The sequence below is a fragment of the Gymnoscopelus braueri genome (genome assembly GCF_963280865.1).
Source record: "Gymnoscopelus braueri genome assembly, chromosome: 12".
NCBI lineage: Eukaryota > Metazoa > Chordata > Actinopteri > Myctophiformes > Myctophidae > Gymnoscopelus > Gymnoscopelus braueri.
Window position 1 is genome coordinate 30,830,925 of NC_137614.1, and position 130,541 is coordinate 30,961,465.

A 130,541-nucleotide genomic window follows, 5' to 3' on the forward strand; every position below is an offset into this window, starting at 1 on the left:
TAGATGCACTGCGGCGCGACAGCTTAGCTAACAAATAGGAACGAGGGGTAAGCACGCACATCCTAAAACAATTAATCGGGTGCTGGACAACAATACGCACATCAGGAAAAGAGGGGAAGTCCGCACACCGTTTGAGCTCCCAGTGGAATAGTTTTAGTTTATTTGTTAGGCAACGTTTCAACCGTAACCAGCAGACTTGATGAAGACCGGTTACGGTCGAAACAAATAAACTAAAACTCTTCCACTGGGAGCTCAAACGGTGTGTGGACTTCCCCTCTTTTCCAGCTTAGCTAACAACACTGTAGAGCTCAAGACCCTGATGTTAGGAGAGTGTGGAGGGCAGCGATTCAGGAGTCCCGAGTTGGTGTTGGCTAGACTCACAGACCCATTTTTATGGGCCATGAGTCATTGGTCAGGAGTATCCCCTTTTCATTTTTCTATATTATTATTTCAAAAGATTGAAGAAAAAAAAAGAAAAGAAGAAAAAATACCTGTCCATACCACACAGTGATGCCCCCTTTCACTAAGCTCTAGGTGGTAGCAAAATAAAATGATTCAAGATTGTGTGCATACTCCAGGTCAGGTCCTCAGTTATGTGCACACCAAGGTACTTGAATCTGCTCATTCTCTGCACCGGTGCCCCATCGATCGAGAGTGGTGCATGAGACCTCTGCCTTTTCTTGCAGAAGTCCACGATCATTTCCTTCAGGGAGAGGCAGTTTTCCTGGCACCACTGCGACAGATTTTCCACCTCCTCCAGGTAGGCCCTCTCTTCGTTGTTTTATATTAGGCCCACTACCACTGTGTCATCATCAAACTAAACAATGCTGTTGGAGCTGTTTTGGGCCACACAGTCGTGATGTGTAGAGAGAGTACAGCAGCGGACTCAGTACACATCCCTGTGGAGCTCCTGTGCTGAGGGTGAGGGAGTATGAGGTGTGACTGCCCACCCTGACTACCTGTGGTCTGGCAGGTAGGAAATCCAGGACCCAGGCACTCATAGCCGGATTCAGACCCAGGTCGTTTCATTTGCTGACCAGCCTAATAAATAGAATAGAATTGAATATTTTATTGGCAACCGTTAAAAGTACACAGTATCACCATTAAAAGCACCAAAATGGATAAAATCACAAAAAAGCTGAAGCTTATTTTCATTGTGGTCCATTTTAAAACATCAAACACCCAACAAACTGTACAAACAAATAGTGTGAAAACACAATAAATACTAATTTAAAGGTCATGTCAGTATCAAGTCTATATCTTGTAAGTATCATGGTCAGTATCATGTCAGTATCATGGTCAGTATCATGTCAGTATCATGGTCAGTATCATGTCAGTATCATGGTCAGTATCATGACAGTATCATGGTCAGTATCATGGTCAGTATCATGTCAGTATCATGGTCAGTATCATGTCAGTATCATGTCAGTATCATGTCAGTATCATGTCAGTATCATGGTTAGTATCATGGTCAGAATCATGTCAGTATCATGGTCAGTATCATGTCAGTATCATCATGGTTAGTATCATGGTCAGAATCATGTCAGTATCATGGTCAGTATCATGTCAGTATCATCATGGTTAGTATCATGGTCAGAATCATGTCAGTATTATGTCAGTATCATGTCAGTATTATGTCAGTATCATGGTCAGTGTAATGGTCAGTATCAGTATCATGTCATTATCATGGTCAGTATCTGTCAGTATTTTCACTATTTTTGCCAAAAGTGCCCTTTTAGAAATTTCAGCTCCTGCCCCTCTAACATTCTCTGCATGTCCCTGCCTTTGATTAGAGACCCAAGGTGGAGATGATGGCATTGAAGGCTGAGTTGTACTCGATGAATAACACCCTTTTTTGTCAAGGTGTGCAGTACCAGGGAGCGTTAACAACAATTTGGTACCACACACCCATAAATCAAACATGGGCAAATTCTCCTTCTACAGCACTGCCACCCAGGATTGGAATAGTCTAACTCCATCCCTCAAAAAATGCAGTTCGCTCATTTAAAAGAGCCTTAAAAAAACACCTTTCAGGAGGCCAAAGGAGGAGGTAGTACCATTTTCCCGTTAGACAGCAGACCCTCCCCCCCCCCCCTGTTCTTGTACATATTTTTTTCCCCCCTCTTTTTTATTTTTTTGTTGTACATAGTGTTATTTTTTTTTGCTGTTTATTTTGTAATGATATTTGAACTGTGGTGCCACTATATATGCCTATGAATTGAATACCAAGGCCCTCATTGGAAACAAGTCCGCAAGGACTTTTATGAACGGACCTGTTAGACAAAGTATTTTAAATGTAACTGTGCTGTTTTACATTTTTTGCCTAATAAAATATTCAATCAATCAATCAATCAATCAAAAAACCAGGGAGACAGCATCATCCGTGGATCTGTTTGAGTGGCAGGCGAACTGCAGAGGGTACAGTGTGCTGCGGATGGAGGGGCACATGGTAGTCTTTTACTTGTCTATCAAAGCACTTCATGACTACTGAGGTCAGAGCTACCAGGCAGCAGTCGTTCAGGCCAGCAGGGGAAGCATTCTTGGGTACGGGAACAACACAATGTTCCATGCTGTCCCCTCTTGAAGCAGGAGGGGACTGCATGGACTGAGCAAGTGAGAGGTTGAATATAGTTGTGAATACAGGCACCAGGAGGTCAACACAGGTCTTGATGACCCGGCCTGAGATCTGTCCGTACCTGCTGCTTTCCTAATGTTTACCCCTTTCAGCACCCTCCGCATGTCCTCCTGGGATCAGCATCCCAGGGGACAGGGGTGCAACTCTCTCCTGTATCTGTGTGTGCCCGTGCTTCACTAAAGAGCTTTTTGCCCTCTACACACACACACATACATACGTATACAGAAGATATCTCATCATGTTATTTTTCACATGTTCAAAATTTGTCACAGTTGTAACTGAGCCTAAATCCTTACCAGAACATTATCTTGCTTTCTGTAGATCGATTTTTCATGTTTTCATGCATTGAGTTTCGTGACTGCATTGCTGTGGTTGTGCCAATTCTTATATACTTTCTGTGTGCTTGTGTGTGAGTGAGTGTATATGCACACAGCATAGATGTAAAAGTATTGATACAGTAGGTCATAAGTTCCCTATACAGTACATAGCCCTGTATTTTCTGGTGGGACCCGATGACATGGATACCAGTAGCCAATGCATCTTCATATGGAACAAACACATCACGTCCCCAAGGCCCCTATGGATTGATGACTAACTATTCCGTGTTTGACACAAGGAAGGAGCCAATAATGTCATGTAGCCTTGGTTTGACACGGAAGCACTGCGTTGCTATAGAAATATCATTTCAAACATATTTCTGCCAGTAAGAGGTCAGGACACGAAAAGTTACATTTTCCATTTGTACACTCTCAGAAATAAATGAACTGATATTTTACTGTGTTCAGTACAGTACAGTCTGCTGTGAGCTGCAAGGCTATTATTTTATTTTAATGCAAACACAACACATCAGATTCTATGTGATCAAACATGCTGTTAAATAAAAAATAAAATAAAAATGTCTTATATGAAAATGTGTGTGTTCAGCTCATTAAACCAGAAGCTGGTTTCCAGATCTTTAAGAATTATGACAAAATGACAAAACCTAGCTCATCTTGCAGCCTTGATTCAGATGAATGCAGTTGGGGGGGGTGTTGCATTTTGTCAGCATGTATTTCACAAGACAGGGTCTAGTAACGGCATAGCTTCCATGTGAAGATATAAATGTTATTTGTTGTTTATATCTTGGATTATGTTAAAAGCACAGCCATTGCATTATGTAGCCTATCATTAAAAGATTTCGCTGCTCAGCCTCAATGTATTACTTTTATTACTGGAAGAACTGGGGTATTTTTGGGGATAGAAGAGAGGTAGGGGAGACCAAAAACACACAAAAAAGAAGAAAAAGTAAAAATTCATGGTGTAGTCCCTTTAATGCAAACACAACACAACAGATTCGATTTGATCAAATATGCTGTTAAATAAAAAATAAAATAAAAATGTCTTATATGAGAATGTGTGTGTTCAGCTCATTAAACCAGAAGCTGGTTTCCAGATCTTTAAGAATTATGACAAAATGACAAAACCTAGCTCATCATGCGGCCTTGATTCAGATGAATGCAGTTGGGGGGGTGTTGCATTTTGTCAGCATATATTTCCCATGACAGGGTCTAATAACGGCATAGCTTCCATGTGAAGATATAAATGTTATTTGTTGTTTATATCTTGGATTATGTTAAAAGCACAGCCATTGCATTATGTAGCCTATCATTAAAAGATTTCGCTGCTCAGCCTCAATGTATTACTTTTATTACTGGAAGACAGTCATTTGCATGACTCGGTTGAACCCCACTATACATTGAAGAAGCATTCAAAGATTTACCTATTCAATGTATCAGGCTAATGTAAATAACACAATCATATCACACAACCCTCTGTTTAGTGAGTGAAGCTCTGTTTTTACTTTCAAAGAACCACTGAAGGTCCATATCAGACGATTTATTTTGTGCTACACTGAGCCTTACAAATACTTTTTAATTAATTAATTAATTAATTAATGTATTTATTCTTTTATTTATTGTTATATGGTAGATTTGTCGTGTATGATATGATGGAAAAGTATGAGCTGAATAAATGCACTTTCTCCTATTGGTTATGGTAGAATCTAAATAATTATGGTGGTAGACTGCCCTCTGGTGGCATTTAACCACCACCATCTTGGAGGAAATTTGGGGCACAGTAAACAGTTAAAGCCTGTTTGCCAAGAGAGTAGAGATCACCCAGTGGATTGTTGATGAGTTGCAACCTCCCTGGGTTGAATTATGGTTGATTTGCATCCTCAGTGGATCCATTTGTACACTCTCAGAGTTAGGCGACAAACGAATAAATGAACACTGATGATTTCACTGTGTAGTTTATTACAAAGTGAAATGAATGTAAAATAAAGTGAAATATAGCTCTTTTGCTTTTGATCATGTATTATGGTTCTCAAGAATGTTAGTTCACCTATTCACCTGTAGTCAGACAGTAAGACATAGAGCTGGAAAGAGAGATGACTTGAATGAAAATCAGTCTGGATGTTCTAGGAATCTAGGCAAAAGCTGAACATGACTTTCAGATTCAGATTACAATACCTATTTCACACACTGCAAAACCCTGAGTGGGTTTGTTAAGGCACATACAGTATGATGACCTATCGTAAACACTAGAATGTCACTTTAATGAGGGCATTCAATTGACAATATTTTGATTTGGGAAGAGGTTTATAGCTTATATGTGTACATGGCTTTATGGACATTATTTATAGAGCGAAGATGAAGACGCAGAAATGAAAAGCTTATTTTTTTATAGGCATGTGTAAATTTACCAGAGCTCTGTTTCCTTGTCTAATCCTGTGTGTATTGTCTTTGCTCTCTAGTGCAAATGAAAAAACATGGTTTAGGATTGCCTGGAGAAACCATGAGCCTGTTTGATTTAGTATCTGGCCAATCACTGCAAAGCTCAAACACCTCCTGCTGCAAGATGCTGCTGTCTTCACTTTCACTTGGGCCCTGGGATTGCAGGAGCTAAATCTCGCATTTGTAACTTAAGACTTGGTTGGATGTAGAATGTTTTTGCTGGTATTGGAAGTAACTTGGTGCATGCAATTGATGTAAAATGTATTTTAGACATATCCATATCCATTTTGTGTGCAGTCTCTGGCCCATAAATGTAAAATAAAGCAAATGACCTCATTGAACTGATGGAGAGCCGTGGGACACCTTCTCTGAGTGGCAGCTTATGTGTCATCACTTTCATTCGCTCAGTCTCAGTGACTCATGTTATACTGTAATTTCAATGTGGACAGCAATATTGGGAAGCAGTCTTGCCTTACCTCATGGGATGTCATGATTTCAAGCCTTGATTCAGTTTAACTGCACCATATGCACTAGGCAGGCCTAGTTTCTTTGACACGCTCATATCCTGAAGTGCTGTGTTTTTACTGTAATACACAGAGGAGCCTTCAGCCTTGAAGAAATCAATGCAGCCAAATCACAAACTGTGGGACGTAGCATGATGGCTCATATGCTTCAACTATTTGTTTGTGTCTTTTTAAAATGGCATTTTTAAAATACAGAGTGGCCTGTATTAGCTATGTCTATTAACTTTCAAACTGGCGTCCCTATATTGGGCATGTCATTATAGGGAATATAGGCAACCATTTTTTTAAATCTCAAAAACAGAACACGTTGTGAACTTGTAAATCAGCTTCTACAGAAGCAGGATATTTTGACATGTTTGTGGCAAAGGGTGATCGATGTTCAACCTGTGTAAATCCCACATTTGTAACTTTGTGACAATCATAATCAAGTACGATGCCCTGTGTGTCCTTCAAAATACATTGGATTTCTTTAGTACGGCCACCAAGGAACTTTGAAACACAAGTCTTTGATACTAATGAGTTCCTCTGCCCTTTGGCAATTAAGATATGCAAATGTGATGGATATGCAGTGTCTGAAACTCCTAATGTGGATTTCCATCCTCGTTGCCAGCAGGGGTCACATAACCTTAAAAGCCACTCTATAAACATGAAAGAGACTACCAATCATGAGTATTGACCCAGACAAAGGAATGCTGATTGATAGCATGAAAGACTTGAGGGATGGGAGTTAGTTAGAGGCCTCTACCACAACTTGTGTGATTCAATGTACTTATGCTTCGGAGAAAGCTTCAAAGCCATCAACTTAGTCTCTCTCAAATTCTCTGATTCACTTTGTTTCGTATTCAAGAAGCGGCCAACAGACTATATTCATGTGTACCCCCCCCCCCCATGCATTAGATTAGATCATCAGCTGTGTTGACATAGATGTGTTTTCATCATGTGTTTGAAGGGAAGTCACTCTTTGAATATCATATCGATTCTTCAAATTGTCTCTCAAGATGCTTTATATCCATTCTTCCTGTAGACATTTTCATTATGCATAGCACAGTGCAAATGTCACTGAAGACTTGGATTTGCATCTCTCAGATCGGATTAAAGGGTGCATTTTCCATGCAAACTCTGTCAAGAGAGTTATGTTTGCAATTATTGGAAATCACAGCCGTGCATGATTTACTAACTCATCATTTGCATATTGTTTACTTGCTTCTGTATGTGACCTAAACCTGAACCTGGCGATGACCCCTCTGGCCTCAATATTAGGTGAACTTTGACCCTCATATAGCACTGTTCTATCCAGGTAATTCAGTGACCTCTAGCTAATAAAGCATAAAGGCTTTAGCATATAAATCAGAGGGTGGAAAATTATGCCCTCTTAATCAATAGCATATGGAAGGAAAAGAACAAGCTAATTAAATTGAGCCATGGAAAATCTAACTTGCCTGGCTCAATTCTCTCTTCATATAAAAACAGGGACAAGAGACCACACATTTATTAGTATGTTAGAAAGCAGAATTTAATCAGAAAAGTCGGACATAGTGGAAAATACAGCTTCAAGCTTTGGCACCGTTGTTCATTTCAAACCCTCTTCAATCAATAAACACATTTCAGTAATCACAGTCCAAAGGCAATTTACTCTACCAAATTAAAGACAACATTGTTTGCCATTGTGGAGCATTAATCCCAGTCCAAAACTCTTCACAGGGCTGTAGCTGTATTCATAAATGCAAGTTAATTTGAGTGAAATTGTTCCTTTCAGATAAAAGTGTAATTGTTTATGTTGTTCAATAATCATTTTTCTAATGTAACCCACACCCACTCAAAAAGTGAGAGAAATTGTACTGCATATTGTATAGCAGAAGCTCACAACGCATCACACTGCCACACATTGTGAGCTCGTAGATCGGCGTATAACCTCTGGAGATGCAGATGTTGATGTAGAACTGCTAACAGAATTGACAGCTGTTTGTTCAGCAACAGAAATCAGCATGAATGATGTATATTATGTCAGTCAGTGAGCAGGGACAGGTTTCTATGGTCATCCAGTCGACTGGAAAAGGGATGTAGATAGAAAGCAGTGACAGCTATGATGATTGTAAATCATCTGGACCCTCAGGCACCCACCCACAAGCTGCAGTCTGGCTGTGTGTGTGCGTGTGTGTGCGTGTGTGCGTGTGTGTGTGTGTGTGTGTGTGTGTGTGTGTGTGTGTGTGTGTGTGTGTGTGTGTGTGTGTGTGTGTGTGTGTGTGTGTGTGTGTGTGTGTGTGTGTGTGTGTGTGTGTGCGTGCGTGCGTGCGTGGGTGGAATATGTGTGTGGCCTTATATTTTTCTGTATACAGTTCAAGATCCCTTCTCTCTCTATCAATCACTTCGCTGTTTTGTCGTTGTGATATGAGCAATGTGATATATCATATATATTAAAGGTGGTATGTGATATTTTTTGTTAAGATAAGTGTTACATAGCTCTATATACTGATATAAATTCTGAAGTAAATATTGCTATACAGTGTTTGTTCAGTAGCCTAACAGGACTATAGTCTCCCTGTCTCTCCAGCTTTTTAGAAAACAGAAAATACATTTTCAGGTGAGGATACCAATTTTTACTTCACAGGATAAAGGATAACCAAGTGAAATTGGAAGTGATGACACAAAGAAATGAGCAGATATCATTGGAACTGGAACATTATAAAATTGAAACTGAAAAATGGGTAGGTACTTTGGCCACTGTGACCCACCTGAAAATGGATTTTCTGTTTATTAAAGAGATGTAGAGACAGGGAGACCCCTGTTACTGAACAAACACTCTATACTATAGCAATGATTACTATCAGAATATAGTGCTTTAACCTTTTAACAAAACACTTTTTGTTTTAACCACAAAATATCCCTTACCTACCTTTAATGGCTTTCTGTAATATTAATGAAATGCCAAGTGGCTATTGTAAATTATGCTGGCCTTACTATTCACTTGTAGAGAGAAGCTATAGCACTCAACCAGGCTGTGAGCACATGAAGCCAAAACATATAAAAGCTTATAGGACACTGAAGGCAGCTCATATAGCTATAAGCAATTTTATTTATTTAAAGGGGTATTTCACTTTAAAACACCTCTTGGGTCATTTTGTGTGTACCCCAGACAATGTTTAAGTTGCTTGATTCAATATATATTTGATATTAATTTGATCAGACACGCCCCCTCCCTTCTATATGAGAAAATGCACCCTTAAATCCTATTGTTGTTATTGTCATTGTTAGCTTTTTTTTATTACCTATATACAATAAAATCCTTTGAAAATAGCAGATCTACAAGCTCACAATGCTTCGCATGGTGACACATTGTGAGCTTGTAGATCTGCTATTTTCAAATGGCTGAAATGTATATAGGTAATTAAAAAAAATCGACAAACTAGTAAGAGTTTTCAAATACTTGTAGTGAAGTAAAAGTACAATATTTGCCTCTGCTCTGAGATGTAATGGAGTAGAAATAAAAATACTGAAAACTGGAATTACTCCAGTAAAGTAAAAGTACCTCAAAAATACTTAAATACAGTACTTGATTAAATGTACTGAATTACTTTACACACCACTGGTAATTCCCACATGACATGAACGCATCACGAGCCTCTGCCCCTGTGTTGTTATGGATTCGTTGATCACGTGACGCGTCTCGTTGTTTTGCGCATCCCTGCGCTGTGAGAGGAAGAGGAGGAAGGAGGAGGCTTGTTATTCTCTCCTACCGTACAAAATAATGGCCACGCCGGACAACTTATCTGGTGAAACTGGGGATCCGATGGACCCCCAGTTCGAACGGGATGTGATGGCACCGTCACACGTGGACATGGACACCGCGATCGTGCTGCTGGGAGCCGGGGTGACAGCGATCACCCACCCGCTCCTCTATGTTAAACTGTTAATCCAGGTAGAAATCAGATCAGTGGTTTTCAACCCTTTTCATATCAAGGTCCATTATTTATTCGGGATTTGTGCCACGGACCACCATTTGATGAGATTTAAACCTCTCAGACCCAAAACTTCGAATATTTTGTTGATTTGGTCCACAATTCCATGCTGCATTGATGTTGGTACCATAGGAGAGATAACAGGCAAACGTTGATCAAAATAACAATTATTTAATGAAGTAATGCAGATGTTTAACAATAACGTAACTCTTGAGAGAGTAAAATGAAACCAAATGTGGTTTAATGTTACACTCTCAAGAGTTAAAGATCTATAAGGGTCCATTTGGTTACCACCAACCTCCATCATTTAGCTGGGGACCACCTTGAACCCCCTCGAGGACCACTGGTGGTCCCCGGACCACTGAGGTAGATGATGAGACAGAACAGAACCGTTATGTTGATATGATGAACACCCTGACCATTGCTTTGGTGGGCACGATCCTACAGTAGTCTGTCTTCAATGTAAGGTTAGCTATGTGGCTATTTATCCACACACACACACACACACACACACACACACACACACACACACACACACACACACACACACACACACACACACACACACACACACACACACACACACACACACACACACACAGAGGATGGAACAACGTTTCTGGAGATGATGAATTGGTTAATAGACAAAAGTATTAGCAACTTTGCATTCTGATTATTATAGCTATAAATGTACCTGGGTTGCGCCACGCTAGACTTTATTCTTGTATTTATGTATTTATTCTGCTGTACATTTACCTGATACCATTTTTTTGTTTTTTATTTTCTTTTATTAATACAAATTCCTTAACTGACCAGCTATCCAGTGACCACTAAAGTCTATCTTTTCTATCTATTTTTATCTATTTTATAACAATCTTTCATGTATATACTCAGATTTTTATACCTTGTTAATTTGCTCTGTATTACAACATACCAATTAGGCTACTTACATTATTGGACTATCATGACATTTTATTCTGATTTAAAGAAACAAGAATTGTTCCTTATTGCTATAACAGCTCCCATTAGACAAGCTGTACATTCTGTATATGCAGCCAAACCAAGACCCCTGCAGCAAGCAGCTGGCATTCATTCATTCATTCATTCATTCATTCATTCATTCATTCATTCATATCGTATGTGCTTTTGATTCCAGGTCGGCCACGAGCCTCTTCCTCCAACTGTGGGTGCCACCATGTTTGGCAGGAAAGTCCTGTACCTTCCTGGATTTTTCGCTTATGGTGAGTCGAGTCGGATCTGTTAATGTCATTTTAGATGTTAGCTATAACCATTATTTTTATTCTTTGGCTATTCAAAAATAGCAGATCTATAAGCTCATAGCTGATATTTTAGAAAAATCATGAAAATGTGTTCAAATCTTTGAATATATATTAACTAAAAAAGCTTCTGGGGGGGGTCCCTGGAACAACATATTTTTGAGATGGGGGTCTGTGGCCAAATACATATCATTTTGGGGGTCCTTGACATGAAAAATAGCAGATCTACAAGCTCATAGTGTTGCACTTGGTGCCCCGCTATGAGCTTGTATATCTGCTATTTTTGAATAGCCGAAGAAATAAAAAAATGACACAGATGCGTTCCCGATTTGAATGGGTTAAGGGGAGATGACAGAAGGTGACTTGATTGTGTGTTCTCACTCAGCACAGTATATTGTGAGAGTGGATGGAAAGAGAGGACTCTTTCGTGGCCTCTCCCCACGGATCCTTTCCAGTGCCATCTCCACCATTGTCAGAAGCAAAGTTAAAAAGGTAAACAATGTTTGACTAAGATTATATCATTTTTATAGTCTCTCCAGTAATTGCATGGTAGTAGTTGCATGGTGCAAATGATGGATTTTCATTATTTCTTTCTTTTTCTTTTTCTTTTCCAAAAAAATTAAATAAAAGTCATTGTATTTGCCCATTATATTTTGTAAAACATTGTGCTAGAAATGTCAACAATAGGCCAGATTGTTGACCTTAAAACATTTTATTTCTGTAATAGTCCTAGAAAAGATTATGGAGCTCTATTTATAACAAAGGTAGACAAAAGTCAGTGTCATGATTCGGTTCAGCACTGATTAGCACAGTATTACATTGCTCATATCTATTCATTGCCTGTTAGTTGCTAAATAGATTTTTAGATTTTACTGTTTACTTTCACAGCATTTCCTGATCTGGCTCAGAGTTGTATCCCGTCCTGATGACGGTCAGACTGTAGCCATCCAATAATCTGATCCACGTTTTTGAGAGGAGTAGATAAACAGGCATTTTCCATGGTGGGTTTTACTGCAGTGGAGTTGATGGTAGTTGGCCGTCAAGGAAAACCTCAACCAGGCCTATCATAATTATTGCACAATTGACTAATCACAATTATTTGAAATAATCGCAATTATTTTTGCATGATCGTCATAATCGTTTCCATGTTGAAACATTAAAAAAAGATTGCGGAAATAGCAGATCTACAAAGTCACAACATGTCGTGATGAAAAAAATATTATTATTGTTCTTTATTTATATTTTCCAATGCCAAAAACCCAATTAAATCGTTAATTACAACTATTTGTATAACAATGATCATCAAGTTATATTTCATGATCATGACCCTAACCATCAACACATAAAACATGTGTATTTAACTGTGTGGGACCTTTTAAATGTAACTGAAAATTGTGTATGTTTTATCTGCAGGCCATGCCAGTGCAGGTGGAACAAGTGTCCAACAGAGATGACTTAAAGACGTCACTCAAGAAAGTGGTCAAAGAGGTGAGATGTCATCATTTCTCCACTACATCTTCTGAAGCACTCTCCGGCCTTTAATGCGTCTAATTTGAATAGTAAAAAGCTTGCTAATATCTATCATTATATAATTCTGTCATGCTTCTTTCTACACGTGCCCTCCGATTTTGAAAGAATTACAAATCTTAAAGTGTGTCAGAAATCCCAGACATTTTGTTGCATATTATGCTTTTGTTATTTCCACGTTTCCCTTTGTGTCTCATCAGACCTCACATGAGATGGTGATCCAGTGCCTGTCCAGAATAGCCACTCATCCATGTCATGGTACTGTATGTACTCAAGCTGTCTTATGTTTCCTTTTCTTTGAGCTAATCTCCAGCTTTTTTTTTTTTCTGGCTCCATTGACCAGAAATCTAACAGCTATACTGTAGGTAAAAGGTTACGTTACAAATGACATACAATAGACTAAATACATTGCTTTTGCTGGATGGGATAAAAGTTAACATCTGACCTTTGGGTTATTATAGGGAGGACTCTGTCATCAATGCTACACAGTAAAGTCCTGAGTGTTCATTTAACTCGGATAGTGTACAAATGCAACCAAATGGACTGTTAGAGGCCTCGGGGAGTGTACATTTTTACACTATCAGAGTTAAATTAACACTCTGGATTTGATAGTGTACCCATTCGGTTTTTATTAGGGATCCGGCTTGTTTCGTCCAGGTGGAAGTGATCAATAATAACGATCAACATAAGAACTGACTGGTAGACTTGTGACCGACATTCTGCTTTTCTCTTTCAGTTATCTCTGTGCGTTGCATGGCTCAGTTCATAGGCAGAGAGGCCAAGTACGGGTAAGACCCAGTTTGATTATGACAGTGATTCTCAACCTGTGGGCCAGGGCCCACTGATGGGCCGTGAGGCAAGTGGGCCCCCAAGAAACCTTTTAATGATAATATAATATAACATAAAATAAAATAATGTAAAAATGTAAAAAATACTTCATTATAGTTCTATTGATCCTAGCCGGAACACAATCAATTGATCGATCATTAAAATAAACATGCATTTAAAATGCACGGCTGCCGTGTTAAGGGGTCAGATGGGGTGGGCTGCCAACGCTTTTGAGATTTTCAAGTCGGGTCCTGATTCAGAAGAGGTTGACCTCAGATTTGAACTGTGCTAACTGCTAAGTACACCGGTCTTAATAGAACTAGTACAAAAATAAACAGAACCTTTTGAATTTCTTTTAACGGAACAGAGAAAATCTGGGGACTGGTTGCATTGTACAGGAAGTTGAAGCATGTCTACATGTGCTGGAACTCTGAGGGTCCTCAGAGTTCCTACAGGGGGGTTGCCAAATCTTTGTGTGATCAGAACTTTTTTTAACCACTTCAACCCTAGCATCCCTATTTTAAGGGGAACATTAGCCAAAACGTTGTGAGCTTGTAGATCTTCTATTTTTGGCAGAGAGGTTTGGTGAAGAGGGTAAAAAAGAGAAAACCAAGTACAAGTCTTCTAAGTATTGAGGGTTTAAGTGGTTAACTGTCTGAAAATACACATATACATGAACCCAACACAATGCTACACAATGATAATGCTGTCAAACAAGTCTATGAAATATGCTATGAAATCTTATGAAAAAGTTTAATCTCCAACACAATTTTATACAATATGCTTCATATTTCTATCAGCTGAGGGGTCCTTGGCCTGAAAAAACGTTGAAGACCCCTGACATAGAGTGCACACTATTGTGTAATATGTGTTCATATCCAGTATGTGTCACTGCAGAGTGCAACAGGTCTCGTCTGTCCAGTCATATCCAACTCCCATTTCACAATGTCACCATAAAGTAGCTAGTCCTTGCTGTATGAATGTGCTATATAAATAACGTTTGATTGATATGTATGTATATACAGTACATATTATTAGAATTTGTAATCTAGAATCTAAACATGCAATATAAATGCAGGATATGATGATGTGTTTGATCATTCTTGTATATGTCTGGGCTCTATACGCTGCAGTGGGTTGTTCAGCTGTATTTCCAAGATCTTTGAAGAGGAAGGTGTTGCGGGATTCTTTGTGTGAGTAATTTATTTTATAATTTCACAATTCCTTAGATAGGCGCTCTAATACAACAATAGTGAAAAATGTGTGACTATATGCTGGACTTTGTGTTGTGGATTTGTGTGTGTTTGCAGGGGTGTTGTACCCCATGTACTAGGAGAGGTCATCTTCTTGTGGGGTTGTAATCTCCTTGCTCACTTCATCAACTCCTACGCTGTAGACGATAATGTAAGTCTAGACCCACTGTTTCTTAAGCCCGATTTATACTTTGTATGATGGTGTCCCATGGAGAAAATAACAAATCTACAAGCTCACAGCATGTTTCATTGTGTATTTTGGCTGACTGACCTGGCTGAGACTGACCAAAACAGCACAAAATGTAGAGTGATTTGATCCATTCTACTTGTTTAGGAAAATAAGTGGCTATAAACTGTATGATCATATTTACAAATTAGTATGCTTTGCTCTTATTTCAGAATACTATTATTGGTAGATACAAGCCAATTCTAAAGCAACCCAGTCCAGATTGCAGGACAATTAATTTAAAAATAAACTATCATCATCATCCTAGTTCAAATCCTTGGTATGGTTAATGTGTCTTCACCAGTGCCGTTGCATTTATTTTTCAGTTCAGCCAAGCCCCAGCAGTGCGAAGCTACACTAAATTTGTAATGGGGGTAAGATTGATGTTGAAATTGTAGTCAGACAGGTTTTCCACATTGTGTTAGGTACACATCTGAGTAGATTTTTTTCTTCTTTCTTCTTCTCTAGATTGGAGTGAGTGTATTGACATATCCTTTTATGCTAGTAGCAGACCTTATGGCGGTCAACAATTGTGGGTAAGTAATTGACAGCGTGCAAACGTTTTTTTTAATGACTAATTACAGTATATTCAACCATCTGAAGGTAGACTATGTGCTCGGTAAGATAGTACTTTATAGGGAAATATGAATGCCTTTATTTTGCGGTCAACATATTATTTTTAATACATAGAAAGAAATGAGTACCGCCATGTTATTTCCTAGTAGGTTTCCATGTAGGTTAGTACTATAATATTATGTGGTACTTATTATCAATTTCTTGTGGGTATTTTTCTAGTAATTATGATTACAATCTACTTTCCTGGTAAATACCTTGAAAGTAGTGTTGGCCGGGGACTGTAAAATAACGGTCTGTCTGAGTTTTGCAGAAAGAATTGTGAATTACATACTGTATTGGGAGTGTCATTTTTTATGTCAATGATTTCTTTTTTTGTCTATGAAATTTCCCACTTTCCCCACTTCATTCCTTGTGTTCACAGTTTGGCTGCTGGTCTTCCCCCCAACTCTCCCATATTCAAGTCCTGGATGCATTGCTGGAATCACCTCAGCCAAAAGGTTCTGTTACATCATCAGTAGAAAATACACTGTGCGTGTGCGCGCGCGTGTGTGTGTGTGTGTGTGTGTGTGTGTGTGTGTGTGTGCGCGCTCTTTCTTGTCATGTTAAGGGTGTTCAAGGGGATTATTCTATGATTTGTGAAACAGCATGAGAGAAACCCCCCACACTAACGCGTGTTGTTTCCTAAACAATTAGCATAATAATAATGTTAAGATATTACCGCTGTACTACATACAGCCAACCAGTTGAATAAATTACAGATTGAGGCTTTAACTTTTGCTTTTATGAAATATCCCACACCATTAGGGTTTTATGGAAGATGTTTCTGAACATGATCTATTGCTAGTTTGACCACTTCAAATACTCTTTAATCTTAAAATAACTAATAACCAAAAATAGCATATATCTACAAGCTCACAACGCGGCAGTGTGAAGAATTGTGAGCTTGTAGATTAGCTATATAAAATATTTTGAGACTGGGGGGTCCGCGGCCAAATACATATAACTTTTTTTTATTTTTTTAGCACCACTGATACAGCAACATGCGTTTTTCAGAAAACTGTGGGTTTAACACATTGACTTTCTGTATCCACCACTACAGGGCCATCTGTTCAGAGGATCAAGCTTCTTTTTCCGCCGTGTGCCTGTGACAGCCCTGCAAGTGGCTGAGAACTGACATCGCCACCTGCTGCGAGAACATGCCACTGATCTCCCTCCTCTCATGTCCTTCTCAGAGACCAGCAGCTCCCTTTCCACTAACACTTTACTGCCCACATGTGGACGTACTGTAGCATGAGCAGCAAAATGAGTCTCAAGGAGTTTACTGAACCTTTTTATTTGCCTTTATTTAAAAATGTGACTTCTAGGTAAGGACACGTTAAAACGTAGGCCTTTCAGTTTGACAAATGATAATATTAAACTTTATTTTTATGGTGTTTATTGAAACAATGATTTACGAGATTTACTGTGAAAGAAAATACAGCAGTTCAAGGGGAAGATGCAAGAAAGAGATAAATAAATAAAAACTAAAACAGAAAATAAGAGACAAGGTCATAAGTGTTGAGAGAGGCGATATAAAGGACAAGGAATACATGAGCACCATGAAAAGGCCTTCTATGTTTTTAGAAGTTATATAACGTCACAGAAGTTTGCTAGCCTGAGATGCCCAGGCATGGCGTTCCAAAGCTTAGGTGCCTGGTCAAGAGTATTCAAGCAGGTTCTAATTAAATCAATAACCATAAATGTTGAGACTGCTTGGTAGCACTGAAAGTAGCAGGTAAGACAACCTGTCTGAGACAAAATAGAAATTCCCAACTGTTGTGTAGCTTGTTTTTTTTGTTTAATCAGCAGATCATCATTAGGCAGCTAAAAGGAAAACCAAATTACCTAACGAGTCACCCACCAGAGGCAGCATTATTCTACAATCTTACAAATGCTCAGTCAGTCGTATCAGTGATATAACAAGACCAGGAGACCTGGTTCTGCCAGACCCAGACTTCACATAACGTGTCAGCCTGTGTCTATGCCCATGTATGGACGAAAGGGGGACAGACTTTTATGGCTGGGACACACGTCGTGCTTCGCACAACGTGTGTCCCTTCTATGCCCATGTATGGACAGACTTTTTGGGGGGACAGAATTTTTTTTGGCTGGGGCCGGAGGACAAAGTGACCATGCCCATGTATGGACGAAACAGGTACAAAGCCTCATGTAAGCCCGACCCCTTGGGTCTGGCAATAAGGGCACTTGACACCAAGTCTAATGCAAGATGTTTAAGAGGCCTCTTCTTTCTTGTAAGATTTTTCAATTTGAAGCCTTCCTGATTCAAGTTTGACGTTTCAGTATTTTCTTAATTTTGATTCAGACCAGAGACCATAGAACCATAGCTCGAAGTACCAGGGACGAACCTACATGTGCTTCCCCAATGACTGAGTGTAAACGTGCAAGTGCGTATGTTCATGTAATCTTCAGTAGGTTGTATTGCATCGCCATAACTAAGGAAAAGCATGAATCTGTTACACTGTAAATCAGTTAATTTAACAGTGTACAAATGTAACCAAATGGACGCATTTGGTTACATTTGTACACTAAGGATTTACTGTGTACACATAATTTGCCTGTTTTAGTTGAGCACTTTAATTCTGAAGTGTATAGTGTTCATTTGTTTTCCATTCATATTGCCATGCAACAACTTTCTCGTGTTTGCCGTCTTATTACTTTTCATACTGTTCTCCTAGAAAGGGAAAAGTGATCAAGACTAAAACTATTACAATTACTGTTGAGTCTTAATGTTATAATGTTCAAAAATAATCTGACCTCTCTTACATTTGCCTGTTTCTGTGTTGTAACCTTGCCTTATGTTTTATATATAAAATAACAGGATTGTTGTTCAAGTAATTTGTTGGTCTTCACATCTTTGTCTAGTCGAGTTCACTCAATTATTTTACTTAAGTAAAAGTATCTACCACAATGTAGAAATACTCTTACAAGTAAAATCCGGTATTCAAAATGTACTTGAGTAAAAGTACAAAAGGATTGGGATAAAAATATACCAAAGTATAAGTACTCATTATGCAGAATGTTCCATTTCACAAGTTATCAAAATGTATAAAATCTTTTGAAAATGACAGATCTACAAGCTCACATGTTGCGATGCATTGTGAGCTTCTAGATCGGTTATTTTCAAATAGCTGAAGTGTGTAGGGCTTAAGTGGTTTATGTATGTTTTGTAATAATGAAAATCTACAAATAACTTAAGTTTTCAAATAATTGTAGTGGAGTAAAAGTACAATATTTACCTCTGAGATGTAGTGGAGTACAAGTAAAAATATTGATAAATGGAAACTCAGTAAAAAATACCTCAAAATGGTGCTTAAGTACAGTACTTGAGTACATGTACTTGGTTACTTTCCACCACTGTTCATGAATGTAGGAATTTAGATAATTTATCGACTGTTTTTATATGCTACAAAGCTGAAATCTATTTTAGGTATTTTTCTGTGGCCTAGAACAGGGATTATATTCTATAAAAGACTAAATTAAACGTAGATGAAGCAATAACAAAAGAAGCATCAATTGCACAAAGGAAATAAGAATAAATAAAGCTAAAAAATAAAATATTAAGATGGAGGCAATATGTAGATCTAGGAGAAAACACTTCCAATGATTGTTGTAAAATAAACTAGAACCATTGCACTCAATAGAATGCATTCCTCTGCCAGCATGCAGCTGTCAACATATACCATTTCCACCTTAGAGATGAGTGGTTATGGAAATTGGCCTTTTCTAACCATAAAAGTTAATCTCTTCAGGGAACCCTAATAATACCTTACATAAATTCAATGAAAATCCATCCACCTGTTCTTGATTTTGAGCTTGATTATGACCCAACTTCTAAACCTTTTTTAACCCACAAAGTTGAAAATCTGTCTGTCTGTCTGACAAAAATAGATTGGGCTGAAAACATAACCACATCCAACTCAGTTGGCGGATGTAAATATGATTTTTAAGTTATAGGTTCACAGACTTATGGGAATCAATGTGTACATACATGAACAGGTTACTCTTGAGTGGATTAATATCATTACTTCTATGTGCTGCATATGATCAAGCTTAACGTTTCTTCAGTGGACTGATTTAAAGCCACGAAACACTTGGAACTGGGATGATTAAGTAGCCTAACCTGAAAAAGACCTCCATCTTACCTTGTAAAGACCTCCATCTTACCTTGTATCATTTGTGAAGTGAAGTGGATTCTAATAAGGAATCCACTTCACTTGAAGAGTTAATTAGATTCCTAAAACAAAATACAGAAGTTCAAAAGTCCCAAGTTCTGTTAGTCCTGTAATGTAGGTGACCTGACATTACTGTATTTATGATTTCACAAACATGAAGCACGTTAAAAGCTGCAATCCATAAACATTTGTGATTAAAATGCTATTTAAACAAATATGTATGGTAGATTAATCCAATAACTAACACTACTGTGGTGGTTGGAGGTAGTCTATTAATTAAGACATATTTAGCTCCTGTGGTCAGGTAGGACCACTACTGACTGAAAGTCAAATAGAAAAAAAATGCACCTTCCCAGTGCCATAACAATTTCAAAACTTCCATGGGGGGTGGGTGTTCAAATCCTGGGTGGGACATGAAAGTTATGGATTTCAGCTTTAATCTAATTTCTGCTGTTCATAATATACAGTAATATCACTGGTGGCTGTTATAGACTGTAGTAATGTATTCCAAAGAGCATGGGGTATTTGCTAATACATATTCATTACATGCACATACACAATGTTTACAAAACATGAGTCGTTACCTTTAACAGTTTGCTGTCAATTTATTGGTACAAATATACAAATAAAATGTAAATATTACATACATCAGTGACTCATTTGTAACTTGTTTTTAAACACAATCGAATGCAGTCGATGCTGAACTGAAATTCTTGTAAAAGTATAAACTGTTTAGAGATGAGGCCAAGTTCAATCTCTGAGATACAATTCTGTAGAAATCAACTAAAGTAGAAGTATTACACATAGTAAACAATATTAAAGTATTAATACATTCTTCCAATAAATGTAACCTTTTTTAAAAACAAATTACACTATGAACACAATGGCATTAGAGTTGATCTAAATACCTAGGGGAAAAAAAATGTTTTGGAAAATGTCACACAAAAACAGATTATTGCAATTGTAGTGTAAAACCCGATACTCTATACCAAGAAAATAAGTAAATGAACAGAATTGGAAACCTTATACGTTAATGGTCAACAGAGTTCTGAGAATGTTGGTTGCATGTGCATCCCACGTTTATTATAATTGTATTTTTCATTGATTTAAAATTTTAATTTCTTTTTTTAACACATTGGGTGCCAAAACCGTATATATACGGTTTTGCGCATACTAACGTTGAGTGCCAAAACCGTATATACCGTATATACCGTTTTTCCTTCACAGCAACAGGAAATATCACTCCTACAATATTTAGACTCCAATCCACCTCCTGGTTAACTTATGACTTCAAAAACCTGTATCTCGGCTCCTGTGCACTTTTTTTTTTTACAATGTTAATTTAACTATTTTCAACTGGCTGCAACTATGGAATGGATTTCCGAATGTTTTAATTTTTTTCCCCCCGATTGTACGAGACCTGTATGTGTCTAATGAGGGGATCACCGTGAGGACGGTGATCACTGAAAATATTTTGTGACTACTTGAAAAAGGTTCAAAATGTTTAAAAAGTCCTGGCACTCAAAGTATAATATTTTAATAAACCTCTGGCACCCAATGTGTTAAAGGCTTCGTTTTTAGAGATTTGTTTTAGTGTTAGTTTTTTACTGTAACATGGATTAGACAAAAGGGCAAGATTCAACAAGGTCAGAACATTTTCAAAAATAGCCAACCTATAAACTAAAATTTACGATTTTTGACAAAGACTAAAACAAAGGGCATTTTCTCTTTTATTTTCATTAGTTTTAGTTAGTGTAAACACACAATACTGTTTCAGTTAGCAGGTTTTTGTTGTTGTAAAGCCTTGTTTACATTTTTAAAACAACTAAAACATTTTTTCCAATTCTAGTTTTAGTTATTTTGTTTACTTAACTATAATAATCCTGGTTCATCCTGGTTGATGTTAATCTCACTGCTAAAATAAGAAAATGTTGAGGATTAAGATTACAATGAGGATCAAAAGAGGCACACATCCCTTTTGCCATTTAAAAGGCAGGCGCTGAACTTCAAACTACAAAACTTAGACAAAATAAAAGTTTTCACACTGTAGCTCCCTTTTTTAAATTTATTTTTGGTACCACCTGAGTGGGCTGAGCTGAGTTACGAGTGCTCGAAACGTCACTCAGCCCACTCAGGTGGTACCAAAAATAAATATGCAAAAGGGAGCTACAGTATGCAAACTTTAATTTTGTCTCGGAGGATTGTGATTACTTCAGAATAACAGTCTTAGCCCAGGTTCTTTCTCAACATCTCAAGAGCAGCCTCCTTCTCTCTCAAGAGATCTTGCAGTTTATCTATTCGTTCTTGCATTTTCATTTCATTTATTCCAGACTCCACCGACGTAGCAGGCATGTTGCTACTGGCTGGAATGTCTTCAACGGTATGACCTTGCTTGCCCTTGGTTGAAAGACTGAGCTTTCTCTCCAAAGTCATTTTTGCTGCCTTTGCTGAGATTTCTTCTCTTTCTGTACTTGACTTCCTTGGTCGGCCCCTTTTCCTTCGTATTTTACCCAACTCCAGCACTACACTGCCTTCTTGCTCAGTTAGATCTTGTTTCTTTTGCTTGGTATGTGTCTTCTTTGCAAGTACAGCTAAAGGCATCCCACATGGACAAGCCGTACACATCTTTGGCTTACCCTTCCTCTTGGGCTTTGCACTTAGTTCAGCACAACAGGGCCCTTGTAAGCAACCCATGACTGAAGTGTAGCGTTTATGATGGGTAACATTGTCTTGTGCGGTGGGGATGTCATTTTCATCTGCACTGGTGATGAAATCTTCATCTACTGGCTCCATGGGGCCAAACATCTGTTCAAACTCAACATTGCACTGGATTTCTTTTGGTGAACTTTGATTAGTGTGAACCTTAATCTCCAGTCCAGGACAGACAGCAGAGAGAGGCGCTGTCCTCAATTCTGTACTGTAACATGTAGGAGATCCAACAACCATTTTAGGGTTTGGAGTGGTGAGGCTATCCGCCCTGGTGGTGTCTGACTCATTCTCCACAGGAGCACTATCATCACCACTTCTCGGCTTTGGGTCACCGAGGTCCTGTGAGAAATTATAGTAATACATAATTTAACATCAGATAAAATGATTTTATGCCATTTGCTTGCACAGTTTACCACTGAAAACAGATGTTTACCTGCGACTCCCAGTGTTCTCTCTCTTTCAACTTGCTTGTTGATTCCTGAATCGATTCGAGGACACGCACCGTCATACCATTGGCAATGACAGTAATCCCTTTTGACACAGACCCAGTTTTGGAGGCGTCAATCTTCTCCAGGTATATACGAATATCCGATGTTATCCCAAACATTTGTCTCAGCATGTGATCACAACATTTGGATTCCTGGCAAAATAAAAGTAATGATGCACTTAACTCCAACTCCAACATTGAAAATATGAAGATACAAACAATAGTCCACACTAACAAACGTGGTCTTTTAGATGACTTATTAAAGTGAACAATTAGTCGTCCTAGATGTTGGCAATGCAGCCTAATTCAACTATTGTACAACTATTGTATTAAATAATATCATGTAAAAGTCTGAGTTTGTGAGTGCGGACCATTGTTTATCAGGACAAGACACTGAAAATGGGAACTGTAGTGCAGCCGGGGGAAAAAGACAGGACATTTAAAAATACAGAATTAGAAATAATAAGTTAATGAGCAAAGATAGGGACAGGGCATATTGAATTAGGTAACTACCTTTGATTAAAGGAGGAGTTAACCCAAAAAATGACTTATTTTCTATCAATTGCACACCCTGTGAAGCCTTGAATCCATGGATTCTTTTTGGTTTTTGTCGCATTCCTAAGCTAATAATTTGATTCCCATCTCCTACCGGCTAATGTATCTGGTAGGAGACACAAAGTAGATTATTTGTGTCTCCTACCGGAAATACACACGGTCATCAAATTATTGTCTTAGGAATGCCACAAAAACAAAAATAAATCCATGAAATCAAGGCTTCATGGGGTGTGTAATTGATAGAAAATAAGTCATTTTTTGGGTGAACTCCTTTAACATACATGCAGTGTGTCAGAAACTAGCAGATAAACTATGTGATGATGCCTAAAGCAGTGCCCTTACCTCAATATTGTGAGTTTCGCTCTCCAGTTTGATGTTGGTGCCGTCTGAAATGCTGTCCTCATGTTGAATATTCTCCATCAATTCCATCCATTCCACATTAATGGGATGCACTTTCACACTCTCCATCGGTCGGGATGTGGCACTGTGCTGACTGTTGTTTTTCTTTCCTCCCTCACTGTTAAGAATGTTTTCCATATCTGGGCCAGAAGTATCCACACATGGTTTGTTGTTGCCATTTAGCTTGCCATGGTTAGATTCCCTTCCGTGACCAGTGAGTATCTGTCGTTTCCCATGAGCCTCTTCACCAGCCTGACAATTATCAGCAACATTTGTGTTTTGATGGCTTTCATTCAACAATGTAGTTGCACCATTTCTACCTATAACCATACTCTGGCCAGGGCTGTCTGAAATGTTGTCCTCATGTGGAACATTCTCCATTTCCAAAACAATGGGATGCACTTCCACACACTCCATTGGTTGGGACCAGTCACTGTGCCGACTGTTGATTTTCTGGTCTCCGTCACGGTTTTCCATATCTGGGCCAGAAATATTCTCACTAGGTCTGTCGGTGCCATTAGGTTCCCTTACATGACCAGTGAGTACCTCTTCACCAACTTGACAATTATCAGCAGCTTGAGTGTTTCGACAGCTTTTATTCATCAAGCTGGTTGCAATTTCTCTACCAACAACCACACTCTGGTTATTACTCTTATCCAGGTTCCTTGTGCCATGTTGTTCAGTTCCTTTCGCAAGGTTTTGCCTAGGTGCCAATTTACTCGCTGGTACGTTATTGGTCCTATTTTTCTCTGATCCAAACATGGAGTTGGGTGGATTATAGGATACAAATATGACATTGCGTTGATCAGCAGCTTGAGCGTTTCGACAGCCTTCATTCATTGAGATAGTTGCACTATCTCTACCAATAACCATATTCTGGACAGGACCTTTATCCAGCTTTGTCATGCCATCTTGTTCAGGTCCTTTCGCAAGGTGTTGCACAGTTGCCTCTTTTCTTGTGGGTACTTTATTGTTCATATTTTTCTCTGATCCTAACATGGAGTTGGGTGGTATGTAGGATACAAATATGACATTATCTTCATCCATCTGGGGCGTACTTGAGAGTACCAGTGGCATGATGTCATCCTGAGGATCATCATCACAGAGGTCAATTATTTCATTCGATCTATCTGGAATTCTAATTTGTATGGAGTTCTGAGTTGTATGTGATGTTTGAGGTGTATCAGTAACATTTTCTAGTTGCAAGGGTTGTGGGCTTGCTTTTTTAACTCCTCCACAAGATTTTGCTGCTGGAGGTGAACTAGGGAGAATATTACCCCTTTTAGCCAAAAGATAGACCTTCCCATTGCACATCATTAAGGCATCGTCCTTTTTGGGTCCACTTTTTGGAGGGCTTGATGAAGAAACTGGTGCCTTCTTTGGTGAGGCAGTTTCATGTGTGTTCTTGGTAGTTTCCCTCTCAGCCACAGCTCTAAGAATGTTAGATTCCACGACAGGTGAATTTACAGGAACCAGACATGGAGCCAAGGAGCCATCTCCCTCTTCAATCACCCATTTTATCGGGCTCTTAGGCCTCTGTGAATCAATGGCACCAGACCTTGAAACTGGATTTGATCCCGTTGATGACGGTCTACGAGATGTTTGGTCTACTGACTTGGAAGGTGACTTGAGGCTGGTAACTGAAGTTATGCTTAGTGCAGGAGTGCTTAGATTCATGGTTTGTACAGGTGACACAAAGAGCACTGTTGGTGAACTTGAGCTGGTAGCTGACGTAGTGGGTGTAACAATCTGTTTCTTGATGGCTAGCGGGAGTTCAGATACAGGGACAGTTTTGACTCGTGCATTGGAGGGAATCTGAAGGTACTGTCCATTTGGGAGAACTGGCGATTTCACAGTCACTGGAAGGTTATTTTTAACCGTTACTGACTGCGTTTGGGGTAGTCTGGTTAAGGTACCCTGAGTTTGTGCCACAAAATTGGTGAGATTTTGTGGGGCAGATTTAGCTTTCATACAATTGCCATTAAAATGTCCAACTTCTTTAGGTGAGGAAAATTGCCTCTTCGTAAACTGTCCATTAGTTGAAGAATTCAAAGTTACTGTGTTTCCAATCTGAATAGGTGGTGAAGAGTAAGTTATGGATTTAGGTCTTGGTGGAACGGTTGAGACAATTTGAGACTGTACAAACTGTCCATTGACCTTTTGGACAGGAATCAATTTCATAATGTTTCTTCCATCTGCACCGACAGCTGGCATTGCTTGGTAGAAGACACCCGTCCCACTGGAAAAAAAAGAAGAGAATTACCAATTTTGTGGGGTGTAGCGGAAAATTAATGAGTAGTGCAACTAGTTACCATTGGCAGGGAGTAGTATTAAGTAAAAAAAAAGTTATTTTGTAACGAGCCCCACACAGTCGATCAGTAATGAAACAGACATTGCTGTCTGGGCAAAAATCATTTAAATGTGCATCCCTTGACATGGAAAACTCACAAATTGATTTAGTTTCGTCTTTCCCACTAAATCCCTGACCTGAATATTGCAGTTACAACTTTTCAGACAGGAAAAGTACATAAATATATATTTATGTACTTTTCGTTGTATACTTGTCCAAAGGATCTGAAAATAAAGCTGAACTGAACTGAATCCACAGAGTGACACTGTTGACACCGTTGCTATGTTGTGGGCTACATTATCTGTTAGTTTGGAGCTACGGCATAGCGAAAGATGCATGTATGGTGGGCGGGTTGTGCCAGCTCCATGTTATCCAAACAAAGTTTGGCAACACACAGACTCTGAACTGATTTACCAATGCACTGTTGATTAGTCATCGTCTCAAACACGCTGTGAATATATGAATATATATAGAGAGAAAGAAAACCCACAATCAGGTGCACTGCTCAGCGGAGACACATGTAGTTAAAGGAATCAGGGGTGCTCCTGGATTAAACATGAAAAACAGAGCCGGGCACTCAATAATAAAAGGAGGAACTAGAAAAAGTGCTCCTCGGAGCAGAGGTCTCCGCCAGATCAGGTAGGTTATTGTGGGCCAGTAATGTTCGGAATTCGCCAATCAGGTATGGAATATGAAGAGAAAAAAATCTGACGGATCCGTATTGATCACTTGACAGGGTCAAGTTGACAAAATTTGTGGGAATAATATAAAGAAAATGTTTTGCAAAAATCGGCCTCCTGGTGGCACTATGATAGGGCAATGTTAAAAGGGTGGCATTTGTTCCTCAACGTAGTGTGAATGTGTGTGCAAAGTGTCACCGCAATCGGACGCTGCGTTCATGATTTGCGGCATTTTGTTCAAAACGAGCCACTGCTGCAAACCTTAGATATCAATCTTACCCAATCAGTATTGAATATGAAAAATCTAACAGATCCGTCTTGATCACATGACTATAGCGATCATGTGTACCGATTTTGAGTAATATCAAAAACATTGTTTTACATAAGTCGGCCTCCTGGTGGCGCTATAAAAGGCAGATGTGAAAAATGCAGGGCAAAGGTTTTTCCTTGGCCTCTAGGGAGTGTACATACAAAGTTTTACACAGATTGGTGCAGTTATAGGTAAAAACATGAATCGGCCTGATATAGCGCCACCATGAGGCTGATTTGAACATTTTCAAGTGGCATTTCTTCCTCAGCCTAGTGGGAACGGCCGTGCAAACTTTCACAGAAATTGCATACTGTGTTCATGATTTGAGGCATTTTGTTCAAAACGGAGCACGCCTGCAAACTTTGGAAGCCATTTTTAGCCAATCAGGATGGAATATGAAAGATCTGAAAGACCCGTTTGGTTAAATGGCTATAGGGTGTACCAAAAATTCCTAAAGGGGGCGTCAACATGTGTGACTTGGTCACGGCGGCCATTGTTGGGGCCGGAGGGTTGGGGTCCGAGGGTACATAAACAGCTTGTAAACAGTGACCCGACCGTGTTTTTTTTTTTTACTCACAGTCACAATGGTGAGGACTTGCTCAGTGCATAAGTGCCATAACAGGTCGGGTCGAGGTAATGTGGGATAAAGCAGTACAATTTGTCAGCTTTCCAGCATGGAGGCAACATCACGGAGCTCAAATAGATGTAGTATGGCTTGGATCTCAGCTGTACGACGCACAGAATTAACGTTCAACAACCTGCCCAAGTACAGCCGTGTTTGTTCACTTCACTTTCTCAAAGGTATTTTTTTTTAACAAAAATATGAAACTGCTATTTTGTCTCTACTAACTGAAAGTACCTAGGTAAAGTAACTAGGATGGTCCAGAGTGTTAGTGACTTTTTTTCCCTCTCTAACGCACTGACAGGCGCGCTGCTCTGCTCATAGACCGAACATTCCACTACCGTGCGAGGTCTCCAACTTTAATAAAAATAAACAAAGCTATTTCGCTACTCACCGAAACTTTCAACAACACAAAACTGCCTTTGTTTTGGTGAATAGTGAAATAGTTATTGTTTATTTTTTATTAAAGTTGGAGACCTCACACGGTAGTAGCAGCGCGCCTGTCAGAGCGTTAGAGAGAGAAAAAAGTCACTACACTCTGGACCGCTCTAGGCTATCCTAGTCTAGTTACATTACCTAGTCATGTTTTTGGTAAAAATGTACCTTTGAGAAAATGACGTGAACAAACACGGCTGTACATGGGCAGGTTGTTGAACGTTAATTATTTGTGTCGTACAGCTGAGATCCAAGCCATACTAGTCTCTTCTCTTGAATACATTGTTAGCCTCACACTGAATTCAATCTTCAAGAGGAGAGCTGCGACATGTGAACAGCTTTCTCATAGACCAGCCACACATGTACAGTGTGCACTGATCACTATGTAGTCTGCAAAGAAGTTAATGTTTACAAACACAAACCACCGCCACTCTCTAGTCTTAAACCCGTCTCTATGTACAGTCTGACCCCTCAAGGGCTGTAGCGTCGAAAAGGGGGCGTGGCGAACTTTTGGTGACGCGACGTTGGTACACCTTATAGAGATACTGTGTACCAATTTGCGTGATGTTTGGACAAAATCTGTAGGAGTATTGTAAAAAAATGAGTTTTGCAAAAAGTGGCCTCCTGGTGGCGCTATAACAGACCCATGTGAAAAAATTGGGGCAGAGGTTCTGAATTGGCATCCAGGGAGTGTGTGTGCACAGACCAATCCTTATAATAGTACCCAATCCACAAGTCTAAAACAACTCAACTTCTACAACCCCTCTCTTGCTTCGTATACTGTATATTTAGTGGGTAGGGACAGCCAAAGGTGAGTGAGTTGAGTATATCTTTCCATCATTCTGATGTGCATTACATACATGACATTTTTTTTATATATAGATAAGTATAAGCACCTAAATTCAATCTTACCTGTAAATAGCATTAGATTCCATTTCTTTATTTGCCTTAAAGATGCTGGGGGCACCTTAGAAGATGTTACAATGTGAGGAAAAGGTTGAGGTGCATCACTGCTAGCTTGGCATATCTGCTGCAAAAAGGGAGAAAGAAAACAATAAATGTAAAATAAAGTAGCTTCTGAGGACAGTAGCAAATTTAGAAACCAGAGACAACAATCTAAACAAAGACAATCTAAACAAAAGAATACTATATACTTCATATATATTAGATTAAAAAATAATAATGATAATGATTAATATATAATAAGCCCAAAGAACTTTTACTGTTTAACCCCTTAAAAAGCCCATCAACTCTTGGATGCAGTGGACCCCTCTAGACTGCGCTTCAATGTACCTTATTGAACAGTATGGAAAAATGGAAAAAGACTCCGGTAACCTGAAATATGCGATCATGTCAAACCGGTGGTGTACTTATGTCTGTCTGTTATTTTTTGTATTCTTTTATTTTTCTTGTCTAATGTAATGTCTGTGTATTGTGGTGCCTGCTATTGTCTGTGTTTAAAAAAAAAAAGTGGTTCTACACAAATTGTATGCTATAACAAATGCAAAAACTTTCAGAACTTCAATAAAGAAAAAAAATGCCCATCAACAAAACCTACTAGCATCTAGCCATGTCCTAAAAACAGGCTTCTCACACATATCTCAGAAAGTCATACTGTGTAACCTTTTCCAATTAAACACGTTTTTTTTTTTCTTTCAAGGTACATTTTTCACAATAACTATTCCACATAAATGTGTTTTTTGACAACTTCCATAAAGACCATTTTTAGTCACACATGCCAAAATGACACAGGCAATCTACCGTTTCTGAGTGGGTACTGCTGTGGTTTTGTTTTGAACAGAATTATGGAAATGACAGTTGTAACAGACCAGAGGATTGATTTCCATTATAAAATATAAAAGTTGAATAGTTTTTTAAGTACATAACATGGGGGAAATGGATAGTAGACATCCTTGTGTGGCCTACAGAATCAGATTCATTGTCAAATCATAGGTTTACAGAGGTCTTAAGAAGTAGGTGAAATTCTTTCAGGAAAGAGAAGAATAGAGTAGGGTGAAAAATAAAAATATACATATCGCCTAAAGTATGTACATTAAAATATATATATATATATATATATATATATATACACACACACACACACACACACACACACACAGTCACACACACACACACACACACACACACACACACACACACACACACACACACACACACACACACACACACAGTACCGGGGTATGTACATGAGAATAATATCACTATGTAAAAATAAAACAGCAGTAGTAAATAAACAGCAACATGGTGCATACTGTGTATGTGCACATAGGGTGCAACAGCATATAGCCTTAGCCTATATATTTCACTATTATTTCAGGAACATCTTAATTGTTACATGTTTCTATCTCTGTTCTCCTTGCTCTCCTTTCTCTTTTTCTCCCCTTTCCTGGAAAACTACAAATGAATTTTTTTATTTTTTTATTCCATCCACTTCTTGACACCTAAACCTGTGATGTGACAATAAGCTGATTCTGTCATTCTGCAGACACAGACACACCAGCTGCAGTCCTGCAGAGCCATGCCGTAAAAACATTAGACTTGTATAAAGCTGAAATCAATTAGAAATATTGTTTTCCACTCTCAACCAAGCCAAGCATGTGAGAGGAAAACGCAGTTGCTTTCACCCCTCCATCTTAGATTGTACAGTAATAACTGTAGTATACAACCCTCGTAGACGTATTTATGATCATAAATACGTCTACGAGGGTTGTATACTACAGCTAGCACAGTAACAGACTACAGTAACGTTACACCGGAAACAATGGATGACTGCATAATGGCACAGGCCTACATTTTATATGCTCCCCTGTTAAAACTCAGCGAAAATGATGTGAGATCAACATGTAAACTTATATTCCATGGCGTTATTCGCTTACCATTAGCCTTGGATCAAGACTATCATAGATGTATTTTAACGAGTCTGACTTTGACCTTCTTATCTATGAAGTAAAAGTCAGATTTGATCAAATACATCTATGATAGTCTTGATCTTGATCCAAGGCTAGTTAACCATCTAGTCGTGTTGGCGGGTTGTTTAGCACACATGCTAAGCCCAAGTCGCTTGCCAAACAGGGGAATCCATTCACTCGTTTTAACAGTGTATTATTAGACCAGTTATTTCGACAAGCAACCCATTAGTTCAAACCAACTATAACGTCCTGAACGCCATCTTATCCACATTAAACTCGCACCGCCCATCAATCATCACATCGTACTGTGTGTGTTAGACGAGGCAGCTGCGCCATCTAGTTACAACTATGTTACGGCCGCCAATGGCCGCCTGGATGAGTTACGTTACACACACTGAAGGTCTAGTACACATACAGCTCCTCTCATAAGACGACAATATTTACCTGATGGGACGTTTAAAATTTACGTTCGTCTCCCGTGTACAGCACTATTGTATTTGCCCGTCGCATGGCCAGATGTATGCTTTCTTTCTACATTCCTATCCTTGTTGTTTTCCTGTCCTCCTCGCTCAACGTTGATTTCCGGTTCCTCCTAGTTACATTTCCACTTCCGTTCCGTTACAGGAGCTGCGTTCAAGATACCGTGTAACGATCCCGGTGTAACCATATCTATGGGTGTAACTAGTGTCGGCGCAGTGGGAGCAATTTAAAGTACATCCACCCATGTTTTAGTGCAACGCGTGTTAAGTATTTTAATAACCACAGCTATGTTAAGTAAAAACAATGTGCACAATGACAATTGTGCACATTTCGCCAGAAGATCATTGGTGTTACCATGTAAACATCCACATTACTTCCGGTTTAAGACCGTTCCCTGGAAGTGGTGGTGACGCGACATCTTGTGGTCATTATGGTTTTTTAAACTCAAAATGGCCCCTCGCATTTCAACCTCTTTATTGGGATAGTGAGGTGATTGAAAACGAGGATAAAGAGAATACAGAATGAAAGATTGTTTAGAACGTAAAAGCAAAAGGAGTAAAATCAGTATGTTTACTCAACCTCAAATGGTGCCTGCACCTCACAAATTATAATCCAGGATGAACAAATTACCCACAGCAGGTCCCACATCCTCCAATAGGGACAGTTTATACACATTGCGGATCTGGCACTCTAGTGTAAATATGACATGTTTGTAATGTTTGAAAGTGAGAGAGGAGAGGCTACCACTGTTTATAATAGTTCTCAACAGATCCACAGACAGCAAATTTACAAATATTTTTCCCATTTCAGAAATGACAATAGCAGGAGAAGAATTTGAAATTTTACTTTTAAAGGAGGCAAATTATATTTATATACAAAGGATTGTCTAGTTTTCATTCTGGCTCCCTCTTCAGGGACACCGAAAAAACTTACATTTTAGTCACAAAATGTAAAATTTTTAACCAGGGTTTGGAAGTGTTTCACTATAAATGCATCACAACGTTTTGCATGCCAATGACCTATGGCATGCAGCTGAGCCCTTTATATAATTTCTTGCCACAATCCAAGTCTGCAACCGTTTGGTTTGGTCAATTCCTGAGAGATTCAAGCAGTGACCGGCAGAGATGATTAACATTTGGGTCATGCCTGGCAGGAGGAAGACCAGACAGGCGGATCCATTCTGGAAGACGGGCAGAACGGCTCAGGAGACTGGCGACATTGGCAGGGCTGCTCTGGAGGGGGATCTGGGGTCGGCAACATAGGCAGGCAGGTCTGGAGGAGGATCCAGGATGTAATGTAGCCTTCTTTCCTCTTGAAAAGGTGTTGGCTCTGCTGGGTTCATGTTATGGCCAGTTTGTACTGTCACTGTGTTAGTGGCAAATGGAACATAAATGCAGGCAACGCTACAGTAGTTCAACAAGAAATTTATTGGAAACCAAACGACACAGAGGGCAAAACTGGAAGACGGACCACACAGGCAACGATTCCTGAGGAGCACGCGATAAACCAATATTCCAAAACAGGCAGAAGGCCAACACACCCAGAAATAGGTAGAGCAGAATCTGAGTACAGCTTTTGTACTCATAAAACCTAGGAATTAACACTAGAATGGTAGGGAGACAATACATTGATGCGTTATTATGGATTCCACCAATGTTATAGGATAGACCCGCCAGGCATACTTTTACTGAGTTGAGGTTTAGGCATAGTTCTTTACTGAGGTTAGGGTTAAGTTAAGGCATAGTTTTACTGAGGTTAGGGTTTTTGTTAAGTTTAGGCATAGTTTTACTGTGGTTAGGGTTAAGGTTAAGTTTAGGCATAGTTTTACTGAGGTTAGGGTTTAGGTTAGGTTTAGGCATAGTTGAAAATACTAGGAAGGAAGAATGTAATTTACAGCGACTACTGGCCAATCACAGCGGGTCTCCCTAGAAAGGCGGTGGAATCCATAAGCACGCACCCTTGATACTATGAACTTAACAACAAAGCCGAGATTTTATCATGGACATTACTTTTTTATAGAGGCAAGCTGACGAGGGATATTACAACATCTGAGTAGATACTGTAGGCAGGGAGCTGCAGGGCTAATGAGGGAGTGGAGAAAGGTGTGTAGGTAGCGCTGAAGTGAGTAGAATGGACTCTGTTCCAAGTAAGTCTCTATCTTGCCCTGTCCAATCTTCTCCATCTTCACATGAATGTTTGACGGTCGTGCCAAGTCTCTTATTCCTGCTCCAAGAACGTAAGCAAGGACTGAGGATTAGGAGGCATCCAAGGAGCTATGAGCATCCTTCAAGGCAGACTTTCCAAGCTAAACACCATGATGTTAATGACTCCGCCCATACAGCTGGCAATGTTACATTACGGGTGTGTGCGTGCATGTGTGCACGCGTGTCAGTGTCGTGGGGGATGCTGATTGTAGGCAGCGGGGCAAATTAAACTGTGGCATAACTAAAGAATTCTTTCACTGCCGAGCAGATGAGCATATTTTTTATGTGGTGTTGGGGTCAGCTGTTGTTTTATCAGAAATGAACGTCGCCAACATGACGCTTCTGAGGATTTTACGTCCAACTTTACTAAACGTGTCCCACTTCCTCTCTCCTCGCCATGTTTCCTCCATGCATCCTCGGTGGGAGGGACAAGACGCAAGTAAAGGTGCATGTGAGGGAAACAAGGATTTAATTTAGAGACCTGGACGCAGACAGCGAGTGGTCGGAAGGGAAAGATGGAGCGGTAGACATGGGTAGAAAGATAGACGGAGAGACAGACAGGTAAAAAGTGAGAAAGACAAACCATGACATATCTTGTAATTTAGGTCTTATATGTGAAATAGGGAGAAAACAAAAACAACTGACAAACTGATCGCTAATATGCAACCTAAATGTTGTTTTGTAAATATATAGTAAAAAATAAAAGGTTTGACAAATCTCTTCCGACTACCAAATTTTTCCTGAATCATGTGGTTGAAAGAGGATAATCTACAAAGACGTGATCCATCATCAAAAAGAAGTGTCAACTTTAAAGGAAATAATTGCTGTATTATATAATACTTTGATAATAGATAATTAAGACTTAACAGGCTGAGTGTTCCAAGGAGGGTTTTTACAGTTACAACTTTACTAAACAACAGCCTCCCCACGTCAGACACGCTTCCTACTTTTGAGGACGGAATGAGACGAGGTATTCCTCCCAGGCAGACTCTTGTTTTTTCATTTTAAAGGCACCTAAAAAAACAAAACAAGAAGATATAGAATGAGACACCAAGTATGTTGGTCATATAAAGGTTATACTGCCATCTAGAGGTGAAAATGTGAAACATCCCCTAAAAAAAAACTTTAAGGCTACTTACCACGTTTCTTCATTCCATCAAACTTTTTCAGTTTGTCATGTTTTGCGTGTCCATTCTGGGCCAGCCTCACAGACAGTGACGCACCTCTCCTGAAAAGACCAACCAAAACCATTGTATACTTATTGTCTTGTACAGTAAAGTATGCAAATAACTGCCTGTATTGTATGTAAGAGATCTGGGCGCAAGTCAGTTATCAACTTGTGCCCCATATATTTCTTCGAATGATGAATTGCGAAAATAGCAATGTGATGTGAGCTTCCGGATGTGATTTTCTAAACTAATTGTGTGGTTATACACCTCACTTGCTTTTGCATGTTAAGGAAACAATCAGCACAACTATTGTGATGGTTATTCACTGTGCATGCAGAGCATGCATGCAAGACCAGTAACCAAGAAGTCATAAAATTCATTGACTGACTAAATTGTCTTAATCATCAGATGGATTAGACTGAATATTGCACATGCAAACATTGCGATGTTGAAACAATAACCCTCACAAATGTTATATTTGCATAATGACAGCAGGCACAATAAAATGCAATGTAGCTCGTTGCCAAATCTGCAGGTGGTATCAAGATCCATCACACATTAATCACCAATTAATCAAAATTGAATATGTTTCAGACTAAAAGTACCTCATGGTTCCTAACTTTCCCTTCTCCAAGAACAACTCAGCCATCACGCTGGTCCCCTGTGGGTAAAGCCTGGCATAGAGGATCCTGTTGTCCACCATGGCTCTAAACCAGTCCACCGCCTCTTCTGACCAGTCCATCCCATCCACCGGAGTCACCTGGGGGGAATACAGATGCAAACTACCATGTCCACTGCTAATTTGTTTCCTTTATCACCCGACTAATCGTATGAAAGGCCAAATACCCTGGCTAAACTTTCAGAGCAGGGGACAACATACTAACCACTTTCAACCTGGCTTGTCATTACTATAGGACATATTTCAAACAATTCGAAAAATATTTTCAAAAGTAGCAGATCTGCAAGCTCATAACTTGTCGCATTTTGAGCTTGTACTGTAGATCGGCTATTTTTGCTATTTGGCATATATAGGGCCAGTAGCAGCGGAAGCAGATTTTTATTGAGGGAGCTTGACTATTAATTGGGGGTGCAGACCTGTGGATATAACCTACCAATATACGCTCGCACCCATAACCAAATGCAATTGCGCGTGAGCACGGCCAGAGAAATATATCATTTGATATGCTACAATAGGAACGTCAATTGCGCAGATGAATTAATGTTCAGTGACAGTTCATCAATATGCTTAATTAATTAATCAGTTAATCATAGTAGCATAGGCCTACAGTACATGTGCAGTACAAGTGTTATGTAGGCTGTATGCAAGGAATACATTTTGTGACACCTGCATGCTGCAATGTCTGTACTGCAGTAGGTCTGTCACTTTTTCTAAGAGTAGCGAAGTAGCTTATCAAACTTTTATGTTATTAGAATAGATTATGTAAACACCCCCACGTCTTTTCATAATCAAAAGCAATCCCAAAACAATTATCGTTATCGGGTGAATAGTTGTGTAACCATTGTCTCTGGAACACCTGAGAGTTAAAGAGGGAGATCAAGCAAGGGGTCACAATTATGAATGCACTTACAGTCTATGGAACATTTCTGGTGAAAGAATGTAAACTCATCATTGATAATATGACAGACAGATGAGATGACACCTGTGCGACTGATGAATAAATTCCATGCAGGTAGTAAATTTCACACGCAGGCTGTACACACAATATAGTACAACATAATGAGACTGTAGCTCAAAGCAGCATGTGCACGCCCTGTACACTGTATACAGTGAGTCAGCGACAGAAACCTCACCGCTGTTGGTCATTAGACCCACATCACCAGGGCGTCAGACGAATGATCCAGATGAACTGTACATAACTTATATGTACATATGCTGTACCTTTCTTGGGGTGCTATGGCCTTCATAGGAGGTGCTAAAGCATCCACAAGCACCCCCCCCAGTGCTGCCTCTACAGAGCTGAAGTGGTTCCATGCTTTGCATATACAGTGCTTTAGATAGTAGAGTCCAATTCTTTCTAATTTCCTAAGAGATATTAAGCAAACACTCACATGGGCCAGTGAGACCTGTACAGCCTGAAGTGGAAAGAGAAGCATTTCAGGAGACAGCTCAGTGATGTTCCTCAGAGAAAGACAGCAACTGTCTCCGTAATCCAGCCGCTTCACCTCTACCTCAATGTCTGTCCTGGTGTCGATGACGTCGTTGTTGTACATGGTTCTCTCTTAAGTATGAGTGAGAGAACACGATTAGTCAAGCAGATCAAGTCGAAATTAAAACCTGGCTGTATTGATGCACTGACCTAGATCAACTTTACCACTATACTATTCTTGTGTAGCAAGGCGATCAAAAATCTACACCTACTGAGTCTAGTCTAAGGTCTAAATTCAATATAGGGGAAAAAACTGTGTGGAAAGAATTTGGAGATTTAAAAAAATAACTGCATTGCATAACCAATGCAAAGACTTTAAGGCAGTCATTCATATTGGCACAGTGATATGATTAGTTTTCAAAGCAGTAGGTGAAGGTTTGCTAGCAGCCGTTTTCTCCACTGTTCTAGCCCATATATTGAATTTAGATTTCCCCAAACGTATCAGTAGGGGAGATTTGTGATCATCTACCATCTAGGAACGAGCATTTACAAAATTAGAATTGGACCCACCTCCACTCATTCCACATATCTTGGTGACATATGCCCTGCACCATCGTGTCTGCTTAGGGAACCAACCCATGACAAGAGTTCCAATCTCTGGAATGTAATTTTGCTCCGCAAATGAACTACTGGCTTTCCAGGAACTGCAAAAAATGTTTACATGCACAGTCAATTGGAACAAACCTTATTTTGGGTAGAGTGTAAAGGTATAATTATTAATGCTTTAGAAATGAATGAATGAACGCGTTTCCAATGACTCACTCTGAGATGTGGGGCTGCAGCTGCATGATGGTATCTCTATCTGCATGCTGGACATAGAAGTTTCCTGGGCTGACAATATGAGAAACCACAACCTCCAGCTCTTCAAACTTCTTGATCGGGAGCTCTGGAATGCGAACATGGTTGACGCTTGTGATGACAGGGCTCTTCTGAGTTTGTGCTACCTTGAGGCTTACAGCGGACGTTTCACTTTGGTTGGTTTCGCCAGTATCCCTTTCCGACATGCTGGCTTCGGATGAGTCCCTTTGCTCCTCTGTGAAGATGTCTCCAACATCCCACAACTCCGTCTTTGTCGCATTCACGTAGGTGTAGATCACTGAGCCACTGGACTTTATTCCCTTCAATTGGAAAACAGGGGCCATTTCTGCAAGCATCTTCCTCTTTAGGGCCAGCACGTCAACACAGTTGAGCTCTTCTGCCACATCATGTCTGGTCTGTTGATCATTGTTGCTCTTCCACTCTATAAAAGTGAGCTTCATCGCACCCTTGTTTCTGGAACTTGTTTTCAAGAAGTGCAACAGCTGAGATGAGGTTTGTTTCTCGTGTTGCACGTCGCCAACCCTTCCCAGCAATAAGGGGTTTGGGTTCATGATCTTTGGATGTGAAGGTGCAACTGGTGCTACAGACACCATGTTATCCGTTTGGCTTTTAATTGTGGTTGGTGGCTTAACCGCTGCTTTGGGTTTCTGTTCAATATGACCTTCTTTTTCTTTGCGACAGGATGAGATAACCGGCTCCTCATTGACAGTGTCACCATGGCCAGATGAAATGCTCGAGATCACAGGTGGGGAGTTGTGCGACTGTTTTGGTGGTTGTTGTTGTTGTGGTGGTGATGGTGACTGCACCTGCACAGCTTTGGTCATGGGGATAGCAGCCATAAGGGCATTCTGAAACACAGGCTCAAACCTCAGCACATCTGATGTAATCAGCTCTGCACCATTTTCAGCAGAGGGGTTAGCAGTATGCAGTTCTTCTGTAAATTAGGGTATAGAGGTGGAGAGAGAGCATTGATGAATATACTCAACACTTGTGTTACAGTAGACAGCTCATTTATGGCAGTAGTTCTGAAAGTGGGGTCTGGGGGGTCCCCAGCAAAATGAGTTAATGTAGCAAAATCTGTTTAACCGCTATTGATTGGCTATTTGAAAATAGCCAATGCCATTTTAAAATATTTTTTAAAGGCTCAAAATATTTTCAGATGAGTCCATGGCTAAAAACATATTAATTTGGGGGTCCTTCGCATGAAAAGGTTAGAGAACTACTGACTTGTACATTTGTGCTATGTTCTGAGGTATGAGTTTATTGCAACACACACCAGCTGATTTTAATAACTTAATGAGTAACAGACATATACCACTGCTTTGTTCAGTGGCAAAGAACAGCTGATTGCAACCACATAGCAGTTGATAATCATTACACCAAAGCTGTTGTCAGGTCAGCAAGCATTCTACTGTAGCGTTGTACTTACCATGCGTTATGTCTTCAAATAACACCAAGAGCTTGTCAAGTGCTTGGCATTTTGCATCCAATGACTTGACATGGTCACAGTGGTTGAGACCTTTGTCTGGAGATTGTGATTGTAGGAAACCTTGGACATCTTCGTTGGCCTGAAATGTTTTTAACAATTTAGGTAATGCACAGGGCCATTCATGTTAAAAATGTCAGATACAATTATACAGTTAATGCTTCAACTTCCATATCATGTTTAATAGACAAAACCTGCTATAGCTACTGGTTATAGATTAGTAAAAAATACAAATCACAACGGTATTCGATTCTATTTACTTTAGGTCGTGAACAAAGAACAGCTAGACCTGCAACTAGCATAAACTTCAACCTGGTCATACTTAGTGGTGGACAGTAACTATGTACATGTACTCAAGTACTGTACTTCAGTAAATGTTTCTGGAGTACTTCTGATTTTCTATTTCTATGACTTCTACTCCACTACATCTGATTGATTGATGTAGTTTATTTAGTAAGACATGAGAATAGTACATGACAGTACATAACAGTACATGGAAGTACAAATTCACAATACAAGGTCTACTAAACTGGAAATCTCATTAAGCACGCAGCTTGTTTAAGATGAGAACCCCATGCACACAAATCATGATGGCATAAGAGGCAGACAGATATACACACTACTATACAGAATGTCATACAATCAGCTTTCAGGTTACTGGTATGAAGAGAGAAAAAAATATATATATACAAAAGAGGAAAATGAAGGAGGGGGGGGTAGGTTAAGACTTAGACAGGGGCCATTTTCGAATTGCAGCCTCCTGAAGGTGTATCTTTAGGGCAGTTTTGAAAGTGAGAAGGGTCACTCCTTTACTCCTTTTGGTAGGGCATTCCACATTTTTGATGAATAGCATGAGAACGAGTTAATTCCCTTAGTTGAGCCAAATCTGGGTTGAACATGATTTGTGGAGCTGCCTCTGGTGTTATGATCATGGACTTCATTAACATTTTGGAAGTATTTTGACAAATACAGGGGGATCCCAATGTTGTGGTGTATCTTGAAGACCAGGCCCATAGCAAGTTGCTGTACTCTGTCCTCAACCCTAAGCCATCCAATCCTAGCAAAATGAGCAGGGGTTAGATGGGTTTTGTGATTAAGCCTTACAAGTTTGTTTTGGGATGTTTGGAGCCTTGTTTGTCTCAGAGACAAATGTTGTACTTTTACTTCATTACAATTATTTGAAAATTTTAGTTACTTTGAAGATTTGCATTATTATTACAAAACATACATTAACCACTTCAGCCCTATTTAAACTTTGGCCATGTTAATATAAATAACTTGTGAAACAGGACATTCTGCAAAATGAGTACTTTTACTTTTTGGTAGGCTACTTTAAGAACATTTTCATACCAATACCTTTTATTTTGATTTCCTGGCTTTTATTTGTTACAGTATTTCTACATTGCAGTATTGATACTTTTACTTTTGTACAATTTGGTACTTTTCCCACCACTGCAACCTGGTCATACTTCGGAATACAGTAGTTACCCGACAACATCGCTTTATTAGCAAAAAAATGCCTATCTCAAGCTCACAACGTGACACCGATACATTCATTGTGTGCTTTTATCTGCTATTTTCACATTTATTGAAGGAAAAAAAAGATGCCAAATATGGAAGTCAATTAAGTTGAAAGTGGTTAATTTGGGTGACGTCTTTGCCGTTTTCAAACTACCTGGTTGGTGTAGTTGCGCAGCTGTTGGTCGAGTGCGTTCCGGGCATTTTCCAACGAGACAAGTTTGTAGATTACCAGACATTTCTGTGCCAAGTTGGACAGAATGTGCGGACGGTTTGGGACAAACTGTGGTGCTGCTGGTTGACTCATCATGGTGCCAGAGAGAGGACTTCTCTTCGCGGACCCTGATGTGAAGAGGAAAAGAAAACTACCACGCAGGTTCTTCTGCGTCTTCTCCCTTGGTTTTGGTTTCAGCGGGTGTGCGTGTTAAGCGCGGAGCAAGGGTTCCTGTCTCCTCATTTTAAATCCTACACCACTTCAGCGAAGACCCGCTGTGATTGGCAGTTGTTCCTTTGTGGCCTATGCTCCCCCCCACTTTATTATTTTTTATTATTATATAAATCATTATGCATTATGCTAAAACAGGCGTCCTTTTGTTTGAGTCACATTATGCTGGTTAATCATTTTGGCAAAAATACTGAAGAGACAGAAGTTCTTTCTTGAAAGATAAGATTCAAGGTTTAATATCCTAATTCCATTAGGACCCCAATGGAAACAAGCCATCAGCTTTCCTGGGTTTAAAATCCTCTTAGCAGACCTTGTAATTAACTACTTTCCTGTACTTTTTTTTGTTGCAAACTGCTAAGTATTCAATCAATCAAGAATCAATCAATGGTCAAGTACATTGCCATGGGTTTTTAGTAGGGTCTTTAGTAGCTAGGTCATTCTATACTTAATCTCAACATGAAGTGCTCATGGGCTGGTTTTATAGCCTCCTGGAGGCACCAGGCCCAGGTGCTCTCCAATGAGCCATTAGTACATTGACTGCCACACCCTGTTCACCTAGAAGGACAGCATTAGTAGAGCACACTCCCATACTCCATATAAGGGAGTGGGGCATCACACCTGGTAAAAAGAAAAGTGTGTGTAATGTCCTTCACACATATAGCAAAATAGAGGTCAAACTAATTTCTGGACTTTAAAACATTGCACATTCTTGGCTAACAGGCCCATTACACCAGTTGTTGCTGTATATTAAAATACATTGTATAAATCTGTGCCACCAACGGTTAATAAAGTATCCAATCAATCAATTCATACATACACACACACACAGTATATTATAAACAATTATTTATATGTTTGAATGTTTACTTTGCAACAAAATGTTCGACATGGACATTACCGAAAATGACAGAACACTCAGTACAAAGAATGTTACATTTACTGCAAGCTTAATTTCTAAACATCACTGATAGTAAACATTGCCATTTTGAAAAACTAGAGCTAAATACAACCTTTAACTGGAGTGAATAGTTTTCACTAAAGTTATGAAAATATTCTTGGCACATTTCATCACTGTAAAAGCAAATAAAGAGTATCTTAGTTCAAGTAACCGCTTAACATGGCTTAAATTGATTCCCTTATTAGTGAATAACATAAAAACAACTTGTTTTCCATCAACAAGAAAGCACATTTTTGGAAGTCAATTTGAAAAACAGTGCAACTTTGCTTTACAACGTTCACTGGCACTTTGCTGTATATTGTTAAGTTCACAATATACAAATCCAACAGAGGCACAGTTGGATTTGTTGATCAACTGTATGCTTTATAATATAAAGCAATTAAGCAGTTAAACAAATCCAACTGTGCCTCATAATAAAAAGGAATGTTAGTCTTTATTTCCCAGCAGTTTGTCCAGAATCCACTCACACATATACAGGCAACGAGGGACATGGAAGAACCCTGAAGAGTTAACAAGAGAATAACAGTTAATAATAATTCTATAGTTACGTGAAAACAAAGTGCTTATGGGTGTTTCAAAGAAACACCCATAAGCATGATTTATTGCTTGATTTATATTTATTGCTTGAGTTATATTTCTACCATTTATAATTCAACATTCCAGTCATTCAAAAGGTATGGTCTTGACCTGCTCTATATGTAAAGTATCATGAGATAACTTTTGTTGTGATTTATCTATCACTGTATAAATACAATTGAATGTCTACCACATCTTACCTTTGAAAGGGCCTCCTTTAAAATCAAGAGCCACTTTCCCTTCTTGCGTCAGATAGCCAAACCACTCACCATTGACCGTGTCAGGAAACTGTGCATGATCAGATAAATACAGTATTAGACATATTGTGGCTACATGTTTCAACATAGGGTAAAACCACATTAGAAGAAACAACCTTATTAATTCTAATCACTAATGCAAACTCAGTGCTGTCCATAATGTCCTCAGGCGGTGCTGCATGTGACTTACATGGCTAAAAGTGTAGTTGTAAACTTGAGAGAATGTCTCCAGCAGAGCTGAGTTCTGGGTTTTGCTGTAAGCCATCAGAAAGGCAACAAGAGCTTCACAGTGGGGCCACCATAGCTTCATATTCCACTCCAACTAATCACAAACAACAATACAGACAAAATGTTCACTGAAAAAAGCATTGTTTTTCATTTTTTTTCTTGCCTAAAATAAGACACAAAGATCACCTGTGTAGATAATTCGATGATTGTACCTGTGTGGGGCAGTAACCATCTGCATCCAGGAAGTAGAAGAGGCCACCATGCTCCCGATCCCAACCAGCCTGATAAGGCAGCTCTATGAATTTGCTGATTGCCGTCTGCTGGAGTTCCTCGTCATCGTGATCTGCAGAGAACTGAAGCAAGAACCAGCCTGCTTCCAGGGCGTGACCTGAACCAGCACAGCACAAAGGACAGGTTACTGGAGAGCTCTACTGTGACCTAATTCAACCAATGTGTCTGTCTTCATCATTTCTATGTTCACAAGAAAGGTGGCCACACTTTTCCGGACAAAAAGGCATGTTTGAAGTTATAATGTTGGTGGGATTGTGATTTGGCCACCTGGATTCTGCAGTCGCCCCTGGCAACCAGGCAGCTCTTCTCCCTCCAATGAGACGCTTTCCAAAATAGAGGTCCCTCCTCTCTGATCAGGGTTAAAGAAAGAACAGGCTAAACTATTCCATCCATAGACATATTCATGTTTTCCTTTTATACCATTGCGAAATGGCTCACGATTATCTTTGAAACTGTGTTTAAGTATGGATATGTCAGTCGGGCATTTGTCTGCATTTAAATATGGATGTCAGTCGGGCATTAGTCTGCAATCAAGAAAAGTTCTGAACCAGTAATCAAATGCAAGTATTTCAAACGTATTAACCACTTAAGCCATATTTTATACTTTGTCATACTGTGAAAATAGCAGATCTACAAGTTCACAATGCGTCGCATTGCAAAGCGTTGTGAGCTTGCATCTCAGTCCTATAATGACATGCCCACAATAGGGAGGCCAGGGTCAGTGTTTTAATGCAACACCAGTGGTCATGTTTCTGTTACCTGCACATGCTGCAGGATCTGCTTGACGCACCAGGTGCCCGTCTCCCTGTACTTTTGAGCCACCTCCCGGCCCCGACCATCAGTCAGCTGTTGCACCAGGCACAGCAGCATCATGGGCACAGCCATGGAATTGGTGGGCGTGTCTCCAGGAAGTTGGGGTCGGCCCAGGCCTGACGGGTCAACTCGAACCCAATGGATCAACTGGTCCATCATCTGCTCAGCCTCCATCTAGCAAGAATGCACACCAGACCAATATAAAATAATTGCCTTTTTGTTTTCCTCCAGCGTGAAATCGGCAGACATGCACAATGCATGGGTAGTGCTATTTGATTGGTAAACAAGGCATACGTGAAACCGCCTCATCACTTGTAACTGATAAATCTCCACTTCTTTATTTGTTATGTTTGGTTGATGTTGCTTTGTTTATTATAAAACCAACAATATGCCACCACACCTTCTCTCAGTAACTTTACAGAACGCTCTACTTGTCACTACCTGGGCTATAGTTCCTTTTGGAAATCAATGTCCATATTACAAAAGGTAAACACCATGAGCAAGTATAGTGCCACTGCTGTGCTGCTGCAGGTAGAACAGTTCATGATTAAGGAGCTTAACAAACAGAATGTACTTTCACATGTTTTCCATGCATGTCTGGTTTGGTCAACTGGTTCCTCCAGCCTGGACAAACAAACACTTATGCACCGATCTAAGTGTCAAGATCAAGTGCACCTGATCTAAAAGCATACGTATCACATCGTGACGTTTTGTGAGCCTGTTGATCAGCTATGTTTGGTGTACAACTAGTATAACTCACTGTCCTAATGGGTACCCCTTCCTCTCTGTGCCTCCAGACCAATCCTCAGTCAGGCTTCTTGATGCAATTTGCTGAGTTGTTGAGTGCATTATCAAGGCAAAGGAAAATCTAATTGACTTAAAACCTTAGAACTGCCAGTGCCAGCTGTGCTTCTACTAAATGGAGCCAGTGGGCTTGAATGTGATGTACCTCGAGCGCAATGCTAATAGGCCTCTTACAGTAAGTAGGTTACCCATGTAATGTAAGTGCCCAGGACTTTTGTGTGTTATCCTTTTAGTCTACTGTGGCAATGTAATACTCCAGATGTACTGAAGAGTCACATTCACTCAGTCACATGATTTTTACCTGCATATCCTTATCTCCAGTGACCCTGCTCAATTCATCCAAGGCCATGATGTAGAAACACTCACTGAAGATTGTCCGCTGGATTTTAACAGCCTTACCGTCCCTTGTTAAACAGAAAGCACACTTCCATGATGCTTCCGTACCACTGCTGGACACACGAGCAAACCGCTGCAGGAAAGCTCCACCTAAAATGCAACAAACAAAACAAACCATTTAGTCATGAATACAGACATGGCCTTTACAGTATATAATCCATTGCACCATCACTACAAACTATAACATACTGATAACTACCAGAATGAAGTACAGCTGTCAGTATATGAGAGGTTTCAAATACTGAAAGCTCTTCTAGTGTGATGTGTATTTTCCCCCTTAGAGGTGATGTAAATGCAAACAAAACCAAACCATTCTGAATGACCACAGTAGTCACACTCATGCTAAATTGAAGCTTTCTAAGATGCACACATATTTTTATATTCTTTTCATGCAATCCAGAGTAACTGCGATGCACTTCATCACACCTCTCTCCCTCAATTCCTGACATTCTTCACTGTCCTGACCCCAATAAATTCAAAAGAGACAAGTTAACAATATTCTAGTTGTGGGTGGGTGTGATTCCAGATGTGTCTTTCATAATCATACCTTGAGGCATAACACTTACCTGCCTTAGCAGCCTCAAGAATCTCAGGCTTGCGAAAACGCTCAAAGGTTCTGTACAAGCGACAGTACATCCAAACCTGTAAAAGGGTAAATAATAAAAGCCACATTTTATTATTATTACAGATCATGTTGTCACTGACTGCATTGAAGGGACTTACCTGTCTACCCTGTAGCCAGACATACTTCAGTTCATCATAAACCTTTCCATCTCTTCCAATGCAAGTGAAAAACCCTCTGAAATGAGGAGAGAATCAACGTCAGTGCTGGTGAACTGATTAACGCAAACAGGGCACACTACTCATTTGTTGTAGATGAGCTGAAGCCATTTTGTAAGGCTATGTAAAGGAATACAAGGTATATAGAAAAGAAGGTACGGTCATCGAAGTCATTTTCGCTCATGCAATTCCAGCCGGCAGATTTGTCACACCATGGGAGCCAGACTGCAGCCTTGAGTTTGGTGGAATGCATTGGAGTTAATGAGAGCCCGGTGGACCAGCTCATGAACAAAATATATTTCTGAATGACTGAGACCTTTGTAAAGTAATTGCTTCTGGAAAATAAAAGAAGACATATGACACATTGTTTTCTGCTGTGTTGCTTTTCGATGTGTACTCTGTATACGTTTATTGAGCTATCTAAAGAGCACCAAGTACGCAATACTGCAGAGCCAGAAACCAGTGTTGCCATGTCCGCTTATTATAAGCGACTTTGGGATTATCTTTCTGTGAAGTTGCTTGTAAATATTGGTAGTTGCGGGTTGCAGCTTTTTTCTACAGTGTAGTTGATTATTTGGGCTTGCTTCACAATTTTAAAATAATTTTAACCAGTGGTTCTCAATTATAAATTGTCACTTTAGTAATGTGCAAATACCCTGTATACATTTACACTGTACAGTATGTTGGTTTGTTTACTGTTGACTGAAAAAACAATATTAACCAAATGATCTGGGGACCCTCCAAAAATCCTGATCCCGACCCACTGGTTGAGAACCACTAAAGAAATATTTGCTGCCTGACAGTTAGGAACAGCACATACGGTATGACATAGAAAAACCTTTCATTGCAGTAATAAAATCTATCTACATTACAACTCGTATATATGATGTTTTTTGCATAGTATTGTATATTTGTCTCTGTCTGTCACTAAATGTTTCTATGAATTGAATACCCCAATGGAAACAAGCCATAGTGCTTAGTTTCTTGGGTTCAATCCTTTTAGCATTGTATTTGTATTAAACTGTACTTTGTGCTTTTTTGTAAACTGTTAATAAAGTATTCATTTCCTGGCACACATTTTTACTGTCCCCCTTATTATTTTTGTACGCTGTTTCTTATCCTAATATTAGGAACAAATTCTGAAAGATGAGTTAAAATGGAGACACTTGAATCCTAATATTGCTGTATCGTGTTTAATCCCACATCAACAGCTTCATTTGTTATGCTCTGATTCTTCCTTTGAATAAGTTGTAAGGAGAAATTGTTATGCAGTTCTCTTATGCATTCAATAACAGATCAACTCATTCTCAAGCAGTATACTTTTTTGTTTTACTTCATTCAGCACAGTACACCAGAGTCATGCTGTGTTTGTTGTCTATTGTGTTAAAAATGCAGCTTCCTTCCTTTCCATATTATGCATTGATGAAAAACACAGCTTTTCTCTCTTCATAAACAATATGTAATAAATAAAATCCATATGTTGAACAGTACAGTATTTTTCTCATTGATAGGCTGAACTTTTTCAAAGCTAAGTTGTTGTTGGTAGCCTATATCCTTTCCTTTGTGCATGTACACTATTTGCTGTTGTTGGAATTTTTAAATATTGAATATTGGGCTATTCATATTACTGCATAGGTGTTAAATAATTGCAATTGAACCAGATTTTCAGCTTTCTTTTCTGGGCGTTTGTGTCACTCGTGTGATATGCCTATGATCTATTTTGGGAAACAAAAGCATCATTCTACGGTAGAGAATGATGATAACTGTGTATTTTACACATACATTACATACACAAGATTAATAGTAGACAAATTAATTAATACAAATACAATTGCATTAACGTTACAAGAAATAGTATCTTATATTGTCGTCTTTACCCGTATTTTGTATCGTGAGAATATTTCAGCCAGAAGTCAACTACACTGTCCAGTTCTGCGCGAATCCGCTGTCGATACTCTTCCAGCTTGATCACAGCAGACATTTCTCCCTTTAAAGACATTTTGCAAATGTATGAATTAATTTACTTTTAACGTTTATAACGTTGCTCTTCTGGAACTGGAGCACAGATCTTACCTGGCTTCAGTTCAAGTCAACTATGATCTTACAACTACGGTCTTGAAAATCGTCATCCGACAACAACGCAGTTGTCCTGAACAGAGTTATTATTGAACGACCACAGCAATAATAACGTTTTGTCTGGAAAACTTCTGATCATATGACCAGTTATACAGGTTGATCATGTGCTAAGGGGTCGAGCCCATTGATCATGTGATCTTCCAAATGTAGCCTACTACAAAATAAAAGTCTTAGCTTTTTCCACCAGACAGCAAGGCTTCACAAACGCGCACACGCACACGCGCGCGCGCACACACACACACACGCACGCACGCACGCACGCACGCACACACACACACACACACACACACACACACACACACACACACACACACACACACACACACACACACACACACACACACACACACACACACACACACACACACACACAGAGAGAGAGAGAGGACCCAAACTATCCAAAGAAAATGTCCCCCCACAGCATAACAGAGCCACAAGATCCCCCCATTGTCAGGGTGAAGCATTCAGTGTGACTGTGTGGCAATGACCCATTTGCCCATATCACTTTTTCCCCATTTAATTATCAAATGTGCATTCATCTTTGTAGTGAGGGATTTAGTGTGAAGTGTAATACGAGACGAGTTACAAAACTTGACATTTGTTCTGATTACATAACTATAACACCCCTTTCTATGTAACTGTTCAAGGATTGTTCTTGCTGATACCGTCTGATCACATCCTGCATTGACATCCTCAGTCAAACTGAGGAAGAATTGCTCTTCTGTTTTTCCTAAGTATTGTACTAATGCACAAGCATCAGTCTTCAAAAGTGCATATTTGACCACAATGTTATTTAAACACTAGCCAGGTGAGCAGTCTTTGTGGCTGAAGCTCCTGCACTCTGTGTCCCAACAATGAACCCTCTTTCATAGTCACTTAGATTAGGTCAACTGCTCAGCATGTATATAAATGCCCCAGAGCATAATAGGACGATAATTGCTTAATCAGGCAGTACACCTGTGTGGAAGCATCGGCATTCGTTATGTTTCTTCACTCATTTATTCAGGTTTTTCATTTGTAACCATGTATAATATTTAGAAGTACAGTAGGACTCATGCACACAGCACCTAAACAAAGGCACCCTACTAATTTAATTTCTATAGTGACTCTTTTGGGGACATAGTTCACCATGGTCATTGGTCTCTTTAGAGTGAAGAGCAGGGATTTACGAGGAATGCAGGAAGTGGTGTGTGTGTGTGTGGGTGTGTGTGTGTGTGTGTGTGTGTGTGTGTGTGTGTGTTGTTGTCAGTGTGAGTGGAGAGATTCATAAATGAACATGCTGATTTGCATGCCCAGGAGAGGAGTTGCAATCATTTCATTTTGTCCTTACAGAACTATATTTACTGCCATTTATTGTTATTAAATTGATATGTATTGCTATTTCTTTGTTGCTGGAATGTCAAAATCCAAGAATTGTACTCTCTTATACAGTATACTTGTATAATGGGTTGTAACCATAACAAATCTTGAATCTTGGTATATGAATGCATAAGGTTAGTTGTTATGAGTGCTATAAAAAAAATATACAAAGTGGGGTAACATTAACATGCAAATAATTGAAAGATTTGGATTATAGAAAATATATGTTTGATACATACATGGCAGCAGATTAGAGCACAACTCAAACCACACAGAACAAATAAGTGTTGTTTTTTTTGTTTTGTTTTTTGTTAGTTTTTTCCATAAACAGTCTTTAATATTTGAGAAATAGTCCCTTTTTGAAAACAAGTATCTATCTACTGCACTGCCACCAAAGTGTGGAATGCCCTGACACCATCCCTTAAAAAATTTGGATCACTGGCTTCCTTCACAAAAGGCCTGAGAATCCATCTTTCAGGAGACCAAAAGGGGAGGTAAACTCACATCTCTCCCATAGAACGGTGATGGCATTCACTGCTAACAGTTCCTTTTTTCCCTTTTTTCTACTTTGTACATATAGTGTTTTATATTTGTTGATGATATTGTATTTTGGTGTTATTTTTATGCTATGTTGAGGAATTGAATACATAGGACCACAATGGAAACAAATCCCCAGGACTTTTTTGTATTATCCTTTTAGCTCAAATGTCTGACTGTACCTCGAGCTGTTTACATTACATCTAATAAAGTGTTCAATCAATCAATCAATCACTGCTTTAACCACTTTAACCCTAGCATCCCAATTTTGGGCATGTCATTATAGGCAAAAATATAAAATAAAATAAAAAAGATTGAAAATGTTTCTAGCCGATCTACAAGCAAACATGTCGCAATGTGACATGTTGTGAGCTTGTAGATCGACTATTTTCAAAATAATTTAGAATTAAATGATTAACCACCCCATATGGGTAACCGGAGTCCCTCAGGGCTCAATACTATAGTGTCTTTTCTGTTTTCTGTTATTGTGGGGAAAGCTTTTGCTGAAAATAGCGATCGACAAGCTCAAAACGCGGCACGACGCGACGCGTTGTGAGCTTGTCGATCGGCTATTTTCGGCGAAAGCTTTCCCCACAATACCAATGCTGGGTTGAGGTTAAAGTACCTCTGTGAATATAATCCTTATTCATGCTTTACTCTGGACACAACTATGTGTCCAGAAACACAAATTAAGTGTGGTGGGAGTTGAAAGAAGACATTTCGCTGAAGTTGGACGTAAGGCCATCTTTTCATCATTGTCATTCCTCAGCACACACTTTGAGTCAGTTTTGACGAGTGCGTCCATCAGTACAATCTCAGGAGGTAGAGGCCTTATTGCTTTGGAGTGCCGTGTGGATCTTTCTCAGGTTCTGTCGGACTCTGACAAGCTCCGACAAGTGGGCATCATCCCGTGTTTTATCTTCTTCCTGCTTCTCTTTCTGGCAAGACAGTAAACGAAAAAATTAATGATGTACTTAATCAAATAGAGCAGTGGTTATCTAACTTTTTAATTTCAAGGACCCTCATAACTCTGAGAGCATACCATTACGGATCCATTTGGTTCCATTTGCACTCTCTCAGAGTTACAGACCTGTAAGGGTCCATTTAAAACCCATTAAGGAACCCTGAGGGTCCCTGGACCCCACTTTGAGAACCACTGAATTAGAGAGATACTGTGTAGATAGACCTTTATTAATCCAGAGGGAAATTCAGTTGTCATAGCAGCATGGATTAAACAATGATACAGGTAAGGGTAGAGAACAAGTACAGAATAAGTAGTAACACTAGTAACAAAAAAGGGCAACAATATAATACAAAAGACAGTGTAAAGATGACTTAACATCCGACCTGAAATTCTGGTTCTGACAGGTGTGCATAGTGTATACAGTAGGCCACCAGTAGGTGGAAATAGAGGCATGGGTAACATGTGCATTCTATCACCAATAACAACAGCCTATAAATAGACTTCCTGGGGTCATTTTAACGTCTACTCTGGCTTTTGTGTGTTTTGTGTGAGTTTTTAAGTTGCTTGGTTCGATATTTAGATACTTGATATTCATTTTATCAGACCCCCCCCCCCACACACACACACACACACACACACACACACACACACACACACACACACACACACACACACACACACACACACACACACACACACACACACACGTTGTGTATGCATGTCAGACAGTTACCAGAACTAGGGATGTGTGTTTTCAATGAGTCTAATATGGTTAAAATGGAGTTTGAAGTTTGTGGTCGTGGACGTGGACCCATTTTTAACATTTCCTATAAAAAAAAAAGAATTTCCGAAACAAAAAACTTAAGTTTAAAAAACATAAGACATTGTGAAAATAGCAGATCTACGAGTTCACAGCGCATTGAATCGCAACACCAAATACACTTTCAAATGTTGTTGGGGTGGGGGGTTAGGTAAAGAATGATCACTGGAAGGTTCTTCATCATTCAACCCTTAGTGGTCAGTGAGAGCAGGATGGAGGAAGACTACTGTTGTGGGCCTGGTCTTCATCAAGGCCCTGCCACCCAAGCTGCTCCAGCAACCGCAAGTGACTGTGCAGTCATCTCATCTCAGGGTGATCACTGGACATTGCCTATGTGCTACTGGATTCAGTTAAAGGATCTACACCATGAATTTAAAAAATATATTTGATATTTAATATCATATGGTGTATGTCCCTCAAACCTTTTTCAAAAGGTTTGAGCCTAAATCATCACTCAGATATACTCATCCCAAGTCAATTGTCTCTGGCTTATACAGCACTTTCAGCTGCAATACCAAAACGTCCTCTTGGGCAGGGGGGGGCTACTGAGCAATTCTGTTCAGTTAATAAATTCAGTTAATAAAAAAAAATATTAAAAAAAAAAAAAAAAATGGGAAAATTCTGCATAAAAAGAAGCATCTAAGAAAAATACAAAATAAAAAAAAAAACACTTTGAACATTTTTGAACAATTCCACCAAGTGTTTGAGGTGCCTGTTTCACCCACTTCCGGGGGGCGGAGCCAAAATCCGAGCCCGAAGTATTTGTTCGTAGACCCCCACTTAGGGGGGGTAGAAAAAGTTTCGGAGCGATTCGGGCACTTTTCATTTAACATTGGGTTTGCCATCAAAAATGTTTGTGACATCATAAACATTGCCATTCTGAGATCGCCTGTTCAGACACGCCCATTCTGGAAATCCATGAAATGAGAAGGAATGACTGAATAAAAAAAAAAAACATTTTTTTGGGTACAAGAGACACTGGGGACCCCAAAAAATACAAAAAAACAAGAAAAAAGTGATTTTCATGGTGTAGACCCTTTAAGCTCATGTCTCACCTCAAGCTGCTGCTGCTGGCGTCTGAGCAGCACCTGCCCCAGAACACCCCGGGTCTGCTGCTCCTCTTCCCTGTGATTCTTCTCCCTCTTCTTCTTCTCCAGAACCTGGTGCAGCTCTGACCTGCTGCTCAGGCCCAGGCCCTTAGGCCTAAAGGAGGACAGACACAGAGAGAGCATTAGACATACAGATAGGTAGCGTTAGACAGATACAGATAGGGGGCATTAGACAGATACAGATAGGTGCCATTAGGGCTCCTTTATCTGACACGTTGGTCGTGCACCAAATGGCTATTTGCGACGGGTAGCCCAGAACCTTCCATAATCTGAAACTTTCCAGAACCTGTGAAGTTCTGAAATGTTCTTTTTTTAATGTTTCCGTTATAACCACCCCTGATGGGAGAAAGACGTCATAAAAAAACTGAAAAAACAAAAGAAATGACAATATACAAGCAATGCGAATGAATGTCAAATGAGAAGATTTTGTGATTTACATTGTTTGAATACGTAATATATGTATCATGTAACTAGTAACTATTTTATGGCGAGTACTATTATGTACTTGACTGACCATTAGTTTCCATTGTATGTTTTGTAATGGGATCATGTTGTCACAGAAGGCTGCATGACAGTATCAGTGGGGATAACTGATACTGTAGCATGGTTAGGGGAGGCCAGATCCCAGATAACAGCTGAAAGAACCCAGGAAGCCATTTTAGATCCTAACAGGAAATGAGTGAGAGTCCCCTGAGGTTACCATGGAGAGTTAACTCACTAGTAGGCTACTACGCTAAAATCCTCAGTGTTAATTTAACCCTGAGAGAGTGTAAATAGAATTCACAAACCTAGATAAAAGAGTCTTTGATTGGTGCGTAGGCAAAATGTACAGTGAACACCAGCAATAAAAAATATAATACAAGAAGTCTTCAAGAGGCCTAGCATTATGACTAGCCTAGGCACAGTGTCTAACTTGTTGTACAACCGTGGCACTAATAGAAAATATCCAGACAGGACTCAGTTAAGGAAAGTTGGGTGGAATAGGCTCTGTGCATAACTGTAGTCCCAGTTTTCAGAAGGTAAGGTTTCAGATAGCTTTGTTTGAATGGGTCAGCACTGCAGCAGATATGAACTGGAAACACATGTGAAGGTGTATTTCAAGTTCAAACCTGCTGCTTAGCCAATCAAAAGAAGCTATGGGGGAAGTAACTGGAACAGGAAACAGGTATGCCACCTTCTGAAAACTGGGAATACAGTTAGTTAACACAGAGGCGATAGGAAGAGTAGGCAGGTTTACATTGAAACCAAACACGCCACCAGTCGATTTCATTAATTAGGAAGTGATCAGTGAAATCAGGTGTTTGGTTGCAATGTAAACCGGCAAACCCTTGGCCCCTACAAAGCACATGACTGGACGCCATCCAGCTGTAGGAGTTTGAACCAAGCGATAAAGTCATTCTATTACTTCCGACTTCCAGCTCCAAATTAATTAGGTGGCAAGGGGTCATCTGCAGACACATGATACGTGGAGGGTGTGATTTAAAGGCACCACAAACATACCACCTCTATCTGTTAAAAGTTGCAAATGAGGTAGTAGCCTCGCATGGTTTGCCAGGCTTCTACGGTGACTGAGAGAGCCATGTTTCATTTTGCACATTCACAGAATCCAATGCTCTCACAGTTCATATAGACCAGATCAGAATGTTTGTAAACAAACATGTAGAGCGGTATGTCTGGGTAGAATGTCCATGACTATCTACACAATATAAAATAAAATGTCCAGAACATTAGCTATGTCTTCTAGTTTGTCAACCTGTGGATATTTAGATTTTTTTTTATTTCTAATAGTCAACAACAATATCACAATTGTCCTGTTATTCCAGAAATAAGGTTAAAGAATAATACTGCTCCAATGCGATGCTGCCGGCGTTATCTACCTGGAAATGTTTTGGTTGTGGTGATGTCATGATGATTCTATCTATACCACTGTGTTAACTTGATGACATCATTGTGTAAAGTGATGATGGCATATGCAAAACAGGCCCTGTCACCTGTACAACTACTGCACAACCACATCTCCAATACTCTTAGAACTGGTAGATTTCTATAATGTTTTGAATAGGGCTTAAGTGGTTAAACAAAATAAATTCCAGTTTATGTGTGTATTACAATTTACTTGTTTACTTGTCCATCAAATATTGGTGGTCTAGGACTCTCTAAAATCGGGATTGGAATCGGACCCAAACATATGGCATCAGTCAAGCTCTAAGTAACAATGTAAAGAGGCAGGAATGGACAAGCTCCTCTTTCCAACCTAATAATCCTCATCCACCCCAGGCTGGACACCTCAACAGCCTGGAAACTGGCACCTTATACTGAACAGAATGGAGTGCTATTCTAGATGTCGAGGGTTGTTTAAAATCTGGATGCTGATAGTCTAAGAACACATTCTACAGTGACAATATAATACTCAAGGCTAAATAATATTTGACCTTGTTTTCATATTGCCAGCGTTTGTTCAACTCATACATTGTGTAACTGATCCCATCCAACTGGCTGCTAGTATCGGTTGCTAGCTTACTTGGGTCAAATTCAGGTCATCGATGCATTAGGTCAGCAATATGGGATAGTATACAACTCTAGCTTTAGCCTGAGATCCCTGATCATCTAGATCAGTGATTCTCAACCTTTAAAATTTTAAGGGCCCCTAGTTTGATATGCATTAGTCTGCGGACCCCCATTTGAAACAATTGTTTGTTTTTTTCATCTCTGGGACCCTACACTGTAAAATCCTCAGTGCTAATTCAGCTGTAAATAGGGTCCATTTGGTTCCATTTGATAACGATGGAACGATAACCCACTGCTTTACACCTGTAAGACTGCGATGTGACAAATAAAACCGATTCTCATTCTTGTACACTCTCAGAGTTACAGACCCATAAGGGTCCATCTGGACCCCCTGATGGTCCCCAGACCCAACATTGAGAACCAGTGGTCTTCGGCGACGTGTTGTGAGCTCGTAGCTATTTTCACTATAATATTTTATATTTTTTGGGGAAATGTTCTAAATTTCAATACAGCAATGCACTGACGTAAAAAATGTAATGTACTTTGTAATTTGTACTTTTGAATACTAAAGTGTTTACTTGAGTACTGTATATATACTTTGTCCACTACTGCCTGGGACATGCTACCATACAGTGATTTTAAGCTTTTGTTATGCTATCCGGACCAGCAAGTGGTGGGCTCAGGTCAGTTATTGTTGTTGGAAATATCACTTTACACGCTGTGCACGCTCCCGGTGCCCTACAACTCTGGAGCACTACGGAGAGAGGGTGTACAATTGCACTCTATGAGAGCGCACATGCAGGAGAAAGAGAGAGACGCCATGTATTTTTGATGAAGCCAGCATTAGTGAAGAGAGAGGCTTGGGAGAAAGAAAAAGGCACAACATTGTTTTCCATTGATGGACAGAAAAGTTAGCACAAGTACTTTTTTTTGTGAAATTTTGGGCCCTTCCAAATGTATTTCCATTTAAGACAGCTATTTAACTATTTGTTTGTTGTTGTCTCTGTAGTTTTCTGTTATTTGTTTTTGTTGTATTTTCTTACAAAGTTCTTGATAGTTATTCAAAGGTAAAAAGGGTCGGCACAATAAGCTAAGGCTTCAGCCTACACCTTTTTGGTCTATGTTTCTATGACAACTAATGAAGGCTTTGTATTGATATGCTTTTAATTTACCAAAATAAACTACTACTACTACTACTAAAATAGCCGATCTACAATTCCACGTGTCGCGGTGCGATGTGTTGTGAGCTTGTAGATCTACTATTTTCAATTTTTTTGGAAAGAATTGAAACCTATTGACCAAAATAGGTATGCCAGGTTTAAAGTGGTTACTATGCATGTAATGTGATCATATCTAAAGCTATGTTATTCTGAACCACTTACACTCTCTGTGCTATTAGTAAACTAATACTTAGTTGACCGGGTCTGCTCTGTACTTGGTCTACTCTTTTTTCCCCTCTGCACCAAATCTCTTAAAAATTGCTGATCTACAGTACAAGCTTGTGATGCTTAAACTTGTAAATCTGCTATTTTCAGTTAATGTTCCCCCCAGAATATGGATGCTATAGGGTTCAAGTGATTAAAAACAAAACATGGCTCCAGTTTAAGATGATTACTTCTTGTGGGCCAGTAGCATTTCCTTGTGGAGCTCCTGATGGGTCCTGGACGCTTTCGGGTTGGCCTCAGCCGTCAAGTTTTCTGTTGATGCGCTGCGCTTGAATTCAGCCTTGATCCCATTATCTATCAGAGAGAAATCGATAACGTTAAAGACCAAGTTACATTACAATCGAATGGCTGCCCCGGGGTGTTGTATTATTGAAATCCACTGATCCTAATAGTTAGGATGGGTAAATGCAGAGGACAAATTCCAGATACTGTATGTGCAATATCTATCAAGGCACTGTATCTGGTAGCATGTCCCGGGGCAGTGGTGGACAAAGTATATTACTCAAGTAACAACTCAAGTATTCAAATCAATGCATTGAAATGCTGCACTGTCACAATAGCCTTGCGTAGCCAAACGATCAGAGATCTTTGCCTACTGATACGTCTGGTGACATCTAAATTCAAGCAATGGACTAAATCTGGGTGGAACCAATTAGGACATTTTTTAAATGTGGAGACTTTAGGGCATTCCATCATAAGGGATGGATTTGGTTCTCAAAGCAGTGGTTTGTTAGTACCGCTGTTTTTTTCCGGTATCCGTGTTGGGCATCCAAGCACATTCATTGAATATAGACGTATCAGTAGATCGTCTGGCTATACGAATCTACTGTAGCAAATACCCCAATCACTAAAGGGGACACAATAATAATAATGATTATTATTATTATTATTACTACTACTAGTAGTAGTACTACTACTACTACTAATACTACTACAACTATTAATAAATATCACAGTTGAATTATCAATAGAATGTGAGGCATGAGCCCTCTCATATTGACCTGTGTTGTCCCTGACAGAACTGACCTCTGTGGTGATGATGGCTCGCTGAATGAGGGGAGTTATATGTCCGGCTGAGGTTGGGGGTCCTGGCGGGGGGCATGGAGTATGCAGACGTGTGGTTACTGTTGCTCAGAGACATGGTGAGTTTGGGGCTGTATTCAGTGACCCTGACCAGGGAGCGCGAGGCGCTGGGGCGAGACAGTAGCCGGGACGGGACAGCAGAGGAGGAGGCAGCGCTCAGGACACACACAGGCTTGACGGAGGAGGACAACACCCGAGATATGGCCCGCAGCCACAGCTCCTGCTGCATGCTGGGTCGCTCCTGTAAAGGTTGCGGGGGGTGTGGGGGGGTGATGACAGGGCAGGTGTGGAGAGGAGAGACAGATTGAAATGAAAGAAGGGCCCTGGAAAGAGAGAGCAGATAGGGTATCCCTAAAGTGGAGATGTATAATTCATCCCACTAGGTGTATTGGCGACTCAGATGCATCATGGTTAGGGAGAAGGAAAACAGTAGCATGCTGCTGATTGTGATTCACCAACCAAACTGATGTCTCGCTGAAATGGAGACGGACAGCGGGACAAATGGGAGACATTTAAGAAGAAATCTCAAACATTCTGTCACATAAATGATCTGAAATGAAACTACGGTAGGACAGACAGAGGTTCTCAAACTTTTTCCCGCCAAGGACTCCCAAGTTAATATGTATCCCCCATCTGACAAGATTTTGTGGCAGGGACCCCCTTCAAGATCTGATATTAAAATGTTTTAAAAATATACATATTTTTTCTTTTTTCAAAACAATTTTAAGATAGCTATATTAACTAATTTTGCCCCGGACCCCACTTTGAGAACCACTGCTGTAGGAGATGAAAATATTCTTTATAATGTAGACACAGAACATGCTTCAAATAACACAATGTCTTTCCTAGTTGCACTCTTCTATACCAAATGAGCATCCATTTAATCACATAATTAGGTGCTATGGACAAATATGTTGGCGTATATGAATGGAGATCCCTGATGGATGTATTAACACAAGCAAGGAAGTAAAACAAGAGAAAGTAGCAAAATACAAGCTAAAAAGCCCGAGGTTATCAACATTCAAAAAGCCACACCAAATAGCACATGATAACACTGTTGCTTCTAATCCTCTGCACAAAAAAAAACCAAACAATTACTCCAGAGAGAAGTAATTAGTCATAAAAACACCACACTCATTTGTAACATTCACATCCTTCTTAAAGTAATGCTAAAGCCTGTAGAGAATTAAGCAAATGTTTCAGCTGTACCTGTGCTGTGCCAGTCCTTCATGTGTAAGCCCTGGTCTGAGAACATTAACCATCACCCGGGCTCTGACAGACAGTGATACTATTGAGTGGACTGTAGTGTCACCTGAGAGCCTTCAGCTTGATACTTTCATTTACGCACAAAGCTCCACACTGCACTTCCGTTTCGAATCCAGAGAGGGGTGCTGTTTCTTAAATATCTAGCCATCAGGGCCAACTCGTGACAGTAAAAAAAAAAGTCCATCAGAGGAAGAAATATTATGACTAGATACTAGCAGAGTAGCAGTGGTGTAAAGTAACTAAGTACATTTTTACTCAAGTACTGCACTTAAGTACAATTTTGAGGTGTTTTTACTTTGAGTATTTCCAATTTTCAGTACTTTTACAGTTTTACTTCTACTCCACTACATATAATAATATAGTACTTTTTATTTTTTATTTTTTAGTTACTAGTTACTTTGTAGATTTAGATTTTTATTACAAAACATACATTAACCACTTCAGCCTTATATTATATACATTTTGGCCATTTGAAAATAGCCGATCTACAAGCTCACAATTTTTATTGTGAGCTTGTAGATCCACTATTTTCAAAAGATTTGTATACATTTTAAAACTTGTGAAATGGGGACATTAGGCATAATGAGTACTTTCTACTTTTGGTACTTTAAGTACATTTTTATACCAATACTTTTGTACTTTTACTCAAGTACATTTTGAATTCCAGACTTTTACTCATGTAAATGTGAGTACTTTTTCTAGGTAGGTAGGTTATTTCAAAAGCTAAAGCACACAATGTCAACTGATTAACCATTACTTAATTCAATAATTACTCAATGCACAGACTTTATTCCAGACTATTACTAGAGCTGATTGGTCAATAACAGTGGTTCTCAGACTCAAACCAGTTAGTTGGAAGCTTAAAGGGATACTTCACTCTCGGGCCGGGGACACATTTAAAAAAAATATTAAAAATAAATGAAAAAAGTTATGGAAAATTCATGGCCCCCTCACGACACGCAGTGTCCTACTAATGTGTGAGGGGGCCATGAATTTTCCATAACTTTTTTCATTTATTTTTAATATTTTTTTTAAATGTGTCCCCGGCCCGAGAGTGAAATATCCCTTTAATGTTTTCTGCACCTTGTCAGGAGGCTGCACTGGGTTCATGATAAAACAAGCCATCCAAATATCAAATTAAAACAGTTTATTTGTCACAAGAATAATCATACATTTTAGTAAGAAAAACAAAAATAAGGTGTATTGTAGAGTAACCACAATTGTTTTAATCAGCCAACAAGACATTACAGTGAAACACATTAAAACAGACTTGGATAATGACAGTAAGTTAGCTCACAGCAGGAGTATATGAAGGAGAAACAAAGGATCAGTCAGAACATAGAGAATAAAAAAAAAACACAGTGGAAACTCAACCAAAACTTCAAACTAGTACAGATTTTGTTCTGTCCCTCATTTTTAAAGTTCCATTCTCATACTGGATCCTGTCTTTCCATGTAGCAGTGAATTGAGAAATAACAAAAATAATCCATGTTCCCGGTGGAGTCTGAAGCATTTAGGTCAATAAAGATGCCCATAGGAATGTGTTGCAGAAATGCCATGTTATGTTAACAATAACCTATACTGTATCCTGAGCTTGACTGTAGAATCAGAACTGAACATCTATATTGTATTCCATGGCAAACACTAGCATTTATTTTCACTGTTAGCATTATTTGTTACTTTACAAGGGAATGCCAGAGTGAACAATAACATGGGTACAGCAAAAACATTTGGCACAATTTCCTCATGGAATGAGACACTGACAGAATAAATCAGTGGGATAACAAGAGAAACTGAGGAATGATAAGGAGGTAGGGACAACACTGCATATGTCTGCTGGTAGTTTTCTTTTTTTAAGTCTGAAGCAATCACGGTTTTGTTCCCTCTTCCCCTTTTGTTTTAGCTTGATACAATGTTAACTCAGACAAGCTCAGTAAAATGCAAGTTTCCACACAAAACATGGAAAGACGTTACAATGTTCCGACACATTTGATAAAAATCAGAGCACATTCGAACATAGAATTACTCCCCACACCGCAAAAGGAAAACAATAGCTACTGTATTATGACAACAACTGACAACCAGTGAGTGTATTGTTTTCTTTCTAAATTGTGAACAACAGCCATAACAACGCAGAATATTTCACAGAATCCCTGACCATACAAAACTAAAAGCGTTTTTAAAATTTATAATTATGAAAAAATATTATATTCTTTATTCACAACTTTTCAGTTGCACTGTGCTGTGATGTGCTGCCAAGTACCAGTTGACAATATGTTAATAACACTATACTGGAAGCTCACAAACTATTTCATAGATTAATATCTAGGTTTCCCTCATGATACGCCCCCACCTTGCTTGCTTAAAAGCCACCACACTAAGTAGGTTGTTAAAAAAAGAAACTTCCACCAAGAAAGGAAATGAGATGTTAATATAATCACAATCTGCCCTTGCCTGTAATTCAGCCTTTTTTAGTTAACAGGTTTATCAGGTTTAGATTCTTATGTTTCAAACAGTGGAAGCGAATTAAAGTTAAATTGGAGCATTTGCATTAAGACATACAAATGACCAAATGAGTGCAAATAGCGTATACTGTATCTCTAAGTTTAAAATTTTGCCGAATACTGACAGTAAGCACCATATACATTACATGATCTTGCGACGATGAGCTATAGAGCACCGAAGTCTGATGTCACTGCCACTAGAGGGCGCTGTTCCACGGGTTCGTGGCTTTATTTTTTGTGTTGAAATCCCCATTTGGGAATCTTAGATCACGTCATATAAGAACTGTGTTCCAAACATAAACACACGACCCTGGCATTTTTGTCAGGGGGGTGGCTCTGCATCGTTTATGATATTCATTCATATTTGATACAGCCCGTTTCTGGCGAAAATAGAATTCATTCTGCCTTAAAGTCTTAAGAACTACTACTTCCGGGTCTGAAATCACTGTCCCCACAGCAGCCGCGTTCATGGGAAATGGTCTTTGGGTTGTTTGACTCATTTCTAGTGTTTATATTGTGTCACTCTTTGGGTAAATGTGTACAGTTACACCTTCAGTCGATGCTTCATATCCATATGAGTAAAAACGCCAGGGTGGTGTGTTTATTTTTGGAACACAGTTCTTATATGAAGCGATCTAAGATTCCCCAATGAGGATATCAATACAAAAAGTAAAACCATGAACCTGCGGAAAGCGCCCTCTACTGGCAGTGACGTCAGGACTTCGGTGCTCTATAGGCAAGACCATAATATATCTGCACCTCAAAGAACTGGCTTGTGCTCATATTGAGAATAAAATTTTGTTTCATGCTTAATAAAAATATTTGTATTTCAAGTGATGCCGCTTTTGTGTTGCACATAATAAGCCTAGCAAATGCGTATACTGACAGGACACACAAGGCTCGAGCCGCTAAAACCGAGAGTCAGTGCGAAATCCCCAAACCCTGTTGCACATAATATTTGAGTGCTCTGGTGTATTGGTTTGGGACTACTGTCCGTCATCATTCTCATTCAAAAGCAAACAAGTTGATTCCCCAAATCACGCAGCTGCCAACAATTATATACATAATTTTGGAACACTGAATTTTGGCCACCACCTTCTCAAATCTTTCCATACATATATCTTACGGTTACATGATACTACGATAGAAAGCACTAAACAAAACTCCATTGGCTCAGCAGCCGATTACCCCAGACATCACGTCATTTTGGATCCAGATTGCCATTTTGGGGGAAATTCACATTGATTATTGGTAATAATCTTAACATATAGCAGCAATATAAAATCAGAGTAGCACAGTTTTGTTAGACAGCAGAATGTTCTCGCCATCAGCGGTGGACATTTGGAGACACCTAGTGACCTAGTTGTAAGTGGCATCACAGCTGTTACAGTTCTGGTGTTGCTTGTCAGTAGTTGAACAAGTAGGCCTGGGTGGACTCTCAGGCTAAGGGACCATTTGAAGGATATTTAAAGATTGTCTGAACTTTACAGTGCCCATGCAAAACACATTCTGAATAATGACCACCACCACGCATGCAGAACCATCACCAACGGAAACCCTGCTTAACTCCTATCCCTCCCCACCCGAAACAAAAAAACATAGTCTAAAATTAAACCCCGTCTTAGAATATGATCTTATATGGAAAGCATGCACTCATTTATTTTTGTATTTATTTTCTATCCGACAGGGACGAGTGAAAGGTAAAACAGCCCTGACAAGCTAGTTACACTGCAGCCAGGGAGGGCACAGTGAATCTTTCAGATTTGAGGAAGTGTTTATCTACAGTATACATTCTACAGAACATGACATCATGTAGAGTGCAATTTTGCCAATAATCAAAGCCAAACACAATGAGCTGGACACAGGACCGCTTTGGAACAAACAGTTACAACGTTATCTCACAATGAATGGAAAATGACTGAGAGTATAATGGTTAGCACACTGAAACTGTGTCATGATTACAATATGCCACAGTAGACACGAGCAGTCAACCTGTCGTTGGCATAGGAGTAGTGGCCAGAATGTGTACAGCTCATTGCATCATCGACTAGAGACATGTATGTAACCCTTTAGGTCAGTAAAGAACTGCCTCACCTAAACTGATTTTCAAAACGGAGAACCCAGACACACACATACACACACACACACACACACACACACACACACATTGATAAAATGACACACAGTCAGACGGCCAAAGAACCCAGGCAGGGCAGAGAGGACCCAGGGAGAGGCGGGGGATGCATAAAGGCTTCATGGGACACAGCCCTGGTCGTTACTTGAAGGCCGACTGTAGCTCCTTGAAAGCTGCTTGCCTCTGCTTCCTATCCTCTGCCTCCTTCTTCTTGGCCTCTTGCTCCTCGCGGATCTCCGACTCAAATTTGTTCGACTCATTGATGGCCTGAACCTGCGAGATAGCAGAGGAGAGAACACTTAACAACTTTTCATTGACATTTTGTGATGACACTATAGACTACCTGGTGCAAACCCCATTAAACTGAGGATAGAGCATCCGCACACTTAGATCTGTGCGTTTAATGCAAAGATAAGCCTTTAGTGATCCCAGAAGAGGATATAAGGTATGTAAGGATTGTACATAGAACAACATATACAATGAAGTAGTCTCCCACATGACCTCCTTAGGCTTTTTATACTACATCGTACCACAGTGATTCTTGTCGGCAAGCGTCATCGTTGTACTACAAAGTATAAATTAAACCGTTTTTACACATAATACGCACCGACACCCTGAGGTTATCATTCTAGACAATAACTGGTGGGGCTGTACGCAATGCAAAGAATGTGCTATTGCCAGCTCCCTAGGACAAAATCATTGTCGAATGTGTGAATGGGCCAGGTCATTGTCTGGTGAATTTTAAGCATTGTGGGTTCTTTTTCCTTTTGGAGCAAAGAATAGCTGTGCCAACAGCAATGATATGATACTTTAATTACCACACCATTGCTATTGTATGTTTAACCCATTGAATACTGAAACTTGCTTGGGTAGGCTAGGTAATGCAACACTGTGAACTTTATTTTGTTACGTTATCGTTGTGTTTTAATGCAGTTGAAAGCACGGATTGATTTGAAATAGTCCCTGTAGAAAAGACAGTTTTAAAAATTAATTGTCTATGAATTTTTCAAGGCAAGAGAAATATCAGCCAGGGGAGAGTTTTAAAGGCGAGTTTATCACAAGGAAGTTTGAATTAAACAAGATTAAACTATGCTATACTTTGGAAAATTGTCAGCAGTATTGCAAAGCATAATGGAACTGGTGGCCATTGGGCTTAACATGAATGAATTGCAATTATGGTTATGGCACTTTAAATTACAGTAAGATGCACTTACTTTGGCTTCAAAGAATGTTTTGGCTCCCTTCACGCCCTCGGTGGAGACATCGATCTCAGAGAGCCGGGCCAAGGCGCAGAGGCCACTGTCCTCCGCCAGCTCTCCTGCCGCGGCCTTCTTGAAGATCAGCAGGAACTAGACGAAAAGATAACAGATGGTGGAAAAATGTAAAAAGGGAACAGGACTCAGGAGTACACAGAAAAAAGGGTCGGCTGGCTTTATTTGCTTAAAGTCAAAGTTTTAAAATGGAACACTGAGATCCACTGAATGATTCATGGATGCATTAATGGTAAAAGCCACGATTAAATGTTTTTCAGTGTATTTGAGGTCACTATGCATTTAGTCTGTCTCGTATAGCCAGACCATCAGAGGTCTCTGCCAACCGAAACCTCTGGGGACATCTAAATTAAATGTAGGGGCTAGAACAGCGGTGATACAAAGGCCCCTAACAAACCTACGCCTACTGCTTTGGAAACCATTCCTGATACCGTCCCAATATGAAGGACCACCCTAAAGACTCCTTTTTTTTTCAATCTCCAAATGGTTTCCACCCAGTTTAACCCCTACATTGAATTTAGATGTCACCAGATGTATTGGTAGGTGGAGATCCAGTTGTCTGGCTACACAATTTCAACTCAAACTTTATTCCAGACACACAGGGGGTCCATAGAGTACATACAAATCATCAACATCACACAACAAATTAAACAGAATCCGTACATAAAGTGCCTTAAGAGAGCCTCACATGTGTGGAATCCACACGTCACAAACAGGTGACTGGCAGTCTGGCACTATACCATAGGGACCTTAAGTAGTACCCTCAGGGCATCATTGTCCGCCACTTTAAGCCTCTGCATGCTATTTCTTGTATGTGCACCACAGGAAAGCTGTATACATGGGAGTGCAGAATGCTTTAAAAAGTGCACATTTGACAGGACCTGAACACATACTGAACCTGCAAAGCAGCATATTAGCCTGGGCATAAAGTTTGCGGCACTGCCTAGAGATATCTCTATCAACATGGAGATTATCAAGACAAGACTACTATGCATTAGTTATTTTATATTTACTGTTTGAAGTGAGTGTCTATGTACTCTATGTTTACTGATACTGTACCAAACACTACTCTATAGTTTTATTTAAATACTTTAACAAATAATTCCACTTTCCGCCTTTTGTTCACATTTGAGTCTGTACACAGTACAATCCTCAGTGTACATTTAACTCACAGTTTACAAATGGATGGACACTAGGTTGTCATCTTTGTTTCTTACCTCTCTGAAGCTCAGCTTATTGTCCAGGTCTTCATCCACCTCTTTGATCATGTTTTTCAGGGCCATGTGGGTCTGAGGAGCTCCCAGCTTCTCCATCATCAGCTTCAGTTCCATCAGATCAATGAAGCCATCCTTTCCAGCATCATATCTGCAAACAGGGGGGGAGAAATGTAGCTTGTCTTGAGACTGGTGTACTTATTCTGTTCGTCAATCTTTCTTCTTTGATAGCATTTCCTACTACTCGCTGCTAAAGTGACCAAATTCCCCCATAGCTATCAATACTAGAAAATGGAGTTTGTTGATCAAGTGATCACTTCACAATTTCAGCGGACCTTAAATTATTACACATGAATTGAGTGTAGTACTGCTTTGGACCACATGATGGTGCTAAGAACATTGATGTCTATGCGATGTCTATCTTTTCCAATCAACTTCAAGTAACAGTTCTCTGACTGCTCCACTGACATGGGCCAAAATGACCATAAAGTAATCACAAGTAAGGGTGCAGCAGTTAATCGAACACATTGATTTAATCAATTATAAACGATAATTGATCATGTAAAGAAATAATAGATTCCTATTTTGGGCGTGTAATTTTAGGCTATTTATAAAATAGTGAAAATCACCAATCTATAACATCGCGATGCATTGTGAGATGCCTAAAAAGTATTTTCTTTTTATACACGATCGTTGTGCGACAAAGTATAAAATAATGCTTAAGTGGTTAATTTGTTGATATATGAAAATACATTTTTCCATCCATTATTTAAATTAAAAAAAAAAAGAATAGAAATATTTGCAGCCTTAATCACAAGCAATGTTACAGAAAATGGTCCAGATTTGTTCAGGAATAGACTAGGCTGAATATCCTCAGTCCATGAAAATATGATTATCTAATGGCCTGGGTGGGCAGAGCTTAACTCAACACGGTTATTGTGGAGTGGGTGTGGAGCTGATGTTTTAAACAAACAGCTGCCAGAGATGTGATGGCTGCTCAGCGCATTCATGCCAACTTAAGCCAACGGCTTCAAAGGTCCCGCCAGTTCAAGTCCGTCTGTTACACTGGAGTTTGTCCCTGGCACCGAGAGATATGGACAGGAAGATAAAAACACGATGTATACTCCACAGTATGAAGGTGTTGCTTGCTTGATCTACAAGCTTAAGAGTTAGCTTGTAAATCTCTTCGTTTTGGCAAGCAACACTCTGGTGCAATTATAAATTTAAGATAAAGACTGAAAGAGATAAGAGGAAGTCTGCAGTCTGACTCATCATGCTAGAAGCAACAGAGCAGCACAAAAAAACGCACACAAGACATCTGAGTCAGACCTTTACAGGAATTTATGTGATCGCCGTTTGACCAGGGACCTAATTCTGCTATAAATCTAGCCCCCAAATACCTTACTTAGGAAGATGAAACACCTGTGGTTTCACAGACCGTAAAAAACGTTTATGAGACCAGCTTTTCAAGATGATGCTGCAATGTACACTATTTTAAAATAGAAATTTCTTTCAATATTGGTGGTATACAAATTAATGTTCAAATTGCTCAATTTGGGGTCCAGGGAGCCTCAAGGTTCCCTGAGGGCGTTAAAAATGGACCCTTACAGGTCTGTAACTGCACAAATGGCTTTGTACGCTCTCAGAGCTATGGGGGTCGTTGAAATTAAAACATTTAAGAACCAGTGAACTACAGTAAAGAAAAACAAAACATGGACAAAGGTGAATGGATAAGGACTTGAGCTAAAAGACGTGGCTTCCTGTCCACCCACCTCACCCCTCGGATATTATGTTTGAAACCACTTCCTCCATACTTTCTCAGCTTCCTCTGCTTAAGCACGTTTGCCATGGCAACAGCCAGCGTTGACTCAAGACCTTGGCGGTTTGGGGTGAGGCTAGCGCAAACAGTTACACTTGCAGCGCTTTTCTTTTCTCAGCCTCTTCAAAACGCGCGCACACGCACACACACACACACACACACATATATGTTGCTGTGCCACACCACAAGCAACAACAGGGCATTCATTTAAAACTGCTGCACGTCCTCTTCTTGGCAGCACAAGGAACCTCTTTTCTCCCATTGTCAGTCTGTTGTTAAGCCTGTTCCTTTTTATGCCAACAGCACAGAAACATGGGGGGAATTCTCCCAACAAACCACCTTCCTCCAGCTCTTAACTTCCTCATTATGTCTATGGATAAACAAACCAATGGTTTCGGTAAGTTACGCAGTTGTACAACGAAGTGTAGAAGTTTAGTCTCTTTTTCTTGCTCTTTAATAGAGCCCAACTGATGCCTGATTTTGGATGAGATACCAATGGCGATTGTAGTGTCCTAGACCGTTAATTGACGATGTTTTGATCAATATATATATATTATTCTTTTTAAGGAAAGAAAAGTGCTAAATAATCAAATCTATTTGAAAGACTTCAATTTAATATAATTAAAACATTAATATATATGTTAATAATATATATATTATTAACATTTAAAACAAAAAACAAACAAATAACTAGAAAAATAAAAACTTTTTTACTAAGTACTATGTACAAGGCATTCCACGAATTCTGCTGCTCTCTTTAGGTTGGGAGGTCAACTCCTAACATGACTGCACTAAAAATGCTTTTGCCTAAGACTTTGAACTTTAGCTTTAAAGTGAGAGGAACTATACTAACTACTACTACTACTACAATATAGATTGATGCTACGGTTCTGTTAGGGCAGGTCCAGATTTTCTATGGCTCCTCTGGGGAGTCATGCCAAGATTCCTAAGGTTCCTGTCGTGTCCATGCCTGTTTTGTTAAGACTTTCTGTTCCTGCACAAGTAGCCTAGAGTTCCGTGAAGTGTTTTTTAAAGGGAGGGGTATAAGTGATTGTTTGTGTTAAGTGTTGAATAGCTCTTTATTCCGATAGTAATCATTGTTATAGAGTGTTTGTTCAGTAACGGGGGTCTCCCCCTCTCTCCAGCTCTTTAGTAAGCAGAAAATAAATGAGGACAGAGAACTCATACAGGATACAGCATAAACAGCATAAGCAAATGAATGTGATGAGGGGAGAAAAAAATGAAAGTTTCTGCCAATGAAATTAGGACTGGAACACACATTGACGCAGATAAATTGAATTTGTTGAGTTCTCTCTCCTGATTGGATCAAATTAGTAACCCACCCTGAAAATGTTATTTTCTGTTTACTAAAGGGGATGGAGAGATGGGGAAATCCCCGTTACTGAACAAAACACTCTAAGCATTAGGCAATGATAAATATCAGAATATAGAGCTTTAACTTTTAACTTTCATTTATGAATTTCTTTTACATATCACTTACACCCCTTTTAATGAGCCCAGACCCAGTGTGCCGTCTTAGAAAGATCTGATTAGGGCAGTGGTTCTCAAATTGGGGTCTGGGGAACCCCAGGTGTCCTTGAGGGGGTTTCGGCAAGTCCCCAGCTAAATTAGTTAATATAGCATCAAAATCACTTTAACCACTTTAACCCTATATACATTGGCTATATGCGAAGTGTTGTGAGCTTGTAGATCTGCTCTATTCACATCTCTTGAAGATGCGAAAAAAAATAACATTTCATCAATACAAATATTGTACAGGGGTCCCTGGCTGGCACGAAAGACTTTTAGAGGGGGGTCTGCGGCCAAATACATATTAATTTGGGGGTCCTTGACATGAAAAGGTTTGAGAACCACTAGATAAGGGTAGTATTCTTTGGCAGAAGTGAAAACAACAAGATAAAAAAAAAGAGGGAAAAAAAGAATCTTTCTTCTGATGGGAAGTGGGGCCCCTCACATCGGGTCCACTTCCTTTTATCAGCAGGAGGTCTCCTCTAAACTAATATAGTTTTCACATTTCACTCCCTGAAAACAAACGTCTTTAAATAGATCACTGGCAGACCCTATGTGACCTGAAAAAATTGAACTTTCCCCCCCTTGATTTTTAAGCCTTCTATTGTGAGGCGGAAATGAAAACCTGACATAACACATCCAAATGCATTTTTCAATTTTTCAGGTTAAAAATAGTCACACTGTAACGACACATAATCAGGATTCAAGATTTCATTATAAAACCTATTAAACCAGGAAAGCATCTGTGTCATTTTAGATTTTTGCGTTGGCTTTTCAAAAATAGCAGATGTACAAGCTCACAGCGCGTCACTTCGTGCCGCGCTGCGAGCTTGTACATCTGCTATTTTAGATTTTTTTTTGAAAAATCTCGAAAGTGTGAGAAGTTAAGGGGTTAAGGCACAAAAGTAAGCTACTTTGAACATTATGCAACAATGCTGAGCTGAGATACACTCATCATCTGCTAACGAGTTGTGTCTGTGAGTATTCAGGAAGGAACCAGCTACTTACACAGTAGCTTGGCCAAAGAGGAAGCGCAAATTGACCCAACTTCCTCAATTGCAGAAATGTTTCTGTGCTAACACAGAGACGACGACTATGAATATCCCTATTTGGGCATAACCACCAGGTCCACTTCACAGCTGTTGCAAACGTCAGCCGTTCACCTACGCACGCCTACAGTACCATCTCTACACTTGAGATAAAGATCCTGTTGGAAGACAAGTAAAATAAGGATTATATTGAATACAATTCTATGGGTTGGCCTGATGGAATACCATCCGCTCCCTTGATTTATTAACCAGATTTTCGTTTTTTTAATAGCCAATGTACAAGGTCACAACGCGTTGCATCGTGGCACGTTGTGAGCTAGATCTGCTATCTTTGGAATTATTTCATAAATACCGTTTTCAATTTGTGCCTATAATGACCCAAAATTGGGAGGCCAGGGTTACAGTGCTTACATTTCCTTTTTTATTAAAGAGTGAGAATTATATTTACATTATACATAACATTAATACACGTCTCTCCCTCCCACACAGTCAGGCAGTAATCTTCAGCTGCGACACAGGCCTTCAGAGTTCAAAGTCGCTATACTTTTCAGGCACTACACATAAAGTGCCATGTGTGTGGTTTGGCACATACTTTGATCTCCCATCAAAACATAATAAGCCCTGAAAACCACCTAAACGGTGGAGGACAGGGGTTATTATGTTTGTTTCAGAGGGACACAAAAGCCTTCCTATACTGCTGGAAAGCAGTCAACCGTTACTGTCAAGTTGTTATTTCAGGCAAATGAAGTGTGTAAAATGTATGATTTATGCTTTGTATTGTAACCTACATTTTTAGAAACCCTGCCAGGGAAATGGCACCAAGACTCAATTGAAATTCTCACCAGAGCCACCGGCCAGCCGTCGTTGCAATTGAAGACAGTCTAGTTTGTAGTTTGTAGTTTGTAGAATGAGGGTTGTGTACCATGTGACTGCTAGTACAGTAGATTACAGTATGCATTGATATGTAATTGATTGCACCTGTGTTTTATGTATTCTGGCACGCTATATCTCCACTACTGTCAAAACAAAGCAGCAATGCTTTGTTTCTGCAAAGAATTGAATGTACTGTACTGTAACATTTAGCTTTACAATTCAACCATGTGTGTTTTGTTTCTTTTCATTTGACAAATACAGGCAAAAGATACACAAAGAGTGATAAGAAGAGCACACAGCCTATATGACTAAGCCTAGCGTGAGCGGAAGACATTTTTCAGTGACCATAAGAGCTAATTGACCTGAGGCTGTTTGAAAAGGAAAGGCTTTAGCATGAGCCTGACACAATCTGTGTCACCCCCACACCGCTGTGTTGTTGTGACAAACGGCAGTTTGGTAATCTGTCGATTAAATCCGGGGAAAAGCCAGACCCTGCTGTATACAAACAAGGTGTCATTTCCCCTTTTACAGGAACATACATGATGCCATGGTAAATCCAGACTATACTAATACCAATATGCTATAGCCTACAAGTTACTGGCAGAGAAATCGGAAAAACAAAGAAAAACGAAAACATTTCTTTGAATTTCTGCTGGCTGCTGAATCTGTTTTGAGAGATTACTGGCTGTAATATGTTCCTCAAATTAGGTGTGGGCATTTAAAGTTATATTATATCATTATTAACCTGCAAACCTCTCTGTTTGAAGAGCATTCCGAGGAATTCTGTGTGTGAGTCACAGTTCCTTTCTTTTTTACAGAGAATGAAGGCAAAGCTTTCAGAATAGCCTGTGCTGGGTTTTCTTTACACCATTGGACCCAATATCTAAGAATTATTTCTCGCTTTCTTGAACCTAGATTAATAGAATATTAACCCTATACTTATTTGACTGGAGTACGCCAGCGGTCTACACTAGGCCCCCTCCTGTTTTCCCTCTACTATATCTTAGGCGGAAATAGCAGATCTATGCCATGTGCTGTGAGCTTGTAGATCTGCAATTTCTGCCCCTGAATAGGGACTCTACGGTTCATGTGGTTAACACTCACAACACGGGGGAGCAATCACTTACACTGTAATAGACTTGGGTAATGACTACGCATTGTTTGTGAAACACAGCTTATATATACATACATAGATTTCTTCTGAGACCATTGTTATGAAGGTCGGTGTGTGAATGAGTGATGACTGAGGCAGGCAAGTGTGTGTGTGTGTGTGTGTGTGTGTGTGTGTGTGTGTGTGTGTGTGCGTGCATGAGGCAGGCAAGTGTGTGTGTGTGTGTGTGTGTGTGTGTGTGTGTGTGTGTGTGTGTGTGTGTGTGTGTGTGTGTGTGTGTGTGTGTGTGTGTGTAGAAGACTGAGGCAGGCAAGTGTGTGTGTGTGTGTGTGTGTGAGTGAGTGAGTGAGTGAGTGAGTGAGAGAGTCTAATGAGCCTCTGAGTGAGTCATAACTGTATAGAGAGTGTTTTATGTAGTAGGGGTCTGTAAACCCTTCAGAGGACAGATGGGGCAGAGACAGCTTATGGTTCAATCGTGACGTGATTTTGCTGTATTCATCAATCCACAGACCACAGCTAGGGTAAAGCAACCGACAATAATAATTCTCACAGTGCATGCTGTGCAAACAATTAACCAAATCAACCCTGGCAACCATATTTTGGACAAAGTTCCAAACATTTGCAAACATGGCAGAAGTATTAGGGCTTAGGTAGTTAACCTGCAATACAATGACCCATGCTGTGTGTAATGTGTGTATTCAACTATAGAGCGTCGCAGTTCCCGCCCACTTCCTGTTTTTTTTGGTGCCGGAAGAAAAAACTCAATGCATTTTTCCATTGACATTTCCAAAAATATTTATATCTATTAATTTAAGCCTCGAATCAAGCCATCATGACATGACATGAATCATGACCATAAACGTTTGATTCTGTGATTTTTTTTTTGTTGAAAACGGCAAAACAAAGGGTATTTATTAAATTTATATCATATAATTAAATATAAAATTTAAAAAAAATCACAGAAAAAAACGTTTTATGGTCATGATTCATGTCATCTCGTGATGGCTTGATTCGAGGCTTAAATTAATAGATATAAATATTTTTGGAAATGTCAATGGAAAAATGCATTGAGTTTTTTCTTCCGGCACCAAAAAAAACAGGAAGTGGGCGGGAACTGCGACGCTCTATAACCTGAAAGATAATTCACCCTCAAGTCTTCTCATGACCCACTATTGCTGAACAGTTAGCCAGTCTCTCTCACACACACACACACACACACACACACACACACTTCATTCCTGGCCATGCTCTCCCTGTCTGCTGCCCGCCAATCTCCTCCAGTCCTGAGGCCTTAATCCCTGTTGCCAGGCAACAGCTAGGCCAACTAGAGCAGGAACAGGGAAAACCCTCTCTCTTCCATGCTGTAGCACTCACTAGCTTACTTAAAGGCAGCCTGCACACAACAACATGCTTGGCTGCCTAGACATGTATTTTTGTGTCTATAGCGTCTGCCACAGGCTATAATGGTGAATTGTGTGGACAAGCTTAAGCCACACAATGATATGTTGCTCTGCTGAGCAGTGTGTAAGCGTGTCAGACATGAAGACTGAATTTATTCCCTTGTTAAGATAGAAGACGGATGTGACAAAGGCACTTACTGTGTATATGCTTTCGTGCACAGTAGCATCCTTTCTTTAGACTGATAACAAGAAACATTGCTCTACCACGCCACCACCATGTTCCTCAAGAAATGCCTGCATTCTTGGCTTCAAGCCCTCACGAGGGCCACGAGTTCACTTTGCCAACAGAGACCCTTTTAGCCCACAAAGTGACATCATCCTACAAGACGACATCATGAGTTGCTATCACACTAAGTCAAGAAGAAATACAACAACAGATAAACGATGAGCCCACCGACTGACATAAAAGGAATTCAGGCTTTAACAATTACACACCCAAATATTTGCAGTAGTCTCTGCTATCCATCCCAAACAATGCCTTTTAACCAGCTGAACTCAGGTCCAGTTTACCAAGTCTAGACTAGAGGGTTTACATGGTTAACCCATTAAGACCTGAGGCCGAGTCTACAAAATGTCTTCTAAATCCTAACAGTTTTCTGAAACACTTATGTTGCTATAATATCAGTGGTTCTCAAACTTTTTCAAGGACCCCCAAAATTATATGTATTTGGCCACGGACCCCCACCCCCCATCTCAACATATCAAAATGTTCTCTGTAAAAATATATCTACTCAAATATTTGGAAAAATGTTCCAAGATTTTTTTTAAATAGCAGATCTACAAGTTCATAGTGTGGCACGCGCTATGAACTTGTAGATCTGCTATTTTTTAATAGACAAAGTATAAAATATGGATAAAGTGGTTACACAGATGCGTTCCCGGTTTGAATGGGTTAATGTAAGGAAGGGAAGGAAAGACAGAGAGAAGTCTTCACATAATATGGAAGCCAGTGACAAGAGGGCCCACTACCCAGATGTCAGCCTCTGGCGGGTCGTGTTCGGCTGCGTTGGGGTCATGGGAAACTGGGGAGCTCCAGGAGGATGTTTGGACATCATCTCTGCGGCTGCACTCTGCTGGGAGTTGAGCTAAGCCATCCGCAGGTCTGATGGACGTTTGTATGCTTATTTAGGAGTGAAGCAAGGAAAAGTGAACCACTTAAACCCTATATCATTTGCTGGCCGGGGTCTCCCAGCGGTATCTGCCCCCTCTGTTTTTCCCTCGACACAAAATGTCTTTACAGAAAATAGCCGACAATCTATGTAAGAGGTTAATTAGTCAATAGAAAATACAATGGCCTTCCTCAAAGCTAATAGCACTCAAAATTAGCAATCTCCCCTGCACTTTTCTGACATTAGTCCATGTGTCCTATATTCAACTCTAAATGGTCATGTGTAAAATAATTGAAACAGAGAACAGTTTTTTCTCACCAGGAGTTATTATTATTATGAGTCAGTGATGATGACCAATCGAAAGTCAATGGAAATCGGATAAAGGAGAAACCGCTGATGGTTTGGGTGTTGGGATGTATTTACATTTAGATGCTGCACTCAGTTTCTTGCTACCGTCACTGCTTGTCTTTTCTTATCTGTGATGTAGCAGATTGCAGAGCAAGTGGATAGTCAGTAATTCATCTGTGTGGATAGTTTGGATATTATTAGTGTGGATATATACCGACCACTAGGAGGGTTACTTTTGCCAGGTTGGTCTAGTACAGCCATAGCTATGAGAGACAGTGGCTCTCAGGGAAAATAGATGTACAAGTAAACAATAACAAGAGATATGAGCATTGTTTATCAAGGGTAGAGCAACGATAGGGCTTTGTTATAAATTCATGAAAACATTGGCTTTGTGTTTCAGTGTTCTGATGCGAGTCTGTGTTGTAATTGTTTATTAAAAAAACTTTTATGTCAGAGAGCAAGTGGGCTTTGTGGTGGTGAGGATGTAAGAAAGGAGAAACTTAAAATTATGAGCAGGAAGTGAAAAGAGAATTGCCAAGATAGTGTGGAATGTTTAGGCAATGTTTAGCAGACAGTTCCTGAAAGAGGCAAGGTGTTGTTAGAGATATCAGCTTCTTGTCTTTGAGTCAGCTGATCAGTGTTTAACCTGATTAAGACCTGATTCTACAAATGCCTTCTGATTCAGTAGTTCTCACACTTTCAAGATTTTTACTTGCCCATTAGTGTGCCTAGTGCACAAAACTTTTGAAAACCGCTGGACTACACAATGCATATACTGTAAATATATTAACGCATATGATATCATTATGTAAGACTTGTACTCCTGAGATCAAAGAAAATACACAATGGAATGACAAGAGGTGCTAATATTTCACATTCATTAGCTGATACTAACACTGTATGACTACACCCAACTAAAGCAGCCAAACTAGTGACTTCAAGATATGGCTAATCTGGCTAGGTAGGTAAGCAGACCCCATTAATCTAATCTCTTCAGGGAACCTGCAATTCATTAAAAGAGGGAAGATTGGGAGGGGAGGGGGTCTTTGTGAGTGCCATATGTTGGCACAGTTTGGGCCACAAGCCAAGAACCTATTAGACTGACTAGAGGGTAGAGTGCAACCTATTATGACAAGAGTCTCTTAACACGCCACTGAGATCTGTTTCTGCTACAGGTCATTAAGCATTCGCTTCTGGGGCGCTGACAATCTCTCTGTGAAGCTATACGGTGTCACTGGTGTCATGTGTCAATGTCAGAGATGGTCTCCTGATCTCCACCTGAGATTTACGAGCAAAGCAACTTTACCTTTACATTACCTTCAGAAAAACCAAATGGCACAACTTTATAGGCAACGTGCCTTAGAAACCTATCATTCAGACCATTACTAAATTAAACCATTGATTATTCTTTCCTGTCTGACTTTAATTGAATCCTTGATGTCATTAATGTAATCCTTGATGTCATTTTACAGACCAACTGCTTCTCAAATGCATGAGTCAGAGCCCTAGCAATTCTGTTAGCCCTCACATACAGGAACATTTTGTCCACACTTCACTACATGTGCCATCATGTTTCTCCTTCAGTATATCCTCAGTTTCCTTATGCTCTGCTAGAGCAGATGACTCCTTACACTACATGGTTCAGTTCAGGACAGGTCACGAAGGGTGATGTTGGCCCAGTTGTGTGCTCTGCTCTGCTGCACTTTGACCTTTCAACTGAAGATCTGATTGTTTGCTGTAGAAGTGTTGACATGAAACTGCTGCTGGAACAAACCAACTTTGTCCGTCAAAAGAAATATGCCTATTTCAAATGAGAGAACACTCAACTGGCAAGACAAAGCACCTCAAATGTTTGTTATCAATAAGAATTACTTTAAGCTTTACGCTTGAACTTGTTTAGTGTCTGTTTTACAATAGTAATAATGATTGTCTTTTTCTTTTAAGTTTCCATATTTAACCTAAACTTTTTTTGTATCTGGTTTGCAATAGTAATAATGAAAGACAGTCTTTTCTTCCTGTTGGGGATCATGACCTAAGACATGGCAGCATGAAAGCACACAGGCATGTTAATGAGATGAGATGAGACATTAAAGGGAACCTGTTATAAATCACCTGCCATAAAAAGCTGGAAGCAGTGTGGGAAACAGGAAGTGAACTGAATCTACTGGTAATTTTCCCTAAGGTGTAATGTTTGACAATTACGGGTCTACCATTGTCTTATTACAAATAATTCACTACGCCCTAATTGACTTTCTTCCAATGTGAATATAAATGCAAACGTCCCATACAAAGTTTATGTTGATGGTGACACACATTCTCTGCATTCCCATGTGAGACTCCCCAATGTTAAACACCGCTTCTCTCTCCGATTTGACAAAGCAGCTCTGTGTTGTTTTGTCGATGTGTAAAAGTAGAGCAGCATGCCTGAGGGATGCTCCATATTCTACCCCATTCAACAACTAAACAGGACAACAAGCTGTCAGTGTTGGCACTGGAAACTACACAGTAAACTCATTCATTCATCATGAACTCTCAGTGTAACATTTTTATAAACTCACAGAGTTAAATCTGAGTGTATAAGTGGGTCATGGGAAGACTGAGGGTGAATTATCTTTCAGGTTATAGTTGAATACAAAGCATGGGTCATTGTATTGCAGTAAAATCCATCAACTAGACACTGCATTGTGGCAGCCTAATTATAACTCATGTGAGCTAGCCAAGCAAAATAATTCAGTATGTTTTAATGAGCACTGATTTCTAGCAAAGCTTGTTGATGGCATACCTGTCTGATCAAGCTATCCAAAAGGCAAGTCTTTTGTTCACGTGATATTATTATGACTCAAAATGTGCCTTGGCTAAAGAAAACATTACATATTGCTTAAACAGGTTGAGAAGATGCTTATAGTGGTCAGTGGCCAACAAACTGTGGTTGTAGTGGGCAGGTCCCAGGTGTGTGTGTGTGTGTGTGTGTGTGTGTGTGTGTGTGTGTGTGTGTGTGTGTGTGTGTGTGTGTGTGTGTGTGTGTGTGTGTGTGTGTGTGTGTGTGTGTGTGTGTGTGTGTGTGTGTGTGTGTGTGTGTGTGTGTGCGTAGGAAGCAGGGCCCACTTATAAATGAGGTGGAAATCTCAATGCGATTCACCCTGGGTGGAAATCTCAATGTGATTCACCCTGGTTGAATAAAGGATTTCTAAAATCTTACAGAATAAGCTTCCTTTATAGATAACTAAATTATTAGTCATTTTTAGGTGTGGCACACATTCGTGTGTGCCACACTTGTTGTGTTCTTTCAGACAGCCACTGCTTTCAGTGCTGTCATCCATGGTCCATGTGGGTTTCTGGAGCAGACCAGTATGCTGCTGCTTACACATTATTGTAATCAAATTTGTCTACCTTATGTCACATAGTTTACATTTCTAATTATTCCAAAATCAACATCCAAAGTATGAATAGTAAGAATATTTCCTGTAGAAGGCCTACATACAACGCGTGACTGTGTTTTTCAGCCACACCTGACTAATTCTGGTTGAACATTCATTTACAAAGACACCATTCAATTAGAATTTATATGATGGTTACTGAGAAGGGAAAACTGTTCACTGACAGCTGGACAAAGTAGGCCTATGGCCTTACAGCAGCCAACTGACATGCAATTATTATGACAGGTTAAATCAGTAGTTCTCAAAGTGGATTCCAGGCACTCTCTGGGTTCCTATTAGGGGGGTTTAAAATTGACCCTTGTATTGAACTGTACTTCCCTGTGCTTGACTTTGCAAACTGTTAATTACGTATTCAATCAATCAATCCTTACAAGCTGACAGTATACAAATGGAAACAAATGGACCCGTTAGGGTCCATTTGTTTCCATTTGTATACTGTCAGAGTTAAGGGGAGACCTTGACATGTAAAAGTTTGAGAACCATTACTCTAAATGGCCCATCTATGGTCCAGAATGTAAAATCAAAAACCCATGTGGTCAAACTGGTCATGTGGGCTAGATGATTCAGCCGTGATCGTGACCTACGGTGTCGTGACCACTACTACTGTGTGCGAGGAGCCACTCACTGTTTGAACATTCTCTCCATGTCTTTGATCTGCTTCCTGGAGAACTCCTTGAACTCCGTGTAGACGTTGAAGACCTTCTTGCTGACCTGCTGGTGGTCGCCCACCCCGTCGTTCAGCTCCCCCCGCCGCTGCAGCTTAGCCCCCAACTCAGAGTCCGCGTTGGCCGTGCTGGACTTCTCCTCCTCTGTCCCGCCGTTCTCATGGTGTCCCATCACCGCCTCGTCCACGGCCACCGGTCCCTCGGTGCCGTCCTCGATCTGCAGCCGGCGGCTCAGCTTCGACGACAGCTCGTCTGTGGCCATTTTCTTATAAGAATGTGTTTTTTCACACAAGACTCTCTCTCAAGACAGGCGACCCGTGTCTATGTCTGTCTATGTTACAATACAGAGGAGAAGGCGTGAGTGAGTGCAGTATGTCTGTCCGCAGCCCGCAGGCATCCGTTAGTTCAGCGGTGGTTTCACTTCACTGCTGCTTTGGGTTCCAAGGGATTCCCCGATGCAAATGATCCAGGAAATAATAAAAGCTCCTCATAAAAATCAGTGCCAGCGGGTCGGGACTCAGGGCGCCAGTACTGAGTCAGGGAGGAGTATTCAAGCACGAATATCTCCACTGAATGGAACGTTACTGCGTAGTTTGTTCATTAAAGCGACGTAGCGAGTCACCACCACGCCTTTTAAAAGGGACGCAAAGCGAGGACAGCGCTTTGTCCAACAACGTCACACTACTACTACTACTGTACTTCAGTGGTGGAAAGTAACTAAGTATATTTACTCAAGTACTGTACTTGAGTACAATTTTGAGGTGTTTTTATTTTAGTGGAGTATTTCCACATTTCAATACTTTTACTTCTATTACATCTCAGAGGCAAATGTTGTACCTTTACTCCACTACAATTATTTGCAAACTTTAGTTACTAGTTACTTTGCAGATATAAATTATTATATTGTAAAACACATAACCACTTCAGCCCTATTTTTATACATAGGCTATTTGAAAATAGCCAATCTACAAGCTCACAACTCATTGCATCATGACAGTTGTGAGCTTGTAGATATGCTATTTTTCAAATATTTAAGTACTTTTACTTTTGGTACTACATAAGTATATTTGTATGCCAAATTAATACTGTTGCACTTTTACACAAGTAACATTATTAACACATGTGGTATTGCTACTCTTACTTTACTTAAGTAAAATATCAGAGTACTTCTTCCACCACTGACTGTATCTGTATTTAATGCTGCCAGTTGTTTCCACACAATGAGACACACACACGATGCACTGCACATGTCTGTGTCGTGACTCGTGAGAGGGTTGCGTTGCACATCATCATCAATGCACCTGCAACGGAGGTTCTTTCTTCATCAACAATACAAGCCAAAGCTGCTGTCACTTTGAATTAAACACGTCATTTACATTAGTGCTCCGGGCTGTAGCTTTACTAGCTTCACAGGAGCTGTGCAATGTAAAGCATGCCTTGCTGGCATGTAACTATAATAGTTGTACTTGCATTAGCTGCAGGCTCTGTCTCGCTCTGTCACACACACACACACACACACACACACACACACACACACACACACACACACACGACTTTATTTTATAGAATAGACTTTATTTAGACTTTATTTTTATAAACAGACTGCTGCCAGAAATTATAGGCTATTAGATAATCTAAATTGATCCACTTCATAGTACAGAGTAATAAAACAATATTGTATAATAGTGGTTCTCAAAGTAGAGTCCAGTGACGTCCTTGAGGGGGTTCCAGGGGATCCCCAGCAAAATAATATAGCATATTTGAAAAAAGCTATGGGGGTCCCTGGCACAGACTATTTTCAGACAATTTTTTATTGTAGTCAAATATATAATGCATAAATAACAGTCGAGTTTCATAGCATAGCAATCAAACAGGCAGATAGAATAGATTATGTGTTCTGCATTGCAGTTTTGCTCAAACAAAGAGGATAATAAAAAAACGGGTCGAGACAAGAGTTAATGTGTAGTGGTGATCTGGAGACTGTTATGTGGACAGTATCCTGATTTGCATGTTTTGTGTGTGTGTGTGTGGGGGGGGGGGGGGGGGTACAGTGAGCTCAGCTGTGGAGCTGCTGTTCTCTTTCTTCTCCGTGGTCTACATCTGTGAGGGAGGGGCAACTCCTCACAGGGACACCCCTCTACCTGAGCATTGCCATATATGGAGAGAGACTGTCAGAGAGAGAGAGAGAGGGGTGGGGGCTCACCACGTATGAGGGAAGGGGAGGAATGTCAGTTCAAAATGCTTTGTGCAAAAACATGGAATCATTCAGGATTTACTGCAAAAAATATTAATTTACAGTGGGAGATACCTTATGCATATAACATTTAATTTGCAATTCATTTTTTGTTGATTTACAATGACATTGATCTTGATGTTGCATTATATGGACAACAAAAAATCTATGCCTCTCCAGCAGACATGCTAACTGGATCAATAAATCATCATAATTCATTTGTTCACAAAACTGTTTTGTTTTGTTGATGAGGTTTCATAAATCAATGTGTGAATTTATACTGGCATACAGTAGTACTGAATTCCACACATGCTGTGTAGAGTATAAATTATTTCCTTATTTCCTTATGTCCAAAATCCAAATGTCCATCAGTCCCATGCCTTAACGCTTGCATCTGTGGTAACTTAAACACCAGTAGATAAAATCAGCACAGTAATTTGATGGATTTAAGTGTACCTGAAAAGCGTGTTGGACTGAAATAAGTGTGGGGCTTTCAGCAGTAAAGAATGTAGGATTAAACTAAAAGGTAATAAGGAAAAGGAAACAATCTTGATGAACATTCTGCAGTAAATGTCCTTTCAAAACGTCTGGACGAACCAGTTTGCCAGCTGTTTGCCAATGTGCCAGTGGGCACTCCACTGTTGACATTAACATGACTGGAACATCTTCTGAGTGTCAATTAGACCACCCACACTCACTGAAAATCGCTTAAGAGCGGCAATTACGCCTCAAAACCTAGTTATGGGCTGGTGTTTATTGCCATCACTCAGCACTGTGCTGAGGTGGACCCATGACGAACATCAGTGGGACACACTGGTCCATTTTTTCACTCAGAGGATTTTGGAGGGCTCCGTCCGACAGTATAGCAATAATAACAGAGTTATTATAGAGACAATTCCACTTCAGTTTTGAATATATTTGTGTTGAAACTTCTTGCTCCTTGATGTTTATGAGCTACACAGTTAGAACAAATGGACCGTTGACAACAACAATGCGAGAGACAGCCTGAAGGAGCCCAGCAAGGAGAATTAATTACAGCATGGCTTGTTTTGTTGCAGGTCAAGGACACTGTGTAGTGTGCCCTTAACAAGCTCTCAAATCTATGCTCACTTGAAGCTGCTATGGCTGTGCAATGTGTCATCAAAAGAGTACACAGTCAAATCTATAACTGTAACTAACATTAAGAAAACACTTGGAGTGTAACATGCATCCAGCATATAGACAATTCAGTCACTTAGTGATGATGAGACCAAAAGAAGTGAAACCAAAAGATAACAGCTATGAGAATGTCATAGACTTGTACAAAAAAAAAATCTAATTCAAGCAGACCCCATTGCAGGCCTGTCATTGCACTGATGAATGAATTCAATTTGAAAAATTCAGCATACAGCTACATCAATATAGCTAGGCTACATCAAGCTGCAGCAGACTGGAATGTGTGATACATTGCACATCATCTATTTTATTGAGTTTCTCTGTCTCCTAATTGGGGCAAAAGCTCAACAGGGTCAATATGTTGGGTTACAAAACAAAGATGTTCACAAAGTACCATTTTGACCCATTTTACTTTCCATAGGTAGCCTACTTACAAAGTTTTTAGATATCGGCAACCTGTTCTCGATACACCAATGAGACCACTATAATACCATGCATGAAAGTATTTCTAAGAATTATGGTAGTTGATTGATTTTGGCTGAATTAGATTGCATGTTTATGTACATAAACAACAGCTTCTCTTCTGAGTTGACCAATCTCACAACAAATTTGTACTGCTGGCTCCACCTGCTGGCTGAAACACTAAAATTGCAACAGAACATCAGCTAATCAAGTTTTAGCTGATGTCCTTCCTTATCGAGAGCTAACGCAAATTCCAAAAGAAAATAAGTATGTAATGGTAAAATAATTTTATATTTTTCTTTAAAAAAATGTAATGTTAGTTGTAAAAGAAGAGAAGAGCATGCTCACCCTTACATTGCATATCAGTTTATATGAATGTCCAGCAGTACACTTTATGTATGACATTATGTACTGTATGTCGTGATGCATTTTGAGCATGTAGATCGTATATTTTTGCTCTTCGTCGTACAACAAAGTAAAGAGGGCTTAAGTGGTTAAATCTATGAATAGTCTTTGAGAGACATTGACCTTTGACCTGATTTACTCAGAGCTGATGTCCGTTCCAGTGTCTTGATTCTGAGCCTGGTCTCAGCCAAAGCTTCCTTCTGGTTCTGGATATACTCTTGATGGCGGTGGCCCCTGCACTTTGAGCCTTTGGCTAACTGCCCTGAAGTACTGACATGTGATACCTGGTGAGCAAGGAGGTAAGGCATTAATCCAAATATATCCAATTCAATGTTTAATACAGTATACTTGCAATCACAATTAAAATAACTCTGTGTTTGTATGTGTATGTATGTTAGTGGGTGTGGGCATGTCCATGTGCAGTGCACATATTTTCAATAATAATACAGAAGCATATTAGTATTTATATTAAAATTGGCTTATGGGTGGGCGGTATGTAATAAACATAACATACGAATTTGATTGACCAAGCTTCACGTGACGCAGTGCTCTGATTAGCGCTACTAGGTTTTCAGGCCGCAAGGTCTATTTCTTGCCAATTATGTTATCAGAAACTGAAATAAATTGTTTCCAGATAAGTTACCATTGTTCTTTCGCGCTCTCCTACGCAGAATATTGGACGTTGCAATGACAACCAGCTACAATGAAGAGGGAAAATGAAGTACCTGGTACCCAAAGTGAGTAGAGTTGCATCGAGTTGAGCTAGAACCATGCAATACCAAGCTGGTATTGCAAGTATGTTAGGTATATACCTTGTTGCATTGTGGGGGTGATACAGCAGATGTCTGCTCTGTCTGGGTCTGTTCATGGTTCTGGTCATTCTTCTCCTTGTCAGTACTGTTCCTACTGTCTGACTCCTCCCGGCTCTGCCTAAGAGAGCGACATACAATAGATTTAAGGTCAGATGTCACACAGTACTCACACCCCCCTCACCTTTAAAGCTCCACTATGTGCACCCTCTACCAATAAACAAAGTGAATTACAATAATAAGCTGCCGTCTTGGCCGTAAAAGAGATTTTTATTCGCAATGGGACTATACTCCTGGTAAAATAAAGGTGAGAAAAACAAAACATAAAAGCCCCCCGGACTGGAGCCTGAATCTGGATAGCTTTAGAATCCAGGAGGGGGAAAACATCAACATGAACGGACATGGAATAAACCTTCAGACAACCACTATTATTTTCAAGCCTTCTAGAGACTATCATAAGTACTACTTACATCTGAAATAAGCTAATCATATATGCATAAAACACACACACACACACACACACACACACACACACACACACACACACACACACACACACACACACACACACACACACACACACACACACACACACACACACACACACACACACACACACACACACACACACACACACACACACGTATAGTGCAGCAGATCGGTTTGGCACTCGAGTCCATCTTACTGTAGCTCTCCCTGTGCCTTCATGGTCTCCTGCTCTCTCTGCTGCACCAGCTGTGACATCAGAGTCAAGCGCTGCGTCAGGGCGCTCAGCTGCGTCTTCTGGTCGACCACCACAGTCCTGTGACGCTCCAGCTCCAGCTTCTGCTGCTCACTCAACTCTCCTGCGGACAGCGCAGGCCAACGCTTGCAATCATCAGTGGTGGACAAAGTGCTCAACCCCAATACTTGAGTCAAAGTATAGATAGTCCTGGTCAAATATTGCTCTACTACAAGTGAGAGTTGCTCTGTCAATTTTATACTTGCATCATATATTCCCCCGCCCAGAATTTAAAGATTTTCCAGAAATTTTCAAAAATATGATTAACAGTGAAAATAGCAGATCTATAAGCTCACAACGCGTCGCATTTCACTATATTTGAAATAGGGCTTAAGCGGTTAATTCATGATGCACTTTTTCCCTTCCTAGAAATGTATGTGGAGTCAAAAGTACAATATTTGTCTTTGAAATGTAGAAGAGTGAAAGTCATTTATAAGCATCCAAAAATACAAATACTAAGAAAATAATAAGTGAAGTACAGATACTATATGTTTTTTTGTTAACTTGTGTACAGTACTCAAGTAAATGTACTTAGTTACTGTCCACCACTGGCTGATACCTGTCATGTCTGTGATCCTGGCGGTAGCTGTAGCCAGTTCACCACTCAGTGTAGTGATGATGTGACCTTGGTCATGGGCCTCCTGCTGAACCTCGGCCAAACTTGACCTGCATGGGGAGACAGTAGGACGGGGGGATGGGGAGAAGAAGGGGGGATAGGGGAGAAGAGAGGGGTTGCATGGGGGAGCACAGTACATTTGAGAGGGGGGGGAGCAGAGGAGAAGCGACAAAAAAAAGAAAGAATAATTTGTCTTTTCACACTGTTGCCATACATGCACATCTGTGTGCGTGCGTGCGTGCGTGCGTGCGTGCGTGCGTGCGTGCGTGCGTGCGTGCGTGCGTGCGTGCGTGCGTGCGTGCGTGCGTGCGTGCGCGTGGGCATGGAGTGATTGGGCTTGTTTTCGAAACAAATCTGGTCTGAAAACATGATAAGATACTGTAAGCAGCCTTGCCAAGCCAAGTGGGCCATGGTTCAGGAGCCTATCTCCTGTGTCTGTAGCTTGAGGTGGCTTCATGTACAAGTACATGCCCTGGCCATGATGTACAAGACAAGTACACCCCCCCCCCCATGGACATGACACTTGTGCAAACATGTCCATAGTCCAAATAGTCCAAATCTACCCTCGGGCCAATCGTGGCACGAGGGTAGATTTTATATAGCCCACGGCTTCCTTACCAAAATGTATTATTCATGGCCCACCAGTATAGTCATGTGAAATTTGTACATTGATGTTTTGAAATTACCTGTGCAGAAAGGTTATTTCTCAGTAGAATTTGTAAGGATTCTTAACTGCTTGTTCCTAGTGTTGTGTCTTTCTCAAGATGTGAAGCAAAGGATATTTATGTTATTTTATTTTTGTAGAGACCTTTTCACAACTGGTTACATTTGGCTACACTGCCATATGAACAAAAGACAATTCACTAGACTGTAAATATAATAACAATGCAGTGCATGCAACTCTGAATAAAAGACTGAATAAAATATTCACAGCATAAATGAGTGGATTTACGTTACAACATATTGCTCTGTACTCTGTAGTTAAATCAAATTGTTGTAATGTGATTCATGTGTATGTGACTTTGCTTTGGTCCAAAAGGTACAGTATGACAGTATGCAGTTGGCCCTCTGGTATTTTCATATTTCAAATATTAGAATTTTGAATATTTTGGACACCCCAGCATAGTATCTCGCTGGGACTTATCACCAACCCAACCCAACTGAATCACAGTACTTGAGTAAAAGTACTTAGTTTACTTCCCACCACTGCTTCTTACCTCAGTGATGAAACAGTGAGCTCCAGGTCTGCCACCTCGTCAGGTCTTGATGATGGACTCTCACTATGCACAGGCTGATGCTTTTCTGCAGCTACGGGGACACCGTTAAATGAAGCACTGTTATAACCACTTAACCACTTGAACCCCAACGCCTCCGTTCTGGGGGGGAACATTCGCTAAAAATACAAGCTCACAACATGTCGCGATGCGGCGTGTTGTGAGCTCGTAGGTCGGCTATTTTGTGCCGTTTTTCCAAATTGTGTGAATGCATAAATCGAATGTCTTTCAGATTTATTTTCTCTCAGACAGACAAAATAACTTGTAACTGAATGTGACTACGTTCTATGTAGTGGCATTCCGCGCACACGCACACACACACACACACACACACACACACACACACACACACACACACACACACACACACACACACACACACACACACACAGTCTTGCTCCTGTCCGTCCAAGTGTGTGTCAGTCCGTCCGTCCGTCCGTCCGTCCGTCCGCCCGTCTGTGAACAGCTAATCTTCGACACTGTTGGACCAATTGCCATAATCGCCTTTACCTACCGGAAGTGTGTGTGCAAAACGCACACTTCCGGTAGGCCAAGGAAGAACCTCTGCCACAAATGTATCTTCTCATGGTGGCGCTATAACAGGCCGCTTCCAGTTTAGGTCTGTAACTCTCGAACCGTAGGTCTACAATACATTTTGTTTTCCTCGATTCCTTGGATCATGACGCAACTAACATATATGCTCCGGCCATTTGTACCAGACTACATTTTCCACTATTTTGCGTTTTCTTTAAAACACGCTTTTTGCTGCTATCTTCTACAACCCCCTACAACCCCTTCGAGGACCCCTGGGGGTCTAGTTTGCAGTGTTCTATAATCAACATGCCCTTCTTGATATAGTGTAGTATTACAGTGGTAATAGATCAAATGAAGCATATCATCTTCAGTGTACTGTATGTTACTGTACATAACAGATATGTTATGTTACTGTACAGTACAGATTAAATTGATTAAAGTTTATATACAGTAAGAAGAGTAAACTTAATTATTTTTATAAGATGATGTACTTGTACATGAAGCCGCCTCACGTTACCAAAACAGGAGATACCCTTTGGGTTCCCAAGGCTACTTAATTACTTACTTATATTACGATAATGTTTATAAGATATCTGTCCTACTGTATGACATGTGTGCACGCTTGCACGTGCATGATTAACTTGCGTTTATGTTCTTGCTTTATCTTTATACACTTGTCAATCTATTTTATGAATGTTGTGTCTGAGCTGTTTTTGTTTTATTATTTATTCTTTGTTTGTCTATGTCTGTGTTTTGTATGTCCTGAAAAAAGCAATAAACATATTTTGCAAAAAAAAAAAAAAAAAAAAGAATTGCGTTTATGTAAGCGTTGTTCTAATTGTGGCGAGTCAGAACATGTATTGGGTGATAAAAAAACATACAATAAAAAAAGGATTCAAAAGTATTCACAGTAAAAAATTGCACAGTTAAACAAATTTAAGATATATTTCATACTAGGCTAATTATGTATGGAATAAATTGACAAAGACTAAAAATAAGGACTTTTTTTCTATAATTGTCTCCGCCAGGCCGAAAGAAATGGCGAGAGAGTATGTTTTACCCTCCGTCCGTCCGTCCGTGTGTGTGTCCGTGTGTGTGTCCTGTCCGTGTGTTACCAGCTAATCTCCAGCAGCGTTGGCCCGGTCGCTGCAAAACTGTGCACACACACTCCCTGGATGCCAATTCAGAACCTCTGCCTTAAATTTTTCACATGGGCCTGTTATAGCGCCACCTGGAGGCCGATTTGTGCAAAACCCATTGTTTTACATTACTCCTACAGATTTTATCCAAACGTCATGCAAATCGGTACACAGTATGTCTATAGTCATGTGATCAACACGGATCTGTCCGATTTCCCATATTCCATCCTCATTGGCTAAGGTTCGCTTCCAAAATTTGCAGGATTGGTCCGTTTTGTACAAAATGTCTCAAATCATGAACGCAGCGTGCGATTTCCGTGAAATTTCACAAACATATTCCCACTAGGCCAAGGAAGAAATGCCACCCTTTTTCCCATTGGCCTGTTATAGCGCCACCAGCAGGTCTAATTTAGCAAAACACATTTTTGGAACAAAATGCCTCAAATCATGAATGCAGTGTCCGATTGCCGTGAACGACCTAAGAATAAATGGCACCCTTTTCACATTGGCCTATTATAGCGCCACCAGGAGGCCACAATAACGTACCTGACCTGGCGGAGACCTGTGCTCCGAGGAGCACTTTTTCTAGTTTTAGTTAGTTTTGTACTAATTTCACAGCACGACACGATGCACATCAAAGCTTAAATCAGGCACTAGGCCTGGGCAATATGACTTCAGATCAATATCATGATTATTCTAAACTTTTTCCTGGATTACGATTAATGAAAGATTTATTTTAAATAGTGACAATATCAGATCTATAAGCTCACAATGTGTCGCATGGCAGATCTTGTAGATCTGCTATTTTTGTGTGCCACCATTGTACAGCGAAGTTTGTTTTCTGTTTTCTATCCCTTTCTCTTTTGAGCTCACTCCACCTCTGTCCTCTCTCTTCTCACAGAATACTACAAAACGATGGAGCACGCACAAGAAAAATAATTTCACCCACTGCTTTACACCAAACTGTGATGTCACAAACAAATCTGATTCCGATTTTGTTGGCTATTCAAAAATAGTAGATATACAAGCCCACAGTGCACAACTTGGTGCTGCGCTGCGAGCTTATACATCGGCTATTTTTTAATATCTTAGAAAGATTTTGAAAGTGTTTTTAACCCAGATCTTCTCTTCTGGGGGTCCCTGGCACAAAATATTTTCAGATGGGAGTCCGCGGCCAAACACTTTTTCGCTCTTTGGCACGAAAACGTTTGAGAGCTACTGATCTAGAAGACATATTTGTAGAATCGGCCTCAGGTCGTAATGGGTTAATTGCCCGGCCCGATCAGCCTCTTCCCCCTCACCTGTGAGCTGTGCCCTCAGTGCGTCTCTCTCCCTCTCCAGGCGCTGTGCTCTCTGCTGGGCCAGCCCCCAGCTCTGCTCCAGGGCTACGATGGTGTGAGCGTGCTGCCTCACCTGCTCCCTGTACTCGTCCTCCTGCACCTTGTACCTCTGCTCCTCCTCCCTCCTCCTCTCCTCCTCCTGACACTCCTCAGCTCCTCTGTCTGCCTCGGAGCAAAGCTCATCCTGCCGTAGTAGACGCACCTCCTGCTGCAGAAGGTTCTGGGAAAAGGAGGAAATAATAAGCATTCGGATGTGTTGAAGGCGGTTGCTTCAATTTTCATACATAATAGAATTTTGTCATAATGGACGTCATCCACGGGTCGTTATAATTGCTAAGATTAAATCAGTCAGGCCCGACCCGACATTAGAGACGCTCTTTATCCACCACATGTTAGCTGCTGCCAGTAAATGTATTTAGTACGTTTTAAATGTAAAAACTTTTCAAAGAGCAAAGAGGCCAGTCTCACCTGATTATCGTTATGTTTAAGAGCGTCCACTTGTCCTCTCAGCTCCTCCAACTCCCTCTGCCTACTCTCCTCTTCCTGCTGGACTCTATTCATCTGGATTAGAAAGTACAACTTTAACGTGGTTGAAACTTTGTCATATGGCGGTAGTTGATCACCGGCGCACAACGGAACATTGATTAGGCACACATTACATTTCATTGTATTTCTGTGGTAAAGAGAGACATTTAAGTGAGTGAGTGAGTGAGTGAGTGTGTGTGTGTGTGTGTGTGTGTGTGCGTGTGCGTGTGCGTGTGCGTGTGTGTAGATCTAACCTGCTGTTTCTGCAACTCTAGCTCTTCTCTGGTAGAGTTGAGCTCCTCCCTCAGTTCTCTGGTCAGCACTTCACTTCCTCTGAGCTCTTCTAGCTCTGACTGCAAAGACACAAAGTAGAACCCTTTCAACAAAGTGAAACACCTTAAGAATGACTGCATATTCCTTATTCCTTTTTAATTATGTGAAAATATGTAAATATGTGCCAAACACATTACACACACATGCACATGAATAACTCGAAAAAGTGCTCCTCGGAGCACAGGTCTCCGCCAGGTCAGGTAAGTTATTGTCGCCTCCTGGTGGCACTATAATAGGCCAATGTGAAAAGGGTGCCATTCCTTCCTCAGCCTAGTGGGAAAGTCCGTGCAAAGTTTCACGGCAATCGCACGCTACGTTCATGACTTCAGGCATTTTGTTCAAAACGAGCCACTCGTGCAAACTTCTTCAGGATGGAATATGAAAAATCTGACATATCTATCTTGATCACATGACTATAGAGATACCGTGTACCGATTTGCGTGATGTTTGGACAAAATCTGAAGGAGTAAAATCTACCTCTAAAAATCTACCTCCTGGTGGCGCTATAACAGGCCGATCTGAAAATTTGGGACAGAGGTTCTGCTCTGGCATCCAGGGAGTGTGCGTGCACAATTTCGCTGCGATCGGGCCAATGGTGCCAGAAATTAGCTGCTCACGGACGGACGGACAGACAGACAGACAGACAGACACAGACACAGACACAGACAGACAGACAGGGTGCAAAACATAGTCTCGGCCACGCCTTTGGCCTGGCAGAGACAAAAGTGTACCTTCAAATGTTGAAGCTCCTGTTTATTTCCGTGTTGTTCTTGACCCAAGGTTTTGATACTGTGAAAGATTCCTGTAGCACAGACAAACAACAACGATATGATGACATTGAGCTTCATTTCCTATAAACAACAACTTCAACCATAGCGCCCCATGTAACCTTCTTGTCTGGCCGGATGTCACTATAATTGTTTTATTTATTTTATTTAACCAGGCAAGACAAATTATGAACAGATTATTATTTACAATTGTGGCCTGGCAAAAGGCAAGGCCTTTTGATGTTAGAGAGGAAATAGGGGCTGTTGTTTTGCTGATATAGTATATTAGATACAAGGTATCTTGCACGTTTGTTATGTTGACATGACTACTTCTGTGACAACTGCTGATTTAGAATAAAATACAAGGTACTGTTACTATTGCTGCTATTATAATACACAAGGTGTTTTCTGCAGAAAATGGCTTTGCCTTATTGCACATTTAAATGCCTTATTATACAGAATTATTTTCGCTTGCCATTAGTATGTTATGCTGATGGGGATACTTGTTGAAGGCTTCTTCTTATAGATTTTTATTGTATTGTATTATTTTATTTTATTACTGTTATTGTACGTTGTTGTTGTTTGTACGTTTATTGTACCTGTAGTGACAAATAAACCTTCTTGACTCTTCTTGATTCTAAAATAAATACGTAGTACTGTGGAATATAAAATATAATGGCTGCAATACAAAACAACAAAAGGACACACTGGCAGCAGATCACGGTCACCTTCAGGGCTGTCTGAGACCATTATGCCAGCTGCTTCCAGGGCCTGTCTGGCTGTCTGCAGCAGGGACAGATGAGCTGTCAGGATGCACACAATTGGGGCCTGAGTCCACGATAGAGCTGGAGAGAAACACTCTTCTCGCAGAGAACTGATCAACCCCTCTAGGACACTGAGCGAACACGAGTCCTCCTGGATTTGGCTCTGAAAAGAGAATGGAGATATTGAAGGAATGAATTGCTTGACTTTACTTTAGCACTATGATGGAGATGTTAAATGAATTCATTCCTTTTTCTAACTTCAGGACTTTTTAAATCGGTGGTGTTTTCCATAATGATCCATGTTGTGCGTGTGAACTGCAGAAGTGATTTTTATATAGTATAAGATGCACAGTACATGGTAACATCCAGTGTTAATTTCACATACTGTACATGTAAAAATGGACCAGCATGGATAACTCTCATAGTTAAATTGACACTCAAAACTTTGCTGTGGTAGGAGACAATACCCCACAGGCATCCAGACTCTGTTTTAGTTTCTCCATCTCCTTGTCCAGACAGTCCTTCTCAGCTGAAGTCTTTTTCAGCCTTTCTTCCAACTCCTCAATCTTGGACTTGTGCTTCTCCTTCTCATGCAGTTGCTGGGCAACCTGCCCCAAAACCTGTAAAGAACAATGACTCATGATGTGAACATGTTTCCTAAAGCCTTGTAGGGCTGCAACTATCGATTATTTTCTTAGCAATGATTCTATCTATTACTTTTTCGATTAATTGAGAAGCGTTTTCTTTATCCTTTACATATTTTTTTATATGTCAACGAATATTAACCACTCCTGTCATTTTATACTTAATCACACGATGGTGGCATGCAAAAATAGTGAAAATAGAAGAGCTACAAGCATCATGATGACATGCCAAAAATAGGGATTGATTATTAATCGATTATTTTATTAAATCATCGATTATTTTTTATTATCGATTACGTCGATTAGTTTGATTAACTATTGCACTCTAAAGCCTTGTGGAATACATGCAAAATACACACTGACCTGCTGGTCTGACAAGGCATTGGGGGAGGTGGTGTTTGCTGTGTCACAGTGGCTGACCAACTGGCTGCGGAAATATTCAATCTGTGAACAGAGAGAGAGATTTGAGTTGTGCAAAAACAGTTTGTTTCATTGAAGGCATGTGTTCTTTCTTAGATAACATGAAAATAAGATACAGATGAGGGTCCTCCTGAACCCATTTAAATCCCAGGTCATTGTAATATGGGCCTGTGACTGATGACCAGTGGTTCCCATTCCTAACCTGAGGTCCGGGCCACTGTTTGGAGGTAGCCTTCCTTACACGCTGAGGAAGGTTCACACCGAAACATGTTTGTTTGTTGCCAGAAAATAAAAGTTAAGGACTTGAAGTGAGTGCTGGTGATCTTTTGATTTAGTTCAATTGTCTTTGAACCGTGCACCCAGTGCAAGACTGTGGTTGTTTGTGACGAGTGCTTGCATTTCTTTTGGAGTTTGTTTGGAGGTAGTCCAACATTGTAAACATGTTGCACAAAATCATAACTAACTCCCACATGTAACATTGTGGAGCTTACTAACATTGTTAAGAAAATATGTTTCACAAATGTTGAAAAATAGCAGATCTACAAGCTCCCAACACGTCACGATGCAATATGTTGTGAGCTTGCAGATCGGCAGTGTTCTGTCCAGTTAGGGTGCCTGATACCACAAACTTGACAGTAGCCAAACTCCCTTTTTCACAAGGGTCAGGATTAGCCTCTTGCTCCTTTTATTTTTATATGTGAAAGTGGAGTGAAAACTGGAACGATACAAACATACTAGCTCCATTAAGAACCTCTCACTCCGCTATACAGCTCCGAGATGAGGTTCTATGTCGTTCTCATCCAGAATCGGTGGAACGTCCGCCAAGGCTCCGCTGTTTACCCTTTTGTATACATCGTATCCCAAAACTAATGGTAGATTCCAAACCGCACGGATGTTTAAGGTTTGGTCCGGAGCATAATATTTTAAGTCCGGAGCGAAACTACCCGTTTAAATCGCTTATTTAGACAGCCTGTGGCCATGTTTCCCATTGTAGCCAAACCGGGAGCAGTACTGGCAGCGGACGTAGGGGGGTTTTCCGGGTTGAATGGGAAACATGGCCACAGTGTCAGCTATGGCTGCAAGATGAGGATGGTGGAGAGCCACGTCAGGTGTAGGTATCTCATACCTGTTGTTGGGTATCTGATCGCATTCGATCAGCTCTGGTAGTGCAATGCGCACTCCTCCTGCGTCCAGACATGGCAGAGAGCCCGGAGCAGGTTCTCAGTGAGTATGGGTAAGGTTGACTCTGGATGTTGAATAAGTCGAACAGCTGTGACCTGGCAAGTGAGCGGTTGCTCTGGTCGTCGATCACAGCATACACCTTGATCGCTTTGTCTCTTTGGTCCTGAGGAAACACTCTGACGAGACATATTTTGGCACAGGACTTTGGTGTCTGGCCTTCACCACAAACCTCTGTGCAGTGACTGCTCACTTCAGGCGGATTGAGGTGGACTTCATCTCCCTCCTCGCTGCCCTCTGGCGAATGGGTGGGAGACCTTGACTCTTGGGGGGCTGGACCAGGGTGCAATGCGGCGATATGGCGATCGCTGTCACACTCAGAGCATTTTACAATGATTTTACAATCCCTAGATAGGTGAGAAGAGGATGTACAGCATTTGTAGCAAATCCCACTGTCCTTCAAGAAGGCCTTTCTCTCTTCCAGTGTCTTGATTCTAAATGCTCTGCACTTCTTTAAAGGATGGGGTTTATTGTGAATGGGGCATCTCTTGCTTGAGTTGTCCTCCTGTTCTGACTGGGTGTCGCTCGGAGAGTCAATTTCTTTTTTGACGTCTGTCTTGTGGACTGCAACAGGAAACCTTGAGGCTGGACGCTGACTGAATGGCTTCTCTTTAATTGGAGCACTGCTGTTATTGAGAAGAGCGAAGCTGGGGTCATTTCTGGTTCGTGCCTCATCGAACACAAAGGCAGCAAAATAGGAGAAAGGGGGAAAGAGGCCGTGGTGTTCCTCTTTAAACCTGGAGCCATTTCTTATCCATCTCTCCTGTAGTGCATAAGGAAGCTTCTCCGCAATGGGATTGACTCCACGAGGGGTGTCTAAGAAGCTTAACCCAGGAAGGTAGCCATCTTCTTTGGCTGACAGTACTTCCATCAAAAGGTCCCCAAACTCTCTCAATTTAACATAGTCCTTGCTGGCCACTCGAGGAAAGGCATCTAACTTGTTAAATAGTGCACTTTCAATAACTTCAGGTGCAGCATAACACTGATAGAGCCTGTCCCAGGCCTTTCTGAGAGCTGCGTCTGGCTCGTTAACATGCACTAGACGCATCCTTCTAACGTGCTCAGCCGAATCCTTACCTAGCCATTTCATGAGAAGATCCAATTCTTCCCCAGCTGATAGGTCCAGACCACTGATGGCATTGATGAAGGAAGATCTCCACGCCCTGAAGCTCTCTGGTTGGTCATCAAATTTGTTGAGTCCTGTGTTTACCAGCTCACGTCGTGCTAGGTACTTTGCAAAGTCCATCATTGGGTGCGCTTGATCATGGCTGGATGACTTGGCGGCATGTGATGGCGTATAAGACTGAACTGCTGGGTTTAGAGAGACACGATGCCCAGAGGTGCCTGTGTTGTGACCAGTTTGTGTAATCCCTAGGTTGTGAGAGACACGATGCCCTGGGATGCCCTGGGATGCCAGTATTGCGACCAGTGTGCGTAGTTGCTGGGTAGACACTGGTTGTGGGAAGTGGCGTGTAAGGCTTTGAGGGTGTCTTGAAGTGATCAGTCTGTCCTTTTTCCTCTCTGTTTTACTTGTTTACCGTAATAAATCTGCCCTGAGGGCAGAACAGGCAGTTCTTTTTACATTCTTCATACAAGCATAGGGCTTAAGTGGTTAAAATGTCTGAAAAACACAAGAGTGTGCGTGCACACACATAGCAGGTCTCAGCAAATATTCAATCTGTGAACAGAGAGAGAGATTTGAGTTGTGCAAAAACAGTTTGTTTGATTGAAGGCATGTGTTCTTTCTTAGATAACATGAAAATAAGATACAGATGAGGGTCCTCCTGAACCCATTTAAATCCCAGGTCATTGTAATATGGGCCTGTGACTGATGACCAGTGGTTCCCATTCCCAACCTGAGGTCCGGGCCACTGTTTGGAGGTAGCCTTCCTTACACGCTGAGGAAGGTTCACACCGAAACATGTTTGTTTGTTGCCAGAAAATAAAAGTTAAGGACTTGAAGTGAGTGCTGGTGATCTTTTGATTTCAGAATCAGAATCAGAATCAGAATCAGAATCAGTTTTATTGTCACATCACAGGTTTACAAGGTAAAGAAGTGGGTGAAATTCGTTTTTGTACATCGTTCCCATCGCAACGTTAATTTCCATAGAATGAAGAGGGGGGGGGGGAGAAGAAGAGGGGGTGGGGGGCAAGTGGGAAGGAGATCAAAACAAGAGAGCAACAGAAGGCCAGACAAGTTATCTACATATTTACAAAGTACCTGAGATAATAAAAAACTAAGGTGCCTGAGCATAGCAGCAATGTATGTATACTGTGCATGTTATACTTATACTGTGCATGATATACATATGGACGTTAAGGTGCTTAGAGAAAAAAAAGAGCACAATAAAAGACAAAAAAAGTCAGTGCGTTATACATGGGATTAAGGTGCAAAAGGTCAGTGCGTGTCCACCTAGGGTGGACTGACCCTAGTATAATCCGCAAGTAGCTCCATGAGGGAGTGCAGCATTTGTACCTGGTGTAGTCCACAGGTGTGTCCGAGGGGGAGCTAAGTCCAAGTCATTGTCCCTGGTATAATCCACAGGTGTGTTCAGGAAGAGCCAGAAAGGTTTTGCACCGCCTGCTGTCAGGCTGCTGAACAAGGCTTATGCCTCATTCAGCATCCTGACAGCAGCCGGATTAAAACTACACCAGAACCTGGTGGTGGAACTCTTGATACTGCGGTAGAGCCCCTTGCCCGGTCGCGGTCGTTGTAGGGGTTTGAACAGTCTGTGACTTGGGTGGTGCTTGTCCTTGATGATGCGCTTGGCTTTGACCACGCACCGCTTTTTGTACAGTTCCTGGAGCGCTGGGAGCTCGATTCCCATTATCCGCTCTGCCGATCGCACTACTCGCTGTAGGCTGATCTTTTCTCGGGCAGTGCAGTTCCCGTACCAGGCCGTGACACAGCCTGTCAGGATGCCTTCAACAGAACTGTTGTAATACAGCCTGAGGATGCGACGTCCTACTCCGAGCTTCTTCAGGCGGCGGAGCCAGTACAGTCGCTGCTGAGCCTTTTTCCTCACGTGTTTGGTGTGCGTCTCCCATTTGAGGTCCTCCTCGATGTGTACTCCGAGGAACTTGAACTCGCTGACCCTTTCCACTGCAGCACCGTCGATGAGGATGGGCGCATGGTCTCTCCGCGGCCTCCTGAAGTCCACGATCAGTTCTTTGGTCTTGTCGACGTTAAGAGAGAGGTTGTTCTCCCGGCACCAGCGTGCCAGTGAGTTGATCTCCTCTCTATAGTCAGACTCGTCGTTGTTGACGATTCGGCCTATCACTGTCGTGTCGTCCGCGTACTTTATGATGGTGTTGGAGACATGTGTGGCTGTGCAGTCATACGTGTACAGGGAGTAGAGGAGAGGGCTCAGCACGCATCCCTGGGGTGCTCCGGTGTTGAGGGTCAGGGGGTCGGATGTGATGCTGCCCATTCTCACCACCTGATGTCGGTTGGACAAGAAGTCCTGTATCCAGTCGCACATGCTTGGGTGTAGCCCTAGGTCTCTGAGCTTTTTGTCAAGTATTGCTGGGACATTGGTGTTGAATGCTGAGCTGTAGTCCACGAACAGCATACGTACATATTTGTCCTTCAGCAGCTTGTTGTCCATGTGCGAGAGGACGGTGTGGAGAGCCATGGCAATAGCGTCGTCGGTGGATCTGTTTTTGCGGTATGCATACTGCCACGGATCCAGCGAGGCAGGTAGCGTGGAGCTGATGTATTCCCTCACCAGTTTCTCGAAGCACTTGCTGACGATCGGGGTGAGAGCGACAGGTCTCCAGTCGTTCAGGCATGTCACTTTGGCCTTTTTGGGAATGGGCACAATGGTTGACATTTTGAACCCTGCAGGGACCACAGCCTGGGAGAGGGAGAGGTTAAAGATGTCAGCGAAGACACCCGCCAGCTGGTCTGCACATGCCTTAAGGACCCGGCCTGGAATCCCATCAGGTCCGGCTGCCTTGTGGATGTTGACCCGTGCGAAGGCTGTACGCACTTCTCTCTCCGAGATGGTTAGAGGGTTCTCCTCTGCTGGTGCTGCTGATGGCCCCGCTTGGCTGCCGCGGTTGGGGCTGATCTCAAACCGGCCGTAGAAAGTGTTCAGTTCGTTGGGGAGGGAGGCAGGCGGGTTCACCTCGCTTCTGGTTCTTGTTTTGCAGTCTGTCAAGGTGTGTACCGCCTGCCATGTGCTCCTGATGTCGCCATTGCTGAGTTTGTCTTGCATCTTCTTTGTGTAGGCCTTTTTCGCCTTCCTGATGGCGCTGTTTAGGGCCGCGCGCGTCGTGTTGCGCGTTTCCACGTCGCCAGATTTGAAACCAGCATCCCGTTCATGCAGATGTGCACGTACTCCGCTGTCCATCCATGGTTTCTGATTGGGATAGATCCGAACTGTCTTTTTTGGGACTATGTCATCTATGCACTTACTGATAAAGCCAGTGACTGAGTCTGAGAGTTCGTTGATGTTATTCCCAGCGGCGTTCTTAAACATCCCCCAGTCAGTCTGGTAGAAGCAGGATTGTAGCATAGCGTCTGTGTCCTCAGACCAGATTCGGATTTCCTTCTCAATGACCGGCTCCCTTTTTAGCCTCTGTTTGTAGGCAGGTAGCAGCTGGATGGCGTAGTGGTCAGAGCTTCCTAGCGGTGGGCGGCGGAGAGCTTTGTATCCATCCTTGAAGGGCGTGTAGCAGTGGTCAAGAATATTGTCACCACGGGTGCTGCAGGCGACATGCTGGTGGAATTTGGGAAAGACCTTTTTTAAGTCTGTCCGGTTGAAGTCGCCTAGGCAGATGACTGCGCAGTCCGGGTGGCGATTTTCTTGTGCACTGATCGCCTGGTGTAATTCCCTCATAGCTGTGTCCTTATTAGCTCCAGGATGAATGTAAACAACGGCTACAATCACAATGCTGAAGTCGCGTGGTAGGTAGAAAGGACGGCAGGCTATGATTAAAAGTTCAAGGTCTGGTGAGCAGTGACTATCTAGGATTTTAACATCTTTGCACCAGTTGTTGTTGATCAAGGCACAAACTCCCCCCCCACGTTGCTTACCGCTTAGTACAGTGTCTCTGTCTTTTCTATACACGGTGAAACCAGGGGGAGTGATGGAATTTAGTTCAATTGTCTTTGAACCGTGCACCCAGTGCAAGACTGTGGTTGTTTGTGACGAGTGCTTGCATTTCTTTTGGAGTTTGTTTGGAGGTAGTCCAACATTTTAAACATGTTGCACAAAATCATAACTAACTCCCACATGTAACATTGTGGAGCTTACTAACATTGTTAAGAAAATATGTTTCACAAATGTTGAAAAATAGCAGATCTACAAGCTCCCAATGCGTCACTATGCGATATGTTGTGAGCTTGCAGATCGGCAGTTTTTTTACATTCTTCATAGAAGCATAGGGCTTAAGTGGTTAAAATGTCTGAAAAACACAAGAGTGTGCGTGCACACACATAGCAGGTCTCAGCTTTGTCAAAGGTAAGAAGGGGAGGCTCCAAGGAAAAAAGGTTGAGAACCACTGTTATAGCTCTAGCTTGAATCAGGAAGGTTTTTGTCATTACTCAATACTCATACAGGTAAAAGGTCCACAAAGCACTGTGCTAACAATGAATGACAATAATGTAATAATAATGAAAAGAAAAACCAACATAAGATAAGAATAAGAAAAAAAGAAGAAGCCTTCAACAGCATCCACATCAGCATAACATAATAAGGGCAGGGAGAATAAAAAGTATGTATAAATGTACAATGAGGCATATAAATGTGCAATAAGGCATTTAGCTGTAGAGAAAACATATACAGTGCTATAAACATACAGCTCTAGCTTGACTACAGGATTTCCACCAAAAGTCCTTACCCTTGCCTCCAGTTGTTCCAGTTGAGCTCGGCTTCTCTGTTGTTCTGCTTCTCTCCCTGTCTTGGCTTCAGATAACAGAGCCTCTTGCTCCTACCACGTGAATGATAATGTTTTTAAAATTAGTCTGTGGTGAGATTATAACTGACATTAAAGTCATACTGTGTAACCTTTTCATAACATGTTTTATATAATGTTTCACTTGTATATTTTCCACAATAACCATTTCACACACATGTGTTTTTGACAACTTATCTAAGCACATTTTTCGTCGAAAATGACGCAGGCATTGGAATAGTAACGGAACATTATTTATTTATGTATTTTTACATACCGTTTCTGAGAATGCTACATTTTTGCATTCCAAAATAACCTTGGCACTAGAACCCTGCAGCATTCATTTTGGAGCTGTATGTCCATGTTTTTGTTGCAAACTAAATTCTGGGAAGTGCAGTTCTAACAAAGAATGGAGCTACCGGAAGTGTTGCCAAAAAGACTACTAAAATGGATGTTACACAGTGGCACTTTAATATATGTATGTTCTATTGAGATTTAATAATTGTATCATTTGCATTTCAAATACATAATTTATGTCATCTTTAAATATCCTACTTACCTTGACCTTTTGCTCAAATTCACTTTTCAGAGAGTCCACCTCAGTCACTTGCTGGTGTAAACGTCTCTCTTTCTGGCTCAGAGTGTCCTCCAATCGCTCAATGCTCTACATACAAGATTGTTTTTGTTTATTATAAATTTTTCAGCATTTCTGCTATATTTCTATATAGAAAGTGACAATGAGAGACAGGAAGTGCAGCAAAGAGCCTCGAGTCGGATTTGAACCCGGGCTTTTTAAGGAATATATTTCATCATGCGCTTTTGAGAGAACTCAGAAAGACAGCAAATATGGAAGTGAGAGAGAAAGCGACAGAGAGATGGGGAGAGACAGAGAGAGAGAGAGAGAGAGAGAGAGAGACACACACACACACACACACACACACACACACACACACACACACACACACACACACACACACACACACACGCACACAGATAGAAAACATGGAACATTATTCACACACCACGTTTTCCAGTGGGTGAATATTTTTTATAGAAGGTTGAAACCCACCTTCTTTAGCATCACCACTGTATTTTCACAGCTGAGCAACTCCTCCTGATGCTTTCCCCTCATTTTAATGAACTAAAGAGAGAGAGGATTAAATATAAGGTACTTGAATCTTAATATCAACAAAAACATCAGATCTATGGTTGGTCATGGGACATTGTCAATGCGATATTGGAGAACTCACTCAGATAAGCAGAGGCCTTATATTTAACTCTGAGTCTACAAAGATCCTTTTGGTTCAATTTGTGCACTCATAAATGAACACTGAGAATTTTACTGTGTAATGTTGTATGTTAGTTCACCTGATCATGTGGGACACATTTGTTCTATTCTATTCATCATTCGAATTCATTATTTTTAACTCTAGCCACATATAACTTTTAATTTAATTAATCTTAAAATAATAATAATAATAATAATGTAAAGACCTTTGTGGCATTAGCTCCAAGCTGAATGTCCTTGTGAGTGATGTCTTGGTGGAGTTTGTCCACCTGGGAAGCCAGGTCCACAGACTCTTTCTCTCTGGCAGATAGATCCCATTGCAGGCTGGATACTAGGCCTACAAACCACAGTCCTATTGTTAGAACAATTTATAATGTTATACAGCATTTCACTACAGTGTCACAAAGTGCAGTACAAATGCCCAAAACAATCAAATCAAATCAAACAAATGAGGTAAGCATAAGATGCCATTTGTCATTAGAAGATGTTTTTTTACAATTCTTTCAACGTTTTCATAAATATCACACGTATTAGCTCACAGCGTAGATCGGCTATTTCCTTCTTCCTTTTTTTAAATAGGGCTTAAAGTGGTTAAATACAATTTATATGTACTAATACTAATTAATTTGATAAAGTAAATGTTCTTTTCATAGTTGATTAAAAAGAGATATCAGCCCGGACCGCTGGCCTAGAGGTCCGGGCACCTAGGCTGCCAAAAGTCCCGTTCCCGACGACCTTTGCTGCGTGTCACTCCCAGTTTCCTGTCAATCTACTCACTGTATACTATCAATAAAGGCAGAAAAAAATGAAGATACGTTTTTGTTTTTTATAATAGATTTCAAGATTTTGCACTTTTTGACAAAATATCGGTCAATGCATCGTACAATTTGTACTTTCATATTATTTAGATAAGATTTAGAATCTCTATTATAGATCCTGTACGTCAGATGACCACCCTCCCTCCCTGCCTGTCTGTCTGTCTGTCTGTCTGTCTGTCTGTCTGTCTGTCTGTCTGTCTGTCTGTCTGTCTGTCTGTCTGTCTGTCTGCCTGTCTGTCTGTCTGTCTGTCTGTCTGACCTGAATTTGCCATTTGATGCCCCCGGCTGTGCCGCCGGAAGAATGGACAAAGCAGGTAAAACCAGGTTGTATAACAAACTATTTGTAAAAGTAAAAGTGGACAAATAGAAACAACCTAACAATAAACTTAAAGGAGTAGTTCACCCAAAAAAGGACTTATTTTCTATCAATTGCACACCCCATGAAGCCTTAAATTCATGGATGTGTTTTTTTTTTTTGCATTCCTAAGATAATAATTTGATTCCCGTCTCCTACCGACTAATGTATCCGCAAAAGTAGATTGTTTGTGTCTCCTACCGGAAATACACATGGTCATCAAATTATTGGCTTAGGAATGCGACAAAAACTAAAATAAATCCATGAATTCAAGGCTTCATGGGGCGTGCAATTGATATAAAATAAGATTTTTTTTGGGTGAACTCCTCCTTTAAGAGAAACGAGCGAGTAAGAGAGAGAGAGAGAGAGAGAGGCAGAGAGAGAACCTGAAATAGTGGTATTGCTCTTCTTTAGTTTCTCTATCTTCAAGTCCCTCTCCTTCACAGACTGCTGGGTCATCTCAACGGAGCTCCTCTTGAGATCCACCATCTACAAACACATCATGGTTTCTCTAACAGCTGCTCAGATATACAGCAAAAATTGTTGGCCAGATTTGGAAAATGAGGATTTTGATCAAACAAACCGTTATCGATTTGTATTTTATATATTTACTCTATGTTGATAAGCCTATTCTTGCTGTATATATATCCTATTGTTGGCTGCCAACACAACTACTCATTCACCGTTACAAATATGTAGTGTCCATAAAGAAAGCTTTATCTCATCTCATCTCATGTTATATTATGTCATGTCATCTCTTACCTGGTCTTGGAGGATGAGGATCTGCTCCTTCTTGTCGCTGATGTCCCTCTCCAGGCAGCGTAGCCTGCGTCTGACCTCGGGCATGGCGGCGGTGGTGGTCTGGCTCTGACTCAGACGATGTGCCAGGGTGGCCAGCTCATCCTGGAGCCCCGCTATCACCCCGTCCTTCCTCAGACACTCGCTCTTGAACACAGCCAGACAATGCAGTTGGCCCTCCATCCGTAAGAGCCTCTCCTCCTATTTAAATCAACAGGGTCAGCTACTCGTCAACTGGAATTTCTAAAGTTTTGACGACACTTCAACAAATACAGTAAATATACAGGGATTTAATTCAACTATTTTGTGGAGAAGGAACCTTACAGTTGATTTAGTATCTCAAATATAGAGAATTCACTTGGGGAAATGTTGACGATTTGTTAGCCAGGATATACGTTACTTACTATCCTATAGAAAAGTAATACATTGGTGTTGTTGTTTTGCTGTCAATCATCAATATCTAATTTGGAAGCAGAACTCCACAGAATGGTTGATAGCTCACAAAAATGACAAAGTCGTGACCTTCTTCTGAAAGACATGTTCCATGTTTTGAAAACGTTCAGATGCAGCTGCAGCTCTTGTGTTTCCTGACCAACTTCCTAGAACACAAGATTAGAATATAATTCAAAGTTTATAATCTATCTACATGTATTGTGGCTCCTGACTTAAGTTCAGGTATAATGTTAAAATGGTTGTGTATGGACTGGACGTTAGAGAAGAGACGCTTACGTCTAGGTATAGGTATGGTTACATTTCCATTTCTCCTGGCTCCTGCACTGGCAGGTCGTGCCCTACTGGGGGGTCTGGGTGTCATAGGGGAGCTGTCCTCTCCCCAGGCTTGTGGAGGTAGAGGGTGACTAGGTAGAAGACACAGCTGGGAGGAGAAGGAGGTAGAGGAGTCAAGGGGGAGGTCTTCAATGAACTCCAGGGAGATGTGATTGCCTTGTTTACTGGTCACGGGAGGACAGGGGAGCTGCTGCATAGACGGTGAGGAAAAACAGAGTAGAAATGTTGTACAGTCTATTCGCATTCAATATGCATTGTGATGTAAATGTAGTGAAAGTGAAGATCTATACATTTACCGGTAAATGTGTACAACGGACCTTTCCTGCGTGTCACTCCCTGACTCTTTTCCTGTTTCCTGGCATGTCTACACTATACAAGGAGTGCCGATGGCTTAGTGGTTAAGGCATGTACCACATATAGGCTCTAAAGCAGCCTCACAACGGGCCGATGACCTTTTGCTGTGTGTCACCCAAGACAAAAAAAAAGAGAAGAAAGACATGCCCTACTTCCCGTATCTGCGTGAAGTAGGTTGCCACCTTTTTAGGAGACTGGAAGCAGGTTGGAGTCTATTTTCCAATGGAAGAGTGAAGACCGGAAGCAGGTTGGAGTCTGTTTTTCAATGGAAGAGTGAATGTGAACACAGCATCTGAACCATTCTTTAGCCCCATGGTCACTGAACTAAATATTGGACCCAATAGTCAGCCACACAATCTTCCCAAGATTTTCATACTAAAATGGCTTTTTTCAGAGAGACAAATCAGGAGAAAAACGACTTTATTTTCGACCTTTCTCTGTCCCAGCAACACACTCTCGCAGGATCTAGCACCAGTAAACATAGGAGACCATTAGGATTTGTGTACTATTTTGCTAGTGGCTCCAATTGGGATGGTCTATCTTTCTTTACCAATACTTTGGTGTCACTCCCTGTCTCTCTCCCTGTGTTTGTGTCACTCTACACTGTATAAATAAAGACATATTTTGGTCCATGGACCCCCATACAAGATTTGTTTAGTTAAACTCCTTCAAAAATATTCAAAAATGTTCATGATCTTTTGAAAATAGCAAGCCCTGACATCCCTATTTTGGATATGTCATTTATAAAAAATAAAAAAAACATTTTCATAAAATGTTGATAATCAAAAAAGAATATTTACCTTTTTTTAATATTAAAAAAATAGCAGCTCTACAAACTCACAATGATGAGATCTGCTATTTTGTTTCCCTGCTGTAATTATGGCATGCATACATACATACCAATGATGACCTATCTACATCTAGCTGATAGGTGGAACCTCCATATCCAAAGTGCAGTTTGTCCCCAGGGGAGAGATGCACCGCTGCATTGTGGATACGACAGTCGTTCACGTAGGTGCCGTGAGCCGAGTTCAAGTCGCTCAGAATGAAACGATGCTCTGATGCGCTCCATGTGATGAGGGCGTGACACTCCTCTACCCCTCCGTTCTGTCAGCAAACACAGCAGTGGCATGCAATCATTGGACAATGATTTATTGCCCAGATTGTTTTGGAATCCTCATAGTAACACAGATAACTGTATACAAACCAGTGGTTCTCAAACTTTTCATGTCAAGGACCCCCAAATTAATATAAATCTGAAAATATTTTGTGCCAGGGGCCCCAATACAAGATTTGTGTTGTTCAAATGTTTCAAAACTATTCCACATATTTCACATTTTTTCAAATAGCTGATGTATATATAGGGTTAAAGTGGCTACTACCACTGGTAGTAAAGTTTACAATTCATTGCAGAATTGATGACATGTAGAGTCTAGTTTATTTCTGTTTCAACAATGGCAATGGCAGAAATAAATAGTCCTTCAGAAACAAACATCACTGGCACTCACTTGAAGACATAAATCGCAATCTCTGTGTCTTCCAATAGTCGTCTTATTGGGGTTGAGTTTGAAGAGCCAGCCTGCCGTCTTCAGAAAGCCCTTCATGACTGCCTGCAGTGGTGGACAAAGTATAGCCTACTCAACCACAGTAGCCTACTTGAGTAAAGTATACTCTTGGTCAAATATTACCCATCTACAAGTGAAAGTTCCTCTGTCAAATTTGTACTTGAGTTAAAGTACTGGAGTAGACCTACTTGCTTTAAAAGAAAATCTAAAGTACAAAAGTACAAATTACAAATTACAAACAACATTTTCTTTTCAATATCAACACATTGCTGTATTAAAATGTAGACATTTTCAAAAATGAAAATTGTAAGACAACAACATCAATAATAGTGAAAATAGATGGTGAGCTTATACATTTTCACTAGGCCTATTTGAAATAGGGCTTAAGTGGCTAATTCATAATATACTTTTTATCCTTCCTAGAAATGTGGTGGAGTCAAAAGAATGGAGTGAAAGTATACTTTACGTATCTAATAATACTAAGAAATACTCAAGTTAAAGCCAGGGTATAGCCTACTAAAAAAGTACTTTAAGTAAACTACTTCTGTTCATCACTGACCGCCTGTGATGGATGGTATGTTGAAAGTGCGAATCCCTTCTCCTGTATTTAACACCACACAATGCATAGCCGAATTATATCAGTGCTTCCATGATCATTTGCGTGAAAGTGATATAATAGACGCTAAATTACTTACTTGTACAATTTAGAATGAAGAATGTCACGATGAAAGACAAGTGCATACTGACAGACATGGCCTTAAGGAGGAGCAAACCAATAGATTGTATACAAGCGCCATAGCAACGCCTGCTCCGCCTGCTCCGCCTTCACCAATAACTCATAGTGTGCAGTGGTGGAAGAAGTACTCAGGTATTTTACTTTAAGTAAAAGTAGCAATAGGCCTACCACAATATGAAAATACTCTGTTACAAGTAAAAGGCCTGTGTTCAAACTGTACTTGACTTGGGTAAAAGTACAAAAGTATTGGCATCAAAATATACTTAAAAGTACCAAAAGTAAAAGTACTAAGATGTTTGAAATGAGCAGATCTACAAGCTCACACCGTGATGCGTTGTGAGCTTGTATATGTATAAAAATAGGGCTTAATGTATGTTTTCTAATATAATAATTTATATCTGCAAAGTAGTAACTAAAGTTTTCAATGTAGTGGAGTAAAAGTACAATATTTGCCTCTGAGATGTAGTGGGGTAGAAGTAAAAGTACTGAAAACTGGAAATACTCCAGTAAAGTAAAATTGTACTTAAGTACAGTACTTGAGTAAATGTGCTTATCACTTTCCACCACTGCCAGTGTGTACAGACTGTGCACTGTGCTTGCAGCTTCAGTTTGACTTTCTAAACAGAAGGAACATTTATATAAAAAATGAACATCATCGAGTACATCGTGCAAGTTAATCACTTGAACCGATATATTATAACTCTGTGCTTGAACCCTATCACTTCGTCGCATGACAAATATTTTGGCCATTTTTAATATATTTTCAAATTAAATTAATTTATATTTCACCAAAATAGCAACATAGTAGCAGATAAACAAATAGATATTAATGAAACGCCAACTGCCGTCATCAAATGCAAATAAATCCACAGTAGTAAATGGACAAGGTTTACTTTATAACATTAAATTACTTGTTATTACTATTACAAGTACAAATATCAGATCTACAAGCTCATAGCGCGTCACGTCTGAGCCGCGTTGTGAGATATTTTCATAGGGCGACGCCTTTTATTTATTTTGAAAAGTGCTTTGACCGGAAGACGAGAGCACAAGCGCTCACCAGTGTTGCCATGTCCGCTTATTATAAGCCACTTTGGGCTTGTTTTTCTGTAAAGGTGCTTGTTAATATTCGTAGTTGCGGGTTGCGCAACTACGAAAAAAAAAACATTTTCATGGCAAGGACCCCCAGATTAATATGTATTTGTCTGCGGACCCCCGTCTGAAAATATTTTGTGCCAGGGATTTGTTGTGTGACCTGTGACGTCTTTTTTTCCAGCAAGAGAAAATAACATTTATTGCTCATTTCTCTCGCAGAATGTGGCAACACTGGTTTGCTTTGCACTGTGGGGGATTTAGTTGAGGAATCTCTATGAATCCAACAAACACAAACATTTCTGTTCGATAGAACCATGAGTTAAACATAAGTTATATTATATAACGGATAGTTGCGACTGTATTCCTTTTTAAAAAATATAATAACATCTTTATTTTGTCAAGCACGTCGTGGTTTCTTCCTTTGGTAAGTGCTAAGTTAGCTACTCCAGTTAGCATTAAGCTAATTAGTTTAATTGGAAACGGCAGTTCCAGTTAAACAAGCTCAGACCCCATTGCTTTGTGACCATGTAGATCTGCAATTTGTATATAGGGTTAAAATGGTTAAAGTGATTTTGATGTTATGATAACAAATGTTGGACCCCTGCCCTGGGCTCCCTAGCAGTGGTGGAAAGTAAGTAAGTATTACCTGTACTCTAGCTGTAGTATACAACCCTCGTAGACGTATTTATGATTCTGACGTCTTCAATCTACGAAGACGTCAGAATCATAAATACGTCTACGAGGGTTGTATACTACAGCTACCTGTACTCAAGTACACTTTTGAGGTACTTTTACTTTACTGGAGTACTTCTACTCCACTACTTATCTGAGAGACAAATATTGTATTTTACTTCGCTACAATTATTTTAAAACTTTAGTTACTTTATAGTTTTGTATTATTATTATTATTAGAAAACATACAGTAACCACTCCAGCCCTATTTAAACGTTGGCTATTTGAGAATAGCCGATCTACAAGTTCACCTCGTGAGGCTTTGATATGTTTTGTTTGCGAAATCGTAATAAATTAGAAATCGTATTTCTGACCAGAATATAAAAAAACATATACTGTAAATGTACCTGAATAAATATACAGCCATTGAATTCAACGATAACCACAACACAAACCAGTGAATATCACTCTTATGATCAATAACCTTGCCATCATGACGATTTAATACAATTTCACACCCACTTTGTCACGTGTTACAGAACATATATGACGTTAGTACTTGTGTTACATATCTCGTATCTGTATCTGTGCACACAGAGAAAAATGGATTCATGTGATGACTTCGAGATCTTCATTCCCAAAGAGGCAGTAGTCAAAACTGTCCCTCTCGAGACTTTACCAAAAGCTACTTTGAGGCAAATGGGACTTATCCAGCCTGTCGGCATCAGAGACCTGTTGGCATCCAGAGACCCCACCAGCTCTCCAGAAGGAACATACATTTCTCCGGTAGAGATACGGAAGAAAGGTGGCCCAATGATCAGCCAAGATAATCAAGACATACTACGTATGGCCTCCAAAAGGCAGTCGAGAGCCCAGAAAACTTTTACCATGCCTTTTGTGACCCACAACCTTACTGCCTCAAAGTTGCTGGAAGACTTCTACAACCACACTGATACCTCACCAGTACCCCCCCGTGGTTCCATACCTCTCATCAACCAAGATGCAGCTATTATCTACGGCGGGCAGATCTATCTGTCAGTGAAGAAGAAGCGCAAGCCAATGGGAAGTCAAAGACAGATCCCCCGTAACCCCAACACCGATGTGCCTTCCCCAGCCATCGAGATCGCTTCTGACTCTGACCATGACACCAACACAGATGTACCTGCCGCAGCCATCGAGATAACCTCAGCTTCTGACTGTGACAGCCAGGAGGAGACGGTAAGATATGGGACCTTATCATCTGGTGTTATTTAGGGTTCATAAAGCAGACTCCACCCCCTCTTTTTTTTACCGGATTCTTCCTTCCTATCTTGTCCTAAAATCGAGAAGTGATCAGCTGCTGTTTTTGACTGGCACGGTAGGCACGGTAGAATCAGTCCATGTCTCCATGAAACACAGAATGTTGGATCATCTCAGATTGCATTTGAATGTAATCCTCGCTCAGTCTCAGTTTATTCATTTTATTTCCCAAAGATTGTAATGTACAGATTCACAATATATTCCATTATTCCTTCCTCAGACACACACACACACACACCATGCTCTCTGTCTCTCTCTCTCTCCCATGCTAGTTCCACCAGTACGCATACAAGAGATATGTGTGACTCACACAGAGTTCGTTGCGGCCGGGAGTGAGTTGTTTGCATCTCTGGGGGCAAGCTAGAAGGGGGATCAATTTATCCAAGCCTTTTAACCTCCCCACACCTTCTGCCACACCTCCAGAAAGTTCAAAATGTAGTGTTCTCAAATCTCATCCCCTTCCACATGCATACTCTTGACCCCTTTTTCACGCGTTGTGAGTTTGTAGATCTGCTATTTTTGCCGAGCAACACTGTCATCTGGTTATGCAACATTGCACCTGCAATTAAGCTTAGATTTCATTCACGAACACATAATCTTTAATGTCCACTTTGAACACTGATTGCCACAACAGACGAGCCGGGGCGACTGGCCTTCCTGGCTTGAAATGACGAGCTCAGCAGTTCAGAAACTGAACATACTAACCCCACCGCATGCTAACGCCCCTAATTTCTGCTTCATATATTAATCCCATTTTCTCCCCGAAACCCCCTGTGCAGCAGCCTCAGTTCTGTGAAACCTCTCCTGAACCCCCCAAGGATGAGTTGCTCAAGAGGCGTTGTCAGGTGAAGTTGATCAGAATCCCTCGAGAGACCGTTAATAGATTATTGGCCAAAACACAAATGGACTCCGTCTCCCAGAAAGAGTGCTATGGCACACATGAAGTGAGTATGGCTTAGTTTAATTATCATGTGATGAAAATAAATAAAACCGGTACACCGACGTACTCTCGTTTGGTGGCTTGAAACATTACCACCAAATAAATGAGCAAACGGGAGTACATTTGTGTGTTGATGTTATTTATTTTCATTACAGGTTGAAGTTTGGGAAGTTTTGGTGTCTTCTCCCTTTTTCTCACCCTTAATTTAATTATCATACATTAAGATAACTTCCTCTTACGGATATGTCCTGATAGGGATCCGTTTCCATCTATTCTTGTCCTCTGAATCTTCCTCGGTCACTCCAGCCACTTGCATGTCCTCTCTGTCTCATCGAGTCATCGCATCCATAAAACGCCTCTTTGCCTGCCGTGTGTATCAGAGTGTTTTGGGGGTTCAGCTTTTACCTAAACCAGCTTGTCTCACTATCATCCTAATACACCTTTCCTTTCACTCTAGCTGGTACCCTTCTGTCACATTTTTCTCCACCCATTGCATCCTGGCTGCACTCTTCTTCATCTCTCTTACACACTCCCCATTACTTTGGACAGTTGAACCAAGTGTTTAACCCTAACCAGTTATATATATATATATATATATATATATATATATATATATATATATATATATATATATATATATATATATGCTATTTAGCAAAGTATTTAAATTCATCCACCTTCACCACCTATCTCTACTCCTCCACTGTGGACGCGAGCTACCACTGACACAGAGCGTGTTTACAAAGTGTTACATATCCAAACATTTCACCCCAGTGGCTGCTGTTTTCATTGTCAAGGTGTGATCTGATCCAGTGTGCGTAAAATGAACCCGTTAACATTAAATGATAAATTAATGTGCTCGGAGAGTCGCGGATAGCAGATGTCTCACAACTATCGACAAATGTAAGTGGTTAAGGTGTGTACCAGGGTCTGATGCCTGACAGTGATTCCTTTATTTGATTCCTGGGCCCGGCCAGTTAAGATTTTAATTGGCCAATGGCCTGCATATAATGGCATACGCAAGCTTTGATTGGAAAACTATATTTACAGTATTGGCTACTACTTGCACAAATGAGGAATGCTCTCATGTCCTTTGAATGAACTCCTCATTCAGATGTTTTGTGTACTAAGCAGTAAGCAGTGTTTCCCCTGGTTGTTGTGAATATCTATATCTCGTCCAAAAATGTATATTTATATCATACATGATCCATGTACAGTACATGTGTGTCGCTGGGTCACAGTGGCCCTTTGGACTGCCTCCAGGCAAAACACCTCGGTATTTCTCACGGGCAATACCGAGGCGTCTAGCTTTGCTTGCAAGATCATTATTAAGATGGATCTTCCAAATGTTTATTTCACAGATGTCTCCTTGCACATTCCAATGAAATGATTGTTTGATGCAACGTGGTAAGCTTAATTTATACTCCATCGCGGGCGTGGCACAGTGTTCACAGTGTTGCTTGCTTGACAAGAAGAACAAATCTTCAAGGTACCAACACGTTGCGATGCGATGATAGCTTGTAGATCTGTTCATTTTGGGAGACGATGCGGGCTATGGAATGATAAGTTGCAGGACTCTTTCCTTCTGCAAATGATAATCCTGATCAGCGTTGGTTTGCTTCAGTGTTGACATCTACCCGGTTGCTTCTTGTAGCTTGTTATAAGTTAACAATAAGTGCAAAGTTAATTGACCTGAATATAGGGTTGGGGGATCCTTTTGTAGGATTTTAACGATTCCGGTTCCTTAACGATTCCATCTTAACTCTCCGATCTGACAGTGTGATAAAAAACGGTTCCAGAAACGGTTCCAAATGTGACGAAAAATTCCTTCCGGATCCCAACCCTACCTGAATATGAAGCTGTACACAAATGGACGACGCCCCAGAGCTTTTGAGAGAGCACTCCAATAGTCTTCCGTTGCAAATGGAGAATATTCATATAACATATTCAATATTCAAACATTTATTGGCAAAACCAAATTACAATTGATAACAAGAAAAATGCTGAAGCAACATTGATCACGGCGAGATCAAAGAGATGCCACCTGCTCTCCTCTGCTCTGTTGTCCGCTCTCTCTCCCCTTTGTGTGTAGCTGGATGTGAAGCATCCATAACGTATAGCTTTATTTCATAAATGCATCAGACGGAGCCATCTTCCGGTTAAAATAATACTAATGAAAATAAAACGATACAAATTTACATAAGGATTCAGGAGCGACACAAATGCATTTAGGGGAAACACTGCTAAGGATATTTGTGTCATGATGTACCCTTCAGTCTAGACGGCACTTTCTAAAAAAGTCTGCTCAGACTGCTCAGCCATGTGTTTACATGTGGGATTGCAGGCTGTGTAATCAAGGATTTATTTTCTTACAGGAATCACTAGAGAACCACAACGGAAAGAAGAACCTCGCTCAGTGTGAAGACAATGGACTTGCAACTGACTCGCAGTGCGGCAGTGACATGGAGCAGGTGGACACATTGGTCAGCGAGAGCGATGGAGCGAATCCTGGGGAGGTACGACAAAGAAAGCACAAGAAATTCCGAGCGTTCCCGATCGCAAGTAGTGGCAGTGAAGGTGAGATGGAAGACGCATGCCAGCAATCAACAGAGAACATGAGTGAAAATAATGCATCCGACAGTGAAGGCTATGCAATGGACGGTAACAACAATGCAGTGGACAGTGAAAACGATGCAGGGGACTGTGAAGACATTGCCATGGACAGTGAAAATAACGTAGTGGACAGGGATGCACAAGTAGATGACGGTGAGACCAACGTGTCAGTTGCAGAGATTAGTGCAGAGTGTAGTGCAGAGGTTCCACTGGGACGTGTGTTCACAGCCACCACAGGACAGCATCAGAACTTTGACTATAATCAACTGGCCCAAGAGGAAATAATTGGCAGAATGAAAGACAAACTGAATGCACTTTGGCAGTGACAGGGTCCATTTGGAACCCCCTCAAGGAACCCTGAGGGTGCCTGAACCTTGGACCTCACTTTGAGTACCACTGTATAGCAGTATTTTGTTCGTTTGAATCTTTTCAAGTTTGATTTAAATGTGTATTTACATAACGCAGTGTTGAGAGACATTACGCGAAGGCAGACAGGTGTGAAGTGATCACACACGGTACTGTCATTCAGAACAAGACCAGGCTTCTTTTTTTTTTACTAAAATGTCACTAATATTATTAACCCTCTATACTTAAAAAGTACTACTTAGTTAACCATGGTCAGCTCTGTCCTTTTTTATTCTGCATGGAGTTGGCTGCCTGTTTGAATACGCTCCTGTCACTTACACTCTGGTTTGCAAAGGACTTATGTTTTCAATAAAACAAAAAGCTTTTCAGTTTCATGCATTATGTACTCTATGCATCCATCCACCCTACTGCGCTTGACCATACAATAACAATGTCTCCAGCCCTGATAGTGTAGCATCGATAGTATACAGTAGGTTATCTTTTAAGCATTCTATAAAGCCTTATCGTGTCAAGTGTAGCCTAAACTATGAGAAGCACAGTAGTCACAGAGCAGAACAAGTTCATCGTAATGACAGCATGTTACATCTCTCGATATGAGCAGCACCAAAACTAGATTGCCTTGTCTCATTAATAAAGACAAAATGAGCGTGGCAGTACATTTACTCAAGTACTGTACTTGAGTACAATTTTGAGGGTACTTTTACTTTACTTGAGTATTTTATACTTTGTACTTCTACTTCACTATCTAGGAGGCAAGTATTATACTTTCTTTACTCCAATTGGCAATTATTTCCAGTTATTTGACAGCTTTAGTAAGTTACTTTGAAGATTTAGATTATTAAAACAAAACATGCATTATCCCCTTAAGCGCTATTTTATACTAGATCTACAAGCTCAGCTTCTAGAAAAAAATTATGAATTTCTTTTGAAAATATGAGTAATTTGACTTTGGTACTGTTGGTATATTTTGATGCCAATACTTTTGTACTTTTACTTAAGCAAAATTGTGAATAATAGGATACTAGTACTGTATGGCAATACATTTACCTCTTAACAGAATATTTCTACATTGTGGTATTGCCACTTGGACATAAGTAAAAAAAATAAGTCTTGAGTACTTCTTCCACCACTGGTGGGAGCTACTCAAGATCCTCCCCCTCTCGGTCGTGTTTCTGGCTGGGTATAAGAGCAGGTCCAAGGCCTCAGACAGTCGAGTACAACTGTGGAGAGACGGAACAACACTACATCATGAACTCCTCACACCCCTCCCGACGCTGTCGCTCTGTGAGAGGGCTGACACTTAAGGTAAGAACGAGCCGTTGGCCAAACAGGACTACATCTTTTGAAGTTTAAGCCCTGGAGGATTTAGACAAGGTGGCAGGTGCACACTGGTCTGCCGGCCAGCTCATCTCAGTTTGGTCTGTGACAGCGCTGCAGTTCCTATGAGAATTACATGGGGATATTATTTCTGCTGTTGGACTGTTATTTCAGGGACGAGGAATAGGGGATGCACCCTGTGGATGCAGTAACGCATGTTTTGGATTAGAAGAAATGAGGGAACGGCATTTGAACATTTCAAGAGCCGTAAAAGGAAACCTCAAAGGGATTTATTGCCATTGATTTGTATACTTTCTTACTTATGCTCTTTTCATGGAACTATAGGCCGTTGACTATAATCCGCCAGGGTCCGTTATCCTGGGCTTTCTTTTCCAGCTTATTTCCATGGCCCACGTTGCTTGATGTCAAGTCTCAATGTTCCTGCGCCAAGTGTTCTTGGGCCTTCCTCTTGATTTGTATAGGTGGAAGATTATTGTATTGAGAGCATGTGAGGTGGGCATTCAAATTGTTGGCTAACACATTTTCATAATTGGAGGAATTGCATCAAGATCATTTGTAAACATGCATAGAAGTTGAGATTGCGTCAAATAAATAGCAGTTAAAATTAAGCATTAGACAGCAGATAATGAATGAATGGTGTCATTCATAGGCCAGACAGAAAGCTATCCTTATCAGCTTGACTGGCAAAAATGAATCCCCCCATTGTGTGATGCACTGACAGCATAGATTGACAATGTAGATGGGGAACAGGCAGAAGACAACAAACATATATATTGGAGTATCTGACTTCAGCTACATGGCTAGAGATGAACCCAACAATGAAATTATTTTGTAATTGTACTTCGCAATGCCAAGATTGCTTGGCATTCTATATTCCTCCTGCCACTGGCTTAATGAGCTTTGGACTAACAGATTGAGGCAGACCAAGATGGAATGTTTTATTATAGATGACTTTCATCTGTACATGTTTATGGTTTATGTTACCATTGCACTGAATTATCAGCGAGTTATTTTGAACAGATCATTCTGCTTTTATAAGGAATTATGTGATATAATATCCCCAGTCTTGGCCAAGTTTTGTACACTTTCAATGTCAGTGTAAATATTTGGTGTTCTGTGAATAGCTGTTACTTGGCATTACATTTCTATTGTGTGTACTCACAGTGTGTCCTTTCTCTTCAGGTGTTGAATTTCTGGAGTGTCTGTGTGCTGTACTCCACAATGTGCCTGACATCTGTGTCCGTCCCTGCAGAAGCATCCCGGCTGCGCTGTGGCACAGATCTACTTGCTGACCTAATATTTGTGTGTGGCGACCGCGGAATCTATTTAGGTAAATATACCCCCCATGTGTTTTGATTTACATGGCCACTAATTAAAATGCTAAACACGGTTCTTCGTTGAATTATTGTTATTTATAGTTTTATTGTTTGTTTTATACAGCTCGATGATATGTAGGGACCATAAAATAATATAACAAAATAGTTACATTCCCTAAACCCTGGAACAAATTAGGAGAGCAATAAACATATACTGCTTTGGTGTCTGTGTAAGAGACTGATCTGCTGTTGCTTGCTACAAGGGTTCTATTTGTAAAAAGAAAAACATAGATTTTCTTAACCACTTAAACCCTATATACTTTGTCACAGGACAAATGTTGACCAACAAAACTAATTTGAACACCTTTTTAAGATCTGTCAAAAATAGCAGTGCCATGGTTAATGTGGTGAACATAATTATTTTATTTAATTGTTGTCAGTCAGTCTACATTTCCCAAAAGGAAATGCATGTATACTCAGTCTGACCAGAAGGGATTGGGGGATCCCCCCATCCCCGCCAGCTAATCTAACAATGCTTATTAACATGGAAAACATATTGATACCATATCAGAAGACAAAACATCTTCACTGACTGGCCATTCTCATAAATTCAAACTGTCTGGCATCATTATAGTATATTATATTCCATTCAGGGTGCACTTTAAAATCTCGAAAGTGTTCGAGGCCCACCCATCTGACCACTCAACACGGCAGCCAAATGGCTAGCGTGTTAAGTGGCAGTATGCATTTTCAGTATGTATATATATGTATATGTATACATATGTGTATATATATATTTTTAAACATTACTCTTTTGAAATTAACGTTACATTATCATTAAATAATCAATTAGTGTTTTGGCAATTATTTGGGGGCGCAATTGCAATATCCTTGCGGCCCACCAGTGGTCCCCAGCCCACAGGTTGGAAATCGCTGACATAGATCTTACACAAATTACCCACCATCCCATTCACCTAATCACCTTCCCCTTAACCTCACTCCGTGTCCATGAGCAAGGCCACTGTGACCATCTGGTATCTGTGTTTTTTTCCTCGGTGGAGATGGCAGCGTGCTTGCTTATGTACACAGCAGCTGTATTTTATCGCTGTGCCCCGATGAAGCTTTATTGATGATGACCTTTGTTGTTGGTTATTTTACATGGCCCTAGTAGGTTAGCGTAATTGTAGTAGGTTAGTATCATTTTGGTTTGAAGTTGAATCCCAGTAAAATTAGTTGATCAAAAGAGAGGATTTTCCGAATCTGAACCATGATTGGTGAATTGCTGCCGGGCAGAAATATAGTTACTATAATATTTCAACAGTTTTTTCCCCTTATATTAATGCACTACTTCGTCATACTGCAGTGTCATACAAAAGCAGCCGATCTACAAGCTCACAGCGTGTTCTGATGCGACACGTTGTGAGCTTGTAGATCTGCTATTTTTGCTTAACTTTTTGGGTGGAAGTGGTTACGCGTGTCCGTGGGATTTATAAATATTGAACCAATGAAAAGTATTAACAAGAGCTCGTGACTAAATAATAACTACATTTGATCCATTGGAACCATAGGTTCTTTTTTTCCATTTCCTGAAAAGCAACAGTTTTGGAAACAAAGGTTTCCACACGTAACGACAGCAACGATATTTTTCTTCTCCTCCTGCAGGAAAACATAATTGGTCTGGATATGGACCTCGGCCCAGAGGCAAGGGCATCGCGGACCACTGCTGTAAACCGGGAGGCTGTGATCTCCAGCATCTGGAGATGTACTGTGCGCCGGCTAACCCCAAAGACAGACGACATACGACAGCAGACCCCAGAACTCTGCCACCTACCACCACACCACAACTAGCCGTGGTGAGAGAAGCTTTCTGATTCAATTCAGCTCAGCTCAGTTCAGCTCAGTTCAGCTCATTTCAATCTGGTCTGCTTCATTTTGATGGCGTTTGATTCATTGAATTTGATCTTTATTTTTTTTCTCAATTACATCCAATTCAGTTCAGTTTTGTTCAGCTCAACTTCACTGGCAGTCAATCATTGTCCACAGTGAATCAAAAGAACATTTTACTTGGGGCCAAACATTTTACTTGGGGCCAAACATTTTACTTGGGGTCAAACATTTTACTTCTGTACAAATGCAAAGATAAACTACCGTAAAGCAGTGCAGATAATACAGAGAATGCAACAAAACAACATAGTATAATGATAGGTAGATAACTGGCAGGAATTGAAGTGATCAGGAAAATGGAATTCAAGCATTGCAATAGAGCAGCTGTAAAATGGACAAAATGAGGTGTGGTATGATGCATTGTTGGCACATTGCTATCTTAGGTACTGTAGATAAGTTGCAGGAATTGAAGTAATCAGGAAAATGGAATTCAAGCATTGACAGAGCAGCAGTAAAAGAGAGAAGTTACAGGAGCACTACTGGTATCCCTCAAACCACCCGTGCTCACGGAAGGGAATAATAAAGGGAGAGATGAAAAATGTTGACCACCAAAGAGCATAAAAAGATCCAGGTCCAGGCACTCGGGATGGGTTTGATAAGTAAAAGACTGCAGCAGTAAAATTGACTGGTGCTTAATAATTCAAGCATTATAGTATAAATTTAAAGGTATTGATGTTTATATGTAATCTAAAGATTCCAATGATACTATTGGTATCAGTGGGATATTGCAACCCCTAATCAAAGACATTGAATTGTCTCTTAACTTTTTTTAATTAAATGTTTCTGTTTGTAGACGCAGCAACAATTTGAGACTGTATTTCAGAAGAGACTGTTACAGCACCTGGGAACACCCGATAGTCCCGAGAGGCAGATCTACAGAAAGAAAACACAGAATCCACTGAGAAGAGCAAAGTTGAACAGAGTTTCGCGCAAAAGGATACATGCACAAGAGCCGAGCCACAGTCCTCTTTTCACCTCGCAGAGTCCTCTGCCGGGAACACCACAACCATCATGAACTTTGTCCTTAGGAGTGGGGGGAGCGAGTTGAATGTTACTTAATTGGATCCTTCGTGTTTGGAAGACTCTGACTGACTGATGATTGTCATAAATTGCACTTTAACAAGGTTCCCTGCCAAGGTGAATCCTCGAATCAAGATTTATCATCTCTTCACACGATTTAAGGGAGATAGTCTGTGACAGTAAAGCTGTAGCGTGTGTAATCATACACAGATGAATTCCCTGTGTCTCTCCTGTTTTATGTAGCATCATGTATTGGGCAAAGACATTCTAGTGTGCAAGAAACTTGCCAAATCATTATTTTCTCAGTTTCTGAATGTTTCTAGAAGTTTGCAATCCAATGATATCTATGAAGTGTTTTTGTACTATACACAGCTTGTGATTATTCTATACTATGTTTTTGTTTATACTTAAAGGAGCACTTCACCCATTTCTAACCTCATCTTCATATAACTGGTCCTCACTAATGCTCATTGTAAGATGGCACAGTTTCCGTCTACTCACTCATTGGAGGGCTATAGACAGTTCAGAAACCTGCCTACCAATGACATCATCGATGGGTGTACCAACCTGATTTTACAGCCGTTCTCACCCTGGACCGGTGGCAAAGAAAAAAACTGAAAGAAACCTTGAAATAACCAACCCTGGCTCCCTATGATGTCACTGGTAAGCAAGTTTCTGAACCGTCCACACTCCACAGCCGCCCTCTGAGGCATAGAGTGAGTAGACAAACGGTACCATCTTATGACCTTTAGTGAGGACAAATTATATGAAGGTAGGTTGAAAATGGCTTGAAGTGCTCCTTTAAGCATGCTATTGTTTAGCTTATGTGTGTACAGTATGAGTCGTGAAGGTTTGTGTACAAAACAAGTTTATTGATTATTTATTGTTATATCTTTTGACAGCATTAGATCAATTGAATGAAGAGATGTGAAACAAAAAGAAAGCTATTTATTTGACCCCCTTTTGTGTCTGTTATGAACATGCTGTTTTTGTGAACTGGCTTTTCATAGTGTGCCTATAGTGCCAAGACAAATGTTTTATCTGTTTCATGCTTCAGAATAATATATACTTTTTCACAACTGAACCTCTTGTTTTGTCTTTAATTCTCACCTTACTTTGAACTTGAATTTCTCTCTTTCCAAGTGACACCAACAAAGACCTTTGAAGGTCACTCACTGTGTTACGCAGTGGTTTTCAGACTTTCTGTGCCCAAGGCACACCAAAGGGCAAGTCAATATCTCAAGGCACACCTGCATTCATATATATCCCTGCAAAATTGCCTCATGTTATCACACTTATCTTTCTGTCAAAGCTAATGCCAAATAAAAGTATTTCACTTCAAAACACTTCTGGGGTAATTCTCCACATTGTTTGACCCCAAGTAAAATGTTTGGCCCATATATGGGACCGACCGACTTCAAACTCTTCGCGTGCATTGGCGAGGACTCGACAGCGTCAAGTCGTTCGGATTGGTGGTTGTCCAGGAGCGAAGATCCGACTGATATTCCCATAGGCATATATGGAGATGCAGTTGTCCAGAACCGCCGATTTGACCGACATGATCATATATGGGAAATTAATGCTTATACATGGGCATAAAAGGGACACAGACAGACAGACTGACAGATATAGAGATCTAAGGGACTCAGACAGACAGGTAAAACGGCTACTCTGACAACGGTACAACTGGTATTGCATAACCGGGGCATGCATTCCCAACTTGCATCGTTCCCGAGTAGGCCGCTAGTATTAATATAGGCTACTCTATAATACAATATGGTTAAAATACCCCCCACACACACACACAGACAGAGAGACAGAGGCGTCCCTGCAAAGGGGTGAATGTCAACATAAACGGTGGAACAAAACCAAAATACAGCCAGAGTGATGTGTCTTCCTGCAGGGAAACACACCAGCACATAGTATAGTGGCTGATAGAGGGAAATGATGGCTTAAATTGTTTTATATATCTATAAATACCTTTACCTTTAATTTATCAGTTTGTAACTGAGAGTGTAGGAATATATTTATACACTCAGAGTCATGCCTCCATGCAGTCTTAATTTGTATGTGGTGCTGTATACTGTTGTTGCTATTCAGTCAAAATGTTATTCACGTACCAAGGGTTTACCCTCCATTGTAATCAGTGACGTTGACCTACATCTTGTACATCTCTGACAACTGCCCTGGGGAACATTTTCACACACAAGGCCACTATTGCACAAACTTGCAGTCTGCAATTGAAGGCCAAGGATGGAGTCAAATTAACCGACTTGTCATAAATATCTGTGAGAGGACAGCTCAGTCTTACAAAAGTCTTACTGCAAAAACCTTCTCCATGCATTTAAAACCACTTAAGCCCTATATACATTAAATGTACCCTATATATCATCGATCTACAAGCTCACAACGTGTCACAATGCGTCACATCACAACATGTTGCAAGCTTGTAGATCTGCTATTTTGGGGGGAGTTAAATTCTTTTTTTTTTTTTTTTTTTGCCCCAAATAGGGACGCCAGGGTTAATGTGGTTAAGGCCTTCCTGTACTTCCTGTACTTGGTGCAGAGACTGCAGACCGTGGATTTGGGGGCAGGATATTGACAGGATTTTATGAGATGTTGCGTGGGAGCCTGAGGGCAATGCTGGAATAGTTGGACATTCTGGCTGTACCTTAAAAGGCTCGATGTGATTAATGGCATCAAGGGTTCCAAAAACACCTAATTCATCGCAAAACCTCTCAACTAACCTTGAAATTTGTAACCGATTGTGCTCCTTAACTCTTAAACTTTCCACCAATAACGCAGCTATCCCTAATCTGGCAAGTGACTTTCAGGCTTAGGCTAGTGTTGCATTGTGGGTATATTTATGTGAAACATATTATCCAGATTCACCCAGTACTCTCAGACAAAGCAGCAGGTGTGATCCGGTCCAGGCCCGATACTGACACACCTCTTTGAAAATGTTCTTTACTTTCAGGCCAGAGAGATGGAGTAGTAATTTTGTCTGTAGGAACACAGCAACAGCTGCCGAGGGAGAATAGATAAGGAGCTAAGGGGAGGAGGCCCTGTATCCTTGTGGTCATTCACGTCATGACTGAAGATAGTACAGTTCACTCCCTGGGCATTACTAGGCGCTGATAATGTTCTGATAATGCCCTCTATTGTATTTGAACCCCAATGGCTGGGACTGTTTTGATGAGCTCAGCATATCTGTTATTTTGGGAACACAGTAGATACACAGATTACTGACCAAATAAAGGAGATCCCTCGACAAACAAAGGCAGGTATGGTGTGGCTCTGTTTAGAGGTCATGTTCTAATTGATTGACCGACATCTTTGACACAATGCATATGCATAAACAAGGATTAAACACGATAAAGATCTAGGGCTTGTTTCCATTTTCCATATTCCTTTGAGTGTAAGTGTGTGTAAAGTGAATGTCAACTCAACTAAATTATGGTCATGGACTCATGGTCAACCTTCAGGATGCATTGTTGATGGGATTTTGTTTTATTTATTTTTTGCAGTAGAATGAACCAGTTTCATTTGTGACATATAGCTCAAGATGATCTGACATTTTAAGAAGAAAAAAAAAGTTGAATTGCTCAATTCAGGTTCATCAACCTCATGTAAACAGTGCTCTACTGTAATAGTGAAAGCAAGGCCCCCTCCTACAGTAGCCTCTGTCTCTCTCTCCCTCAAGGTTACTGTAGTTGGAAGCTCTGTCTCTTTCCTGCACTGTCATAGGTTCCTATGCTGCTCCTCATGAAACCACTGGCAGAACCACAGCAGAGCAGAGTTAGATCTAAGCCCTATGACCTACATGAAGATTACATAACACAGATTTGTCTGGCAAATGTGTGAACATTAACCACTTTAACCATGGGATCCCTATTTTGGGCATGTCATAGTGGTTCTCAACCTGTGGGTCGGGACTCCCAGGGGGGTCCCCACATGATTTGCTCAATGTGCAACATTGTTTTCTCACTCAACAGTAAACAAACCAACATACAGTATAAGTGTATTACAGGTGTATTACACGTGTATTTCTGAGGTGACAATTTATGGTACCTTTTTTAATACCTAATAAAATAAATGAATAAAAATAAGACCATTACTGCGTCAAAAGTAATCAACAAACTATATTATAAAAACTGGTCAAACATTGGCCAACGCGAGGCGTTGTGAGCATGTAGAACAGCTATTTTCACAATATTTATCTGTGGAACTGAGTCAAACTAAATGTAATGCCTCAATACTGTAAACAACTGTGCTTGTCAGGGTGGGGGGTCCCCAGTTCAAATATGATTATTTTGGGGGGGCGCGGCCAATCATAGGCTACTGTGGATGACATTTTTGAGTATCTGCAAGCTCACAACAATGTGTCGCATAACTTGAGAAGAGGTGCTGGCCAAAACGAAATATACATAACAAATACCTAAAAACATGCATGTTATTTAAAAAAAGTTGTTTCAGTCCCACGCGTGTGAACATTACATGCGTCATGGGCCTTGTTTCACACCGTGTTCCTTGCTGGAGGACAGCTATCTGCCATGTCCCTGTCTGTCGTGTCTGTGTGTGGTTGTTACATGAAAAGTTCTCATCAACACACAGGCGTAGAGCTTGACCTTCGCCTGTGGGAATAATTGGGAAGAATTGACCTTCAGACACCTGTTTAGACCGATTGTTTTACTAGAAAGCTTGTGTTGCGTCTGCAACACAAGCTTTCTAGTAAAACAATCGGTTGTGCCCTTTTGGTTCAGCGTCAGTGTGCTGCTAATCACATGCTAGCCACAATGACCCTTGCTGGACTATTGGTTTACCTGTGCAGAGAGAAAATGAAGTCATTGGTTTAGTGCCTATCCAAACACATTCGCCCCCAAAAATGTCATAAGTAACATTTGTTTGAAGAATTTAGTTTCAGACTTCATTTCCTGCTTTATGTTGAATGGAAGTAAATCATAAAATCGTTAGGGATATACTGTATGTCAGGGGAAAAAAGCTGTTTGGCCTTTCTGAGATAGTTTTGCATATAACTTTGCATATTTTCCAACAGTCAAATTTATTTAATCAGACACATCCAATAAAACTGCAGGCTCTGAGCAACCCAAAGACACACAAAATAAAACATTTTACCCCAACATTTTTCTTGATTTTATTATTTTTCTTTTCAGAACAAAACCCACCCTCCCATCCTGTCACCTAGAGCCCTGATATAGGATACTTTGTCATGCAATGGGTGTTGTGTGCTGCCAATTGCAGATCTACAAGCTCATAACACGTCGCGTTGAGCTTGTAGATCGCCTATTTTTGGCACGCAACACCATCGTATGATGGAGCATAAACTAAGCATGATCACTACCCGCACCCCACATCATCAACTGCCTTCCAGCCATACACCCACCCACAATTACAGATTTGAATAAGAATATTTTGAAGTCACATGTGTTTGCACACATGCATAGGCCTGTAAAATGAAAGTCCTATTTTCCATGTTTAAACCAGCTCAAGGCGATGGTTGTTAATGCTGTAAGCTTCAGCTCACACGTTTGTCAGCCATTGCCATTGTTGCTAGTGATCTTTCTTTTTCTTCTTTTTTTTTTTACCAGCTTTAAGGTTGAGAAGCTCCCGTCACAGCCTCACACCCATGACTACTCACTAGCAAAACAACTGCAATCTTGCACAGATGAAAACACTCAAAGTGGAGATCCTTAAAAGGATCCAAAAACTTGACAAACTCAGTCAGACTAGAGGGATTTACTTTTCCATTTGCCCTGCTTCTTTCAAAATTATTATTGTCTGATTCAACTCATTCTTCAGGTCTTGCAAATCTGAACCATACCTCTGCCAATAACATAATCATTTCCTCCTTCAAGAAGTCGCTGCTCGACGGGTTTCTGGCCTGCCTGCCACCTTCATGTTATGAGTTATGTTACGAGTCCTTGATGGAAAAGAATATTTGTATTCTGAAAGCCTCTTTGCTGTCAGCTTGTGCTCTCAGTCCAAGTGTGGATGTGACAATTATACCACCCTCTAGTTGTTTGCTTGCTGTCTAAAAAACAAGGGCAAAAGGAAACGCTAAACCCCATCCCTCACACCTCCTCCCTCCCCTGTCCTTTTCTTGCAATTTAATATTCTTGAACTGTTCCTACCTAAACTGCTGTCTATAGAAGATACTGTGAAGTTGTTTACATAAAGTAATGTGGCAGCTACTGAAATAGTATATAATTTTCCAAGATCATATGCACGTGTACACATGCTGATGTTCATCTCTCTCATTCTTTAAAAAAATATGCTTATTACCGTTTTATTATTATTATTGTTACTATTATCACCTATGCTGCTGCATTGTTTGAAGGAAGCCGAACAAAAATACGTTTTACTCTTAAGTACCTGTACACAAGATGTAACAATAAAGCACATCCTTGAACCTTGTGTGTGAAAAAAGTAATTGAAAAGATACTCACGCAGTAGAAGGACAATATCAGTCACCAGAACCAAGGATGTGTGTTTTCATTTCAATAAATCTAACATGGTTTAAAATAGAGTTTGAAGTTACACATACAATGTTTCTGATAAAATGAATATCAAACATTATCTAAATATTGAATCAAGCAACTTAAAACCTGTCTAGTGTGCACACAAAAGCCAGACTAGACATTAAAATGACCCCAGACGTGTTTAATAAGACAGTGGTTCCCAACCTTTTATGCTTGGTGCCTCCTTCTTATATATGTCAAAAACTGAGAGACCCCCCCCCCCACACACACACACACACACACACACACACACACACACACACACACACACACACACACACACACACACACACACACAAACACACACACATGTTAAGTATACAGTCACAACCTATGTTATTATTGTACTTAACTGTACATGTGTTACTGTACACATTTCACATACTGTTGTTGTTTAAATTGAACAATGTTATTACACTTAACAGATATACAGTACTTAGCAGTACAGATAACAGACACTGCACGATGAGTTGCACTGATATCACATTGATTATGCGCAGGTAGACACAGTGGATGAATGCAGTCAAAAGTTTAGACATTTTCACCATCCCCTGTCCCAGGTTGGGAAATATTGAAGTAGGAGATACATCAATCTAATATTATCTAATATTATTAGATTGACAGTCATTTCATTCAAGTGTACCTTATGTACACATCTATATTAGATATACTTATCTACAATATTAAAACACCTACATTTTGTACAGTAACATACGGTACACTGAAGATTGTTTGCTTCATCTGATCTATTATCGCAGTACTGCATGTCACAGAGGACATGTTGATTACAGAAAACCACAAATCCATTACAATGGACTTCATTTTACAGGGAACTTGGCAAAGAGCACCAAATCAAAGAAACCCCTCTGTAGATCACTAGTCTCAGTGTGGGGTCCGGGGACCCCTAGGGGTCCTTGAGGGGGTTCCAAGGGGTCTCCAGCTAAATGATTCATAGCTAGGAACCAAATGGAACCTAGTTCCGGGGGGTCCCCAGCAAATTGAGTTAATATAGCATCAAAATCAGTTCAGCCACTTTAACCCTATATTGGCTATTTGAAAATAGCCGATCTACAAGCTTATAGATATGCCATTAATTATGTATTTATTTTTTACATTTTAACAACATACACAAAATCTTGTATGGGGGTCCCTAGCACAAAATATTTTCATATGGGGGTCTGTGGCCAAATACATAATTAGGGGTCCTTGACATAAAAAGGTTTGAGAACCACTGATCTAGAAGATGGACTGGAATGAACGGAATGGGCTGGTTTTGCTGACACGTCAGATATTGTGAATGGAACATTCTTGATTTGGTCTCGCTTGAGAGGGCCCTATGGCATGGGGCCTCTGAGCTCAAAGGAAGTGCAACCAAATGGCCACCAGATGGGGATCCATTGCCTTCTATTCATTCTTTGCCAACCTACAGGGTGTCTGAAATACTGGAATCAGAGGGCAAGTCTCTCCATAACTGAATGTGGCTTGAGTGCAAAATCACCATCAACGAACAACTGTGTATTAATGATTGCTTATTTTAAAACATACTTGTGTATTAAGTTATTAACCTGTAGGAAAGACATTTGGGGGGGTGTAACAAACTGGATGTTATACACCTGACACACTCACGCACACAGAAACATAAAACGCACACACAATGTTTACCCAACACTGGCATGATGTTGAAAAGGAAATCCCCGGTCAATTCATTCTGGAGTAACTGGAAGAGCAAAGTCTGTTTCTCAGTGAGGCGTGCACTGACACTTCTACTAACACACTTCCTCATACAAAGTGCACTTGACAACCTCATTATGCCAACTGATGACACAGGCAGAATAAAGTGAGGGAATGGACAGTGAGAGGTTCAGAGAAACGGTGTTGGATCCTTTCCTAGAAGAGTCTTTGTATTGATGGATACTGTATAATCAAAGCGGGGCCAAGACGCTCTTTCTGAACCTACTGGGGAAACCAGGAGGATTCCTGCCTGGACTAGAGACACCACAGCATTTACACAGTACTGTATATGGTGAGTATGAAAACGGTTGTGCAGGTTGAACCATGCTTTATGTGCTTTGAGTCTTCTTGGTTAAAGTAGTGGGGAAATTGAATTCTACACACACAAACATTAGAAACTCAGGAAACTTTGCTGTGTTAAAGATCACCCTAAAGCTTTTGGATAAAGTCAGCCCTATTCGTGTCACCATCATACACCTTGTTTTAATTGTTTTAACTTTATTTGTCATATTGATTCTTTGATCTCACACTGAAGTTTTGTGGTTGTTTTTTGTCTGCCTGACAACAGATGTAAATTAGCTGCTATAGCTACAGTAACTGGTGCAATTACTTTTAATTGTGAGCTGCTTAATAAACAAAACATGGAACAAAATTAGCTCAGGAGGCAGTGTTTATCCAAATCCTAGTGATAGCAGCAAGTATTCTATTCAGATGTTGGTTTCTATTCAGATGTTGATTGAATTTGAATGAAATCATGTCATGTAGATACATTCACTGACATCTTGGAAAATGAACACTTGGAAAAACAAAGTAGCCTATGCAGTGAAAGTGAAAGTGACAGGTTGAACCCAGAACAGAAAACAGGAACTAGGGATATGCTGAGGAAAGACGTTGTTTGTTCATAGCTGATTTCTCAGAAACCTATAGAGAAAAGGACACATTTTCATAGTGCATTAATGAATGAAATATATATTACATAAGATGTATTTCAAATGCTCTATCATCTCACAATTTCTGTCAGTAATTATCAAAATATAGAAATAAATAAAGTCTGTAGAGTTGTGCTATGGTTGAGTTACAAATGGTTAAATGAATGCTGAGGATTTTACTGTGTAACTTCTCAAACGGCTTCACTTCCTGTGAGCATATACACAGTGTTAACTTCCCTTTTTCTTGGTACAAAAAAAAAAAACACTCAT

General features: G+C 40.4%; 8 protein-coding genes and 1 long non-coding RNA gene across 11 annotated transcripts in view; 4 read left to right on the plus strand and 5 right to left on the minus strand.

The window, feature by feature from the left end:
* The first annotated feature begins 9,637 nt into the window (after positions 1–9,637).
* LOC308096247 (mitochondrial carrier homolog 1-like) lies at positions 9,638–16,810 on the plus strand. Its single transcript, XM_080443611.1, has 12 exons — positions 9,638–9,849; positions 11,046–11,130; positions 11,552–11,658; positions 12,580–12,654; positions 12,894–12,951; positions 13,430–13,481; positions 14,655–14,714; positions 14,832–14,925; positions 15,327–15,374; positions 15,469–15,536; positions 15,998–16,073; positions 16,676–16,810. The coding sequence occupies exons 1-12, from the start codon at positions 9,679–9,681 to the stop codon at positions 16,748–16,750; spliced, it is 969 nt and encodes a 322-aa protein (XP_080299737.1). The 5' UTR covers positions 9,638–9,678; the 3' UTR covers positions 16,751–16,810.
* Positions 16,811–21,372: 4,562 nt separating this feature from the next.
* lrif1 (ligand dependent nuclear receptor interacting factor 1) lies at positions 21,373–32,076 on the minus strand. Its single transcript, XM_080443578.1, has 5 exons — positions 31,730–32,076; positions 29,268–29,385; positions 23,902–26,197; positions 22,951–23,157; positions 21,373–22,856 (listed from the first exon to the last, which is right to left on the minus strand). The coding sequence occupies exons 2-5, from the start codon at positions 29,288–29,290 to the stop codon at positions 22,035–22,037; spliced, it is 3,348 nt and encodes a 1,115-aa protein (XP_080299704.1). The 5' UTR covers positions 29,291–29,385; positions 31,730–32,076; the 3' UTR covers positions 21,373–22,034.
* Positions 32,077–42,409: 10,333 nt separating this feature from the next.
* On the minus strand, positions 42,410–48,888 carry renbp (renin binding protein). Its single transcript, XM_080443604.1, has 11 exons — positions 48,751–48,888; positions 48,555–48,664; positions 46,621–46,696; positions 46,464–46,539; positions 45,803–45,987; positions 44,644–44,871; positions 44,152–44,233; positions 43,806–43,981; positions 43,556–43,687; positions 43,309–43,396; positions 42,410–43,032 (listed from the first exon to the last, which is right to left on the minus strand). Exons 2-11 carry the CDS (start codon positions 48,656–48,658, stop codon positions 42,959–42,961), a joined length of 1,221 nt encoding a protein of 406 aa, XP_080299730.1. The 5' UTR covers positions 48,659–48,664; positions 48,751–48,888; the 3' UTR covers positions 42,410–42,958.
* A 12,148-nt stretch (positions 48,889–61,036) lies between these two features.
* On the minus strand, positions 61,037–81,019 carry efhd2 (EF-hand domain family, member D2). Its single transcript, XM_080443614.1, has 4 exons — positions 80,389–81,019; positions 67,031–67,178; positions 65,757–65,891; positions 61,037–64,815 (listed from the first exon to the last, which is right to left on the minus strand). Exons 1-4 carry the CDS (start codon positions 80,688–80,690, stop codon positions 64,684–64,686), a joined length of 717 nt encoding a protein of 238 aa, XP_080299740.1. The 5' UTR covers positions 80,691–81,019; the 3' UTR covers positions 61,037–64,683.
* Positions 81,020–84,778: 3,759 nt separating this feature from the next.
* fhad1 (forkhead-associated (FHA) phosphopeptide binding domain 1) lies at positions 84,779–107,772 on the minus strand (the record flags this gene model as incomplete). Its single annotated transcript, XM_080443898.1, has 17 exons — positions 84,779–84,967; positions 85,496–85,613; positions 86,178–86,337; positions 86,833–86,939; positions 88,107–88,197; positions 91,138–91,396; positions 91,645–91,737; positions 91,956–92,077; positions 93,530–93,728; positions 94,033–94,185; positions 102,839–102,910; positions 103,264–103,394; positions 104,617–104,719; positions 104,993–105,229; positions 105,780–106,004; positions 107,069–107,275; positions 107,677–107,772. The coding sequence occupies 17 exons, from the start codon at positions 107,770–107,772 to the stop codon at positions 84,779–84,781; spliced, it is 2,562 nt and encodes an 853-aa protein (XP_080300024.1).
* On the minus strand, positions 94,571–102,390 carry LOC308096252. Its single transcript, XR_013934129.1, has 3 exons — positions 102,329–102,390; positions 101,716–101,805; positions 94,571–94,653 (listed from the first exon to the last, which is right to left on the minus strand). It is a non-coding gene; the product is annotated as an uncharacterized lncRNA (long non-coding RNA).
* Positions 107,773–109,830: 2,058 nt separating the features above from the next.
* On the plus strand, positions 109,831–115,813 carry LOC308096241 (uncharacterized protein). 3 transcript variants are annotated; one of them, XM_080443593.1, is made up of 4 exons: positions 109,831–109,988; positions 110,834–111,454; positions 112,315–112,479; positions 114,851–115,813. In XM_080443593.1, the coding sequence occupies exons 2-4, from the start codon at positions 110,840–110,842 to the stop codon at positions 115,412–115,414; spliced, it is 1,344 nt and encodes a 447-aa protein (XP_080299719.1). In that variant the 5' UTR covers positions 109,831–109,988; positions 110,834–110,839; the 3' UTR covers positions 115,415–115,813. The 3 variants fall into 3 exon arrangements, with proteins under 3 accessions (XP_080299719.1, XP_080299720.1, XP_080299721.1); XM_080443594.1 differs by having other exon boundaries at positions 112,318–112,479; XM_080443595.1 differs by lacking the exon at positions 112,315–112,479 and having other exon boundaries at positions 114,851–115,812.
* Positions 115,814–116,702: 889 nt separating this feature from the next.
* Positions 116,703–121,408, plus strand: igf3 (insulin-like growth factor 3; the record flags this gene model as incomplete). The annotated part of the gene is made up of 4 exons (XM_080443899.1): positions 116,703–116,759; positions 117,975–118,122; positions 119,771–119,961; positions 120,846–121,408. The coding sequence occupies 4 exons, from the start codon at positions 116,703–116,705 to the stop codon at positions 121,065–121,067; spliced, it is 618 nt and encodes a 205-aa protein (XP_080300025.1). The 3' UTR covers positions 121,068–121,408.
* Positions 121,409–129,417: 8,009 nt separating this feature from the next.
* Positions 129,418–130,541, plus strand: part of LOC308096234 (DENN domain-containing protein 2D-like) — a 26,431-nt gene continuing 25,307 nt past the window's right edge. Inside the window, exon 1 of the mRNA XM_080443582.1 lies at positions 129,418–129,634. The gene's annotated coding sequence lies outside the window, so the exon portion shown is untranslated. The remainder of the gene's footprint in view (positions 129,635–130,541) is intronic.

Excerpts from the sequence above, each read along its gene's own strand:
- LOC308096241 (XM_080443593.1), top strand. The coding sequence starts at position 110,840 with ATGGATTCATGTGATGACTTCGAGATCTTCATTCCCAAAGAGGCAGTA. Across the intron at positions 111,455-112,314 it reads GTGACAGCCAGGAGGAGACG|CAGCCTCAGTTCTGTGAAAC; the intron begins GTAAGATATGGG and ends CCCCCTGTGCAG. Across the intron at positions 112,480-114,850 it reads AGTGCTATGGCACACATGAA|GAATCACTAGAGAACCACAA; the intron begins GTGAGTATGGCT and ends ATTTTCTTACAG.
- lrif1 (XM_080443578.1), bottom strand. The coding sequence starts at position 29,290 with ATGGAATCTAATGCTATTTACAG. Across the intron at positions 26,198-29,267 it reads GAATCTAATGCTATTTACAG|TGGGACGGGTGTCTTCTACC; the intron begins GTAAGATTGAAT and ends TTTTTTTTCCAG. Across the intron at positions 22,857-22,950 it reads GAGAACACTGGGAGTCGCAG|GACCTCGGTGACCCAAAGCC; the intron begins GTAAACATCTGT and ends AATTTCTCACAG.
- LOC308096247 (XM_080443611.1), top strand. The coding sequence starts at position 9,679 with ATGGCCACGCCGGACAACTTATCTGGTGAAACTGGGGATCCGATGGAC. Across the intron at positions 11,131-11,551 it reads TCCTGGATTTTTCGCTTATG|CACAGTATATTGTGAGAGTG; the intron begins GTGAGTCGAGTC and ends GTTCTCACTCAG. Across the intron at positions 12,952-13,429 it reads AGCCACTCATCCATGTCATG|TTATCTCTGTGCGTTGCATG; the intron begins GTACTGTATGTA and ends TTTCTCTTTCAG.
- renbp (XM_080443604.1), bottom strand. The coding sequence starts at position 48,658 with ATGTCTGCTGTGATCAAGCTGGAAGAGTATCGACAGCGGATTCGCGCA. Across the intron at positions 43,982-44,151 it reads GGGGCGACTGCAGAATCCAG|GTCACGCCCTGGAAGCAGGC; the intron begins GTGGCCAAATCA and ends GTGCTGGTTCAG. Across the intron at positions 43,033-43,308 it reads TAAAGGAGGCCCTTTCAAAG|GGTTCTTCCATGTCCCTCGT; the intron begins GTAAGATGTGGT and ends TTAACTCTTCAG.
- efhd2 (XM_080443614.1), bottom strand. The coding sequence starts at position 80,690 with ATGGCCACAGACGAGCTGTCGTCGAAGCTGAGCCGCCGGCTGCAGATC. Across the intron at positions 67,179-80,388 it reads ATGGAGAGAATGTTCAAACA|ATATGATGCTGGAAAGGATG; the intron begins GTGAGTGGCTCC and ends CCCTGTTTGCAG. Across the intron at positions 64,816-65,756 it reads AAACATTCTTTGAAGCCAAA|GTTCAGGCCATCAATGAGTC; the intron begins GTAAGTGCATCT and ends GCTATCTCGCAG.